The 121,064-nt window shown below is 49.8% G+C and overlaps 2 protein-coding genes across 9 annotated transcripts; one reads left to right on the top strand and one right to left on the bottom strand.

Annotated features, from left to right (window-relative positions):
- Nucleotides 1-15,136: 15,136 nt before the first annotated feature.
- LOC119967922 (interferon alpha-inducible protein 27-like protein 2A) lies at nucleotides 15,137-69,012 on the bottom strand. Of its 4 annotated transcripts, none has more exons than XM_038801037.1 (5): nucleotides 68,876-69,012; nucleotides 53,648-53,756; nucleotides 43,638-43,685; nucleotides 35,627-35,788; nucleotides 15,137-15,421 (listed from the first exon to the last, which is right to left on the bottom strand). In XM_038801037.1, exons 1-5 carry the CDS (start codon nucleotides 68,876-68,878, stop codon nucleotides 15,315-15,317), a joined length of 429 nt encoding a protein of 142 aa, XP_038656965.1. In that variant the 5' UTR covers nucleotides 68,879-69,012; the 3' UTR covers nucleotides 15,137-15,314. The 4 variants fall into 4 exon arrangements, with proteins under 4 accessions (XP_038656965.1, XP_038656949.1, XP_038656971.1 ...); XM_038801021.1 differs by lacking the exon at nucleotides 68,876-69,012 and adding an exon at nucleotides 62,228-62,300; XM_038801043.1 differs by lacking the exon at nucleotides 68,876-69,012 and adding an exon at nucleotides 62,228-62,297 and having other exon boundaries at nucleotides 15,137-15,416.
- smim12 (small integral membrane protein 12) lies at nucleotides 22,053-27,320 on the top strand. 5 transcript variants are annotated; one of them, XM_038801048.1, is made up of 2 exons: nucleotides 22,053-22,200; nucleotides 26,194-27,320. In XM_038801048.1, exon 2 carries the CDS (start codon nucleotides 26,199-26,201, stop codon nucleotides 26,481-26,483), a length of 285 nt encoding a protein of 94 aa, XP_038656976.1. In that variant the 5' UTR covers nucleotides 22,053-22,200; nucleotides 26,194-26,198; the 3' UTR covers nucleotides 26,484-27,320. The 5 variants fall into 5 exon arrangements, with proteins under 5 accessions (XP_038656976.1, XP_038656983.1, XP_038656990.1 ...); XM_038801055.1 differs by having other exon boundaries at nucleotides 22,152-22,228; XM_038801062.1 differs by having other exon boundaries at nucleotides 22,200-22,218; nucleotides 26,192-27,320.
- Nucleotides 69,013-121,064: the final 52,052 nt, after the last annotated feature.

The raw sequence follows: 121,064 nt of genomic DNA, 5'->3' as shown, positions 1-121,064 counted from the left end.
AGTGTGTGTGAGTGAGTATTGGTTAAAGAGAGTGTTGGTTAAAGGGAGAATCAGCCTTTGTGTGATGCCCCTTGAGATCGAATTGCCTGCTAAAACTCATACTCTAGCTCAACCATGATATTTGTCTGATTACCCCTCTGTGAAGCGCCTTGGCATGTTTTTCTAGATAAATGGTGCTTTATAAATGCACAGTGTTTCATGTGACCAATAATTATGGCAATATCCCTCAGCAAAGAGCCAATGCCTTCAGGAGGATCGAAGGAAAGGACATTGATGTGTTGAATAAAATGAGATAAAATTTCTTTGCAAATCATAAATTAGTGTCAAGACTTCCGGTTGCGGCTATGACCAGCTAAGTCGCACGTTTGGCTGCTCCTGCTACAAAGGTGTTTTCGGGCCGATTGGAGGGCCCCAACGGCGCTGTAAGGACAAATCCCGGTGGGGGAAGGCTCCCTGAAGAGAACCAGACCAACTTTATGGTCGGTACCCGGAGTGGGGTGGTAAAGAAAGCAACAGCAGCTCCCAAAAAAAAGCGGGGGAAGAAGACCAAAATGGCGGCCGGTGGTGCACCCGAGGAATGGAGGAAATGGGCGGAGGAGCAGCAGGCCGCTCTCCTGCGCTTCTTTACGGAGCTGAAAATGGAGCTCTTGGAGTCAATGAATGCGACGACCACCAGGCTGATGGGAGCCCAGGCGACCCAAGAGGCGTCGATTCGGGAGCTGCAACAGGAGATGACTGCGAGGGAGGAGGAGGCCACGGTCCTCGTGGGAAAGGTAGAGGTGCACGAGGCACTCCACCTGAAATGGCAGAGCCGTTTTGAGGAGCTGGATACCCGAATGAGGCGGAAGAACCTGAGGATCTTGGGCCTGGCAGAAGGCCTGGAGGGGTCAGACCTCCCGGGATATGTAGCAGAAATGCTGAGCTCCCTGATGGGGGCAGGGGCCGTCCCTTCGCCCCTGGAGCTGGAAGAGGCCTACAGGGTCATGGCTAGGAGGCCAAGAGCAAATGAGCCCCCGAGGGCGGTGCTGGTGCGGTTCCAGCGACTCAGCGACCGTGAGAGAGTGCTGGAGTGGGCCAAGAGGGAAAGGAGCAGCAAGTGGGAGAATTCGACGGTGAGGGTCTACCAGGACTGGAGTGCGGAGGTGGCAAAGCGGCGGGCCCGGTACAACCGGACGAAGGCGGTGCTACATGCAAAACGGATCAGGTTCGGAATGCTGCAGCCAGCGCGCTTGTGGGTCACCTACAAGAACCAACACCACTATTTTGAGTCCCCAGAGGAGGCGTGGGCCTTTGTACAGGAAGAGAAACTGGACTCAAATTAGACCCAGGGGATACTTGGCGGCCGTAGCCGCTCGGGTACTTTCAGCTGAATTCTTTGTTTGGATTTTGAACTCTTGCTGTGGTTTTTCTTCTGAGGTTTTTTCCCCCTTTGCCAACTTCCCTTAGTTATTGTTATTGTGGTTATTCATGGTTATTTATGGTTATTTATGCTGTTTGGTAGAGGGCGACTGTTAAGTACAATGTTATTTGTTATTTATCTGTTATTTATAATGTTAAGTTGGGGAGGCGGGACGGGGGGGAGAGCAGATCGGGGATATGGGCTCCTAGGGGGGGTTCTTTACAGGCATGGACGGGGACGGGGGTGGAACTGAAGATGGCGGGGTGGGGTGTGGCAGGGCGAAAGCGCGGGCTTTCCTCTGTTTTCCCGCGCGCGGGGCAGAGGAGGGGGGAGGGGAGGAGTGCGGGGCGTGGCTAGCAATGGCGACCTTTCCCGCGCTGGAGCGGGGCCAGGGAGGAGTGGCAAGGGGGGGGGGCCCCCCCCCCCCCCCCCCCCCGAGCCGGGAGGAGTCGGAGTGTGGCAGGAGCAGCCGGGTCAGCGTGAACCAGCTGACTTACGGGAGTACGATGGAGGGTACATCGCGGCTAGGAGGGGTCCTAGCCTGGGGGGGGGGGGGGGGGGGGGGTTAGGGAGGGACACCGGGTTGCTGCTGAAAAGACCAGAAACGGGAAGTGGAGGACTGGAGAGGTGGGGGGAGGGAGACATCGCCATGGGGAGCGGGTCAGAAGGGGAGGGTCGACCTGGGGCAAGCAGGGAACAGGACATGGCTAATCGGCAGGGGAGGGGGGCGGGTCGTCCCGCGACCCGGCTGATCACTTGGAACGTGAGGGGGTTGAATGGGCCGGTCAAGAGATCAAGGGTATTCTCACACCTGAAGGGACTGAAGGCTGATGTAGCAATGTACAGGAGACCCATTTGAAGGTAGTGGACCAGGTTCGCCTGAGAAGGGGGTGGGTGGGACAGGTGTTCCACTCTGGATTGGACGCAAAGAACCGGGGGGTGGCGATTCTGGTGGGAAAGAGGGTGTCGTTCGTGGCGGAGGAGGTGGTGGCGGATAAGGAGGGTAGGTATGTGATGGTGAAGGGTAAGCTGCAGGGGGAGAAAGTGGTGATGGTCAACGTATATGCCCCGAACTGGGATGACGCGGGTTTTATGAGGCGCCTATTGGGCCTCATTCCGGGACTGGAGGCAGGGGGCTTGATCATGGGGGGGGACTTTAACACAGTGCTGGACCCCGGGCTAGACAGATCGAGTTCAAGGACCAATAGGAGGCCGGCAGCGGCAGAAGTGCTGAGGGGGTACATGGAGCAGATGGGAGGAGTAGACCCATGGAGGTTTGGTAGGCCGAGGGCGAGGGAGTATTCCTTTTTCTCCCACGTCCATAGAGTGTACTCCAGAATCGATTTCTTCGTGTTGAGCAGGGGGCTGATCCCGAGGGTACGGGAAGCTGAGTACTCGGCCATTGCGATCTCTGATCATGCACCACATTGGGTGGATGTGGAAATGGGGGAGGCGCGGGACCAGCGCCCGCTGTGGCGGCTGGATGTGGGGCTGTTAGCGGACGACGAGGTGTGTAAAAGGGTCCGGAAGAGCATCGAGAGCTATCTGGACTTGAATGACACGGGTGAGGTGCAGGTGGGGATGGTCTGGGAGGCCCTGAAGGCAGTGATCAGGGGAGAGCTGATCTCCATAAGGGCGCACAGAGAAAGAAAGGAGAGGCAGGAGAGGGAGAGGCTGGTGGGGGAGCTATTGGAAGTGGATAGGAGATATGCGGAGGCACCAGAGGAGGGGCTGCTGGGAGAACGGCGCAGCCTGCAGGTCAAGTTCGACCTGCTGACCACCAGGAAGGCAGAAACGCAGTGGAGAAGGGCACAGGGCGCGGTCTATGAGTATGGGGAAAAGGCGAGCAGGATGCTGGCACACCAGCTTCGCAAACGAGATGCGGCTAGGGAGATTGGGGGAGTGAAGGAGAGGGGCGGGAAGGTAGTGCAGAAGAGGCAAGAAGTGAACGGGGTCTTCAGGGATTTTTACAAGGAGTTGTATCGGTCTGAGCCGCCGACGAGGAGAGGGGGAATGGAGGACTTCCTAAACAAATTGAGGTTCCCAAGGGTCCAGGAGGGGCTGGTAGAAGGGCTGGGGGCGCCAATAGGGCTAGAGGAGCTAGTCAAGGGAATAGGTCAGATGCAAGCGGGGAAGGCGCCGGGGCCAGATGGGTTCCCGGTGGAATTCTATAAGAAAAATGTGGACTTGGTGGGACCGGTACTGGTACGAGCTTTTAATGAGGCGCGAGAGGGGGGGGTTCTGCCCCCGACAATGTCGCAGGCACTGATCTCCCTGATATTGAAGCGGGATAAAGACCCCGTGCAGTGCGGGTCCTACAGGCCTATCTCGCTTCTGAACGTGGATGCCAAGTTGCTGGCAAAGATCCTGGCAGCTAGAATAGAGGATTGTGTGCCAGGGGTAATCCATGAGGACCAGACGGGGTTCGTGAAGGGGCGGCAGCTCAACACGAACGTGCGGAGATTGCTGAATGTAATTATGATGCCGGCAGTGGAGGGGGAGGCTGAGATAGTGGTAGCGCTGGACGCGGAGAAGGCATTCGATAGGGTGGAGTGGGAGTACCTGTGGGAGACGTTGGAACGGTTTGGGTTTGGGGAAGGGTTTATTAAGTGGGTGAAGTTGCTCTACTCGGCCCCGACGGCGAGTGTAGTGACAAACGGGAGGAGGTCGGAGTATTTCGGGCTCCACCGAGGGACCAGGCAGGGATGTCCTCTATCCCCCCTACTTTTCGCACTGGCGATTGAACCGTTGGCGATGGCACTGAGGGGTTCAGGGGGGTGGAGAGGACTGACTAGGGGAGGGGAGGAACATCGAGTATCGCTGTATGCGGATGATCTACTGCTGTACGTGGCAGACCCAGAAGGGGGAATGCCGGAGATAATGGAACTATTAGCAGAGTTTGGGGACTTTTCGGGGTACAAACTAAATTTGGGCAAAAGCGAGGTTTTTGTGATACACCCGGGGGACCAGGGAGAGGGTATTGGGAGACTCCCCTTCAAGCGAGCAGGAAAGAGCTTTAGGTACTTAGGGGTGCAGGTGGCAAGGAACTGGGGGACCCTCCACAAGTTGAACTTTTCCAGGCTGGTGGAACAGATGGAGGAGGAATTTAAGAGGTGGGACATGGTACCGTTGTCGCTGGCGGGGAGGGTGCAGTCAATCAAAATGACGGTCCTCCCAAGGTTCTTGTTTTTATTTCAGTGCTTGCCCATCTTCCTCCCTAGGGCCTTCTTCAAAAAGGTGACGAGTAGCATCATGAGCTACGTGTGGGCGCATGGCACCCCAAGGGTGAGGAGGGTCTTTTTGGAGCGGAGTAGGGACAGTGGAGGGCTGGCACTACCCAATCTTTCGGGGTACTACTGGGCGGCAAATGTGTCAATGGTGCGCAAGTGGATGATGGAAGGGGAGGGGGCAGCTTGGAAACGAATGGAGAGGGCGTCCTGTGGCAACACAAGCCTGGGGGCCCTAGTAACGGCACCATGGCCGCTCCCCCCCACGAGGTACACCACGAGCCCGGTGGTGGCGGCCACCCTCAAGATATGGGGGCAGTGGAGGCGACATAGGGGGGAAATGGGAGGTCTGTTGGCGGCGCCAATAAGAGGGAACCATAGATTCATCCCGGGGAACATCGACGGGGGATTTCAGAGCTGGTACAGGGTGGGCATACGGCAGCTGAAGGACCTGTTTATAGAGGGGAGGTTTGCGAGCCTGGGAGGGCTGGAGGAGAAGTTTGAGCTCCCCCCGGGAAACATGTTCAGATATTTACAAGTGAAGGCATTTGCTAGGCGGCAGGTGGAGGGGTTTCCCCTGCTCCCCAGTAAGGGGGCGAGTGATAGGGTGCTCTCGGGGGTCTGGGTCGGAGGGGGGAAGATATCAGACATCTACAAGATAATGCAGGAGGCGGAAGAAGCATCAGGGGAGGAGCTGAAAGCCAAGTGGGAAGGGGAGCTGGGAGAGCAGATAGAAGACGGGACGTGGGCGGATGCACTGGAGAAGGTCAATTCTTCCTCCTCGTGTGCGAGGCTGAGCCTCATTCAATTTAAGGTGCTGCATAGAGCTCACATGACGGGGACAAGGATGAGCCGGTTCTTTGGGGGTGAGGACAGGTGTGTCAGATGTCTGGGAAGCCCAGCGAACCATGTGCATATGTTCTGGGCATGTCCGGTGCTGGAAGGGTTCTGGAAGGGGGTGGCAAGGACGGTGTCGAAGGTGGTTGTGTCCAGGGTCAAACCAGGATGGGGGCTTGCGATCTTTGGGGTCGGGGTAGAACCGGGGGTACAGGAGGCTAGGGAGGCCGGAATACTGGCCTTTGCGTCCCTAGTGGCTCGACGAAGGATATTAATTCAATGGAAGGACGCGAGGCCTCCAAGCGTTGAAACTTGGATTAACGATATGGCTAGCTATATTCAGCTAGAAAGGATCAAATTTGCCCTGAGAGGGTCGGTACAGGGATTCTCCAGGCGGTGGCAACCTTTCCTTGACTTTTTAGATCAGAGATAGACGTTCGGGGTCGGGGCAGCAGCAACCCGGGAGAGGGGGGGGGGGAGGGAGGGGGGGGGGAGGGGAGGGGGGGGGAGGGAGGGGGGGGAGGGGAGGGGGGGGGGGCAGCAAGGGTCGTGGGGGGACATGCCCGACTGTAACGCGGGCAAGTCTGCTCGCTGCTCATGTCTGAAACTGTAGGCTGCCTTGTTTGTTAAGGTTGCCTGGGGGGGGGGGGGGGGGGGGGGAGGACTGGTGCGCGCGAGAGGGCGGGTGAGGGAGGGACATTTGCCTAGAGGGATTGTGTTGTAAATAATTAAAAAAATTAGTAGGGGTAAATGTTTGTATGGAAAAACTCTTTCAATAAAAATTATTTAAAAAAAAAAATTAGTGTCAATCTCTTCATTAAGTTAACATAAAAACAATCTACATTTTAACATTTAAACTGAGTTCCCATAGGGAAATCATTTATTGCAGTATACCCACAATGAAGGACGATTTGGGGGTCATTGGAACATGATGAGCTCTGGCAATAGGTGCCATTCACATCATCCTTTGTGTGGTTTAAGAGACTGACAAGAGTGAAACAAAGAGATGCACTGCAATACTGAGCAGCTACCTGTGAATCAGTCATTAGCCACTTATAATGATGCTCCTTCTTATTAAAACAAAAAGATGTAATGCAAATAGCAAATTACTGCTTATGAAATCTAGAGACTGGTTAACTAAATAAATGCAAATGTATGCAACTTTGTATGATTCATAGTATTGCGCTTGACACTGCTGCTTTTCAATTAACACAGTTTTTTAAAACTCAAATGCATTAAGTTCGCAAATGCGTCTTTTTGGAGTATAGACCCCCTCTGACCATTAATATGCTGAGGATAAAATGCACCTTCTAGGAACTCTGATATCAACATCGTTAACCTGATGAGGGAGAAATCCACTCTGTTGACTGAGTAATTTTCTATTTTTTGTAGCAAACAAACCCATGTAATGTATACCAGTTGCCAATCTCCCAATTGTCTCATGTTAGGTGGTGCCGTGATTGGTACTGCACCAAAAGTTATTACTCACTCCCCCGTGGAAAAAACATCATGGCAGCCACAAAAGGCCTTATCCTCAACAAAATGCAACTGTATAGCACACCTTGAATAAACAAACATCTCAGAGTGTGGGGTTCAAATCGCACAGTAATCATCCTCTCCCCCCCCCCCCCCCCCCCCCCCCCCCCCACCACCACATGCCCCACCTCCCCCCCGTCTCAGAGTGCTTTCTAAAATGATTGTTCACCAGAAGAGTTCCCAGTTTTGGTAACGGCGAGTTATTTTAAAGTTTTGGCAACGGCTAGTTAGAATTTCTTTTGTTTCGATTCCAACCCCACAAGATCTCTACTGTTCCATTTGAAGGTTTTTTTCAGTGAGGTTAAAGATATTTTATGGGTTTTTTTAAATGAGGAAGAGTCTGAAAATAGATAAGGATAGATAAGGATATTGTAGGAACTTGTCCTGATGAATATCATTGAAGTATTTGAAGAGACCCTTCACCAGGTGTATGAACCAAGGAAGTGTTGGGGTGATTCCTATATTCTTGACTGTGCTTGTCTTATTTTCTTTAACAAAAAAACAATTGATCCCACTGACACAATATTTTAGACCATTACACTCTGAAATCACTTGCTATGTAACGACCAATGCTATATATTTATGCCACAAAGGCAATGATTCTTCATGTCCAAACCAGGAAAGATTTTTGTTGGTGCCGAAAAGACAGGTGTATAAGCATGTTGGTCAGGTCACTGGACCTAAATTCAAAGTTGCAAAGTGGAATGTGGAAGTCTCTTGTATTAATGTCTGCAGTTAGTTTAGATAATCTTCCCCAGTTCCCAGTCAACCTAAATTGTGAATACAAACCTACCCAGAACAGTGGGGCATTCTCTACATTAAAGGTACTACAGAAATGCAAATTCTCGTCTGCACTGTGGTCCCCTTAATTGAATACTGGCAAGTTTCAAGGGCGGCACGATGGCACAGTGGTTAGCACCGCTGCCTCACAGCACCAGGGACCCAGGTTCAATTCCGGCCTTGGGAGACTGTGTGGAGTCTGTCTGTTCTCTCCGTGTCTGTGTGGGTTTCCTCCAGGTGCTCTGGTTTCCTCCCACAGTCAAAAAGATGTGCAGGTTAGGTGAATTGGCCATGCTAGAATGGCCTCCTTCTGCACAGAAGGGATTTTATAATACTTCTATAAGTGTTCATCGCTGCTCACTTCCGCTTGTGACCATGGAGTGATTGGTCACATAAAGGGCTGTTCCTGTTCAAAGTCACAGAAAAGGGCTCCTTTTACCCAGATTCGGGTGGAATTTTGATGAAAAGGTGTAGGTGAATGTTTGAGGAGTAGTTTACCCCTGGAATGGTATGTCTTCTGATCACCAGACCCGGCAGAAAACAGTGAGAGGTCTGGCCGGAAAGTTGAAACAGTCTCTTCCAGCATGCAGGTGGAGGAGGGGCAAGCTGTAAGGCTCCAGATACAGAAACTGATGACTTTTATCAAGGAGGAATTCCATAAACAGAGGAAAGAAATGTATGAGGATCATACAAAGGCCATTGCAGAAGCTGTGGCACCCCTGAAGAGTACTTTGGAGAGGATGGAGAGGTGTTTGGAGGTACAGGGGTCACAGATTCAGGAGATTGAAGGAGTGATCTCGGACCACAGCGATTGTGTGGTGGCTCTGGAGGCGGAGATTGGGCTCCTAGGAGACCTTTGTAAAACGCTGAGGGCAAAGGTGGAGGAGCAGGAGAATACCTGGAGAAGGCAGAACCTGCGAATAGTGGGCCTGCCTGAAGGAGTGGAAGGTGTGAGTGCCACGAGGTACGTCTCGAGGATACTGGCGGGACTGGTGGCATGAGGGGTGCTAGATAAGGCACCTGAAGTGGACCAAGCGCACAGGTCTCTGAGGCAAAAGCCTAGAGCTGGGGAGCCGCCGCGGGCGGTGATTGTGAGACTCCATAAATTTGTGGAGAAAGAGAAAATTCTACGGTGGGCCAGAGAGAAGCGTAGCTGCGACTGGAAGGGAAATAACGTCCGGATTTATCAGGACATCAGAGCCAAGTTGGCAAAACGGCGGGCAGGTTTCAACAAGGTCAAGGGGTGCTGTACCGGCGGCAGATCAGGTTTGGGGTGCTCTACCTGGTGAAATTTTGAGTGACGTTCGGAGGCCGGGAGTATTATTTCAAGACCCCAGAAGCAGCCGAAGATTCATTAAGGAGCATAAACTGGCCGTGGGGGGGGGGAGAAGGGGTCTGGCCGTGGGGGGGGGGGGGGGGGAAGAAGGGGAAGGGGAAAAGCGTGGTGGGTTTCTGCGACACGGCAGGGGGTGAGAGATGACATGGTCAAGGGCGAAGAAAGGGGCCAGCTGAGATGGGCTAGGTACAGAGTGGAATTAAAGGGGCAGGAGTTAAGTGGGGAAGATGACGGACAGTAGAGGGGATTGGAGGCACAAGCCTCCAGTAAGGTTGGGAATGTCCGGGGACTGAATGGGCCGGTTAAAAGATCGCAGGTGTTCGCGCACCTCAGGAGCTTGAAAGCGGGGGTTCTCTTTTTACAGGAGACACACCTCCGTGTGAAGGACCAGGTTTGCTGAAGGAAGGGGTAGGTCAGGCAGGTTTTTCTCCCGGTCGCAGAAAGCCCCCACGCTTTTCCCCTTCCCCTTTCCCCTCTCCCCCCCCCCCACGGCCACCCCTCTTGGCCTTCTCCCCCACCACCTCACTTCCGTTCACCAGCATAACCTGCTAGCGCGGCTGCCTCTGCCCAAAGGCACATCCTAACGATTTGAAATCGAGAGGTGTGGCGATTTTAATGAGCAAAAAAAATGGGATTTGTGAGTGCGAAGATGGTGAGGAATCCAGCTGGGAGATATGTTGGTGTGAGTGGGGTATTGGAAGGAGCACCGGTAGTGTTGGTAAATGTGTATGCCCCAAATTGGGATGATGTGGGTTTTATGAGTGGGTTGCTGGCAGCGATCCCAGATTTGGCCACACACCAGGTTATCATGGGAAGAGATTTTAACTGTGTCCTGGAGCTGAGGGTGGATAGATCTAGCCCCAGCTTGATGGGTAGGGTACAAATGGCAAGGGAGCTGGGGGGGGGGGGGGGGAGGGGATTTATGGAGAAGGTGGGTATGGTGGGTCCATGGTGCTTTCAGAACCCAGGGGGAAGGGAGTATTCGTTCTTTTCACACGTCTATAAGGTGTATTCGAGGATTGATTACTTTGTAGTGAGTCGGGAGATTTTGGTAGGGCAGAGGGGGCAGAGTATGCGGGGATAGTTATCTCGGACCATGCACCCCACTGGCTGGATATTCGGTTCTCAATGGGACGAGAGTAGAGACCGGGGTGGAGGTTTGACTCAGGGTTGTTGGCAGATGGCGGTTTTTGTGATAAGGTGCGGTTGGCGATTAGGGATTATATGGAGTTCAATCAGAAAGGGGAGGTGTTGGTGGGCATTTTTTGGGAAGCACTGAAGGCAGTGGTCCGGGGAGAAATGATCTCATTTACGGTTCGTGCGAATAAGGAAAGGAGGGAGGAACATGACCGTCTAGTGAGCGAGATAGTGGAGGTGGACAGGGAATATTTGAGGGTGCCCACCGTGGAGGGATTGGCGAGGAGGAAAACGTTGCAGGCTGACAACAGGTGGGGGGGCGCAACTGCATAGAGCAAAGGGGGTGCAGTATGAGTATAGGGAGAAGGCGAGCCGCATGCTGGCGCACCAGCTGCAGAGGCAGGCTGCGTCCAGGGAAATATTGAAGATCTGGACTGGGACTGGCGGTGTGGTGTCAGAGCCAGGGAAGATAAATGAGGCATTTAGAGAGTATTACCAGGGACTTTATGAGGCAGACCCAGGAGGGGAGGAAGGCGGCATTGGGTGGTTCCTGGATGAGCTGGAATTTCCCCAGGTGGAGGAAGCAAAGAGGCAGGCGTTGGAAGAGCCCCTGGGGCTGAGGGAGGTGCTGGATAGTATCGGTGGTATGAAGTCGGGGAAGGCCCCTGAGCCGGATGGGTACCCGGCAGAATTTTATAAGGAATTTGTGGCAGACCTGGCACCACATTTGTTGGGGGCGTTTAATGAACCACTGGAGAAGGAGGAGTAGCCGGAGAAAATGAAGCTGGCAGTAATCACACTAATCCCAAAAAAAGGGAAGGATCCGGTGGAATGTGGGTTGTATAGACCCATATCACTATTGAACATGGATGTGAAAGTATTAGCTATGTTGTTGGCAAGGAGGATGGAGGATTGTGTCCCAGGGGTGGTTGCAGAACTTCAAACAGGCTTCCTAAAGGGCAGGCAGCTTGTGACTGATATAAGACAGCTGTTGAATGTGATGATTAATCCGTTGAGGGCTCTGGTACCCGAGATGGTGGTGTCCATGGACGCGGAGAAAGCATTTGATCGGGTGGAGTGGCGGTACTTGTTCGAAGTTTTGGGAAGGTTTGGGTTTGGGCCGAGATTTGTGGCATGGGTGCAGTTGCTGTATGTGGCACCAAGAGCGAGGGTGAGGACGAATGATATGAGCTCACAAAGCTTTGACTTACACAGAGGTACGAGGCAGGGGTGCCCGCTGTCGCCGCTGCTGTTTGCGCTGGCCATAGAGCCATTGGCAGTGGCTCTCAGGGGGTCGGTGGAGTGGCAGGGGATAATGAGGGGACAGAGGGAGCTTCGGGTGTCACTCTCTGTTGATGACCTCTTGCTGTATGTTTTGGATCCGTTGGAGAGTACGGGAAGGATTATGGGCCTATGGGGAGGTTTGGAGGGTTCTCGGGATACAAGCTGAATGTAGGGAAAAGCGAGGTATTCCTGGTAAATGTGCTGGCACAGCAGGCTAATTTAGAAGGGATACCATTTACAGAAGCAAGGAATAGGTTTAGATACTTGGGGATTCAGGTAGCGAGGGAATGGACGGGGCTCCATAAGTGGAACTTAACGAAGCTGGTGGAGGAGGCCAGGGAGGATCTTAAGAGGTGGGATACACTGTACTTAACGTTGGCGGGGAGGGTCCAAGTGGTGAAAATGAATATTCTGCCAAGGTTCTTGTTTATCCTTCAGGCTCTCCCAATCTTTATACCAAAGACCATTTTTTGGAAAGTGGACACAATCATCTCTGACTTTGTATGGGCAGGGAAGGTGCCGAGGGTGGGGAGGACCCTGCTACAGAGGCAGAGGCAGCAGGGGGGGTTAGCGTTGCCAAACCTGCTTCATTACTATTGGGCGGCGAATGTGGACAAGGTGCGGCGGTGGAGGGAAGTAGAGTTGGTTAGGATGGAAGAGGAATCTTGTAAGGGCTCTAGTTTGAGGGCTGTGGTGACGGCAGCATTGCCAATGGCTCCGAGTAGGTTTTCAGGGAGCCCAGTGATGCACGGTGAAGATATGGAATCAGCTGAGGAGACATTTTAGGGTGGAAGGGATGTCGGTGCTAACGCCGCTGTGCGAGAATCTTGGGTTTGAGCCGGGGTGGGGGGGGGGGGGGGGGGGCGGGGGGGGGATGTATAGTGTATACAGGAGGTGGAGGGAAGTGGGGCTGGTCAAGGTGAGGGATTTGTATTTGGAGGATGGACTCGCCAGTCTGGAGGAGCTAAGGGAGAGGGTAGAGCTGCCAAGGGGTAGTGAGTTCAGGTATCTACAGGTTAGGGACTTTACATGAAAGGTCTGGAAGGAGTTCCCTAGAGTGCCGGGGTACACCCTGCTGGAGTGACTGCTGCTTCCGGATGTGGAAGTGGAACGTAGAATTGGGGATATATATAAGTGGCTGGGGGAGCAGGGAGGCGAGCGGGTGGTGAAGATCAAGGAGAAATGGGAAGCGGAGTTGGGAATGGAGATCAATTGGGGAGTATGGCGTGAGGCACTGCGAAGGATAAACGGGGCCTCCTCTTGTGCAAGGATGAGCCTGATACAGTTTAAGGTGGTGCACAGGGTGCATATGACTCGGGCAAGAATGAGTGGGTTCTTTCAGGGGGTAGCAGATGAGTGTGAGAGGTGTGGGCGGGCGCCAACATATCATGCGCCCATGTTTTGGAGTTGCAAAAAATTGGGAAGATTCTGGACGCGAGTGTTTATGGTCTTAGCCAGGGCAGTGGAGGGGGATGTGGACCCGGACCCTTTGGTGGCGATATTTGGGGTTTCAGAGAAGCCGGAGCTCATGGAGAGGAGGAGGGCCGATGTCTTGGCCTTCACCTCTCTGATTGCACGGCGACTAATTTTGCTGGAGTGGCGGTCGGCATCGCCACCGGGGGTAGCAGCATGATTGGGTGACCTGTATGACTTCCTGCGGTTAGAGAAGATAAAGTGTGAGTTAAGCCGCTCAGCAGGGGAGTTTGAGAAAAGTTGGGGGATGTTTGTGACCATGTTTGAGGAGCTGTTCGTCGCAGGGGTGTGGGGGGTGGGTGATGGGGAGGGGGGATGAAAATGGGAGAAAAGTCTGTACAAACTGTATCGTTGATTGTTGGGAAGAATGTTTCCTGGGGTGTTTATTTGCTGTCACCTACTTTGATACAAGTTTGAAAAAAATGCTTTTAAAAAAAAAGTGTTAATCGCTGCTAACGTGGTATTCTCACAGTGCATGAGAATGCCTGGTAGTAGAAACCAAAATGCAGTATTGGTATTGTAGACAGCAGCTGTTCTGAAGTGGGGGATCAGGGCGGATTGTTGGATTGGGATAGAGGAAAATGAATTCTGTCATTAATGTGTTGGGAGTGTTTAATGTTCTAATAGATGTGGAAAACTATTCAATTATTCATTTCCCATCGGCACTGACATTCGTTACCATAATTCACAAATTCACCCCTTAAAAAAATACATAAAACATTTGCACTTTTGTAACTTAGTGTCCAGTTGATCAGCTGAGATTGACATTGCTTCATGTGCAGCTGCCTTTCAAGTCATTACCCAACCATTATTTCCTTTAATTTGAAAGTGCACATAAAAAATACACTTCTCAAATGTCGTCTTGAAGAAACTGCCATACTCCTTTACTGCGATTATTCTGTTTTTGTGAAAATCTTTACTTTGTTCAAGAAAAATGATCTGGTTGTCTCTTTTCACTACATCACAAATAAGAGGAAGCTAGTGTAACTGTACTTGAATTTAATACTGGCTCTAACGCCTTAGGTGGGATCATTCTAACCTGAACCGCCGGGTGGGAAGTTGAAAGGGTTTGGTCATCTGACCATATTACAACCGGCCTGACGTTACTCTCCATTGACTTCAGTAGAAATGAAAATCAGGCGATGTCTAAAATGGGCAGGTTGATTGAACAGTTAAAGCCTTTCACAAATAATTGTACAGTAATGCTGTGCTTTTCAGTCAAGATATGGGAATGTGAGTAAAAGGGAACAAATGTTTATTATTAAATCATTACTTCATGAAATATTAATATGCCGCAATGTACCCATATTGATATAATCTAACAATTAGACCAGTGCCAATGCTTACAAATATATTGAACATTGTCTTATGTAAAAAAAACATTGAAATAAATGTACAGGATAGATTTTGTGACATAAAAGTTTACATATGAATTCTTATTGACTGTTTGAAAAACTCTTTCTTTCTGTCTGCCAGTCTCTCAATATGTCCATCTGTTTATTGGTCAGTCGGCCTGTATATTTATCCATACAACAGTAAATTCATCTGTGCGACATTATCCTTTGCTTCTTCACCAGTACACTTCACCGTTCCCTAATTATCAGTCCTGACGTTTGGCTAGAAATTAACTCTGACAAAACCGTGGAGTCTGCGGACTTGATTTTAACCCTGTGTGAAAGAATGGGGTTCTAAATTATTTTAAATCTTGCCCCTTGTTTACACCAGCGAAAAGGTGAACGAGACAGTTTAAGCTGAAAGCATGTTTGCCCAGGTGAAAAAATAAACTTTGGGGAAAGAATTTAACCAGAGTGTTGCCAGGTAGAGCAGCCGAAGTTGGTGCTATTTTTGGTTAAAAAGAATGCATTATTGAATTTTGTGATTTGGTTTCTTCAGGATTGCATATAATATTTGATTATCGTAATAATCCTGGGCTGAGAATACTGGCAAAATGGTGCTGATGGAAAATGGGTCTGTTTCTGTTGCCTAACTATACCAGCAATGTACTCAGATTGTATTGTGGGCATCCTCGGAGTTGACTGGCTGATGAAATATATGGTAGTTTGCCTCAGTATTAAAATATTACACAAATACACATAGCATCTTAATTATTTTGCACTTGACATTAAGTGAGAGAAAATAATAATTTTTATTTATTTCAGAATATGAGTACACATCAATAAAATTATACATTTTTGTCTGGTCTTGTTGTCCATCATTGTTCTTTTCTTTGGGAAGAATCCACCTCTTTTTAAACTCCAACAATTTGATAGGCGCTGCTTGAAGGGTGACAGAGTGGGCCTGTTCTTCAACTTCTGCCAATGCAACTCTGTATTTGGTTGCTGGAAGGAAGTTGGGTTGAGTCAGGGGAGGCACAATCACCAGCTTGTCTACCCTCTGCATTCACCACCTGTCCTGATGTAGGAAGATATGACAAATTCACTCTGGGGAGACTTACCATTATTGACCACCTATTCCGCACCAGAAATAAAATGGTTTCACTGGCCAGTTGAAAATCCGCTCGGGATTTATTGCAGCCCGTCTCACTGGCTGATTTTCCTCCTCACCAGACCAGCTAGTTGATTTTTGCTGAGGAAATGTTCATTGAGACCCAAAGCTAAAAGTGATTGGGTCGCCCCAACAGCTTCAGTGAGTGGGTGCAGTGAGCAATCCATTGATATCATGCCCATTTGACACTCGGCTTAAAAGTCACCCCTTACCCCCACCACCTTCCATTAAGTTTTTAAAAATAAATTTAGAATACCCAATCAATTGTTTCCAATTAAGGGGCAATTTAGCATGGCCACTCCACCTACCCTGCACATCTTTGTGTTGTGGGTGCGAAACATGGGGAGAATGTGCAAACTCCACACGGACAGTGACCCAGAGCTGGGATCGAACCTGGGACCTCTGCACCGTGAGGCAACAGGGCTAACCCACTGCGCCACCATGCTGCCTACCTTCCATTAAGTTAATGGCTGGAGGCATAGCCCTCATCCTATTGTTAGCTTGCAGTTTACAAAACTCTAACCTTCCTCAGAATTAATATGTTGTGTATCTGTTTAATAAAATAACGGATGGACTAATGTTGGATTATAATTATGTACACACATCATAGTAATAGAATTTTGAACTACCTATTATTTTACATATAGAAACTGAAGATTATTGGACTTTTACATGTCTTGGACCTGGGTTAATGGAAGGTGGTGGGGGTAAGGGGTGACTTTTGAATCGAGTGTCAAGTGGGCATGATATCAAGAAATCCAACCAAGAGAATGATGGGGTGAAAGTCTTCCTTCCATACTAACAATAAGGTCCTAAGAAAAATAAATTTGGGCATTTTCAAGCCATTTTCGAGTTGGCATGAATGTCTGGAATACAGAACTTGTAATATCACGCATGGGACTTACGGGGTGGGAATGATTATTGGCCCATGGTCCTTGCGGAATACGAGCTCCTCCACTGAAGACTGGAGAACTCTATTAACCATTGTATAAGAGGTCGGACAGTGAGGCACCGACCAGAGAAGGAACCCTGTAGGGATTACTGTATAGTGTATATACTGTTATTATAAATAAATCTAAGTTCTTTATTTTACACGGCGTGGGCTCCCTGTGTCCTTATTAAACTGGCGATGAGGACTGTGATTATGAAAGAACTGTTCCTCATTTGGTACTAATTTGATAATAATCTCATCCAGACAGGTCTCAAGGATGATTGGTCTGGGAAATAACAAATTTGCCTTTTTCTGAGGTTGGGTTTAATGCATGTTGTTGAGGCAGATCAGGGAAAGTAAGTATTTATTATTGTTCTGTTCGCCCTGCACTAGGAGCACTTGATAGTGGCACGTGACAACTTTAGGAGAAACTGTTTTTTCCCTACGAACTAAAATACCATACCATTTGGGTCAGCATCAAAATTAAGAAAAAAGGTTTTCAAAAGCTCCATTTAACCACAGTTATGAGCTAAAACACGTGTGTTGTGGATCTCTTTGTACTGATATCAATTGTATTACTTTTTACTCAAACTGCACAAAAGTACGTATTTGACAAGAGAATTGAGGACAACCACGTTGTTTGCACAATGGGACTTCAAGCTGGGATGGGTATCTGTTGTTTTCATTTGTATTGTAGCAGATATTGTTAAATTCATAGCATTTTCCTATGATGTGTACATTTAAAACAAACTCATTTGACTATTGTATCAAAGTTTTCCAAACTATTTATAAATATAATAATATTTCAAGTTTATATGATGAAATACAAACAGGAATGTCCATAGTCTAAAGAAGTATCAATTTACCGAGCAAAGCTATTTTATTACAAGTCTGTCAAGGTCAACAGGAGCATGAGAAAACATTACAAAGAAAAATTGAAAAGGTATCTAAAAGTACTTCTGCAAGTCAATGTCCTTTGTGAAATTCACTTAACTTTTATAAATGCTGAGTTAAAAGACTGCATGAGTCAATTGTCACGTAATGCTTTTGAGTTTGTCTAACCTATTTTTTCTTTCAAAATTGCAATTTTAGTCGATTGACTTCTCTCACTTCTGATTTTACTGTTGATTTCATGACAGCACAATCACACATCTTCCTACAGAGAAAGGAATGTCATTCTCAACATATAGTGTCACTTGCTGGCAGGGAGATTTACTACTGTAACTCACAGAATGATTTCTCTTTAGCCTATATTCCCTGTTGCAGTTTTCATGCATTGATGATTCCACATGTAAATAGCTATATCTTTGAAGATACCCTCAATGAAAAGATGGAGGTGATTTTGAGCCCACGTTAGCCGTGCGTGGGATCACCGACGTGGGTGAAAAATCTGGAGAGTGTCATAATATACACATCAGTATATGATGGTGCAGAGACACATACTGACTGACACACTGCAAGACCAATCAACACACACAACACAGCAGTCAATCACCAGTTAGGGCACGCTCACTATAAAGCCAGAGGGCACAAGTTTTCCCGCTCATTCGGGATGCAGCCTCTGAGACAGACGGAGCCCGCAGTCAGTAACACAAACATCCACCATGTACTAGCAGTATAGGCTGGTCAAGTTAGGCATAGGTCTCCAGTCAATCTAACATAGTGTCGACCCACAGTGCAAATATGTTTAACAGCTCTTAGTTAAATAAAATAGAGTTGTACTATTACAAGTGGTGGTAGCCTGTCTATGTTACTGCTAAAGTAAACGCAGTCTCCACAGATCCAGAGTACCCAACACATCAGAGAGGATATGAAAATGCGAATCACCTGGTGAGATTGCGATTTCCAATTGTCAAGCCCCCTCACCTTCAGAGAAATATGACAAATGCTGCTGGAGCCCTGTTACCTCATTTTAATACACTAGCATATCATTAGCGAACACTCACTTATCTCTCACTGAATATTCAGTGGGTGTTGGAGTGACGTCGCGCCGGTACAATTTAAAACAATTGTATAAAAACATGAAACTGGCGAACTCATTTCTGAAAGGGTATTTTGGAGGTGAGCGTTCAGATCGCCCTCACCTTTCGTAGAGAGAGCAATGGAGAGTATATGCGGGACTCATAAAAGTTAAACTCGGGGCCAGAGGCTGGGTTCGCCATCTCGAGGTTCATGTTGTGTGGGGGGAGGTGTTATTTATCATGCATGTAGGTTGGCGTGGGTGGAGTAAGTGAGGGGAGGCTGAGGTGGTCCTTGCCAGCAGCTAGGGGTTGTTGCCAGCAGCGGCACTTCTTTATTGCCTCATCAGTGTGGGAGGTGGGAGAGACATAGCGCTTCCATTCTCACACTACACATGATGAATCGCCAAGTGTGTGTGGGGTTCATGGAGCATGTCAGCATGAAATGACAGCATGGAGAATCTGGATGGGTGAACAAAGTAATGTCTTATTGAAGTGCTATATTGCAATGGTGAGTTATCTCTACTAGTGCCTAGGTTCACCCATGCCCACTAGTTGCCTGCAGTTTCTTACTCTTTTCACCCCCCCCCCCCCCCCCCCCACCCCCCACCCCCGTTATGCCGAGGTATTTCCCCAGGATCCACAGTTGAGATTGAGATGGCCTGCTGACTTGCACACTCTGTTGCCTGAGATGACCTTGGCGGGAATCCCCTGAGGGCCCTGGGCCTTGAGGCGTTGCTGTGCTGCTTCCTCGGTGTCTGGGGTGAGAGCTGTGTCGCTCACAGGGAGGGGGTTGTCAGGTGAGCTGGACACCCCAAGGTCAACCTTGGGATTCAAGGCCATGGGCTGCATTTTTGCTGATCCTCTTCCCTTTGGGTACTCAGGGCTCCTGGTCTCCTCCATGGGATAGAATGCAGTATCTGGGGAAACTCCTTGGTTGTTGAAAATGTTGGCCGAGACCTGATTCTGGAATTCCCAACCGCCTTCCCAGAATTTCCCATTTTCAATAGGGTCTTTTATGTGTGTGGACTGGTTTGGTTTGTGATCCTGCAGCCTGCATTCTGAACCTCGGGCGACTGTGTCGAGTTTTCACATTCTTCCTGGGTCTGCATGAGTTTCCTCTGGGTGCTCCGACTTCCTCCCACAGTCCAAAGACGTGCAGGTTAGGTCGATTGATCATTCTGAATTGCCCCTTAGTGTCCAACGTTAGATGGGGTTATATGGATAGGGCGGAGGGAGTGGTCGAGAGAGGGGGCTCTTTCAGAGGGTCGGTACAGACACGATGGACCCAATGGCCTCCTGCTGCACTGTAGGGATTCAACGAATCTAGGATTCTAAGAAATGTTGAACTACTATGGATCCTGCTTTGGAAACCATGATGTGGAGATGCCGGTGTTGAACTTGGGTGAGCACAGTAAGAAGTCTTACAACACCAGGTTAACGTCCAACAGGTTTGTTACAAACACTAGCTTTTGGAGCACTGCTCCTTCCTCAGGTGAATGAAGAGGTATGTTCTAGAAACATATATATAGATAAATTCAAAGATGTCAGACAATGCTTAGAATGCGAGCATTTGCAGGTAATCAAGTCTTTACAGATCCAGAGATAGGGGTAACCCCAGTTTAAAGAGGCTGGAGGAGGTAGATGTTCAGAGGAAGGATGTATTAGCAATTTTGAAAAACCTGAGGGTCGACAAGTCCCCTGGGCCAGATGGGATATATCCAAGGATTCTTTGGGAGGCAAGGGATGAGATTGCAGAGCCTTTGGCTTTGATCTTTGGGTCCTCACTGTCCATGGGGATAGTGCCAGAGGACTGGAGAGTGGCAAATGTTGTTCCTCCGTTCAAGAAAGGGAATAGGAATGACCCTGGTAATTATAGGCCAGTTAGTCTTAATTCGGTGGTCAGTAAGTTAATGGAAAAGGTCCTGAAGGATAGGATTTATGACCATTTGGAAAGATGCAGCTTAATCCGGGATAGTCAACACGGATTCGTGAAGGGTAAGTCTTGCCTCACAAATTTGATTGAATTCTTTGAGGAGGTATCTAAGTATGTAGATGAAGGTAGAGCAGTTGATGTTGTATACATGGATTTTAGTAAGGCGTTTGATATGGTTCCTGATGGTCGGCTCATGAAGAAAGTAAGGAGGTGTGGGATAGAGGGAAATTTGGCCTATTAGATAAGTAACTGGCTATCGCATAGAATGGTGAGTGGAAAATTTTCAGACTGGAGACCAGTTACCAGCAGTGTACCACAGGGATCAGTGCTGGATTCTCTGCTATTTGTGATTTTTATCAATGACTTGGAGGAGGGGGCTGAAGGGTGGGTCAGTAAATTTGCTGATGACACCAAGATTGGTGGAGCAGTGGATGAGGTGGAGGGCTGTTGTAGACTGCAAAGAGACATTGATAGGATGCAGAGCTGGGCCGAAAAATGGCAGATGTAGTTTAACCCTGATAAGTGCAAGGTGATTCATTTTGGTAGAAAAAAATTTGAATGCGGATTACAGGGTCAACGGCAGGGTTCTGAGGAATGTGGAGGAACAGAGAGATCTTGGGGTTCATGTCCATAGATCTCTGAAGGTTGCCACTCAAGTGAATGGAGCCGTGAAGAAGGCTTATAGTGTGTTAGCGTTTATTAACAGGGGGCTTGAGTTTAAGAATGTATGCTGCAACTATACATGACCCTGGTGAGACCACATTTGGAGTATTGTGTGCAGTTCTGGTCACCTCATTATAGGAAGGATGTGGAAGCATTGGAAAGGGTGCAAAGGAGATTTACCAGGATGCTGCCTGGTTTGCAGGATATGTCTTATGAGGAAAGGTTGAGGGAGCTAGGGCTTTTCTCTTTGGAGCGGAGGAGGATGAGAGACGACTTAATAGAGGTTTATAAGTTGATGAGGGGGATAGATAGAGTGGACGTTCAGAGACTATTTCCTCGGGGGGGATGTAGCTGTTACAAGGGGGCATAACTATAAAATTCAGGGTGGGAGATATAGGAGGGATATCTGAGGTAGGTTCTTTACTCAGAGAGTGGTTAGGGTGTGGAATGGTCTGCCTGCTGTGATAGTGGAGCCGGACACTTTAGGAACTTTCAAGCGGTTATTGGATAGGCACATGGAGCACACCAGAATGACAGGGAGTGGGATAGCTTGATCTTGGTTTCGGACAATGCTCGGCACAACATCGAGGGCCGAAGGGCCTGTTCTGTGCTGTACTGTTCTATGTTCTAAAGAGGTGTGAATTGCCTCAAGCCATGATAGTTGGTAGGATTTTGCAAGCCCAGACCAGATTGTGAGGGATGTATGTAATACGGCATGAATTCCAGATCCCGGTGAGGCCGCACTCAATGTGTGCGGAACTTGGCGATAAATTTCTGTTTGGCGATTCTGTGTTGTCGCGCGTCCTGAAGGCCGCCTTGGAGAACACTTACCTGGAGATCAGAATGCCCTTGACTGCTGAAGTGTTCTCCAACTGGAAGGGAACATTCCTGCCTGGTGATTGTCGCGCGATGTTCGATCATTCGTTGTCGCAGCGTCGGCATGGTCTGCATTTCACACTTCTTTAACCTGGGGTTACCCCTATCTCTGGATCTGTGAAGACTTGATTAGCTGCAAATGCTTTGGAAAGGCTGCGGTTGCAGGGCACAGCCACCAGGCAACGCTCTGACTGGCGGTGACAGAGTATGACTGACAGGTGGGCCATCCAATGAGCTGCTTGGAGCGGGTGAGCCCGGTGTGACCAATGAGAAGGTGGAAAGGAGGCGGGACGTCAGGTGGCTGAGCTGCGAGAGGAAGAAGGTGGGTGCGAGGGGTGGAGGGGAAGAAGGTGGGTGCGAGGGGTGGAGGGGAAGAAGGTGGGTGCGAGGGGTGGAGGGGAAGAAGGTGGGTGCGAGGGGTGGAGGGGAAGAAGGTGGGTGCGAGGGGTGGAGGGGAAGAAGGTGGGTGCGAGGGGTGGAGGGGAAGAAGGTGGGTGCGAGGGGTGGAGGGGAAGAAGGTGGGTGCGAGGGGTGGAGGGGAAGAAGGTGGGTGCGAGGGGTGGAGGGGAAGAAGGTGGGTGCGAGGGGTGGAGGGGAAGAAGGTGGGTGCGAGGGGAATGGGAGGGGAAGAAGGTGGGTGCGAGGGGAATGGGAGGGGAAGAAGGTGGGTGCGAGGGGAATGGGAGGGGAAGAAGGTGGGTGCGAGGGGTGGAGGGGAAGAAGGTGGGTGCGAGGGGTGGAGGGGAAGAAGGTGGGTGCGAGGGGTGGAGGGGAAGAAGGTGGGTGCGAGGGGTGGAGGGGAAGAAGGTGGGTGCGAGGGGTGGAGGGGAAGAAGGTGGGTGCGGGGGGGCGGAGGGGAAGGGAGGCCTGGCGAGGAGGTGAACCCCATTAACCAGGGCTGGGTTGGGCAGGTGGGAGTTCTCCCGGTTTATTGCCTCTCGAGCCCGCTACTCGAGCCCGGGGATCCGCAGTGGTGCCTAGGCCGCGGGACGCCAGAGACCAAGGGCGGCTTGTCCTTGTTTCACAGCCGCTCCTTGTCGGCGGCACGGTCGGATGCAGCGCTGGGTGCACCCGCTGGGTCCAGCCTGCACTACTCCTTAGCTCTTTCCCCATTGCTCACTAATTCCCTCCTGGATTTTACTGCTGGTGATTCAGGTATAGTTTCGGAATAACTGAACCGTGCTGGGGGGAGCCTGCATTTCCTAATGGGCCTTCTATTTATTTGGATATCTCACTTGAAGGTCATCCTAAACTATTACCAAGAAATCCATTTCAGTAAAGTTTATTTAATGATATAAAAGGTGCCACTTCTGTCATCCTGTTCTTATTTGGATGAGAGTCCTTTAAGGTTGGATCAATATATTTAGAAACATAAATGTTCGCGGCACAGAGGAGGCTATTAGGCCCATCCTGCTTGTACAAGCCCTAAAGAGTTACGGGCGGCACGGTACAACGGTGGTTAACACTGTTGCTTCACAGCGTCAGGGACCCGAGTTCGATTCCCGGCTTGGGTCACTGTCTGCGGAGTCTGCACATTCTCCCCGTGTCTGTGTGGATTTCCTCCGGGTGTTCCGGCATCCTCCCACAGTCCAAAGATGTGGGGTGGGAATCGCCGAATCCCTGCCAGGGGTGGGCGTGAATCCCACCCCCGCCGTCTTCCCAATTCTCCTGGCCCCTAAAAATCGGCCCGGCGTGAGTCGCGCCGCCCGCCTCAGAAAATGGCGGGGTCTGATGCGAGGGGAAGAAGGTGGGTCCCGGGGGCTGACCGAATTCTCCGGCCAGCGATGGGCCGAAGTCCCACCCATTCTTTGCCAGTCCCGCCAGTGTAAATTAGAGTAGGTCCCTTACCGGCGGGACCTGGCGGCTTCTTGAGGGGTCGCGGGGGGAGGTGCCCCCACGGTGGCCTGCCCGCAGTCGGGGCCCACTGATCCGCGGGCGGGCCTGTGCTGTGGGGCACACTATTGTTCCGCACCGGAGGCTGTCGTCCTCTGCCATTCCCGGTGTGGAAGCGAATCCCTCTGCGCGTGCGCGGGAATGATGCCAGCACGCGCTGGCGCTCCCGTGCATGCGCCGACTCGCACCGGCCGGCGGAGGCCCTTCGGTGCCGGTTGGCGTGGTGCCAAGCCCCTTTCCAGACGGCTGGCGGGGCACCAACCACTCCGGGGCGGGCCTAGTCCCTGAATGTGCTCCGCACCTTTGGGACGTCCCAACGCCGGAGTGGTTCGCGCCACTCCGTCCTGCCGGAACCCCCCCGCCCCACCGGGTAGGGGAGAATCCCGCCCGTGATGTTAGGTGAATTGGACATTATGAATTCTCCCTCTGTGTACCCGAACAGGTGCCGGAATGTGGCGACTAGGGGCTCTTCACAGTATCTTCATCGCAGTGTTAATGTAAGCCTACTGGTGACAATAAAGATTATTATTATTAAGGAGTTATCCACCTTAATCCCACATCCCAGCTCTTGGGCCATATCCATGTAGGTTTCAGCCTTTCCACTGGAAATGCAATGACTGTTTCTGCCTCTGCCACCCTTTCATGCAATGAGTTCCCAATCTCCTGTATCTTTTTGGTGTAAACAAATCAACATCTCCTTTAATTATTTGCCAAATTGCTTTGCATCTTTGCCTCCAGGTTATTGATTTCTCTTGAAAGGAGAGGCCTTCCTGTTCACTCTTATCTGGTACCTTTATACAGCTCAGTTAAATCTCCTCTCAGTATTTTGTGTTCCAAAGAAAAGATTCCCAGCTGATCCAATCTTTCCTCATACCTATGATTCCCCAATCTGTGTAACATCCTTGTACCCTTTCTTAGTGCAATCACATCCTTCTTGCAATGCAGCAACCAGAACTAAACACCATACTCTAGCTGTGACCTAACTAATGTTTTATGTAATGTGTAACCACCCTGCCCATAGCCCGAGAGGATTGGAAAATTATAGTGGGAGCCTTCGCTATTTTCTCCCTTCTCTCCCAAGCCTGTGATACGTTTCATTTGAGCTGAACAACTAATTTACTGTTAGTGATGCAAAACCTCATATTTCCTTTCTTACCATCTCACCATGTTTATCCCATCTAATATTTCACAATCCTCAACTTGTTTTGTAAGTTGGTTGCTTGGTCTATCTTATCTTGAGTAACTGTGGTCTAGAGCGGGAGGGCTACTTCAAAGTGCTTTATTTACACCATACACACGATGAACTGCTCGGTAGAGAGACCTCTTGAGTACAGACTAGTCCGTCTCCTCTATAGCCTCTAGTTCGTGACTGCTAATGTCACTGTTAAAACATGATCTATGTCACTTATCTATCACCATTATCATTACCATCTATTAACCTATTATATTACAATCCATGACTACAACCTCTGCATCATCCTCTTTGTGAAGACAGACAAAGTATTCATTAAGAACCATATTTATGCCTTCTGCTCCATTCACATATTACCTTTTAGATTTCCTTAAAACTAATTCTAAAACTGTTCTTTTTCTTTTTGAGCTTGCTAAGTACTGGTTCAAAAGTACTCCTAAATGTATTTAACCTATTCTGTGCCCTCCATATCATTTTTGGATTGGCCACACTAAATTGCCCCTTAACTGGAAAAAAATAATTGGGTACTCTAAATTTATATTTTTAAAAAAGCATTAAAAATACTGCAGCTTTCCACTGCCCTTGTATCCTTCTTCTAAAATGGTGACTCGACCCAATCCTAATTAAGGGTGTATCGCCTCAAAAAGGAAAACCATTGAAGGGCTGGAGGTGGCGATAAACACTGCTGCAAGCTGCTACCTACTTTGACTTTCAGCTTGAGTGAGTTGAAAACAATTCTGTCCAAGTTAGGCAGCAAGTCAGAATTTTCTTGTAATTTATGGTTGAGAGATAGTGACCACTTTCAGAAATTAGTAGGTTTTTCATTTCTTTGTCTTGGAGACAGCAGGAAGGCAGTTTAGTTTTCTGTGGAAATTTAAGATTTTTAAAAAATTCATTCGATGTCTGTGCCGCTGGCTGGGCTAACATTTATTGTCCATTCCTAATTGCCCTTGAACTGAGGCCATTTTAGAGGCATTTAAGAGTCAACCACATTGCTTTGGATATTGACTCGCACATAGACCAGACCAGGTAAGGATGGCAGATTTCCTTCCCTGAGATACATTTGTGAACCAGAACTTTTTTACGACAGTGATTTCAGTAATTCAAGATTTTTGCTGAATTCAAATTTCACCATGGTGGGATTCGAACCCAGACCCTGGGTCTCTGGGCTACTAGTCTAGCAATAATACCACTGCCTCCCAATATTAAAACTATATTCTCTCTCTGCAGCCATCATGTGGCCTCTTTTGTGGGCTGCCGCCCGTACGTATGCACCCTATGTAACGTTTCCTGTGGCCTTTGTCGTGGGTGCTGTGGGCTACAATTTAGAGTGGTTTATTCGTGGGGACCAACAGCAACCAGTTGAAGAGAAAAGCATTTTTGAATTGCGTGAAGAGAGAAAGCTTGCTGAGATCACAAATAAAGATTGTACCAAAGTGCTAAGCCTAAAGGACAAACTGGAGTTCGCGCCAAGGGCAGTGCTAAACAGAAATCGGTCGGACAAAGCCAGTGATAGCTAGCCCAGGAAAAATGATGCGAGGGAGCAATGGTTTGTGGATGGCACAATGTGCGTTGGAGTTGGAGCATTCACCAAACTGTGTTGTTGCAGAGTTCATGGAAAGATAATTAATTGGAGCTTTTTCCCGGATTTCCTGAGAAGTAAAACGTTTGAAGTTTCCAGGCTTTTTTTTATTGATCCTTCAAGAATTAAAAGCAAAGAAGTCTCTGATGTGGTTTATTCTGATGAATCTCCTGTGTGGCTTCCACCCCTATCCACCACTACATCACCAGGTCTCCAGCTGTCATTCACTGGCTGGTGCATTTTGGCCTAAATGTCAAAATCCCTGACTTGCTAATTTATTTATAATGTATTATAGTTGGATTAGATAAGGATTACCAATGAAAATAAAGTTACTGAACAATGATTATTTACATTGTGAGTATTACCAAGTCTTAAAAATACCCTCAAATATAGACAAGCTTGTGATCCCCTTTCATTTGATTTATATGTGAGAATTCGTTCGTACCGATATATTGGGTTGGATTTTGCAGGGATGGGTTTGTGGTGACTCACTCAAAGCTTTTGCACTGTGGACCTCAGTTACTCCACTCCCTCTATCTCCCTATTATGCCACCATCTCTTGCCTCGTGTGTTGTGATGTACATGTACTTTTAATGAGATGTATCTTAAACTGCTGTCAATCGCTAACACCCCAACAAAGGACGTGATGTATTAGTTTCATGACTGTGAATACGGGCTGCCACAGCAGTCGAAGTTAGATGTGCGCGTAGCCTCGCAGTTAACTCTGTATATAGTTTTATCTTCAAATAAAAAAAACACATTATTGTCTTAGCAATCTTTGTATGAGTGGTTTAAGTTTAAAAGCAGAGTTAAAAAGAGTAACACCCTGCACTGCCTCTGATTTGCCATGCTGCTTGATCAAGATGAGCAGCTAATTCCTCCAGTTAAATATTGGGTAGGTTAAGGCCATTGACTTTGGTCATCAAAAGTTCCATTCCCTAATCACCAGCTCCATCTTGCTCCTTGACCACTACTGACGCTGAACCAGACCACCAAAATATAACTCTTCTCTACCCCTTCCTCAGCTTATCTGCTACTGAAGCTCAAACTGGTGCCTTTGGTACCTCTAGTTTCAAATATTTCACTGATCTCCTGGCTGGCTTTCTACCCTGTACTCTCCACAAACATGGGTTTAATGAAAGCTTTGTTGCATGTATCCAAGCTTAACTGAGTCCCATTCTCCCATCACCCCAGCGTTTGCTAACCTACATTTAGCTCCTGGTTCAGCAACGCCTCATTTTTGAATTTCTCATCCTTGTAAATCCCACCATATCCCTGCCACTCTCTATCTCTAACCTCCATCAGCCCAACTTCCCTCAGATTCCTGCCTTCCTCCAATTCTGCCCTCTTGCACATTTCCAACTGGCAATAATCTAACACTGGCAGCAGTGTCTTCATTGCTGACGTTTTTTAAAGATGCAACCTTCTCACTGCCTTGCAATATCTCCCTGTTAACACTCTGTTTAAAGCATTCCTCTTTGACCAAATGGTGGTCACCTGTCATTATGTATCATTATTTCGCTCAATGTCCTATAATAAATGATGGGGTGAATTGGGACTTCTGTAGAGTTGAAAAGAATGAGAGGCGATCTCATTACAATCTACTAAATTCTGAAGGGGATTGATAAGGTGGAGAGATTCTTTCTGCTTGGCGGGGAGTTTAAAACACAAGGGCACAATCACAAGATAAAGGCCCAATTACTTGGGTCTGATGATGAGGAGAAATTTCTTCAATGAAAGGATTGTGAGTTTTTAAAATGCGGCCCAGAGGGTTGTAGATGCTCCATGATTAAATATATTTAAGGTGGAGATAAACAAATGTTTGGGACCTTGGGGAATTAAGGAATATGGAGAGCGGGCAGGAAAATGGAGTGGGCTCAACGTGCCATGTGGTCTAGTCCTCCTCTTATGGTCTGGTGTCAAATTTTGTTTGATAAAAGTCATGTAAAACATATCCTGAAGTTTTACTTCATGGGCACTATGTAATTGAAAGTTTTTGTTTTTTGATGACCCATCCCGGCGTCGCCAGAGGTGATTTCAGTTTTGTGGGTGGCACAGTGATTAGCACTGCTACCCCTCAGTGCCAGGGACCCAGGTTCAATTCCAGCCTCGGGTGACTGTGAAGTTTGCACATTCTCCCCATGTCTGCTTGGGTTTCCTCTGGTTTCTTCACACACTCCAAAGAGGTGCGGGTTAGGTTGATTGACCATATTAAAATTGATCCATAGGTTAGGTGGGGTTACGGGGATGCTGCGGGGTGTGGGCTGAGGTTAGGCTGCTCACTCAGGTTGGTGCAGACTCGATGGGCCGAATGACCTCCTGCAGTACCCGTGTGGTCCAAACGTGGGTTTGTATTCCTTGTGGAAGTTGCAAGTGTTGAGAAGACAGCACTCCGCTCACTCTTCGTCCAATCCCTTCACCACTGATGCACAGTGGCAGCGGCGTGTACCACTGACAAGATGCATGCAGGAACTCACCAAGATACCTTAGGCAGCAGCTTCCAAACCCACGGCCACTACCATCTAGAAGGATGAGGGGTGGGTGAAACCTGTGAACACGCCACCTGGAGGTTCCCCTCCAAGGTATTCACCACGCTGACTTGGAAATATAAGACCATAAGACCATAAGACATAGGAGCGGAAGTAAGGCCATTCGGCCCATCGAGTCCACTCCACCATTCAATCATGGTTGATTTCAACTCCATTTACCCGCTCTCTCCCCATAGCCCTTAATTCCTCGAGAAATCAAGAATTTATCAATTTCTGTCTTAAAGACACTCAATGTCCCGGCCTCCACCGCCCTCTGTGGCAATGAATTCCACAGACCTATCACTCTCTGGCTGAAGAAATTTCTCCTCATCTCTGTTCTAAAATGACTCCCTTTTATTCTAAGGCTGTGCCCCCGCGTCCTAGTCTCCCCTGCTAATGGAAACAACTTCCCTACGTCCATCCTATCCAAGCCATTCATTATCTTGTAAGTTTCTATTAGATCTCCCCTCAACCTCCTAAACTCCAATGAATATAATCCCACGATCCTCAGACGTTCATCGTATGTTAAGCCTACCATTCCTGGGATCATCCGTGTGAATCTCCGCTGGACCCGCTCCAGTGCCAGTATGTCCTTCCTGAGGTGTGGGGCCCAAAATTGCTCACAGTATTCTAAATGGGGCCTAACTAGTGCTTTATAAAGCCTCAGAAGTACATCCCTGCTTTTATATTCCAAGCCTCTTGAGATAAATGACAACATTACATTTGCTTTCTTAATTACGGACTCAACCTGCAAGTTTACCTTTAGAGAATCCTGGACTAGGACTCCCAAGTCCCTTTGCACTTTAGCATTATGAATTTTGTCACCGTTTAGAAAATAGTCCATGCCTCTATTCTTTTTTCCAAAGTGCAAGACCTCGCACTTGCCCACGTTGAATTTCATCAGCCACTTCTTGGACCATTCTCCTAAACTGTCTAAATCTTTCTGCAGCCTCCCCACCTCCTCAATACTACCTGCCCCTCCACCTATCTTTGTATCATCGGCAAACTTGGCCAGAATGCCCCCAGTCCCGTCATCTAGATCGTTAATATATAAAGAGAACAGCTGTGGCCCCAACACTGAACCCTGCGGGACACCACTTGTCACCGGTTGCCATTCCGAAAAAGAACCTTTTATCCCAACTCTCTGCCTTCTGTCTGACAGCCAATCGTCAATCCATGTTAGTACCTTGCCTCGAATACCATGGGCCCTTATTTTACTCAGTAGTCTCCCGTGAGGCACCTTGTCAAAGGCCTTTTGGAAGTCAAGATAGATAACATCCATTGGCTCTCCTTGGTCTAACCTATTTGTTATCTCTTCAAAGAACTCTAACAGGTTTGTCAGGCACGACCTCCCCTTACTAAATCCATGCTGACTTGTCCTAATCCGACCCTGCACTTCCAAGAATTTAGAAATCTCATCCTTAACGATGGATTCTAGAATTTTGCCAACAACCGAGGTTAGGCTAATTGGCCTATAATTTTCCATCTTTTTTCTTGTTCCCTTCTTGAACAGGGGGGTTACAACAGCGATTTTCCAATCCTCTGGGACTTTCCCTGATTCCAGTGACTTTTGAAAGATCATAACTAACGCCTCCACTATTTCTTCAGCTATCTCCTTTAGAACTCTAGGATGTAGCCCATCTGGGCCCGGAGATTTATCAATTTTCAGACCTTTTAGTTTCTCTAGCACCTTCTCCTTTGTGATGGCAACCATATTCAACTCTGCCCCCTGACTTTCCTGAATTGTTGGGATATTACTCATGTCTTCTACTGTGAAGACTGACGCAAAGTACTTATTAAGTTCCTCAGCTATTTCCTTGTCTCCCATCACTAGATTACCAGCTTAATATCCCCGTTCCTTCACTATCACTGGGTTAAAATTCTGGAACTCCCTAATAACACACACGGGTGCACCTACACCTTGGATACTACAGAGGTTCGAGAAAGCAGCTCATCACCCCCTTCTGAAGGGCAACTGTGAAGTGGCAATAAATGCTGGCTTGTCCAGTGATGCCCCCATCCTGTAAATTAATTTTTTTTAAATTGTATGTTTCTGGAATTGCATTGTATATGCTTCCTGGAAATTGTGTGGAAAGAAGGTATTTGCAACATGCACTTCACCAGATGTAATCTTTTCATCACAAAAAGAACATTGTGCACTTTCTGTGCTCCAACCTTTTGTTGACAGCTGAACACTATCAAGAATAATTGGTTTGATTTCATAGTGCCAGCAAGGTTGTTTCCCTGCCAACCCCCCCCCCCCCCCCCCCCCCACCCCCCCCACCCAATAGCAGAGCTCACTGTGCCAAGGGATTATTGACTGTCGAGTTGCACATGTGATTCATTAGTATCGAGATCAAAATTTCCGCAAGGTCATGGAGGAGGACTGGGGAAAAAGTCTACAGGGAGGAAGGCAGACTCTGAAGCCTTCACCCTGCTTCAAAATCGGCATAGGCAGAAGCCAGAAACATGTATTTTCCATGAAGCCTTTTCCTGAAAGCCTGAAGATATTCTCTGTAGCAGACATTTTCAAGAGTTGGCTGCGCAAGGAGAGGTAGCAAGTCTAGAGTTCTATTTGGCTCACAAAGAATCGCAAAGTCAGTTGAAATGCTCAAGCATTGCCTTATAGTGTGTCTCAGGCAGCACTAATACCTGGATGGGGTGGGGGAAATAGAATTTTCACTTCTAATAGTAAGTGACTGGCGGGGCCTTTAGGAATGGAAATTGCTGAAGCTGACTGTGTTGGAAAGCTGGCTCCAACCCACTGGCTTCCGTATTTAACTGCAGTTGTTAGGCTGCACGCCAGCGCAACTCTGGGGAGAGCTGGATGGACAATTTAAGAATGATAATAGCTCATTCAGTGCTACATTAACAGGACTTTTGGAATTTAACAGTGGACTTCCTGGCTTTCCAAAATTTACACCAATGAAAGCAAGGTGAGAGGACAGCAACAGCTGAAGGGACTGAAGAAACGGCTAAACAAATTGCCATAAGTCGGGCAACCTCGCAGTTGCTTCCTTGCCTTATTGACTGGAAGGCTTTTTCTCAGTGCCTGTTCTGAGAGTTTACTTTTACTACAGGTGATTTCTACTAATTTGGAGGAGTCGTTCATCTTTGGAAGTGATTTTTTTGTTGGCTTGGAGATTACTCTACTTGGGAGATTTGTGCAACTGATTTCCACTTTGCATCTGTGAGAGATCAGTATGGATGCTGCTTATGGTCTTTTAGCTTGGGCCTCACATGAGGAGCAAGATGACCAACAGTATGAGCACCATCACCAGGAGTAGCTGCTTCTCACCGACCTGTAACTCCACGGGGAATAGGACAGCAGATGTGCAAGAGTGGTGTAGTTTGCAGGAGATAATAGCTGCAATATAGGGTGTACAGGCATAGGACATGATTGAACACCAGTGTCCCAGGAGGCTCAGGGTTTTGCAGCTCGAGATCCGGGCAGACAGTCACAGAATTTTATAATTGATTGCGCACAGATGCCGTTTTTGCCAGCAAGGCAATTGTGTACATTTTGATCCCAGATTTGGGGCAGCACAGTGGTTGGCACTGCTACCCCGCTGCACCACAGATCAGGGTTCAACTCCAACCTTGGGTGACTGTGTGGGGTTTGTCCCTCTCCCCGTATCTGCATGGGTTTACTCCAGGTGCTCTGGTTTCCTCCCACAGTCCAAAGATGTGCAGGTTGGCTGGATTGGTCTTGATAAATTGCCCCTTGGGGTGGAGTTGGAGGAATAGGGTGGGGGATTGGGCCTAGATCGGGTGGTCTTTTGAAGGGTCAGTGCAGAATCGATGGGCTAAATGGCTTCCTTCTGCACAGTTGGATTCTAAACATGAGTGGTCACTCAACTTTACAGCTCTGGCTGTACACTCCCATGTGCAGGGTGTCACTGACTGTGCTTGTGGCAATTGAACCTCCCCGTATCATCAGGAGTATTTGGGAACCACAGAAGCTTTGATCCATCAACGTGCAGCTGGGGTGTGTCAAAAAAGATTCTACTGTTGCTGTGCGCAAGATTCCTCGGCAGCTGCCACAATGCTTTCATCCTGCACTGTCCACCCTCCCTATTCTCTTTGCATCTTAAAGCAAACCTACCTACTGGCTGTTTGGAGCCAAAGGTACCCATTTAAAATCTGACACCCAAGCAATTAGGTGCAGGATCTGAAGAATGAAAGCCCATTTAACAATGCGACATATCATTGAACAGTCAACATGCTGAAGATGAATCCCAGCTACCTCTGAAAGATGTGAAAGCACCCGTGAATACATACTAGCCAGAGTGTACAGAATGATCATGGTATTTTGTACTCTATAGAACATTGCACAACTGAGGTTTTTACCACCAGGAAGAGCAATCTGCAGAACACAGGCTTCTTCAGAGGAGGGTGAATATGTGACCAGTTCACCAGCAGTAGTTCGTTCGCTGTTCAGGGTGCTTTCAGAATAGTGACGTTCAGTTGAGGTTGCACTAGCTACCCATCTGGCAGTCACATGCTAAACTCACTCTCCCCCCCCCCCCCCCCCCCCCCACCCCCCACACACCACTACAAACTCCCTCCTTCTCCACCACAGCCTCTCTCCGCTCCACAACCCACCTCCCCACCATCGCTGCCACCACCATTCCCCCAACACACATGGTTGTGTTCTAGATTGTTCAGTTTCTGCTTCATTAAGATAAAGATTATTTGTCTGCACCACTTTCTTGACTTGTCCATTCTTGCCTGTCAGGTAAGTGATGAATGGTAAGACAAGGCAATGGGTAATGCTGAGCAACGGGTAGTTGTGAAAGGGGTACTTGGTTCATTGCTTTGAAAATGAAATGAAATGAAAACCGCTTATTGTCACGAGTAGATGGCGACTAGGGTCTTTTCACAGCAACTTCATTGAAGCCTGCTCGTGACAATAAGCGATTTTCATTTCATTTCATTTTCAAAGCAATCAATGGCATGATATTGCAAGCTTTTATGGGTGGGCAGTCCGGAATTAGGAATGTTGAAGGCATTCACTGTAGATTTGATCTGGTTTACTCCACTTAGCTTACAAAGTATTTCCTCTCAGACTTGTAAAGAGAATTTTCTCTGGAAAAACTCATTCCCATTGCATTCCTTGTTGATAAAAGATAACAGTTTATTTCCGCAGTCAGCAATAACAGTTTGTTCTATTTCAGAAAATGTTCAGTTTAATGCCGATGATGATGGCAAGGAGGAGACCTATGACTCCCAACATGACAGTGGTAGAGAAAGCGAACCCTCCTGTACCTTTCAGTGAAACAAAATGAGAAAGAAGCATTGAATATCAAACCTGGTGCAAGAAGACTGATGGTGTCATTAGGCCACAACTCCAAGCTTTAAATTGGGTCCCTCCCAATCCAGCCCCTGCTGGCCATCCACCCCAGTCCACCCCTCCCTGACCTACCTGCCTGTACCGAGAGACTTAACCAACTTCAAATTTGGCAAAGTATATTTATAGGAATGGTTAGTGAATTCAGTTGATTTTAACTCCTCTCGCATCATTTCCATTTTGTGCAGATGGTTAAAATTGCCCCCATAGTTTGTGTGTTTTATGTAGATTTATTTAAAGAAGGCATATGTATCCAATTTACTTTTGTAAAATTACAGTATCAATTTCAAACCACAACCCTACTTAAGGACCATTATTCCTTTATGATATATTACTATAATTTCTGCGCATGCTCAGTGGGCTGGACAGCAGAGTGAGGCCCACAGGGTGGGCTCAATTCCTGTACCGGCTGAGGTTATTCTCAACCTTGCCCCTCACTGAGGTGTTGTAATCCTCAGGTTAAATCACCACCAGTCAGCTCTCCCCCTCAAAGAGGAAAGTAGCCTATGGTAATTTAGGACTCTGAAGACTTTACATGTATAAATAGTGGAGTGTTGGGATCCTAATTATATGAGCCAAATTCAAACTAACTTCAATGGACATTCCCTTTCCAAGGTGAGTCTTGCTAGTCTCAGGAGACTACCTGTTAACAGAATAGAAGACTAGATAATGTGTTGTGTTAATTCCCCCTCTGGCTTACCTCATAGCACAGTATGTACAGTTGTTGGTGTTCCTCTTCCCACATCTAGTTGTACACAAGGCAGACTTTCACCTGTTTCCTCAAATCCCTAGCCTGTGGCCAGAGACTTATAGTTTGCGGGGTGCCACTTTACATCAAGCATGGCTGACCAGGCATCCCTCTCGCTCTTATTGCCTGCAGAAAGACCTGTGCTGGAAGGACTTTACAGATTGATACACAACCTGTTGGCCACATTATAAACATACCTTCCTTGGCCATTAAGTTCCTTGGCCATTAAGCCTCGGAACCGAAGCTTTTGGTTCAGAGAAAGGGATGCTACCTACTGCGCCACAAGACCTCCACTATATACTGTGCTGTAGGGAGGAAAAACAATTCTTTCCCTATGAATTTAAAGGCAGCAATAGTCAAAATCTGTCAGTGAGCTCACACAGTGTTGGGCAAGAGTAGCATGGGTGCACTAAGCCAGCTTAGTAAGATGGTAAAAAGAGAACAGAATATTTTACCAATGGACTGAAGTATGGTCACAAAATGTCCAGGTGGCACTTCTCCTCCGTTGAGTCTTGCGCTGATTGACATTAATGTGGCTGCCCAGGAACCTGCTGCAATTCCAGTGGCAGTAAATCCAAGCGCAGCAATGAAGCTGTTGGCAGCATAAATTGTAAGAGCTGGAAATGAAAGTGTTCAATTTAATTTGAAGCTTTGCAATAATTATGTGGTGAGACTAATTGTGTACACCAATTTTCCCATCCCTTTTCTTTCCTCCTCTCTTGGGAGGTGATGATGTTTGTTTCAATGCAGTTCAAGCCCTGATTTTTACTGTATATACCTCCTGTGATGCAATTCAGTTTGTCAATAATTCCTATCTTAGCAGGTATTGTGAAATGGTAATGGAGGACATCCTGGTATGATCTTGGTGGTAAAGCTAAAGTTGCAGGGTAGTATTATTTCATAGGCAGTGAATAGATCAGAGTGGTCACAATTAATTGAACTGATCAAGGCCTCCATGGACACGATGGAACTTGTAATCCTTTGGAAAGTATCGATCTTAATTTGAAGTATGTTTTTCAACCAGGTTACAAACTGAATTATGTGACCAGTTTTACTTGATCATAGCAGTAAATTGGCTATTTTACCCAGTGGGTTACAGGACAGTTCACAAACGGAAACTCCGAAAGCAGAGTACAGACACCGTAGTCCAGTGAGCACTTCTTACACTGTGTAGGCATTTTTAATGTCTGAGATATACAAACAATTCAGCTGGAAAAAAATGTTAACAGAGAGCTGTCTTCATCCCAGTTGAGTGACTAGAGTTAATACTGCATCAAATTAATATCGCTCGAGCTGGTGTCAGAACAAAGATAAAAAAGAATGATATGGAATCTCAAGGCCTCAACTGTGGGTGACAGGCACTTTAGTGCGATGTATTATAAAACAGTGGGCGAAGGAGACACAAACAATTGAGCACATTTAAAAGAGAACAAGAGGGAACTTCCTGAATACATCATAAACCACTCTACAACTGACAAAATTCATGCATCTGAAGTAATGCTCGAACTAGTGGAGTTTTCCCATGTCCCCACCGGTATGTTCAATGGCAGGTTGGGGATGGGAAGTGGGGAGGAGAGAATCTGGCGAGAATCCAAAAATTGGTTTTATTCTGCCGTGAATTTCCCACGGGATCTTCCGCTGGTGCATTGGGAAACCCGTTGGGGGCCAGCGCAAAACTGATTTGCATCCCGCGACTGAAATGCAGACGAAGGGCTGACTCGAGCTTTCTTCCCTCGCCCGATTCTCCATGACGCCAGCAGGCATAAACGGCTGTCCAGATCACGTCTGGAAGAACGTGACATACAGACGCCAGGACTCACCTGAACTATGCCTGGTGCTGGCTCTGGAGTTCAAGATGGAGGTCGCCTGAAACCCTAGACCCCAGAACACCACAGCAATAGGTGGGGGTAGCATCTGCAAGCAGTTCTTCCGGACTGAGTGTCATCGAGGAGGTCCATCTTACAGTTTCAAGGTGTTCCTGGAGGGTCCTCTTTTTCAGGGGGTCCATCTTTGTTCAACAGCAGGCCAGTGATGTTGGACACCTTTTCAATATGTTGATAAGACTCGTGCCACCATGCCCGTCCCACCACAGACGGTGCTAAATCCCGGGTGCATTATTAATGAGGTCAGGACTGGAAGATAGGAGTGATTTCTCACTGGCCTCTTCCACAGAACTTAGTCCTAGATGGGAAAATTCCCCCCTCAGATTTGAACGGAATCTCTTCGGGCAGATCCCAACACAGCATTAGAGTCGTGATGCAATATGCTCTGATTCAAAATGTGCACTGGGAACTGGTTCGTGTGATGAGCCTGAGAATATCTTTTGAGAGCCACAGTGATAACCTTTGAGTTTCTAATTCTCAACATGTTAATTGTGGTCATTCTCATCCAAGAACTCAGGGTTAGAAGAAAGCACAATCTCAAGCTATTCTCCCGTGTCTCCTACCAGATGACATGGCAGAGACTTGAGGAGGGATTCTCCGACCCCCCCCCCCCCCAACCCCCGCCGCGAGAATTGGCGTGACGCGATGGTCCCCGGGGCTGCTGCAAATCTCTGGCCTGGATGGGCTGAAGTCCCGCCGACGTGCAGGCGTAAATCAAAGTAGGTTTTAAACGGTGTCAATCAGTTGTGCTGGCTGGCGCTGGTGAGAAAGGAGGTAGGGGGCGGCTGCCGGAGAGGAGACGCTGGGGGGGGGGGGTGATTGCAGGTGCCAGTGGAGGATGCTCCCCAGGGTCAGGAGTGCATGGTGGTGTCGGGATCCGGGTGGGGGGAGGGGTTGGGATGGGGAGGGCATCGGGGTTGCCAGGGATGGGGATGCCGGGGATCGGGTGTGCCGGGGATCGGGGATGCCGGGGATGGGGGGTGCCAGGGATGGGGATGCCGGGGATCGGGGGTGCCGGGGATCGGGGGTGCCGGGGATGGGGGTGCCTGGCCAGGTGTCAGCTGGCAACAGTGGCGACCATGCAGCCCATGGCACCTGTCTGCAGAGGGGTTTGGGCAATGATGTGTCATCTACACCCAACCCCTGCAGACCGTTATGTTTGGGCATCACCCAGCGATGTTAGCCGCCGTAGCAGGTACCGCTCTTCTACATGTTGCCCCATGGGAGCTGGAGTAGGGATGTGCCAGGGAGTCTGTCGCAGAGGAATGTGCCGCAGAGGGGCAGGTGGCAGCCTCCCAGGCTGGAGAGCGCCCGCCCGACAGAACGAGGAGGGGGAGGCAGTGGTGGTGCCATGGTGACGGAGGCGCCCAATTAAGGCCTGTGTTTACCGGCGCCGTTCGTCGTACCAGGACCTTACGGACCGGGCATGCAGGAGGAGACTCAGGATGAGCTGGGAAACCGTTGCCCATATCTGCCACCTGATGGCACACCTGGCACCGAATGGGACTGGGGGAGAACACCCTCCTCCTGTGAACGTCAAAGTGACGGTGGCCCTGAACGTCTACGCAACGGGGTCGTTCCAGTGGGGACCTGTCCGGTTTCTCCCAGGCATCAGTGCACCGGTGCATCCGTGCAATGACGGACGCCCTGTACGACATCGCGGACCACTATATTCAGTTCCCTGTGGGCCGCGCCCACCAGAATGCCCGGCCATCGGGCTTTGCTGCCGTGGTCAGAATCCCCATGGTTCAGGGGGCGATTGATGGGGTGCACGTCGTCATGCGGCCACCGGCAGATAACAGGGCGGTGTTCATGAACAGGAAGGGATACTACTCCATGAACATTCAGGTGCTCTGTAACCACGCATGAAGATCCTGAACGTCTGCGCCTGGTATCCGGGCATTGCGCATGACTCATTCATATTGGCACCATCTTTCATCCCCGCCATGTTTGAGGGACCAAACCCCCCCCCCCCCCCCCGCCGCCGGCTGAGGGGCTGGTTGCTGGGCGACAAGGATTACCCGTTGTGGTCATGGCTGATGATGCCTATACGGAGGCCACAGACTGACGCGGAGACCCGCTACAACAATGCCCATGCAGCGACCAGGGGTGTGGACGAGAGGTGATTAGGGCTGCTAGAGATGCGCTTCAGGTGCCTGGACCGCTCTGGAGGGGCCCTCCAGTACCTGTCGGATAGCGTTGGCCGCATCGTTGTGGTCTGCTGCGTCCTGCACAATATAGCCCAGCAGAGGGAGCGATGTGCTGGAGGCAGAGGAGGAGGGGGAGGGAGGAGCAACATGACGAAGGACAGGCCTCCTCAGATGAGGAGGATACGCAGGACAGACGGGCTGGACAGGGACGGGAGGTTGCCCACCATCACCGGCTGGGCCAGCGGGCAAGGGATGGGTTAATAGCCGCACGGCTCACAGACTAGAGGGTTGGCAATCGCCAAGTACGGGCACGGACAGCACTGTACCAGCCCACCACCCGCACCCCACCAACTATCAACCACCCTCACCCCGCCCACCATCAACCACCCTCACCCCGCCCACTACCAACCACACTCACACCACCCACACCCCGCCCACCACCGCATCACCCGCATGCACACCACCCCTCCATTGCACATCCACCAGCAGCACAATGGGCAGGGCTCACACGCTCGCCAGTGGAAGCGGGTCTATTGCATGGCGTGGAGGATGATGACAACCCGCTCTGCGATGAGCTCCGGGCTCTACATCGTTGGACAATGTCTGACTCATGGCCACAGTACCACCCTCCACCTGGAACGTCCCTGCATGCGGCCGTGACACTGCAACGCACGGTCCCGTCGTCTGCCCGGGGGCGGAGTGGGGAGGGCAACCCGGGGGAGTGGGGCACACTCACCTGAGCTCAACATCCTATCACCCCTCACACACACTGGCCCTCATCTCATACCCCACCCCCGCACGCATCCGACAGAGCACAGAGGCAGCTTCCGTAGGTGTGAAAGTGATTTTAATAACAAACAGTTCATGCACGTGCCCTGGCCCCTGTAACTAATCTGTGCCCTGCACCCGTGCCCACTTACTCAGTGTCTAATTTTCTGGCCTTACAGGCCCTATGGCTACGTCTAGGTGCTTCCCCAGACGGTACAGCTGAACTGGAGGTGGTCTCCTGTGATCCCTGCCCTGTGGCTAGGGTCCCCTTTGGCGGCCGTTTCCCAGGGCGGCCCTGCCTGGGTGGACCAGGCTGTGCCTCGGGCGAGCGGGATGGCAGCCAGGTGCCAGCCTGTCCTGCCCGTTGCCAACCAGATGCACCTGGGACGAGAGGTGTACCACAAGGATCTGTTTTGGGGCCACTGTTGTTTGTCATTTTTATAAATGACCTGGAGGAGAGCGGTAGAATGATGGGTGAGTAAATTTGCAGATGACACTAAAGCCAGTGGAGTTGTGGACAGTGCAGAAGAATGTTACAAGTTACAGAGGGACATAGATGAGCTGCAGAGCTGGGCTGAGAGGTGGCAAATTAAGTTTAATGCAGAAAAGTGTGAGGTGATTAATTTTGGAAGGAATAACAGAAAGACAGAGTACTGGGCTAATGGTAAGATTCTTGGTAGTGGGATGAGCAGAGAGATTCTCAGTGTCCATGTACATAGATCCCTGAAAGTTGCCACCCAGGTTGATAGGGTTGTTAAGAAGGCATACGGTGTGTTAGCTTTTATTGGTAGAGGGATTGAGTTTCAGAGCCATGAGGTCATGTTGCAGCTGTACAAAACTCTGATGCGGCCGCATTTGGAGTATTGCGTGCAGTTCTGGTCACCTCATTATGGGAAGGATGTGGAAGCATTGGAAAGGGTACAGAGGAGATTTACCAGGATGTTGCCTGGTATGGAGGGAAGATCCTATGAGGGAAGGCTGAGGGACTTGAGGCTGTTTTCGTTAGAGAGAAGAAGGTTAAGAGGTGACTTAATTGAGGCATACAAGATGATCAGAGGATTAGATAGGGTGGACAGTGAGAGCCTTTTTCCTCGGATGGTGATGTCTAGTACAAGGCGACATAGCTTTAAATTGAGGGGAGATAGTACAGGACAGATGTCAGAGGTAGGTTCTTTACTCAGAGAGTAGTAAGGGCGTGGAATGCCCTGCCTGCAACAGTAGTGGACTCGCCAACACTAAGGGCATTTAAATGGTCATTGGATAAACATATAGATGATAAGGGAATAGTGTAGATGGGCTTTAGAGTGGTTTCACAGGTCAGCGCAACATCGAGGGCCGAAGGGCCTGTACTGCGCTATAATGTTCTATGTTCTATGAGAGGGGGGTGAGTCCGAGGTGTAGAGGTGTTCTGGGACCACCCCTGCAGGAGGCACTAGAATGGGCCCCAGCACCTCCTCCACCCTCGTGGTGCCCGATAGCCCCCTGACCTCTCCATGGGTCGGAGATGCGAATGGATCCAGCATCCGTGCACCCCCAGCATCTCGCGCTGCCAGTCCTGGAGGCCCGCCCTGATATCGACAAGGGTCTGCAAGTTTGCAGCCATGGAGCTCAGGAAGTTGACCATCCCTGTCTGTGTCTGGGCGATGCCGGCCAGCACCTGGGCAATGGCGCCGATGCCTTCAGCGATGGCCTGCTGAGACTGGGCCACGGCGTTGAGCGCCGCTGCGATCTACAGCTGGCTCATGGCTGCCTGTGAGAGGGCAGCCATGTCCTGGGCCACGGACGCCGCCTGCACAGAATGTCCCAGGTCTTGCATGTCTGACACCGTCGCAACCAATGCCTCCACCGTGGTCGCCACCCGTGCAGTTTCAGTCTGGGTGGCACGCATGACCGGAACCACACCCTGCTCCTGGACGCGGATGCACTCCTCCAAGTGCGTCTGCAGATGCCGCAAGCCGGCCGTCAACCCCTTCGATCGTCCCTGGGTCCATGACAGCATCGGGTCTATGGGTGGGTGAGGGAATTCCAGGAACCCGGGACCCGTCTGGGTGGCAGCTGGTTGCTGGGGCCTCGCTACCCTCCGACCGTCCAGCCTCTCAGCTGCTCCTACCTCCACTTTCTGTACTGGCTCGGCTGTGTGTTGTGCACCAGTGAGTGTCCCAGAAGCCTCATCGCTAAAGTGACCAACTGAGGTGAGTGTCTCTGCGATGGTGGAGGGTGTAGGAGACAGCAGTGGTGTCATGGTGAGATCCTCATCAGACCCGAAGTCCGGGATCCCCTGGGGTGGTGTTTCCTGTCCATCCATCCCCTGTCTTTGGGTGTCCTGTGTGTCAGTGTCCTGTGTGTCAGTGTCCTGGGTGGTTGTGCCCTGTGTGTCAGTGTCCTGGGTGGGTGTGTCCTGTGAGTCAATGTCCTGGGTGGGTTGGCGTGTGTGTCAGTGTCCTGGGTGGTTGTGCCCTGTGTGTCATTGTCCTGGGTGGTTGTGCCCTGTGTGTCAGTGTCCTGGGTGGGTGTGTCCTGTGAGTCAATGTCCTGGGTGGGTTGGCGTGTGTGTCAGTGTCCTGGGTTGACTGGGACGGAGGCCTGTTGGTGTGACTGTCCTCCCCGTCGCTGGATGTGGTCCTATGGCATCGCCGCACTGGTACTAGATGGGTGCGGCGTCCGGGTCTATCCCTGGCTCATGGGCACCCCGGCACCTGGTGAGGGCATCGTATGCCTGACGGCCCAGGTCGGTCCCGTCATGTGGGCTCCCTGGCACTGGGTGGGGGAGTCGTATGCCTGACGGCTGATGGGATGGGGATAGGGGCGGTGGGGGTAGAGACAATGGGGGAAGGGGGGAGGGGGGTGGGGGAAGGGGATATGGGGCGATTGGGGGAAGGGGGATGAGGGGAAGGGTGGGGAGAGGGGCAAGCAGTGGGGGGTCTCACTTGGTTCTGCAACCCAATGCCTGTTTCTGCTACCTCCCGGTCCTCGGGCCCGCCTGCAAGGATGCAGCCATGTCGGTTTCAGCTAGGGCAGTGCTACCCATCCTTGGGGGGGGGGGGGGGGGGGAATGGGTGGGGAAGAATGGTGGGGGGGATACTCACCCTGGCTGCCCTGACTAGGTCATTGACCCTCTTATGGCACTGGCTGCCTGTCCTGGCTGTTACGGCCACAGCACTGATGACCTCTGTCACCTCCCTCCACAGGCACCGGCTGATGTTAGGTGCGACCCTGCGGCCGTGACCGGGGTACAGGGCCTCCATCCTCTGCTTTACTGCGTCCAGGAGGGCCTCGATGGAACCTCAGTGTTGCGTGGCGGGCGGCCATTTTGCCGCCTCTCTGGTGGTGCCGTCTTTTGTGAAGCGACGCCAAGCGTGTCTGTGACCCCGTTCCCGGGTAACGCAGTCGCGATTGGCATCACGCCGGTGGTTTCCACAACAGAGGTTTCCACAACTTCTGGGCGGCCTGACGCCGGAGTGGTTCGCGTCGTTTTTGATGCTGGCGTCGTGCCATCGCGCCGATTTTGGAGAATCCCGCTGTTGATGCTAACCCATCCCCTCAGCCAGGACGTTGTACATGATGTGGAAGGAGGGGAATGGGGAAGAGCAAATAAAACAGCAAAATAAAGCAATAATTATGAATGTGTACTTAAATAGACAAATTTGGATAAATCATTCCCTTACCTGCTCCTAAACTCATTAACGCAATTTTAGAATTTGGTGAAGCATATGCTATGAATGAAAAGAAATGCTCAAATCAGAAAAACAACACAACAGTATTGAATGATACCAGAGAAAAGCAGGCAAGTGTGATAATATTGTGATGAACTTAAATTCCTTTTTAGTCAGTAATTAATTTTACAGTGTACTCCATAATTCCAAAATGGTGAATCAATTTTAAAGAATTGGAGATGTGACATTAACAACTTGGAAAACCCAACAAAGAATTTCACAGAATGAAACGGATGCTCGGCAGTGGTCGGTAGCTAGAGGCAGGTTCAAAACTAAATGTTCTAAGAAGGTTATTGAGGAGGAATTTGATTTAGGAATGGGAATAGATTTAGGGAGAGAATTCAAGGTTGTAAGGCTGATGGTTCCATCATTAAGGGGGGGATGCAAAGGGACTCTCAGTCAGGGAGTGTGCACCAGTAAATAAGCTTAGAGTTGAAAGGTGGGAAGGGATAAGGCCTTGGAGTGACTTAAATACAAAGACAAGGGCCTGAATTTTCATGCAGAGAGGCTGTCCACCTTCATGAAAATGGCTGTAAAGGCCCAAAGCCAGAAGTCGCACCCACCACCCAGAACCAGGGCCCACCGTTTTGCGAGCGCAAATAGGGAGCGGGTTCTAAACAGCACATCTCTGGTTCATGGAGGCAACTAGACATGTAAAAGTACAACTGCTTCATTGAGATCTGATTTTCACTTGTGGGATGTCCAAAACATTTGTGAACTTTTGACCCGGGAGGAAAGGGTTTAAACTACCAGAGATCTTTGGAGAGGTGGGATACCCCATTGGAGAGGTAAGATACTCTTTTGGATCTGGTCCTGGAACATTGGGAGAGTTCAAGTGCCCTTTGGAAGTTAAGATCCCTTTGGGAGAGGTCAATTGCCCTTTGGGATTATGTAAAGTAGACATGAATGTGTGTAAAATGCATTTAATCTTATTGGAGCTGTCAAACTCATTGGAACTGTGAAAAAAGTTGTCAGGACATTCCCAAGCAAACTGTCAAGAGAGTTATCAAGAAAATTGTCAAGAGAACTGTCAAGAGAATTGACAAAGGGAGCTGTCAAAAGGAACAGCCGTGCTGTCAAAGGATTTAAATCTCCTACCCCTTAGGTATTAATTAAAACCTGCAGTGTTAGAAAGAGAAATGTTTACTAGTTCACTCCATCTGTTGACATGTGCCTGAGGGTTACCATTATAGGATTAGGGCTGTATGAATTATTTAATAACCTATCATTATCACAGTAGGATGCCTGTCAGATCACAGTTTGATAGACAGTTCCAAGTGGTGTGAAGTCTTTGAAATGATGACGTGGAGATGCCATCTCTTTGAAATGAGGTTTGGAAAACAAATGCTTGTTTTTATAAGGCAATAAAGGATGTTAAATATAGTGAATGGGTATTTTTCTCAAGTGTTCTTTTTAAAGTTGTGAATTCGTAAATAAACACTGAAGAATTTTATTTAATCTCAGCGTGGGTACTATTTTGTCCATGGTGGATACTGGGTGAGTTGGCATGGAGGATGTAATGGCAAATGGTAGTGAGTGAGGGTGAGGCTGTAGAGAAGCTGCTTTTTGTTTTATTCCTTTGTTTTCATTGCTTTGCCAAAGTGCCAGAGCCTGCCTTTTTCCCAGCCTACCTCTGGACCTGGCAGTCTCTGAACTGTTTCTGGGGTCGGGGGCCAGTACTCCCATTTTTACCCACCACATCTCCTTCCACATTTGGGAACAGAAAATCTAAACTTTCTGGACATTTTCCGCCTCGGTTGGGTTTGTAGAGTGGGAACTGTCCCTCTACAAGGCTACGCTCCCAAACCTGGAACAAAAGTATAGGCCAAGGACTTTGAATATTATTCATTGGTGGGTTGGTAGTCGCTGAGGATAGGCATGTTAATACAGTCGAGCTTAGAACAAGACATTATGCAGGCGGAAAAGGTTTGAATGAGTTGAAGTTTATGTCAGGAAGAGCATGAAATTCCTCAAACGAATAAGATAGGCCTGAAATTGACAAAGACATTGATGGGATTTCCCATGGCACTAAGGGTGAGATAAAAACATAGCAGCAGCAATTGCAACGGTGGAAATAATTGGTCTTGGTATTTATTGTATAAGGAGGGTTTGAAATGAAGTTTTGGTTCAAATAGGACACTGAACTTGTACATTGCTGAGATGATCTTGCGGAGCAGCTGGGAAAATATATTTATTGGGTGGGAATTTACAGCCATTACAGCTGGCAGGATCTTCCTTGTCCCACTGAATGCAGCCAACTCACAGCAGAGTCTCCCAAACGGATATTTCACCCCAAGGCTTTCTCAGTCGATTATGTTTTAAACTGTCTCTTTTAATTTAAGGTAAAACAGAATGTCCGGGAATGGGGTTGGTGAAATTGTACCAGAATCTGCCTAGAGAAAGGTCAATTTGATCTGGGTTGCCATGGGGAAACAGGCCCAGGCCAAAACCTATCGAAAATCGTACCAATTTTCAGACCCTAAGGTAGCTCGATACAGATTCTCAGAAGGATAGAGACCTGGAGAGGGAGACCAAACACAACTCTGCTGTGTCTAATGGAGGGAAAGGCTAGTTTTCATAAGCCACCAAGCATTCTTGTCAGATTGGACTCCCTGTTTGAAAAGATTGGACTGGTAAAGGTTTAAAGAACAAGGAGGCCCCAAAGACTACTTTGCTCCTGGAACTCAGTTTGATCTTTGTAAGGAGATTGAGTGAAGGAACTTTAAAGGGCATACTGGAAGACTCACCCTGGTTTGACAGGGAGAAGCGATTCTCTTTAAGAGCTGGGAGGAGTTTGGGTTTTCTCTACAGGCTACATATCTGCTGATAGTGGGCGGCATTCTCCCCTACCCGGCGTGACGTAGGGTGCCGGAGTAGGGGAGTGGCGCCAACCACTCAGGGGTCGCGCCTCCCCAAAGGTGGGGAATTCTCCCCACCTTAGGGGGCCAGCCCTGCGCTGGAGCTGTTTGCACCAGAAGACTGGCGCAAACACCCGGCGCCTTCGGTAGCAGGGTTGGCCGAAAGGCTTTCGCCGGTCGGCGCATGCGCCGGCAGTGACGTCAGCGGCAGCTGGCCGCTGACGTCACTGCCGGCGCATGCGCGATGTGGTGTTCCCTTCCACCTCCGCCATGGTGGAGGCCGTGGCGGACGCGGAAGAACATAGTGCACCCAGGGCACTGGCCCGGCCCCTGATCGGGGGGCCCCGATCGCTGGCCAGGCCACCGTGGGGGCACCCCCCTCCCCGGGGTCCGATCGCCCCCCCCGCCCCCCAAGACCCCGTGGCGGAGAATCTCTGCCACGGCGGGGGCGGGATTTTAGGCGCCCCCAGGCGATTCTCCGACCCTGCTGGGGGTCGGAGAATTTCGCCCAGTGGTAACATATAAAAGTGGGGCAGGATTCTCTGTTCTGAGACTGAGGGCTGGATTCTCTGTTTCAGCAACTAAGTGCCGGAGCCAGTGGAGTATGTGTGGACTTATACGACCGAAAAATCGTCGCAAAACCATCACCGATTCAAATACCGGTGAGGGGCTAGCACCAGCTCCGACTGAAACTCCCGCGGACCGCGCAGAAGACGGTCGAAGAATGGCCGGGTCCCGGGCCACACATGCGCATGGCTGGCGACCTGCACCAGTCGCACAGTACAACGTAGTGATGGCCTTCTGTGAACCCGACCCACCAACGCACCCCCACAGTTCAACTCCTGGCCACCCTCACCAATCCCCCCAGTCCTAGAAGAAGCCCCCCCCCCCAACAGCGGCATGGATCCCGGCCGTGTGTGGTGGCGCTGGACACAGCCCGCAGCAGCCGGCATGCCAGGTTCCCAACCACTGAGACCACAAGTGTCCCGCGCGATCGTAAACTCGGACCATCAGGGTCAGAGCATCACAGGTGGGCCGGACAATGATGTACCAACGCCATTGAAACAGCGCGCGGCGTGCATCACAATGATGCCATTTTGGAGGGGGAAGAGCATGGCGGACTGGCGTCAAACCAGCGCTGGCCCTGATTTTGGCATCAGAGCCCATTCTCCGCCCGATCGGCGATCACAATTTCGGCGTCGGGCTACGGAGAATCCCACCCTAAGTGTTGACGCCGACGCAGAATTCATGGTGTTCTACGACAGCAAAACTCGCACCGCACCTAGTGTTAAGGGGCTAGCACTGGCACCACGTGGAACACAATCAATTCCAATAAGAAATGGTGTTGGATTCACTGTTGACACTCAGGAGGCTGACAAGCTGTAGGCACATATATACATTGCACTCCCCACACACATCATCCCAGCCAACAGGATGGCAGTGATGAGAGCAGCCCCGATTCATGGATGGCGAGCTGGAGACCCTCCTGGATGCGGTAGAGGAGAAGAGGATGACCCTGTACACTGGTCCAAGAATGAGGCTGCCAGCCGCCGTCGTTCGCTGTGCCTGAGTGCAGGTGGCAGAGGTGGTCGGCGCCATGGGCAACATTGTCTAGACCGGTCAGCAGTGCCGAAGCGAAATGCACAACCTCCTCAGGGTGGCCATGCTGAGTAGGCAACACTGTGCCCCTGGCACCAACTCCCACACACCTGTAACTCTACCCACCCCACCTGGAGGGGCGGGGGGGGGGGGGGGGGGTGGAGCGAGCACACAACCCCCACCCTGCACCACATGCTGGCATCCATTCCGGCCACCATGACTGGGTGCCCTGGCCACTGAGGCCACCAGCTAGCCACCCACTGGGCTATTTAATGCTGTTGTTTTCTGTTCTCCTCCCCCTCCAAACAGAAGGCCATGGACAACTGCTGGGAACGGGAGAAGACAGGAGAGGGATTTCTGGGTCTGTGGCCCCTCACCATCACAGAGCCAAGGGCCCTGGACATGGTCAGTGGACCGGGGTAAAGAGAGATTGCCAAGGTGGAGTTCGGCCGTGGGCGAGGAAGTGAGATCCCGCTTAGTTGCGACTCCTGATGAGACGTCTGTCAATCTCCACCCCTCCCCCCCCCCGCAACATCACCCCCCACACCATCATCACTCCCCCACCACCCTTACCTGCACACCACCCTCACACCAAATCACACCATCCTCATCTCACACCACCCTCACCCCCACACCAGTTCCAAACCACCCTCACCCTACACCCCCAACCCCACCCTTTACACCATCCACCCACAATCTCACTCCCCCCCCCCCCCCCCCCCCCCCATCCACTCTGCTGGCCCGTGGTCTAAACATGCATCCTATCTTGTGTCTTGCAGGGTCCATCTATCGTCCCCCACCCCAGCCAGTGCCACAGCCAGAACCCCCCAGTGAGCTGAGCAGAAATGAGAGCATCTCAGATAGCAGCCCTCTGCCCGAGATTTAGGAGACTGCAGAGCGCCAGTTGGAGGGTGACTCAGATTTCCCTTCACAGCTGTCTCCAACACCCTGCACCATCCCAGGGACTCTCACCTTGGTTGGTGTCACCCTGTTCCGCCCTCTGCCCACCAGATACGCCATGGACATGAGGGGGGTGTATGTCCAAGGTGCCTCTTCGTGAAGAGGCTCCTGGGACACTCTCTGGTGCACACCACTCAGCAGGTGGAGGTAGGAGCACCCAAAGGGGCGGACGGCTGGAGGGCAGGCTGATCCCAGGAACTACCTGCCGTCCAGATGGGCTTCGGGCTTCTGGAACAGACGGTTCCATCAATCATGGAGATGCAGTCACAAAGTCAGTGACTACATGAGGGTTTGTCAGCGAGCATCCAGCACCTGCAGCTGGAGGAGTCCAACCGCGTGCAGCTGCAGGAGGTGGTACCAACAATGCGTGCCACTAGGCCCACACCGCATGGGTGGCATCCACGATGGAGTCATTGAGGGTTATGGTTTTGGCTATTGATCGGCATGTCCAAGGCCTCAGGCATTCTGTGCAGGCGTTGGCCGAGGCCCAGAGCAGAGCTGCTGCCTCACAAGCAACCCCGTGCCAGAGTCACCTGGACTTTGCAGCGGCGCTCCTGAGCATTGTCCAGTCACAGCAGGCCATGGGTGGGAATGTCGGCGGCATTGCCCAGGCGCTGGCTGACATGGCTCAGACACAGACTAAGTGGACCAGTCCCAGAGGGAGATGGCGCAGTCACTGGCTGATGTGACACAAATCCAGAAGATGGTGGCACAGTCAATAGGTGATGTGGCGCAGTCCCAGATGGAGATGGTCCACCCTCTGTGTTCCATGGCCGCGAGCATGCGAACCCTGGTCGATACCAGAGCTGCCGTCCAGGACTGGCAGCGCCAGATGGCGGAGTAGTATCTGGGGATAGCTCTGCTTGCACCCCCATCCCATGGAGTAGCCTGGGGGCCATCGGGTACCCCGAGGGTGGAGGAGGTTTTGGGGCCCGTGTCGGTGACTCATGCAGGGGAGGTGCCAGAATACCACAGCACCTTGGACATACACCCCCCTCATGTCTATGGCATATCTGGTGGGCAGAGGTTGGAACAGGGTGACACAACGTCACTTGGGACACCTGAGCAGCAGCGGGCCCATCCAGGCCCAGAAGATGCCCGCCAACGGGGACCCATGTCACAGGGCGGGAATCAAAGCAGGCCACCTCCATTCCTGCTGTACAGTCTGGGAACCACCTAGACACACCGTTAGGGCCATAAAGGCCATAAAGTTAGACACCAGTTAAGTTGGCATGTTTGCGGGGCACAATTTAGTTATAGGTCTAGTGCACAAACCTGTAAATATTTGTTCCTATTAAACACCTGTTGCCACTGTTATAGCCCATCTCAGATGGGTCTGAGGGTTGGGCTGGCTAGAGAGGGTGGGAAATGGAAAGATATTGTGGGTGACCCTGGCTTCCCAATCCCTCACTCCCCCCCACCCCCCCCCGACCATCCTCACCACCATTGCTCCCAGGGATTCAATGGGACCGTGTGATGGAATGACTAGTGCGCATGCAGGGGTCACCCAGGTGAATGGTGGAAAGTGCTACCATGGGCAGGAGTCAGATGTCAAATGATGCGGAGAACCAGAGCTCATCACAGAGCAGGTGTCATCACCCTTCATCCCATGGACCAAACCCGCTGATGCTGCTGATCCCAAGCCCACAACCCAGTAGTGCGGCAGGAATGTATCATGGAGAGGGTTGCAGGTGGGTGGGGGTGGGGGTGGGGATGGAGGGGGAAGGGGTGTGGGGAGTGAGGGGTTGTGGTGGTGGGATGCAGTGTCCGTGCCCCTGGCCAGTCCCTCCCCACCCCTAGTTTCTGAACCTGGAGGTGATCAGAGCGTCCCGTGCACGCTAGCCCTGGCACACGCATCGTGCATGCTCCTGTGTCTGCCTGGGCACCATGTCCTGCCGCTCTCGCCCTCCCCCGCATTCTCCTCGAGACCTGACAATCCTCCACATCATCCCTCTGCTGCACGATGTTGTGGAGGATGCAGCAGGCTGCCACCATGCGGGCAAGCCTCTCAGCATCATACTGGAGGGTCCCTCTAAAGCGGTCCAGGCACCTAAACCACATCTTCAGGAGACCGAAGCACCGTTCAGTCAGGCTATTGTTTGCTGTATGGGTGTCGTTGTAGCGGGTCTTCCCGTCGGTCTGTGGCTTCCGGATAGGTGTCATCAGCCATGACCATCGATAACACCGGTCACTCAGGAACCAACCCACCAGCCAGGGGAGTCGAGTGTGCCAGGATGAAGGCATCGTGCACACTGTCCGGTTATCGACCGCATAGGTGAATGATGTGCAGCTGATGGTCACATAGCAGCTGCACGTTCATCAAATGCTACTCCTTTCAGTTTGTGTACAACGGTCTCATCTGCAGGTGCTTGTACGGGGACATGCATCCCGTCGATCACCCCCTGGACATCCCATATTTGATGGCGAACCCCGTTGCCCTGGCATCCTGGTGGGCTCAGTCCACATTGAATTGGATGTATTGAGGCACCTGGGCATACAGGGCCTCCGGGATGGTGCGGGTGCATATGTGCACTGAGGCATGTGAATCCTGGACAGGTCTGCACTTGGTGCCTAGAAGGATCCAGTCGTATGAAAGTTCACCTTGACGGCCACCGGGAACGGGTGTTTTTCCCCATACCCCCGCTTCCATCATCTGGCAGATATGCCTCACAGTCCCACTGCTCAGCTGGAGTCTTCGACAGCATGCCCAGTCCGGCAGGTCCTCGAATGACAGGCGGTGCTGGTATACACGAAGCCTCATGCGGTGCCTCCTTGGCACTCCTCCTCCTCGGCCTGTCGGGCGGCTGGCTCTCCATCCTGGGCGGCTGTTTCCTGTTCCTCGGTGGCATGCTCGCTGCTGCAGCTTCCTCCTCCTTGAGCAGCTCCAGTTCGTACAGACGCAGGGCATCCCCCAGGGATACAGCGACTGGCAGGAAGGCCACCATTGCTGATTGAATTCCAAGAACAATTGTCTGCAGGGGGTGAAAGGCCAACATGTGAGCATAGTGCATACCCCCCGTGCCCAACCAGGTGCCCAACCCAGTTGGCACTGCGCACTCTGTCCCCGTATGTCGTCCCCTCATCCCCTCCCCTGGCCCCATCGCTGCCTGGCACCATGGGGGCCTCTCGCTCTGCTGCCTGTTCCTGATGCCTACTGTCGGCTGGCACTGCCCTTGCCAGGGGTACACTCCATGGCCCCCACTCTGCATCCCCGTAGAGGTTGCTGTGGACATTTCCCTGAGTGGGCTGCCGGTGGGTGGCGGCCGGGTTGGGGGGGGGGGGGGGGGGGGTGGTGGCAGAGAGTGAGGTGGGGGGATGGGTGGGTGGGGGCACCCATACAGCCGGTGTCACTCTGTAGAACTAGGGGCTAAGATAGACGGTCAGTGGGTGCGCAGCAAGATGGTTGCATTGCAGGCCGCGGTAATGGCTGTCCCTGCCTGGACACTGCCCCAGTCCCATGGGGGGGTCACCCTGGCCACTCAGCCTGTTCCTCCCTCTCCCCTCATCCCAGCCCTGACAGAGCAGCCCTCACCCCAGCCAGCCCAGCCAGTGTCCGGCATGGCAGCCCACAGTCGCTCCTCTCTGTGTCCTACCTCCTCTCTCCTTCCATCAGCCACAATGTCAGTTTCACGATTTTTAAAAGCACAAGGGAACCGCGGCATCAGAAACTTGGCCCATCGGAGTAGAATCACACAGACCCCGGAGAATATTGGGTCAGGTCCACTAATGACATGCAAATGGTGTTTACTGTACACGTGTTCCGGAATGCATTGATGCCACTGTCAAGGCGACAGAGAATTCCGATTTGGCATCAAATCATCGCCCGCTGTGATTTTGGCGTCAGATCCTATTCTCCGGCCAATCACGTTTCCCAATTTCGACATCAGCCAATGGAGAACCCCACCCCTGGTGTGGGGTTTTCAGCTGTGTTGATTAGTTAATGGGAAAAGTACCTCTTCTGTCGTTGCCTACAACATGTTTCATCAGGGTTGATTGTGACTTGTTTGTTACAGTAAAAATCATAAAACATGAAATCTGTTGTGCGATTCTTTCCATTGGTTGATGGGAAATTCATATCTTTTTAAAAAAATTATCTGACCCTACATGGGTTGTGATGTTTGTCATACACCACTAGCACACCGTGGAAGCAGTATTATCCACAGAATGCACTGCATCATCTTGCCAAGTGCCAATTTGATACCACCTCCTGACCTTGTGACTGTCAGCAAAAAGGCCAAGATGAGCAACATCATAGAAACACATTCACGTGCAAGTTCACTTCACCACCCTGACTGGGACTTTTTTAACATTCCATCATCACAGCTTGGTTCATTCCCTAGAAGTCTTTACAAATCGTTATTGCAGACGACAGTCACCAGAAAAGACTCCCAACAGTTCAAAGAGATGAACTAATTTGGAGATAATGCAGCTTTGCCACTGTATCCTACGTTAAAAAAGACATAATGATCTGGCAAATCAACAAAAGAGGCATTAAATGCTTTATTTGTTCATTGCACGTGCTGTCAATTGATGATAATGTCTCACCAGCAGAGAACAAGCAGGTCAGTATTAGTAAGGTCAGTTGATTCATTTCAAGTTTCCTCCACAGCCCGAATATCAGTTTCCAGTTAAGATTGTGATAAGATTCCGTCACCTGCAGGAATAGAGAGAAACGATTTGAAAGCATACCAGTTGAGCCACGGTTTTAATCCTCACAAGAAGATTATTGCGGGAGTAAAATAATGGAGGTTGCGGGAACACTCTGAGGTTTGGTACTTGATTATTATTGTGACTAATCATAGTTCGTGTGCAAAATGAGTGTTCTGTTTATTTATTAAAATTTAGAGTACCCAATTAATTTCTTCCCAATTAAGGGGCAATTTTAGTGTGGCCAATCCACCTAGCTTGCACATCTTTGGGTTGTGGGGGCGAAACCCACACAAACATGGGGAGAATGTGCAAACTCCACACGGACAGTGACCCAGAGCCGGGATCGAACCTGGGACCTTGGCGCCATGAGGCCGCAGTGCTAACCCACTGCATCACAGTGCTGCCCTAGAGTTCTGGATATGAGCTAAATGTGCCGATCTAGCTTTGCATTTCCTTTACTTTTATGGCTTTGTATTGAGCATGTATAGGTTGTTTTACTCCATATCTCCATGCATGGAAGTGTTCAGGACTTCCAATTGTACCCTTAAAGGCTTGGCGATAGGGAGAAACTGAAGCTTTTCCAAGTGCATGGAACGATTCCCTTAGATGCTAAAGTACAGGAAGCAGAAAACTTTATAGTGATCTTTCTGTGACAGAATTTATTATTCAGCTGTTGTTAGTGTATTTCATACTAACTGAAAAGGTCCATTAGAAATAAATGACTAATTGCATTCTGGATTAACTCTATATGTCTTAGCCCTGCTGCCTCACTGCGCTGAGGTCCCACATTCGATTCCGGCTCTGGGTCACTGTCCGTGTGGAGTTTGCATATTCTCCCCGTGTTTGCGTGGATTTCGCCCCCATAACACAAAGCTGTGCAGAGTAGGTGGATTGGCCATGCTAAATTGCCCCTTAATTGGAAAAAATTAATTGGAAAACTCTAAATTTATAAAAAATAAATAAAAACTCTATATGTCAGGTACATTACAACATTTCCAAGGTGTTCCTGGGCATTGATAAGAAGGAAATAAAGATTTTTTGTTGAGTCTTTCCCTCATGTCCCAAAGCATGTTATAACTAACAGAGCACTTTCGAAATGCATTGCAAAGCAGCCAATCTGCACACAGCACGATCCAACAAATAATAATGAGATTGTTTTATTAAAATGAATTTACATGATGTTGGCATCTCTAGTTAGGCCAGCATTTATTGTCCATCCCTCGCAGCCCTTCAGAAGGTGGTGGTAAGTTGCCTTCTTGAACTGCTGAAGTCCTTGAGGCGTAGTTACACCCGTTGTGCTGTTTGGGACGGCGTTCCAGGATTTTGCCCTAGTGACAGTGAAGGAACGGCGATATATTTTAGGCTGGTGACTGACTTGAAAGGGAATCTCCAGGTGGAGGGGTTCCCAAGTATCTGCTGCTCTTGTCCTTCTAGATGGTAGTGGTCGTGGGTTTGGAAGGTGCTGACTGAGGAACCTTGGTGAGTTACTGCAGTGCATCTTGTAGATGGTACACACAAGGCTGCCACTGTTTGTCGGGGGTGGAGAGATTGAATGTTTGTGGAAGAGGGAGCAATCAAGCGTGCTGCTTTGTCTTGGATGGTGTTGAGCTTCTTGTGTGTTGTTGGAGCTGCACTCATCCAGGCAAGTGAAGAACATTCCATTACAATCCTGACTTGTGCCTTGTAGATGTTGGGCAGGCTTTGGAGAGTCGGGTGGTGAGTTACTCGCTGTAGAATTCCTAGCCTTTGACTTGTTCTGATAGCCACAGTATTAATATAGCTAGTCCAGTTCAGTTTCTGATCAACGGTAACCCCCAGGATGTTGATTGTGGGGAATTCAGCGATGGTAATGCCATTGAATGTCAAAGGGCGATAGTTAGATCCTCTCTTGTATTTCATGGTCATTGTCTGGCACCTGTTTGGCGTGAATGTAACTTGCCACTTGTTAGCCCAAACCTGGATATTGTCCAAGTCTTGCTGCATTTGGACATGGACCGCTTCATTATCTGAGGAGTCACTAATGGTGCTGAACATTGTGCAGTCATCTGCAAACATCACCACTTCTGACCTTATGATGGAAGGGAGATCATTGAAAAAGCAGCTGGAGATGTTTGGATCTCCAACCACCACAACCATCTTCCTTTGTGAGAGGTATGACTCCAACCAGTGGAGCATTTTCCCCCTCATTCCCATTGACACCAGTTTAGCTAGGGCTCCTTGATGCCAAACTCGGTCAAATGCTGCCTTGATGTCAAGGGTGGTCACTCTCACCTAACCTCTGGCATTCAGCTCTTTTGTCCATGTTTGAACCAAGGCTGTAATAAGATCAGGAGTTGAGTGACCCTGGCAGAACCCAAACTGAGCATCTATGAGCAGGTTTTGCTGAGTAAGTGCCACTTGAAATTGAAATTGAAAATCGCTTATTGTCACGAGTAGGCTTCAATGAAGTTACTGTGAAAAGCCCCTAGTCGCCACATTCCGGCACCTTCCCGGCACTTGATAGCACTGTTGATGATTCCTTCCATCACTTTGCTGATGATGGAGAGTAGACTAATAGGGTGGGTTGCATTTGTCCTGTTTCCTGTGTACAGGACATACCTGGGCAATTTTCCACATTTCCAGGTCGATGCCAGTGTTGTAGCTGTGCTGGAACAGCTTGGCTAGGGATGCGGCAAGTTCTGGAGCACAAGTCTTCAGGACTAATGCCGGAATATTATCAGGATCCATAGCCTTTGCAGTATCCAGTGCCTTTAGCCGTGTCTTGATACCACGTGAAGTGAATCGTATTGGCTGAAGACTGATATCTGTGATGAATGGGGACCTCCGGAGGACATCGAGATAGATCATCCACTTGCCACTTCTGGCTGAAGATTGTTGCAAATGCTTGAACCTTGTCTTTTGCACATATGTGCTGGAAATTGAGGATGGATATATTTGTGGAGCCTCCACCTCCAGCAAGTTGTTTAATTGTCCAGCACCATTCAGGGCTGGATGTGGAAGGACTGCAGAGATTAGATCTGATGCGAGATCATTGTGGAATCACTTATCTCTGTCTATTATGAGCAGCATGATGGAACAGTGGTTAGCACTGTTGCGTCACAGTGCGCCAAGGTCCCAGGTCCGATTCCCAGCTTGGGTCACTGTCTATGCGTTCTCCCTGTGTCTTCGTGGGTTTCCTCCCACAAGTCCCGAACAATGTGCTGTTAGGTAATTTGGACATGCCGAATTCTCCCTCTGTGTACCCGAACAGGCACCGGAATGTAGAGACATGGGGCTATTCACAGTAACTTCTTTGCAGCGTTAATGTAAGCCTACTTGTGACAATAAAGATTATTATTATTATTTATCCTGTTTGGCACAGGATTAGCCCTCTGTCTTTCCTTCACCAGGTTGACACCTCATTTTTCAGTATGCCTGATGTTGCTCCTGGCAAGCTCTCCTGCACTTCTCATTAAACCAGGGCTGATCTCCTGGCTTGGTGGTAATAGTAGAGTGGGGGATATGACAGGCCCTGAGGTTACAGATTGTTGTTAAATACAGTTCTGCTGATGGCCCACAGTGTCTCATGGATGCCCAGTCTTGAGTTCTAGATCTGTTTGAAGTCTATCCCACAGTGATAGTGCCACACAACACGATGGAGGGCATCCTGAATGTGAAGACGGGACTTTGTTTCCACAAGGGCTGTGAGGTGGTCACGTCTACCGATACTGCCATGGACAGATGCATCTGCAGCAGGTATATTGGTGAGGATGAGATCAAGTATATTTTTCCCTAGAGCAGCACGGTGGCGCAGTGGTTAGCATTGCTGCCTATGGCTGAGGACCTGGGTTTGAATCCCGGCCCTGGGTCATTGTCCGTGTGGAGTTTGCACATTCTCCCCGTGTTTGCATGGGTTTCACCCCCACAACCCAAAGATGTGCAGGGTAGGCGGATTGGCCACGCTAAATTGCCCCTTAATTGGAAAAAATAATTGGGTACTCTAAATTTTTTTTTAAAATATGTTTTTCCCTCTTGTTAGTTCCCTCACCTTCTGCTGCAGTCCCCGTCTAGCAGCTATGTCCTTTATGACACGGCCAGGTCAGTCTGTGGTGGTACTACTGAGGCAGTCTTGGTGATGAATATTGATGTCTGCCACCCAGAGCATATTCTGTGCCCTTGCCACCCTCAGTGCTTCCTCCAAGTGGTGTTCAACATGGAGGAATACTGATTCATCAGCTGATGGTGGCCGGTACGTGGCAATCAGCAGGAGGTTTCCTTGCCCATATTTAACCTGAAGCCATGAGACTTCATGGGGTCCAGAGTCAATGTTGAAAACTCCCAGGGCAACTCCCTCCCCACTGTATATCACTGTGCTGCCACCATGTGCCCAAGCATCTTATTTGCCCAACTGCACCTTAGTTTCTCACAGTTAACAAAAGGAAGCTGCATTTAAACAGTCCCTCAGCACGCACTCCCAGTCAAGTCAGGAGGATGGCAGCATGGAGATCAGCTAATCGATTTGGAGATGCTGACCTGGCCAGGCTTCTGGACGTCATGGAACTCCTGAGGGTGTAGGAGAACCAGCAGTGCGGTGACAAATGCCACCTTGGAGGCAGTGACACTGTAGTTAGTGCAGGCATGACCAATGTAGGATGAAGGTGAATGACCTCCTGTGAGCTGCTTGTGTAAGTTACCACTCTTGGCATCAATTCCGCCTGTCGTCCTTCAATTCACAAAACCCTCCCTACCCTCAACGACCGCTGCCCCCCAACAATCTCCGCCCCTCAATCCACTGGCTGACGCCTCACACCTCCCAACATCTGACCTACAAGCTTGTTCCTGGTGCCCACACATGCCACCTGTTATAGACCTCCTGGCCCAATCAAAAATGCAGCTCACAATGCCCTCTTTTATCCCTGCAGGAGAAGATAGCCCATAATCGGAAGGAAAGGGAGAAGATGGGGAGGCATAATTCCCAGAGGTCCAAGACCCCACCCCCTATGAGGAAAGGGTCCTGGAGATCATGGGGTTGCCCAACGAGAGAGCAGTGACCAACAGCAAGGTTGGCATTTGACAGAGAATTGAGGATCCACTGCCCCTTCAACAAGATAATCTGTCTCAAATGAATTGTTGACGTCCCAGAACGTTTCCTTCCCTTTCACTGAACTCATGTCCATTGACTTGCAGGAACGCAATGTGATGGGGCCGGGCCATCCAGAGTCATTGCCCTCACAGCTGATGATGCACCCTCAAGGAGGAGGAAGTTCTGGAGTCCATCCCGGGGCCTTCCACCCAGGAGACCCAGGCGGTTGTCAGTCCTTTTGAATCCCCCTCTCCCGACACCGGCACATCACAAGGACAGCGGGAAGAACAGGGTGGCACAGCAAAGGCCACAGGGCATGGAAAGCAGCAGACTGCCTCCACCTCTGATGTGAATCCTTGACCTAACACTAGATCACGAGGATCAAGAAGTTTTCAGAGCATTAAGTGGGCACTGGTGAGGTCACTATTCATAGCTAGGGGGAATGGATAGTTGTCCCATTAAAATATTCACCTGAAACATGTGAAGCCTTTGTCATTTTAAGCTTCTCAACAGTCCTACCCACACACCCACCGACACACACCCCCTTTCCCCTTGACCACACCACAACCCCTCTTCCCCACAGTGGTCCAAAATTAAAAGTTCCCGATGCAGACTCCGTCATGAGGATGGGTGTGATTGTGCTGTCAGCAGAATGACAGGAGTCAGACTTAATCAGAACCAGAGGAGCATTGGAGTTTTGCTCACATCACTAGGTCATCACTTTCCTGCACAGTCCCATCATGCTGGTGTAATGTTATATGGACCCTTGAGGGAGGGGGGATGATGTTGGCCAGGGAAGGGGGAACAAGGTGTTTGGGAAGGGATAGTGTCAGCAACATTCCTTCCAATTGGCAAGGCCAATTGGTGGAGGTGGGCTGGTTGGGGTGTAAAGCTGACAGAAACACAGCCACGTCTCTGGTGAATCTGGAGATGCCTCATCATTTCCACCCTGGTCCTCCTGGCATGTGGGACTGTTGCAGCCGTCTGTCCTCCATCCTCCGGATCCTCCTCAAGCTCGTTCTTCAGGCCCTTCTGGTCCAACTCCTCCTCAAACAAGGCAACATGTTCCTCCTCCTCCTCCTCATTCAGCATACCATCCTGCTGACGTGCAGGTTGTGGGCCACAACAAAGCGGGAGACCTTCTAGGGACTGTTGTAGCCATCTGGGATGGCCACTTCCAACTAAGCACAGAGCAACTCGCAAAGACTGATGGGTAAAATATACAAGCCAAGAGTCAGGCAGGTTCTGAGCCTGAAATGAATATTTGTCAGCATAGTCCAGACGGTATCGAAACCCCGTTCCATTAGCATGTTAATCAGGCCGATTAGCAGGTGATGGCACATCTCCCCCAACACAAAGGACTGGTACTCCAGCAACCGGGACAGTCGCAGATATTTTGGCGCCACTCCCCGTCCAAAGGAAGCACAAACCACGGGGTCAATGACCGCTTGGGACATGCCCAGCTATCCAGATCCCCACCCACTTATTGGCTAAGGAATCGAACGGAGTGATCAGGGATCACCCAATTAGTGAGGCCCAAATCGAAGGACCGCCCAAAAGAGCGCGAAAACCCCCCAAGTATAAAGGAACAGTTCACCATATGCTCGCTCTCTTTTGGCCTTTGGTACCCCGGTCATGGCCATCGCCAACTACAGCAACACCAGAAGCAAGTTTGAGTTCAATGGCCACTACCAGACGGATGAGCCCAGCTGAGCAGCAGTTACCACTTCGAACCCAAGAGATCCAGAATTAAACAGTGGCCACTGTTTCCTGACCTAAACCGGGTGCCCGAAGTTAAGTACAGCTTGTCTTAGTAATAGGTGTAGTTAACTAGTAGTGTTTATGTTGCATGTTTGATTGTTTGTAAATAAAGTACTCTTGACCTTGAACTAACTAACTGGTATTTGGCTCTTTGATTGATAGCCAGTTGAAACTTGTGGTGGTATCATTCGATACCTGGCGACTCTAAGCATTCGGACATAGATAATATAGAAAGAAGACAAATTCACTGATTGCCCTAATTGGAACAGAGCCAGAGTAAAGACCTAGCAGTAGAGATAAAACGCACATCAGTTATTGGTGACATCTGACGGGACTCGACCCAGAAGTGATCGTGCCACTCCGAGAGAACCAACAAAAGCATTTGAATTAGAATCCAAATTGGCAAAGTAAAAGAAACCACAAGCAAAACCAGTATCGATCAAACCTCCAGAATTCGGAAGTGTGTAATTTGCATGCATACTAACAAAGGGATATAAAACTCGATAGATTTTGTTGCGAGAAACTTTTGGGAGTTGCGTAAACCGGAAAATAGCGTAAGCCGTACCCGTGTTTGCACCACCACTTTATTCCCCCTTGTTTCAAATTTACGGTAAGAGACAAGAGTATTTGTAGGGATGGCCATGAAGGCAATGAAACGCCTTATGCATCCACAAGAGCTCGATGTCGCAGCGACCAATAGATCTGAACAGTATCCCATTTGGGAAGAAGAGATCAGGAAGTACCTAAAGGGGAAAGGATGGTCCCTATGGTCTGAGTTTTGCGCGAATGAAGAGACAGGTCCTGGCAGCATAAGACAGACTTGGTGGGACAGCCTGACCGAGATCCATAAAAAGAGTTTGACTAAGGTTCATAAGCCGATGGCAATCGTGTCCTGTCTGGCACAATTGCGAGGCACAGAGGAGGTCGTGAAGATGGTCTGCAAGTAGCTAGAGGAAAAAGAGAAAAGTAGAGAGAGAGATTTAAGTGAATGCGAGAAGTACAGCTACGGGAGCAGTTAGCAGCGAAGGACAAGGAAATGGATGATGTCAAGAGGGCACATCAATCCTGTCTTGCCCACCTTAGCAGCTTCCAAATCCAATATGATAAGGCTTACCAGGACACACAGCGTGCTGTAATGGTAAGAGAAGAGACAGAGAATCAGGTACAGATCCTAAAGAAACTATGCGATGATTTAAAAGCAGCCCTCCGAGCACTCACAGTTCCACCACGGAACAGAGGCAGAGTTTGGTAGACCATGCCAAATGCAGGCAGCAAATTGCAAGGCTGCAATCCCTGCTATCAGTTCAAAATGGGTTTAGAGACATCTTTGGCCCACAGCTAGGCATGGAAGACGGCTCTGATTGGCAGGAACTCAGTGAAACGGCCCAACGGTACGTAAGTGAGACCAAGAATCAAAATAGAGCCCCCCAGACCCCAAAGAGAAAAGCACCTGCACCACCGACTGCACAGGTAGCACCCAACCCAATGAACCCCATTACCATGCAGTGCAGGGTTACCACGGAAGACCGACCCGATTTCATGTACACCACCCTATTATCGATCACCCAGTTACGAGAAGCCCACGAGAAGATAGAAACTTTCCACCCCACATCAGACCCAGACAACTTTTTCGAGTTAGTGAAACAACAGACCCTCATGTACGGTTTAGACGAGCCGGAGCAGGTAAAGCTCATAGTTGTGTTCTCAGACCCCTCAGTTAGTTCAGCCCTTCCCGAGCCACAAAATGTAGGAGGAGGTAGCCTGCAATAAATGAAAACAGTCATTTTAGACACCATAGGATGTAACAGAGAGATCCGGTAAATGGACTCAATCGGTGCAGGCAGAAAAAGGGAGAGCATCCAACAGCGTTTGCTGGATGCCTTTGGATCCATTTCACTGCGGTATTCGGTGAGTTAGCCCGCGCCCATTTATCAGTAGACAATACGGCCAAATGAACCCGTACTTTAGTGTCCCACGGCACAGAGGCAGGACAGAAGGCCTGCGCCAATTATGACCCCTCAGACCCAGCGCACAATGATGTGTAAGTTCTGAAACAATTGTCCAGAGCTCGGGAACAGTCGGTACAGAAAAAGACAGAACATGAGAGAGTAGATGCCACAATGAACCCAGTAAAAGCTCACCAAGACCCCGCATGGGTAAATGAAGGCAGAGGTACAGCGCAGCACCCCAAGACACAGGGATGCTATCATTGCGGACAGAACGCCCAAGAATGTCAAGCACCCCCCCCCCCCGAAGCAACAAAGGAATCAGCACCCAAACGCCCCTCCCAGAAACAATACCCGACCCATTCACAGCGTTAGCGCCCGACCAGATAATTCAGCCATGAATGGCACCGATTGACGGTGTTTGGGCTCCCCAACTTGCGTCTGCGATACCCTTTGGGATAAGTCCGGAAGACCGGCCATCGCAGGCACAGTCCGGGGACACCCCGCAGAGTTCCTTTGGGACACAGGAGGGTCCAGAACCACGTTAAACTCCTCCACCATGTACCAGAAAGAGATTTGGCCCACCACGGATACCATTACCTTTAGTAGGTTTACAGGTCACCTCCAGCAGGGACACATCACAGCCCCTATGGACGTACAGCTCGGTAATATCAAGACAAAACACTCAGTTATTTTAGTAGATTTGCCCCAGGCAGCAGAATACATTCTAGGTATCGATTTCATGAGTACACACAACCTCTCATTCGATCCAGTTAACCGATGCATCTGGAAAATGGCTAGAGCAGCACGAGCCCCCGCCATGCTCACAGTAGGAGATTATGCCCATAGAATCAGCTCAGTAGGAGAGTACTGGTTTGATCCACAAACCATTACCACAGACAAAGCAGTTAGAGAGGTGTTGAAAAGACATAAGACAGCATTTGTCTAGCACAAGCACAACTGCGGTAAAATCCCAGGTGTTGTAAACATTATAGGTCCCGATCCCAAGCCCCAGAAACAGTACGGCTTCCCCCAGCAAGCCGAGGGAGAGATAGCCAAGGTAATTCAAAGCTTATTGAAGCAAGGCATAATTTGACCCATCGCATCGACAAATAAAGCCCCAATTTGGCCAGTAAGGAAACCCGATGGATCATGGCGACTGACCATCGACTACAATCGAATTGAACAAAGTGACTCCCCTAGCAGCCCCCACCATTGCCACAAGTCCTGAGACCATGTTGAGACAGGGGCTCCAGTCGAATTTTTTTTCCATATTAGATATCAGTAATGGCTTTTGGTCCATAGCACTGGACAAAGCATGCCAGTATAAATTTGCGTTCATAGAACATAGAAAAAATCATAGATTATCATAGAATTTACAGTGCAGAAGGAGGCCACTCGGCCCATCGAGTCTGCACCGACTCTTGGAAAGAGCACCCTATCTGAGGTCAGCACCTCCACCCTATCCCCATAACCCAGTAATCCCACCCAACACTAAGGGCAATTTAGCATGGCCAATCCACCCAACCTGCACATCTTTGGACTGTGGGAGGAAACCGGAGAACACAGAGGAAACCCACGCACACACGGGGAGGATGTGCAGACTCTGCACAGACAGTGACCCAAGCCGGAATCGAACCTGGGACCCTGTAGCTGTGAAGCAATTGTGCTATCCACAATACTACCGTGCTGCCCTTAAGAACAAATTAATCTACACTCCATTATTCTACCATAATCCATGTACCTCTCCAATAGCCGCTTGAAGGTCCCTAATGTTTCCGACTCAATTACTTCTACAAGCAGTGCATTCCATTCCCCCACTACTCTCTGGGTAAAGAACCTACTTCTGACATCCCCCCTTTTTCTTCCACCATTCACCTTAAATTTATGTTCCCTTGTAATAGTTTGTTCCACCCAGGGAAAAATTCTCTGACTGTCTACTCTCTCTATTCTCCTGATCATCTTATAAACCTCTATCAAGTCACCCCTCATCCTTCTCCATTCTAATGAGAAAAGGCCTAGCACCCTCAACCTTTCCTCATAAGACCTACTCTCTATTCCAGGCAACATCCTGGTAAATCTCCTTTGCACCTTTTCCAAAGCTTCCACATCTTTCCTAAATGAGGCGACCAGAACTGCACTCCAAATGTGGCCTTACCAAGGCTTTGTACAGCTGCATCATCACCTCACGGCTCTTAAATTCAATCCCTCTGCTAATGAATGCTAGCACACCATAGGCCTTCTTCACAGCTCTATCCACTTGAGTGGCAACTTTCAAAGATCTATGAACATAGACCTCTTTCTACTCCTCCACATTGCCAAGAACCCTACCGTTAACCCTGTATTCCCCATTCATATTTGTCCTTCCAAAATGGACAACCTCACACTTGTCAGGGTTAAACTCCATCTGCCACTTCTCAGCCCAGCATTGCTTCCTATCTATGTCTCTTTGCAGCCGACAACAGCCCTCCTCACTATCCACAACTCCACCCATCTTCGTTTCATCTGCAAATTTACTGACCCACCCTTTAACTCCCTCATCCAAGTCATTAATGAAAATCACAAACAGCAGAGGAGCCAGAACTGATCCCTGCGGTACGGCACTGGTAACTGGGCTCCAGGCTGAATATTTGCCATCCACCACCACTCTCTGACTTCTATTGGTTAGCCAGTTCGTTATCCAACTGGCCAAATTTCCCACTATCCCTTGCCTCCTTACTTTCTGCATAAGCCTACCATGGGGAACTTAATCAAATGCCTTACTAAAATCCATGTACACTACATCCACTGCTTTACCTTCATCCACATGCTTGGTCACCTCCTCAAATAATTCAATAAGACTTGTAAGGCAAGACCTACCCCTCACAAATCCATGCTGACTATCCCTAATCAAGCAGTGTTTTTCCAGATGCTCAGAAATCCTATCCCTCAGTACCCTTTCCATTACTTTGCCTACCACCAAAGTAAGACTAACTGGCCTGTAATTCACAGGGTTATCCCTATTCCCTTTTTTGAACAGGGGCATGACATTCGCCACTCTCCAATCCCCTGGTACCACCCCTGTTGACATTGAGGACGAAAAGATCATTGCCAACGGCTCTGCAATTTCATTTCTTGCTTCTCATAGAATCCTTGGATATATCTCATCAGGCCCGGGGGGCTTGTTTATCCTCAAGTTTTTCAAAATGCCCAACACATTTTCCTTCCTAACAAGTATTTCCTCAAGCTTGCCAGTCTGTTTCACACTGTCTCTCCAACAATATGGCCCCTCTCATTTGTAAATACTGAAGAAAAGTACTGAACGAGTACTTTCCTATCTCTTCAGGTCAATACACAATCTCCCGCTACTGTCCTTGATTGGACCTACCCTCGCTCTAGTCATTCTCATATTTCTTACATATGTGTAAAAGGCCTTGGGGTTTTCCTTGATCCTACCTGCCAAAGATTTTTCATGCCCTCTCTTAGCTCTCCTAATCCCTTTCTTCAGTTCCCTCCTGGCTATCTTGTATCACTCCAGCACCCTGTCTGAACCTTGTTTCCTCAGCCTTACGTAAGTCTCCTCTTCCTCTTAAAAAGCCATTCAACCTCTCTTGTCAACCATGGTTCCCTCAATCTCTTCCCTGCCTGACAGGTTCACTTTCCAGGGACAGCAGTACATGTGGACATGCCTTCACAAGGCTTCCATAACACCCCCTCCATCTTTCAAAGACAATTGGCAAACGGATTATCTAAATTTTCCCGCCCTGAATGCCTTGTTCAGTATGTGGACGATTTGCTCCTACAGACTGACATCAAGGAAGAGCACATCTCGCTTCTTTCTGAATTATTAGAACTCCTTACAACGATTGGATGCAAAATTAACCCCACGAAAGCCCAAATCCTTCAGGAAAAGGTCACTTATTTAGGTACAGTCATCATGCATGGGAAGCGTGAAATAGAACTCAAACGGATTGATGCCATTGTAAATTTGCCCTTGCCCCAAAACGTTACAGCTGTCCAGTCATTTTTAGGACTGGTTGGCTACTGTCAGAACCATATCGACGGATTCGCCACAAAAGCAGCCCTACTCTCCGGGTTATTAAAGAAACAGGCAATATTAAAGCAGCACAGCTCGCTGCAGCTGTTCAACTAGGCACTAAATGAAAGCAGAGTAAGGCCTGCTTTGATGAAACAGTACACCCGACAGAGTATACAGTCGGACAGCAGGTAATGATCACCTTGTACAACCCTAGCTCATTCCTCTCCCCCAAATCTGCAGGACCCTATTCAATTGTCAGACAAGGCAAGCCCCTCGGTTTATAAAATCACGTTTTCAAATGAAAAATCAGGATGGTTCCATGTAAATCAGCTTAAGGTTTATGGAACACAGTGCAGCCACTTGCACAACCTCTCATTGGCGATGGCAGACACTGAGGACCCGCCCACTGACAACCCAAGTTCCCCCACCCCAGCAACAGCAGCACATCCACAGACATGGCCTTGACCACGCCCCCAGAATCAAATTTTACCCTGACGCTTGATTCAGCTGCGAGCGACAGTGACAGCACTACTGACGCGCCTGAAAGACCCAAACAGAGATCCCACGAACCAGGCCCCAGTCAGTACATGCCCAGAGACCATGACCACGATACGCTCAGCCCCTTTGAAACGATTTATTTGTCTACTCCGGAACCTGACCCACCACCCGACGATAGCAATACCCCACTGACAACCTCCCTACGGACCATGAAGCACTGGCACTGTGACAATTCCTGTCGCTTGACGAGAAATCACGAAATGGACCCCACATTGGCACATGCCGGGTTAGCACGCAAACTCCATGAAAGAGTTTGGCACCCAGGAGATGGAGACAGCTACGAGTCTGACTCCCACCATGGTAAGCCCTTTGCAAATCTGTTTCAAATGGAATCTTGAGGTGTCCAGATGTTTGTTTATTTGTGCGACTACTCGTGTTGATCTCACTGAATTTCTTGATACAGTTTCTTCTTTCAGTCTCACACCAAAGTTCTTGATGCAGCCATAATTACTCATCTGCGCCACATGGCAGTTAGTGAAACAAGTTTGTCGGCAATCCATATTGTTACAAATTTGTTCCGCTCTTGGAAGGTCACTCAGGCAGTGGAGTAACGGCACTGATCCCCGCCCTGCCTGGGGACCCCCTATACATTTGGTCAGCCAAGCCTGGGTAGTGGAGCAATGGCACTGATCACCACCCTATGCGGGGATCCCACCCTTTCTTGCCTTGCCGCGGACCATACGCACCACCCCATTAGACTACTTGGTTTCAAAACCTTTTTTCTGTTCTTTTCTAGTCCTGTGGTTTAAAGAATGCACTTTGCCACAACCTTTGCCCTTGCCGGCAACCCGTCAGTTGCTATTCCCCCACATACTATTTACATGTAAGAAATACCTGGTTGGAGAAACAAGTTTGCAGAGGACGGAGAATTTGTCCGCCCACTCAGCTCATCGACCACAGGCTGCGAGAGTGCTTGCGCTGTGACACTGAATTTTTTTTTTGGGATGTCTTGTCTCCGCAAATGGTTGTTTAAAAAAAGAAAATGAGGGAGTCACATGTGGTGACGATTATAATGGGAGAACTGACGTTAAGGAGACGCAGACGGAAATACAAGATGTTAAAACAACATGATGATAACAAACCCTATGCTTGTTCCCTTAGAGAGATACAAAGACAATCGACGGTGAAGGAAAACCAAACCAAGATTAAGACGACCCTGATAATCGGCATCCGATCGTTGCTGCAACAGCCCAATTGCGCGCGTTACCCACTTACCCCCCTCACCACATAGGCCCCGAACACAACCACCCAATACAACGCCCCCAGCCCGGACACTACACCGCACACCCAGCCAGCCACCGACACCCCCACATGGCGTGAGAACCTCATCAAGTGGTATTCACTGTCCTACATTGGAAGCCTTACTAGCAATAACCATATTGTACAGCATCATTTAGACAATTAGACTGCGGAAATGGAGACTGAGAGCCTCCCGCCCCCCCCCCCCCCCCCCAGTATATACATTCAGAGCCCCCAACAGTGCAGAAGGAGGCTATTCGGCCCATCAGGGCTGCACCAACCCTTGGAAAGAGCACCCTACTTAAGGCCACACCTCCACCCTATCTCTGTAACCCAATCTTACCTAACCTTTTGGACACTAAGGGCAATTTAGCATATCCAATTCACCTAACCTGCACATCTTTGGACTGTGGGAGGAAGCCGGAGCACCCGGAGGAAACCCACTCAGTCACGGGGAGCAGGTGCGAACTCCACACAGACAGTCACCCAAGGCCAGAATTGAACCCGGGTCCCTGGAGCTGTGAGGCAACAGTACTAACCATTGTGCCACCATGCGGCTTCTCTGGCCCATTCCTCAGTCTGATGAGTGGACAGCCCTTGAGGGCATGCCGCGGCCCCAAGTAGACATGGTGCCTTCTCTAGCCTGCATGGGCCTTGATGCCTTCAGTCTGCTCGCCTTGCCCGTGATTAGCAGAACAACTGCAACGTCCGCCGGATCAACACTAATACTAATTGTTATATCTGGAAGGATTTGCAGAAGGAAAGAGGCCGACAATAAGTTATAGATCCATCCCGGGACCCTCAAATCCCCCAAGCTTCCCCCACCCTTACCATGACTATCCCACCTTCTCTCAGAGTACCATCAAGTGAGCCAGATGTTCAGGTAAACCTTGCTCTGCACACTCACCACTGGCCAGATCAAGAGCTTTCAGACCCCAAACGTCTGACAGCAATATTAGGGAGTTCGTGCTCAGCTGTCATCCGCTCATCAGGATAATTACTCCTTGTCCGCAAGATGATCCTCAGCGGTGAAGCCCTGCTCTTTACTGTTTGATTGTTGGTAGCTGCATCTATGGTGGTGACCCTCCAAGAGTACAGGAACGTTATTCAGGCAACAAGGATTGCTGGGCATGCAGTGTACGAATCACCCTCTGAGACATGGAACCTGAGCTTTCGAGGAAGCACTTTTGAGTTCAGGAGTGTGAAGTGCTATCACAACCACCAAGGCTAATCCCTCCTTTGAGATAGCCTTCAGCTGGCAAGCTAGAGTCTGCTCACAGGCAATGGGGTGTGACAGGACCTAGGTTCGATTCCCGGTTTGGGTCACTGTCTGTTCGGAGTCTGCACTTTCTCCCCATGTCTGTGTAGGATTCCTCCCGGTACTCCGGTTTCCTCCCACAAGTCCCAAAAGACGTGCTGTTAGCTGAATTGGACATTCCGAATTTTCCTTCTGTGTACCCAGTGGCAGTCCCAGTAGTGTGGCAACTAGGGTGAAAATTTTCACAGTAACTTCATTGCCATGTTAATATAAGCCTACTTGTGACACTAATAAAGTTAATATTGTTATTAAATGGAATGTGAACACCCAAGTACAAAGGTAGAAAAGGCAGTCTGCAACATTGAAAGCACAGTGCATCTTGGAACCTCAAGGGTGGTGGGAGGTTGGGGGTGGGGGGTGAAATGCACTTTCCTGAGACAAGCTGCAGCAGGGCTCTGCCTTGTGAGGGTTTGGCAGGACAAATGGGCTGCAAATGTGGTTGGACCTGCTCTGAGTCTCCACAATGCTGAAAGATGGCTTCAACACCTTACAAACGCTAACTCCCCCTCTGCACCACCCCTCCACCCCGGCCCAGGGACAACCACCGACCTGGCCCCCCCTCCAGCCCTCCAAACAATCAGGCCAGCCCCCTTGAAGCTGCATGCCAGTAAATGGAGATGGCTACTCGCCTCCTCAGTCCCTCTCAGCATCCATTGTGCCAGGTCCCCGTTTTTGTAGAGGAGTACTAAATGTCGGCTGTATGTCTTCTCACTAAGGGGGGTAGCGGGGGGGGGGGGGGGGGGGGGGGGCAGTGACTCCCAGGAAGCAGCATTAACTTTAAATTCACTAATGTGATTAAAATGAATACAAATGCGGTTTAATCAGTTTCTTGCCCTCTCTGGGCGAGATCCTGATTACGCCACCGGGAGAGGGCCGGGAGAATGGTGAACTTTTTGAAGCCTGGCCCGACTCCTGTTTTTGGTCTTTGCCGCTATTCACCTGGCATAATGGGATTGGCGCAGGTCACATCACGGTGGGAAGATATCTCGGCTGTTGCCACAGGAGAAACACAAGATTGAAGACCTAGGTATAAACATCCATCACCCAGGAATGTAACTCCACCAAAACTGGAGGTAAATTAGAAATGAAACCAGCAAAAACATTGTAGATGCAGGTTCAGAAAGTGAGCAAGCGAGGCCTGACAAGATACAGCAAAAACAGTCAGCAATATGGCTGTATTGGTCTGTCAGAGATGATATCGCACTGGAAAATGGTGCTGTGTTAGTCAAATCCAGAATAGTCACACTGAGCACAATGCAAGGAGGACTTGTCCAAAAGATATATGAGTGCCACAATGGGATGGAGACATGTAAGCTCAGGGCCAGATCAACTGTGTAGAATCATAGAATCACCGGCCCCTGGAAAGGACAGCCTACTTGAGTCCCCACCTCCACCCCACCCCCGTAATCCAGCAATCCCACCCAACCTTTTTTGGACACTAATGGCGTTTATCATGACCAATCCACCTAACCTGCACATCTTTGGACTGTGGGAGGAAACCGGAGCACCCGGAGAAAACCCAACTCAGACACTGGGAGAACGTGCAGACTCCACACAGACAGCGACCCAAGCCGGGAATCGAATCCGGGTCCCCAGTGCTGTGAAGCAACAGTGCTAATCACTGTGCTACCGTGCCACCCCTTTTAAAATTCATTCATAGGATATAAGCATCGCTGCCAAGGACTGTATTTGTTACCTAATGCTAACTGTCCTTAAATGAAGATTTATCAGCCATTTCAGAGGACAGTTAAAAATCAACAACACTGCTGTGGGGCTGGAGTCACATGTCATCCAGACCAGGTAAGGATGACAGATTTTGTTTCCTGAAGATCATTGGTGAACCGGATGGGTTTTTGTGACAATTGTCATCCACCAATTGCAGTGTAAGGATTTGAACCCACACCCCCAGACAATAAGCATGGAGCTCTGGATTACCACTACACCACCATCCCCCACTCAAATGTCACCATCTGCAGTGGCAGGATTCAAATCCGGGTCCCCAGAGCATTCCCTTGGGTTTCTAACTTACTGGCCCAGTGAAAATACCACTTCCCACCGCCTCCCCTACTGGGTAGCGATATACAATGACATTGAAAACACGGGCCTGTATGTTCAGGATAGCAGGAGCACGAGGAGCACACCCGTGCCGACTCCAGCATTGATTGGCACAAGGCGGGTCTTACGCCCTCATTCAGGAGTAAATCTTGCCTGAGAGAGCTGCTGAGTGCAATTTGAAGAGTCTTCTCAAACAGTGCATTCAGCAAAATCCCACAATTTTAGCTTGGCTGACAGCCAGTTTTATGAGCAAACTGAAACTTGAACCCTTAAAAAGATTGCAGAAAACAGCAGTGTCTGTTTTTTTTTGCAAATTCCTGCTGTCGTTGGGGGTTCTGTTCCTGCGATTTCTCACAAAGGGCAAAATTGCAAACAGCGAACATAATTTCTAATGGGAGTAAATTAGATAAGTTCCAACCATCCCAAAATGGGCATGTTAATTGGGTTTTTTCTCTCTCCCTAAGAGACGACTCTTTACTGAAGGCACCAGCTAATCCTTTTTGCGCTGGTCAACAAAATCGCAAAGGAAAAAGTCGTGAATTGTGGAACTTTACCATAACTCAATTACAGTTAAAATTCTTTTAAAATTCATACTTGTGCTGATTTTCCTTACATTGCCCAGATTGTGCTGGCATAGTAGCAAAGAAAAAAAGGGAAGTATATATAATTGAAAGAGTGCGACAAAATGAATCATATTACGATCTTGGAATTGACAAAGTTGCAATGCTTCTATTCCAGGGTGAGATATGGAGGAAGACTTAAATGAATGTAAATTGCAATTACCTTTTGTTGGTCAATGCTTGTCCATGAATCACAGAAATCAGCCTTCTTTTAGAGTTTCTACTGTAAAGTCAAAGTTGTTGCCTCAGCATGTCTCGGACTTCCTTGGATAGCAGGACTCTGATTGGCTTGATGATTGGAAGAGGCCTTGCAATACTTACCCCCTGAAACTTCCTTTCAGACAATTATACGTGGCAGGTCTAAGAGGCACCAAATAATTAAATAAGCTTTACTTTGCATTGACTTCCTCTGAACTCACTTGCTGCTGTTTCGAAATAAGGGAAGTGAAACCAACTGAACAAAAATGCCTTGTTGGCAAACACAAGCCAATGAAAAGGCAAACAGGTCAATTGTTCTGGGGGATTTTAGTACATATGTTCAAAAATCTTGTGGCTAGCCACAGAGAACAGATGAATAAATTGTCTTCCCATTGATAACGGTTACACTGTTAATGGGAAAAGAATCTTTGGTTTGCATGCTGTGGTGAATGTAACTTGGTAATTCACACTGTATCTTTTTAAAAAAATTTAGATTAGCCAATTATTTTTTCTAATTACGGGGCAATTTTAGCGTGGCCAATCCACCTACTCTGCATATTTTTGGGTTGTGGGGGCGAAACCCACGCAGACACGGGGAGAATGTGCAAACTTCACACGGACAGTGACCCAGAGCCGGGATCGAACCTGGGACCTCAGCGCCGTGAGGCGGTTGTGCTAACCACTAGGCCACCGTGCTGCCCTTCACACTGTATCTTTGTAAGTGCAGTAGCGTTATCCGACCACTAGGGGGAGTAGCTCTGGGAATGCTCAGGAGTATGTACAGGGCTCCACCCTTGGCTCCGCCCACAACTCCTCCCCCTTGTGCTGCTGTATAAATATCCTTGTCCAGAGTCAGCCTGCAGTTCACCGAGAGTTCATCAATGGGTAACAGGCTGGCTCTGTAGTAAGTAGATTAAATCCTCTATTCATATTGGAAAGCACGTGTCTGGTGAATTGATGGTTCCATCACATGCATAAACACTCTCTCAGCTGTTAGGCTAATATTTTTAATGCAATACCAAAGGTTCCACCTCAGAAATCCAGGAACGTTGCTTCCTTCGAATGTTTTCTGCTGAATGTGGAATCCTCACTGCAGGTTATTTTTTAAGGTGAACCCACAGGTATGGCTGTGTACCTACCTGATGCAAAATTCGATTACAGAGCTTAGGAGTGAATAATGCAGTCTGAAAATACAGTCCCTCGTCCATGCCGATGTAACTGAGCGTGCAATGTCGTCAGGCCTCATTCCCGACATCAGCATGCCCGATAATACGGCAGGTGGGTGGGTTTAGAAATTGGGAGTGTGCCAGTGATAGTCAAATCTAAGTAAATAGGATATTTAAGTTTGTTAATGTCCCAGTTAATTCAAATTATATCTGGTGGAAATAACAAAACACTTGGAAAGTGCGATCACACCAGGTGGGGCAAAGAAATTCTAATAAAGGGGAAATTTAGCTTGGCCAATCCACCTGCCCTGGGCATCTTTGGGCTGAGGGAGTGAGACCAACGCCGACATGGGGAGAATGTGCAAACTCCACACAGACAGTGACCCGGGGCCGGGATCGAACCCGGGTCCTCGGCGCCATAAGTCAGCAGTGCTAACCACTGTGCCACTGTGCCGCACGTTCCTATTTTTTTCAGTAAGCTTGTATGAGTGGGTTAAAGTCTTTGGCTGAGTCCTGAGTTTGAGCTCGGCAGTTCTGGGTGTTATGACTGCCGGCAGCGCTTAATATATAAAACAACGCTTCCATTTTATACTTTCGTTAATTCGAGACTTTTGAATTCTTCCTGCTGAGAGTCGAATTTAGACCCTCACCAGTATTTCAGCCTTCTTAATAGAGAAACCATGGGAATAGTTGTCTCTGGGAGACAGAAGGGCTTCTGCTGCGCCTTGTATATATATATATAACCAGAGACAGAACTACCTTCAGACAACCAAGACACGGTGCCAGAGGGGGTTCAGGCTCCCAAGAGCCACAATTACTTCTCTTTGTGACATGCTGGCAGACGAGGTCTCTTTCTACTGTGTTCGTGATCACCCAATATTTGTAGCTGTAAAGGTGACTGTTGGACGAGGCTGCGTGTGGAGACCTCAGTGGCATTAGCCTGCTGAATACCACTGTATCACGGTATCCAGGCCTTCACAGACACAATGTTCAGAAGGGTAGGTAATTACATTCCTAACTCAATGGACTGCCAGAGTCAACTCAAAAGAGCCAGAGGGTGTGTGGCAATCTCATGTTTCCCCAGGGTCTATGGAGCGTTTGAGTGTATGCACGTCATCCGAGAGGCTTCAACTGACAGCCATGTACATTTGTTTTTAGCATGTGCAGTGATCATCAAGCCATGACATATTTTCCGCAGTGGCTAAATGCAGTTCCCTGAGCTCTCCACTGAATTTTGTTAGAGGGCAGTTTTCAATGATGTGAGTCATTGATTTGGGTAAACGGGAACTGCAATCTGGGCTCCCTGCAAGTTCCCATTTTTAACCATAGAATCACCAAATTCTTACAATGCAGAAGAGGCCATTTGGTCCATCGGGTTGGCACTCACCCTCTTGTCCTGATTTGCTGCACAAAGGCCAAGGCCAGTGAGGAAATAATTGAGGAGTGCCCAATGCTGGCGCGGCAGGTTGAAGCCAGATGGGCGGGCTGTGGAATATGTGATGAGGAAGTGGTTTCTAATGGTGGAGTGTTGGTTCCATTCCCGCTGCCACAGGGCCTCTGCTGTTATTCCTTGGCTCAATGGTCTTAGCCATACAGGCTGGCATGATGGGAGGTGAGCAGCAGGGATCACCAGGTGGTAGCAATTCATCTGAGGATGAGGATGAAGATGAAGTGAGGGAATACCCTGATGTGGCCATAATAACAATAATAATCTTTATTACTGTTAAAAGTAGCCTTACATTAACACTGCAATGAGGTTACTATGAAAATCACAGGGGATGAAATAGCATAAGTACCAATGGATAGGACATCCTGGCCTTAGTGCTGCGAGTACTGCATCTGTCTCAACATCATTCTATGTGAAATGTGAGATTCATGGTTATGTTCTGTAAACACCCTCACTGGTTCAAGTCCTGAGGCATCCTGACCCAACTCATAATCAATATGAGACACATAATTAACATACTAAACACACCCATGTAACCTGCTTGGTGAAGGGCGGGATTCTCCAGGAGTCCTCCGCACCTCCAGGGGCTAGGCCAACGCCGGAGTGGTTTGCGCCCCGCTGGCCTACGTGGAAGGCCTATCGTGGCGTGCCAGCCGGGGTCGAAGGGATTCAGTCGGCCGACGTGGGTCCGCGCATGCGCGGGAGCGTCAGCGGCTGGGCCCCGATTGCGGTCCAGGCCACCGTGGGGGCACTCCCCCGGAGCCAGATCGCCCTGCGCCCCCCCCCCCCCCCCCCCCCCGAGGCCCGAGGACCCCGGAGCCCGTCCGTGCCGCCAGGTCCTGCCGGTAAGCGACCAACTCCAATTTACGCCAGCGGGACCTGCATCGAACGGGCGGGACTTCAGCCCATCGCGGGCCGGAGAATCGCCGGGGGGAGGGGCCCGCCGACCGGCGCGGCACCATTCCTGCCCCCGCCAAATCTCCGGCGCCAGAGAATGCGGTAGCTGACGGGGGCGGGATTCACGCGTCACCCCGGCGATTCTCCGACCCTATTGTGGTATATTCTTAAAGCATTTCCCCATGCTCCAGCACAATGCTACGCCCTCCCTTGTGCTGCACTAGAGAGAGGCTGATGATCTGCTACAACTCTTGCCCTAGAAGGTTTCGGTGGGCATCCGCTCTGCAGGTCCAGACTTGAGGGCACCGCCACGTGAGAAGACTCCTGCAGGGTGGCAGGTGCCATGGTAATAGTGGGCGAAGTATGTGTCAATGGTGAATGGGCGGAGGAGAGGCTTCCCCCAGAAGCACCGTGAGAGGACATTTCGGGTGGCAACAGCTGCTGCTATCCTCCGTCATAAAGACCATTTGGTTCTCTCTTACTTCCCGTGAGATCCCAGGAGCTGGCTGAGTGTCCAGGTTCCCAATACGCATGAGTCCCTCAACTGAGAGCCGAGTCGATAGAGTGTAGGTCAGAGCGCGTACTTACGATTGCCCCTCCAGGACAGTCATCAGTCTGTCCATGGAGAAAGCTTGTCTTGCCATAGAGTACATTACATGATCTGGATGGACATCTTCATAGTCTGCGCTGGAGCACGCAGCTTTTATGGCAATTTAGCACAACCAATCCACCTAACCTGTATATCTTTGGGTTGTGGGGGTGAAACCCACGCAGACACGGGGAGAATGTGCAAACTCCACATGGACAGTTATCCAGGGTTGGGATTCGAACCCGGGACCTAGCTCCGCAGTCCTAGTGCTAACCACTGCACCACATGTCGCAGCACCAAACCCATCCACATTCACAGCATCGACCCGGATGATGAGTGGTGTGCCACTCTTACGGTCAACCAATCTCCTGTGAGGTTCCGCCCGGACACTGGCGCCTCCGCCAACCTCATTGCGTCGTCTGACCTTCGCAAACTCTGTGTCCAGCCTCCCATCCTGCCATCTGCGTGTCAACTGCTTGACTACAATGGCAATGCCATCGCTGCTAGTGGATCCTGCCAACTCGAGGTGACACACCGTGCTCACACAGCGGTTCTCTCTTTTGAAATCGTTGCCACCTCAAAAGCCTCCTTGCTTGGTGCGCAGGCATACAAGCTGCTCCACTTAGTGCAGAGAGTACACTCTCTCTCTTCAAGCGATGTGCCTGCATCCTCTGACACAGACTTCAGGGCGCAACTCGATTCCATCATCCAGCAATACCACAACATCTTCAAGGGCATGGGCACGCTCCTGTATACCTACAAAATTCTACTCAAGCCCAAACCACGCCTGTGGTACACGCCCCTCGCAGAGTCCCAGCGCCTCTTAAGGACCGCCTCAAGCAACAGCTCCAGGACCTCCAGGACCAATGGGTTAGATCCAGAGTCACAGAACCGACCAACTGGGTAAGCTCCATGGTCTGCGTGAAGAAACCGTCCGGCGAGCTGAGGATCTGCATAGATCCTAAAGATCTTAATCAGAACATCATGCGGGAGCACTACCCGATTCCGAAACATGAGGAACTCGCGTACGAGATGGCCCATGCCAAACTCTTCACAAAACTCGACGCCTCAAAGGGCTTCTGGAAAATCCAGCTGGATGAATCGAGCATAAAGCTGTGTACTTTCAACACGCCCTTTGGCAGATACTGCTACAAACGAATGCCATTCGGCATCATCTCAGCGTCCAAAGTTTTCCATCGAATAATGGAACAGATGATGGAGGGAATCGACGGTGTCCGGGTATACGTCGACGACATTATAATCTGGTCCACCACCCCGCAGGAACACATCAGCCGACTCAAGCGCGTCTTCAAGCGCATTCACGAACATGGCCTCCGCCTCAATAGGGCCAAATGCTCCTTCGGCCAGTCGGACATTAAGTTCCTGGGTGATCACATCTCTCATTTAGGGGTGCGTCCGGATGAGGACAAGATTGCGGCGATCATGTCAATGAAAACGCCCGAGGACAAGAAAGCGGTTCTCCGGTTGCTGGGCATGGTGAATTTCCTCGGGAAGTTCATTCCGAATCTCGCCTCCACACCACAGCCCTCAGAAACCTGGTTCTCAAAACAACGGACTTCCAGTGACTCCCAGCCCACGAACTCGAGTGGAGGGAACTGAAGGTCACGCTTTCCATGACCCCAGTGCTGGCTTTTTTCGACCCGAACAAAGAGACTAAACTCTCTACTGATGCCAGTCAGTCTGGCATTGGAGCCGTGCTCCTGCAACATGATGAGGCCTCGTCATGGGCCCCCGTTGCGTATGCGTCACGATCAATAACCCCCACGGAACGGCGCTACGCGCAAATTGAGATGGAGTGTCTCGGCCTTAGAACATAGAACATAGAACAGTACAGCACAGAACAGGCCCTTCGGCCCTCGATGTTGTGCCGAACAATGATCACCCTACTTAAACCCACGTAACCCGTATACCCATAACCCAACAATCCCCCCATTAACCTTACACTACGGGCAATTTAGCATGGCCAATCCACCTAACCCGCACATCTTTGGACTGTGGGAGGAAACCGGAGCACCCGGAGGAAACCCACGCACACACGGGGAGGATGTGCAGACTCCACACAGACAGTGACCCAGCCGGGAATCGAACCTGGGACCCTGGAGCTGTGAAGCATTGATGCTAACCACCATGCTACCGTGAGGCCCTTTCTGACCGGTGTCGTGAAGTTCCACGACTATGTATGTGGACTTGCGCAGTTCACAGTTGAAACTGACCATCGTCCACTTGTCAACATAATACAAAAGGACTTGAATGATATGACGCCTTGCCTCCAACGCATCCTACTCAAACTACGGAGGTATGACTTCCAACTCATTTATACCCCTGGCAAAGATCTTGTCGTTGCCGACGCCCTCTCTAGGTCGGTCACCATTCCATGCGATCACGAAGGGTTCGTCTGCCAGGTCAACGCTCAAGTTCAGTTTGCAGCCTCCCACTTGCCAGCATTGGATGCACGCCTGGTACAAATTTGCCGCGAGACAGCGGCAGACCCCCTTCTACAGCGTGTAATGCGCTTAATGACAGACGGGTGGCTCAAGGGCCAATGCCCGCAATTCAACAATGTTCGTGACGATCTGGCGGTCGTTGATGGGGTTCTCCTAAAGGTAGACCGCATCGTGATCCTGCACAGCATGCACCAGCTGGTCCTAGAGCAACTACATGAAGGCCACTTAGGAGTGGAAAAATGTCACCGCAGGGCCAGGGAAGCTGTCTACTGGCCAGGCATTAACGATGACATTGCCAATGCGGTACTCAACTGCCCCAACTGCCAGCGTTTTCAACCCTCCCAACCAAGGGAGAACCTGATGCCCCATGAGTTGGTCACATTGCCCTGGACCAAGGTAGGCATCGACCTGTTCCATGCATTGGGCAGGGACTACGTCCTAATCATTGATTACTTCTTCAATGACCGGAGGTCATCAGGCTGCACGACCTCACCTCTTCTGCTGCCATTCGGGCGTGCAAGGAGACGTTCGCCCGGCATGGCATTCCGCTCACAGTGATATCGGACAATGGCCCCTGTTTCATGAGCCAGGAATGGGCCAGCTTTGCCCGGTAATACAACTTCGCACACATCACGTCCAGTCCCCTGTACCCTCAGTCCAATGGCAAGGCGGAAAAGGGGGTTCACAAAGTTAAGAGGCTACTCTGCAAGGCTGCCGATGCCGGATCTGACTTCCATCTCACTTTGGTGCCCTATCGCTCCGCCCCGCTCTCCACTGGGCTGTCGCCTGCACAGTTACTAATGAACCGTACCCTCAGGACGATAGTGCCATCGATTCACGCCCCCAATCTCGATCATGTCCCCGTGCTCCACAGGATGCAGACGTCTCAGACGAAACAAAGAGCTACACATGACTCACGTGCTGCTGATCTCCCCGACATCCAGCCACACAACACGGTTTGCATCCATCTCCCGGATGGTGGCTGGTCTGCACCTGCTGTTGTCCTCAGGCAGGTGGCCTCCCGCTCCTTCCTGGTCCGGTTACCAGACGGTTCCATTCAGCGCCGCAATCGGTGTGCCCTTCGCCTTGTTCCACAGTCATCACGGGATCCTCCGGGTAACTCCTCTGCTGACCCTGCCATGGACTGTGCAGAGCTTCCGGTCACTCTGCCTCCCTCTGCTGACCCTGCCATGGACTGTGCAGAGCTTCCGGTCACTCTGCCTACCCCTGACTGTGCTGCAGCCCACCCAGCCCCTCTGCTGACCCTGCCATGGACTGTGCAGAGCTTCCGGTCACTCTGCCTACCCCTGACTGTGCTGCAGCCCACCCAGCCCCTCTGCTGACCCTGCCATGGACTGTGCAGAGCTTCCGGTCACTCTGCCTCCCTCTGCTGACCCTGCCATGGACTGTGCAGAGCTTCCGGTCACTCTGCCTCCCCCTGACTGTGCTGCAGCCCACCCAGCCCCTCTGCTGACCCTGCCATGGACTGTGCAGAGCTTCCGGTCACTCTGCCTCCCCCTGACTGTGCTGCAGCCTACCCAGCCCCTCTGCTGACCCTGCCATGGACTGTGCAGAGCTTCCGGTCACTCTGTCTCCCCCTGACTGTGCTGCAGCCCACCCAGCCCCTCTGCTGACCCTGCCATGGACTGTGCAGAGCTTCCGGTCACTCTGCCTCCCTCTGCTGACCCTGCCATGGACTGTGCAGAGCTTCCGGCCGGTCACTCTGCCTCCCCCTGACTGTGCTGCAGCCCACCCAGCCCCTCTGCTGACCCTGCCATGGACTGTGCAGAGCTTCCGGTCACTCTGCCTCCCTCTGCTGACCCTGCCATGGACTGTGCAGAGCTTCCGGTCACTCTGCCTCCCCCTGCTGACCCTGCCATGGACTGTGCAGAGCTTCCGGTCACTCTGCCTCCCCCTGACTGTGCTGCAGCCCACCCAGCCCCTCTGCTGACCCTGCCATGGACTGTGCAGAGCTTCCGGTCACTCTGCCTCCCTCTGCTGACCCTGCCATGGACTGTGCAGAGCTTCCGGTCACTCTGCCTCCCCCTGACTGTGCTGCAGCCTACCCAGCCCCTCTGCTGACCCTGCCATGGACTGTGCAGAGCTTCCGGTCACTCTGCCTCCCCCTGACTGTGCTGCAGCCCATCCAGCTCCTGACCTGGCGGCTATTCACCCTTGAGGCTGTCAACCAGAGTTCGTCGCCCACCTCAGAGACTGAATTTAGGAACTTTGCAAATAAGTGGACTCTCTGAGATGTTTTCTTCCCTGTTAAATTTGTTCTCCAGTGGTTTGTAAATAGCATTGTTCTTGTTCAAGTTACTGCATATTAATTATCTGCACCAGGCACTTTCCCTTGTATATAGTTTTGTTTCCTGTATATAGATTTGTACATATGTCTTCGCACCTCATACTTAGTTAGATACATTCTTCACACACCCACACTATTTATTGTCACACAGTGACATCAACATTTTTTTTAAAGGGGGGGAATGTCATAATATACACCAGTATATCATGGTGCAGACACACACTGATGGACATACACTAGGACCAATCAACATGCACAAACACCGCAGCCAATCACCACTTAGAATACACACACTATAAACGCAGAGGTCATCACTTTTCCCACTCATTCTGGATGCTGCCTCTCAGTAGAACAGACTCACACCACGTGCTGAGAGATTCAACAGGTTCGGACAGGCTTAGGTCTCTAGTTAAACTAGCATCGTTTAAACCCACAGTTCTCACATGTCGATTAGTTTACAATTAGTTAATAAAATAGAGTTGAACCTTCCTCAATGTTGGTGGCATATGTTAACTTCGCAAGTCTACATTGTCCAACACTTCATGGAGGATGGGTACGGTCAGCCCTGGGAAGCAATCAAGGAGCCGGTGCCAGGTGCTAATCCGGCGCCAGTCAGTAAGATCAACAAGAGCGAACACAGGGGAATAAACAGGCAAGGTGCAAAAACAGTGAAGGAGGAAAATAAAACCATCTGAGTGGAGGCAATATGAACCTGAAAAACGTACAATCTACTGTCCAATGAGATATCACACATTGCGTCCATGAAAACACTCTTGCTGCAACTTCATGTGGTACCCAGCAGGAGGCTATCCTGCCTTTGCACACCGAAACAGCATTTTTTACATTCATTGAAACCCATGCTGAGCATCAGTCCCCCTCTCACTTGCCTTCTCTCCCTGTGCCCCGGTTTCAGACACTTGCAATCTCACCAGAACCACCCCCTCCTCTAATCTCACCTCTGCCGATGATTTGTGCAGTTTCTGAAGGGTTTACTCCTCCTGCAGCGTTAGGATGGCAATGTCTGGGACTCCACCTCAACCTCTGTCTCTCTCCCTGGAATTGTGAGCAGGTTTTTCCTGAAAGCAGGTGTAATATTGTAATGACTAATATTGTTGGTTAATTAATGTTGTGCCGTCTCCAAGGTAATGCACGATTAACATAATACTTGGCAGCCAAGGATGCTGTTCACCTTCCTCACACGTACAGCACTCCCCTTTGCCCCTTCCGAACCCCGTACACTCCCCATGGAATTCCTATAACTACACAGAGGCATAGGCACTAAGAACGGCGGCACTGCTGCATCATGATGTCTTCAACATCAGGGGCAGGATTATCGATTTGGGAGACTTTTTGCCTTGACTGAATTGCAAGCAGTTAACATTCCCTTTGGAGGTATGTTTGGGAAATGAGTCAGGACACGCCTCATGTAGTGGGCCAGCACTTTGCTCACCTGAAGTCAGAGCAATTCCCAATCCCGCTGGTGACTGATTGACAGGTGCTGGAATTGGCACTGGAGAGCCTGACGTGCTATAACTGCTTCCAAGCTCTCCACTCCCCACACACTCTCATCCCAGCCCAGAAGATGGCTCCACAAAGACCTGCGCCAAGATTCACTGTGTCAGTGCTTGATTGACTGCTGGACATGGTGGAGGAGAGGGGAAACGCCCTCTTCCCCAGGGTGAGCAGGAAATGCAAGCCCACCATTGTTAACTGGGCCTGGGACGAGGTGGCAGGGGTGGTGAGTGCTGCGAGCCTCATCAGGGGGACTGGGTCCCAGGGCCACAAAAAGATAAATGATTTCCTCAGGGTAGCTCGGGTGAGTCACCACTTCTATGCCCCTGGCATCATTCCCATCCCTCACTCTTCACATCATCACCTACTCTCCTTGAGGCCAACTAAAACCCACCTGCCTGCAACTACCTTACATCCCACCTTCCACCAAACGCCAAGACCTCTTTGTCCTCTTTGGCCAGATACCTTGTACACTCATGCCACCGGCTACAGACCCCCCCCCCCCCCCCCCCATATATAGAACATGCCTCCAGACATCTCACCATGTCCTTTATGTGTCCCCTAGGACAAGGCAGCCCGTAATTATAGGGTACATAAGACCAATGAGTGCAGATCCCTAGGGAGCAGAGGGCAATCAGGCTCACGGACGAAGCTGTGGGATCTGTGATGAGGAAGCTGTTTTTAATGGTGGTGTGTTAGTTCTATTCCCACTGCTACGGGGCTTCTGCTGTTATCCTTTGGCACAATGGTCTTCGCCATACAGGCTGGCATGATGAGAGGCGAGCAGCAGGTGGATTGGTGAGGTCCTTGTGTAGCACCCTCTATAAACTTGTTATTCAGAGAGGATATGCCTGTGAGGAAAAGGGGACACCAGATGGTGGCAATTTATCGAAGGATGAGGGTGAAATGAAATGAAAAATGAAATGAAAATCGCTTATTGTCACAAGTAGGCTTCAAATGAAGTTACTGTGAAAAGCTCCTAGTCGTCACATTCCGGCGCCTGTTCGGGGAGGCTGTAACGGGAAGATGAAGATGAGATGCGGGAATACCCTGATGTGGCCATGACACAGGGGATGAAAAAGCATAAGGTCCAATGGGTAGGAGGCCTCAGTGCTGCATGTTCTGCATGTGTCTCAATGTCATTCCATGTGAAATGTGAGATTCATGGCTACATCCTGTAAACACCCTCACTGTATCAAGTCCTTGCCATTTGATACATCATGCCCCACCTCCAATCATTAGCACTGATGTTAATCTCCCACAAGAAGTCCAACAGTACTGGCATATTGAATGGCCTTCTGCATGAGGGATAATAAAAATGAGAATTATTCACCTGATTAATATAAGACATATATTTAACAAAAATACTAAACACACCCATGTAGCCTGCTTGGTGACTGTTGTGTTATTTTCTTAAAGCACTTCCTGTGCTCCAGCACAATGCTGTCTCCTCACTTGCTCCTACACCGGAGAGAAGTTGTTGATCTTCTACATACCTTGCCCTGCTGACTTTGGTGGGCATCCTCTGTGCGACTGCGGACTTAAGGGCTCCGCCAAATTAGGAGATTCCTGCAGGGTGGCAGCTGGAGCTTCAGTTCCCGCGGCAATAGTGAACAAGGTCTTGCTTCTCGGCCTTTTGCTAAGATGAGCATGAGGTCAGGTACCTGGATCTGGTATGTCTCTCGTATGGGGACCATTAATTGGATTTAATTTGAACTGTTTTTTGGAGCAGGCGGGGAGCTGGATTGGGGATTTGTCCTGTTCACTCTGAGCTCTGGCTTTGTAACTTTGTAAAGTAATTTTTTTAAATGGTGAACGAGCTATGTTGTACCTTTAAAACCTCTGATGTGTTCGACCAGTTTACTTGCTCAAAGTTTTACCCAGGTGTCTTTGTTTACTAGATGAACAAAGGACAAAACAGGTTCACAGTTTAACGCAATTTTATTCACAATTGAATTACTCAAGAAAATATGACTCAGACTCAGAGCTGAGTTTTGGGTTTTACCCACACTTGGTAAAGGAAGCTGGCAGATTTCGATCACTCGATGTTGATGTCTTCTCTGGGTTTGAAACCCAGGGGGCGCGATTCTCCCAGAGGGGGAGAAATCGTAAGGCTGGCGTCAAATCCGGGCGGGTTTGACGCCAGCCCTCCCCTCCCCGACCGGGAACCGATTCTGGTCCCTGGTCGGGGCTAGCATGCCGCCGCCGTAAACTCCGGCATCACGGGCTTAACGAATTTCGTTAAGCCCGCTTGCCAGAGTTAGCGCCGGCTGACGCGTCATATGACGTCAGCCGCGCATTGGAAGACTCCAACCCGCGCATGCGCGGATGACGTCATCGCGCATTTGCGCGAAACCCGCGCAGGCGCGGGCTGGGATGCCCCTCAACCGCCCCGCGAATGGATACAGCGGGGCGGCGGAGGGACAAAGAGTGCACGGGCATCGGACCCGCTGCCTGCGATCGGTGCCCACCGATCGCGGGCCCATGGCACCCTTGGCACAGCCGTGGTACTGCCGTGCCAATCGGTGCCATGGTTTTAAAAATCGGGACTTTACGGCCGTTTTTACGAACGGCCAAACCAGGTGTGTTTGCCGTTCGTAAAAACAGCCGTAAAGGGCTGGGAACTCGGCCCATCGAACAGTTGAGAATCGCTGCTGGCCGTAAAAAAACGGCGGCAGCGATTCGTATCGGGAGTCGGGCGTGGGGGGGGGGAGAATAGCGGGAGGGCGTCGGGCCAGCGTAGCCATAAAATTTTACGAGCCACGCTATTCTCCGCACCGTCGTGAGTGCGGAGAATTGCGCCCAGGGCCTTTCCTTCTTGCAATGGCTGTGCCTGGGCAACTCCCGGCTTCTCTCTCCAGATCTGTTTGATGCTGCTTTCTTTATACTGGGAAGCTTGGATTGAGTCATATGTATACGCCCATTGTCCTAGCCAGACCCCACTGGTTAAGGAGAAATACAGGATACTCCTGTTTACCGATGGTGATTCAATCAAGACCCATTGTCTTCTGAAACTCCCTTTGTCTGACCAGCCACCCACTCCTTAAGGAGTCTGGTAGCTTCTTTTGTCTGTTCTTCGTCCTGCTGTAAAGTTGATCAGCTGTGTCTGGAAGTTCGTTGCATATTCATAGACTTGGAGTGGGTAATCACTCATGGGTGCCTTGACATGGGTGCTTTTGCAGATGGCCAGTATCGATTCCATTATCATGAGACAGTTTCTGTTCCTGGCCTATGTGTATCTTCTCAGCCTGTTTCAGTAACGATGAGTCGATGGCGGATGGGCAGAGGAGTGGTTTCCCTCATCAGAGGTGCCATGCAAGGATCTTCAGAATGGCAACAGCTGCTCCTCATCCTCTGCCACTAAGACCTCTTGGTCTTCCTTGCCTTCATGTAAGGTCCTACTTGCTGGCCAGTGTCCAGGCGCCCGGGACCCTTGAGTCCCTGAGCTGAGAGCCAGGATGATAGAGTGCAGGTCAGAGCGCATGCTCATGATTGCTACTACAACAAAGTACTGTACACACCCCTGTCACATCAATAGGGCTGGGATGGAGATGGTTGACTGCTTCAAATTCCTTGGTGCGCACATCTTCAAAGATCGGTCCTGATCCACCCACGTTGATGCTGCCACCAAGAAAGCACAACAGCGCCGATACTTTCTCAGGAAACTCAGGAAATTCGGCATGTCCACATTAACTCTTACCAACTTTTACAGATGCACCACAGAAAGCATCTTATCTGGCTGCATCACAGCCTGGTATGGAAACCGCTCGGCCCAAGACCACAAGACACTTGAGAGAGTCGTTAACACCGGCCAATCCAACACACAAACCTGCCTCCCATCCATTAACTCTATCTACACCTGTGCTGCCTGGGGAAAGCGGGCAGCATAATCAAAGACCCCTCTCACTTGGCTTACTCACTCTTCCAACTTCTTCCATCGGGCAGGAGATACAGAAGTCTGATAACACTCACTAACAGATTAAAAAACAGCTTCTTCCCCGCTGTTACCAGACTCCTAAATCACCTTAGGGCAGCACAGTAGCACAGTTGCTTCACAGCTCCAGGGTCCCAAGTTCAATTCCCGGCTTGGGTCACTGTCTGTGCGTTCTCCCAATGTGCGTGGGTTTCCTCTGGGTGCTCCGGTTTCCTCCCACAATGTGGAGTTGTGCACGTTAGGTGGATTGGCGATGATAAATTGCCCTTCATGTCAAAAAGGTTAGGTGGGGTTGCTGGGTTGCGGGGATTGTAGCAATGTAAAATGGCCACCTGCAAAGGACCATGGGAATTGTGGTCAATTTGGGACACAGACAGGTACCACAGCCTCTGTGTATTGAGGAAAGAAACCAGACTTGGCTGAAACTTGTATCCATTAAGAGTCGATCACCATTTCCCCCAGGACAATAGAGTTTGAATCAAGGAGTTACAACAGTAGCAGCCTAACCGGCACTAAAGGGGCACCACGGCCCTTTATTTGGAAAGGCCTACATGCCTGGGACAATGATAGCTGGGACCCGCCCAGCCATCGAGGTTACTGCCCCCTAATTGACTGAGATCGATGAGGGTGATCGAAAACCCTATCGATCCATTAGACCAGGAGTAAGGACTGCTCAAAAGGGTGCAAAAGAGACGAAGGATAAAAAGCCCTGCACACTAGAGATCGATCTCTTTTGGGACTGGCCTGTGCGCTACCAACTGTAGCAGAACAACCAAGTTCAAGGACCCGCGACCGTTCCTGAAGGATGAGCCCAGCTGAGACAAACCCAACAACTTCCAACAATTTCCAAACCGACCACGTCGACCCGGATAAAGGCCCTATCTCGCACAGTGCCAGTCACCCGAAGTTAAGTAAAGGCCATCTTAGTCATTAGGTGTAGTTTAATACGGAGCTACGTGTATTATTGCATAGAGATACAAGTCTTGTGTTACTAATAAACTGTGTTTTTGAGCTAACATATTGGTTGTGTGGTCATTTGGTCGATATAAGAAACAGCTTGTGGTTCACCCCAAAGTAAAAAGGCAACATTTATTGGCGACTCTGACGGGATCTCGATTAGAAGTGACTCTGTTACTCTGAGGGATCCCACAACTTTTAAATAAATTGGGGAAAGAGAACAAACCACAAGGGTAAGTTTCATATCGGCCAAATAACCGATTTTCGGAAGTGTGCACTAAAGGCATGCGTAACTAACAGGGAAGGGTAAGGGAAACTCATCAGACTTGCTTGCAAATCTAGAGGGATTGTGAACCGGAATATAGCCGTAAGCTATTGTAACCATTGTTCAATTGACTCCTTATTCCCCCTTGTTCCAAATTTTAAGTCCGTCATGGAATTGGTGGATTAACTGGTTTCTGTCTTGGGTGGGGACCACATAAATTCCGTCCTTTAACACTATTCCGTCCTGTATTGTGATTGTGTCCTTCCATTTATCATAGGGGGCTGGGTAGATGCCGTTCAGTATCTGTTTAAGGGAGTCGTCTTCTTTCTGTGCCTGAGAAAAATCCTCAATATTGGGAGACCTGGATTGAATGTATTTGTTCACACTCGGAGCGGTTGCCAGAAGTGACCAGTGCGTGATCCAGCTTTAGCTAAGGCGTCGGCCTTGCGATTCCCAGGGGGGAGGTGTGGTGATGGCTCTTTACTTTAATGATGCTGTATGTGCAGCCCGTGGCTTTCTTAAGAATATGTTTCAGGAGCGGGGCGGATGGTAGGGTTTTCCGTCGGCGATACAAAACCTCGAGATTCCCATCGGGGACGGAATTCTGTTAAACTGTTGCAAACATACAAGCTGTCTGAGTGTATGTCCGCGGCGTTGGAAAGGAGTCTGGGTGATCAATTACATAAGCTATGGCTGCCAGTTCAACTGCCTGCGATCTCAAGTGGCCAGGTAATTTTAAAGATAACTCTTCTAGTGGACGTCCCTGTGAGTGCTCCATGTAAATCCCCCTTACTCTTCTTACTCCATCCTCAACAGTGGAGGAGCCATCTACATAGATCTTTACTGTGTCCCCTGTGTCTTGGGAACTTTGTGTCTAACCCTTTACATGTGGTTCTAATGATTTGGGAAGAAAGGGTCCTGTGGGGTCTGTGGCTGCAATTATCTGGCATTCGTGTGGGGTCCCTGCGTATTGTTAATTGTCTACTAAGAACGTGTGGGTCTTGGTGCGTTTCACAGAAATATCCCTGCCTTGTAATAAGAGTGTCCAGCAAACTGCTCTGATCTGGCTCACTGAACCATACTTTAGTTTGTCGTCTAACAACAGTTGGGTGGGGGTGTGCTCCATTAATATCGTGACCGGGTTGAGGCCTGTAATGTAGGCAAAGTACTGGACTGCCCAGAAGACTGCAAGGCAGAAAATCCTTGTTCTACGGGGTCTAAGACTCTAGAGGCATAGGCTACTGGTCCTAATTGGTCATGTCGTTCCTGTCGGAGCACTGCTCAGAGGGTTCGGTCGGTGGTTGCTACTTCTATGGTGCAGGGCAAGGCGGGGTCGGGGACTTGTAAAGTGGGACCTTTACCTAGGACAAGTTTTAAATTGTCTATGACGTCAGTGTGCTGGGGAAGCCAATTCCATGGGGTGTTCTTTTTCAGAAGCTCTGAGAGCGGGGTGGCCTTGGTGTCAAAACTATCGATATAATTTCTGCAGTATCCCACTAAACCTAAAAATGAGCGGAGTGCACTTACATTATGAGGCAGGGGCAAGTTCTGATGCAGTTTGTTGCTGATGAACGACGAGCCCCAGTCACTGTGTACGTATGTGGGAAAACCAAACAGGGTGAAGACAATATGCAGGACTTTAATGACGGTGGCCGCGGTCATGTCGGGCAAGGGATTGCAAAGGGGAAGCTGGAGAACTCGTCAACGACGTTGAGGAAATACATGTTGTGGTTGGTAGAGGGGTGGGGCCTTATCCGGTCGATAGAAGTGCAGCTTATAGTCCGCGCAGATTTGGCAGTCCCTGGTGATGGCTCTGACCTCTTTGGTGGAGTAGGGCAGGTTGCGGGCCTTGATGTAGTGGAGAAGCCGGGTGACCCCCGGGTGGCAGAGGTCATCGTGGATAGCCCGGTGTCGGTCATCGTGCGCGCTGGCGCACGTGCCGCGGGACAGAGCATCTGGAGATTCGTTGAGCTTCCCAGGACGATATACTATATCGTAATAATAGGTGGAGAGTTCGATCCTCCACCTCAAGATCTTATCATTCTTGATCTTGCCCCGTTGCGTATTATCAAACATGAAGGCTACCGATCGTTGGTCGGTGACGAGGGTAAACCTCCTACCAGCGAGGTAGTGCCTCCAGTAACGCACAGCTTCCACGATGACTTGGGCTTCTTTTTCGACCGAGGAGTGTCGAATTTCAGAGGCGTTGAGACACATGAAAAAAATGCTACTGGCCTGCCTGCCTGGTTAAGGGTGGCGGTGAGGGAGACCTCTGACGCGTCGCTCTCCACCTGGAAGGGGACAGACTTGTCCACCGCGCGCATCGCGGCTTTGCCAATATCTGCCTTGACGCGGCTGAAGGCCTGGTGGGCGTTGGCGGCGATTATTGAGGAGGAGCCGCGCGTACACCTCGTTCACTGGCCTTACGTATAGGTGCTTCAGTATCGCAAGGGCGTCTGCGTAAGTGGAGGCTTCCTCGAGTTGTACAGACATTCGATGGCTCACCTGTTCGTGGAGGAGGCTCAGCTTCTGATCGTCGGAGACGGAAGGCGAGGAGGAGGCGGCGAGGTAGGCCTCGAAACAGCGGAGCCAGTGCGAAAAAATCCCTTTGGCCTCCGCGGCTTGTGGGTCGATTTCCAGTCGGTCATGTTTGAGGAGCGATTCTATTGTGGTATATCAGTCAATGAAATTGATGCGACCATCAATTCACGCAAAACAGAGAGTAGATGAAAAACTGTGGCTTTAATCGACTAGAACAGTGCCTACCTGCGACTGCTCTGCTACTGAGAGCCACCTACAGGGCTGCTGCTCTTTATACCTCCCCTCAAGGCGCGGAGCCCACAAGGGCACCAACCTGATACATTCCATGCACTATCGTACAATGGTCCATAGGTGGAGCCCACATGGGCAACAGCGTGATACAGTAACATACATGGTGAATGGTTAATACAATACGTTCACCACAGTACTCTAAATTTATTTTAAAAAATGGATGGGCAATAAATACTGACCTTGCTAGCAATTCCCACATGAACGAATAAAAATAATGAAGAGAGACAGGCTGGGACCAGAGAATGATTAGAGTTGACATTGAATCCTGGGCAATACCACGGGAAATCATAGAATCCTTACAGTGTGGAAGCAGGCCATTCGGCCCATCGAGCCCCCACCGACCCTCCAAAAGAGCATCCCACCTTGCTTCCATCCCTGTAACCACACCCAACCTTTGGACACTAAGGGGCAATTTAACATGACCAATCCACCTAACCTGCACATGTTTGGACTGTGAGAGGAACCCAGAGCACCCGGAGGAAACCCACGCACACACGGGCAGAAAATGCAAACTCCACACAGTCACCAGAGGGCGGAATTGCACCCAGGTCCCTGGTGCTGTGAGGCAATAGTGTAAGCCACTGCGCCACTGTGTCGCCCTTCAAGTGTCACCTATTTATAAAGTATTGAAACAGTTTAAGTTTCATCCATAATCTTTCAAGCCACACCTGTCAGAGTGCACGAAAATATACAGGAAAAAAAACAATGTGCCAGATATTTAAGAGTTCATGTGGTTTGACTATTTATTTCCTACATTTCAAATTATGCTGACGTTCTGGAAGGGAAATTGAAACTGATCATTAATGTGTCATCTGACGTTGAGAGACAGTGAGTGACTCATAACAGATTTTTGAAGAAAACAAAACTTAACAGCTGTTTGTGAAATTGACTCCGTGCAGTTTCAATGATTTGTCGTACAGGATTGCCAGTTGGAGATTGTACAAAGAAGTAATTAAACGTTGCCATTGTCTCCTTGGATACACTCCACAGACTTCTGGGCTTGCAAAGTTTAATGAATTGCCTGAAGCGTAAGCAGTGTTTGAAGATTCAGTGACTTATTGCTTCCACTGGAGAGGGTGCTGTAGTGGGAGAACGAATAAAGCAAGAGAGACAGAAGAAGTATAAAAGGGAAAAGGAGAGAATAAAAAGGCACGCTGAACTCCACCGCTGAATGCTCCATTTTCATTCCCCGCAGTGAATGCAGATGGATGGTGTGACTTTTAAGTAATTCAGGTTGTTCGCTTTCTCCTATTCCATTATTATGGCTGAGAGGGGAAAGCACCAGTCTGTATCCAGCTTATAATATAATTATCTTTATTCCCACAAGTAGGCTTACATTAACACTGCAATGAAGTTACTGTGAAAAGCTATTGGAAATATGGGCAGGGAGACATGGAAACCTGGAAGAAAAATATTGTTAATTCCAATTTTCTGCACAACACTTCATGCACCTCGCCGAACCCCACTGTTGACAATCCTTGACACTGCTCACACCCTGACACTATTCATACCCTGACACTGCTCACACCCTGACACTGCACAATCCTGACACTATTCACACCCTGACACTGCTCACACCCTAACAGTGCACCCCCGACACTGCTCGCACCCTGACACTACGCACACTCGGACACTGCTTAAACCCTGACGCTGCTCACACCCTGACATTGTTCACACTCTGACACTGCTCACACACTCACACTGCACACACCCTGACACTGCTCACACCCTGACACTGCTCACCCCCTGACACTGCTCACACCCTGACACTGCTCATATCCTGACATTGTTCACAACCTTACACTGCTCACACCCTGACACTGCTCACACCCTGACACTGCTCACACCCTGACACTGCTCACCCCTGACACTGCTCACACCCTGACACTGCTCATATCCTGACATTGTTCACAACCTTACACTGCTCACACCCTGACACTGCTCACCCCTGACACTGCTCACACACTGACACTGCTCACCCCCTGACACTGCTCACACCCAGACACTGCTCACCCCTGACACTGCTCACACCCTGACACTGCTCATATCCTGACATTGTTCACAACCTTACACTGCTGACCCCTGACACTGCTCACACCCTGACACTGTTTACCCCCGACACTGCTCACACCCTGACACATCCACACCGTGACACTGCTCACACCCTGACACTGCTCACACCTAGAAAGTGCTCACACCTCCTGACACTGCTCACACCCGGACACAACCCACACCGTGACACTGCTCACACCCTGACACTGCTCACACCCTCACACTGCTCATATCCTGAAACTGTTCACACGCTGACGCTACTCACACCCTGACACTGCTCACACCCTGAAACTGCACACACCCTGACACTATTCACACCCTGACACTGCTCACACCCTAACACTGCACCCCCAACACTGCTCGCACCCTGACACTGCACACACCCTGACACTATTCACACCCTGACACTGCTCACAGCCTAACACTGCACCCCAACACTGCTCGCACCCTGACACTGCTCACACCCTGACACTGCCCCCCTGACACTGCTCACACCCTGACACTGCTCACACCGGAACACTGCTCACACCCTGACACTGCTCACACCCTGACACTGCTCCCACCCGAACACTGCTCACACCCTGACACTGCTCACACCCTGACACTGCTCACACCCCCTAACACTGCTCAACCCCTGACACTGCTCACACCCTGACACTGCCCCCCCTGACACTGCTCACACCCTGACACTGCTCACACCCGAACACTGCTCACACCCGAACACTGCTCGCACCCTGACACTGCTCACACCCTGACACTGCTCATACCCTGACACTGCTCACACCCTGACAGTGCTCACACCCTGACACTGTTCACACCCTGACAGTGCTCACACCCTGACACTGCTCATACCCTGACACTGCTCACACCATGATGCTGCTCACACCCCCTGACACTGCTCACACCCTGACACTGCTCACACGCTGACACTACTCACACCCAGACACTGCTCACACCCTGACACTGCTCTCACGCTGACACTACTCACACCCTGACACTGCTCGCATCCTGACAATGCGCACACCCTGACACTGCTTCCGCCATGACACTGTGCACACCCTGACTATGCCCAAACTTTGACATTGCTCACACTCTGACACTGCTCTCACCCAGACACTGCTCACACACTGACACTGCTCACACCCAGACACTGCACACACCCAGACAATAACACACCCTAACACTGCTCACACCCTGACACTGCTCACACCCTGACACTGCTCACAACCAGACACTGCTCACGCCCGAACACTGCTCACACCCAGAAACTGCTCACACCCTCACACTGCTCACACCCAGACACTGCTCATACCCTGACACTGCTCACACCCTGACACTGCTCACACCCTCACACTGCTCACACCCTCACACTGCTCACACCCTCACACTGCTCACACTCTGACACTGCTCACACTCTGACACTGCTCTTACCCAGACACTGCTCACACCCAGACACTGCACACACTCAGACAATAACACACCCTAACACTACACACACCCTGGCACTGCTCACACCCGAACACTGCTCACACCCAGACACTGCTCACACCCTCACACTGCTCACACCCTGACACTGCTCACACTCTGACACTGCTCACACCCTGACACTGCTCACTCCCAGACACTGCACACACTCAGACAATAACACACCCTAACACTGCTCAGACCCGAACACTGCTCACACCCAGACACTGCTCACACCCTGACACTGCTCACACCCTGACACTGCCCACAGCCTCTGACACTGCTCACATCACCTGACACTGCTCATACCAAGACCCTGCTCACACCCAAACACTACTCACCCCCAGACATTGCTCACACCCTCCCACTGCTCACACCCTGACAATGCACATACCCTGACACTGCTCACAGCCCCTGACACTGCTTACGCCCTGACACTGCTTACACTCTGACACTGCTCACACCCTGACACTGCTTACACCCAGATACTACTCACCTCTGACACTGTTCACAACCTTACACTGCTCACACCCTGTCACTACGCACACCCCCTAACACTGCCCCCCCAACACTGCTCACACCCTGACACTGCTCACCCCTGACACTGCTCACACCCTGACAATGCTCACACCCAGACACTACTCACCTCTGACACTGTTCACACCCTTACACTGCTCACACCCTGTCACTATGCACACCCCTAACACTGCCCCCCGACACTGCTCACACCCTGACACTGCTCACGCCTGACACTGCTCACACCCTGACACTGCTCACACCCCCTGACACTGCTCACACCCAGACACTGCTCACACCCTGACACTTCTCACACACCCTGACAACTGCTCACACCCAGACACTGCTCACAGCCAGACACTGCTCACACCCTGACACTGCTCACCCCTGACACTGTTCACACCCTAACACTGCTCACCCCTGACACTGCTCACACCCTGACACTGCTCACCCCTGACACTGCTCACACCCTGACACTACTCACACCCAGACACTGCTCACACCCCCTGACACTGCTCACACCCTGACACTGCTCACACCCCCTGACACTGCTCACACCCTGACACTGCTCACACCCTGACACTGCTCATATCCTGACATTGTTCACAACCTTACACTGCTCACACCCTGACACTGCTCACCCCTGACACTGCTCACACCCTGACACTGCTCACCCCCTGACACTGCTCACACCCTGACACTGCTCTAGCCTGACATGTTCACAACCTTACACTGCTCACACCCTGACACTGCTCACCCCCTGACACTGCTCACACCCTGACACTGCTCACCCCTGACACTGCTCACACCCTGACACTGCTCACACCCAGACACTACTCACCTCTGACACTGTTCACACCCTTACACTGCTCACACCCTGTCACTATGCACACCCCCAACACTGCCCCCCGACACTGCTCACACCCTGACACTGCTCACCCCTGACACTGCTCACACCCTGACACTGCTCACACCCCCTGACACTGCTCACACCCTGACACTGCTCACACCCTGACACTGCTCACCCCCTGACACTGCTCACACCCTGACACTGCTCATATCCTGACATTGTTCACAACCTTACAACTGCTCACACCCTGACACTGCTCACCCCTGACACTGCCCACACCCTGACACTGCTCACCCCCTGACACTGCTCACAACCCAGACACCTGCTCACCCCCCTGACACTGCTCACACCCTGACACTGATCATATCCTGACATGTTCACACCTTACACTGCTGACCCCTGACACTGCTCACACCCTGACACTGGTTTACCCCCGACACTGCTCCACACCCTGACACATCCACACCGTGACACTGCTCACACCCTGACACTGCTCACACCTAGAAAGTGCTCACACCTCCTGACACTGCTCACACCCGGACACAACCCACACCGTGACACTGCTCACACCCTGACACTGCTCACACCCTCACACTGCTCACATCCTGAAACTGTTCACACGCTGACGCTACTCACACCCTGACACTGCTCACACCCTGAAACTGCACACACCCTGACACTATTCACACCCTGACACTGCTCACACCCTAACACTGCACCCCCAACACTGCTCGCACCCTGACACTGCACACACCCTGACACTATTCACACCCTGACACTGCTCACAGCCTAACACTGCACCCCCAACACTGCTCGCACCCTGACACTGCTCACACCCTGACACTGCCCCCCTGACACTGCTCACACCCTGACACTGCTCACACCCGAACACTGCTCACACCCTGACACTGCTCACACCCTGACACTATTCACACCCTGACACTGCTCACAGCCTAACACTGCTCACACCCTGACACTGCTCACACCCCCTAACACTGCTCAACCCCTGACACTGCTCACACCCTGACACTGCCCCCCTGACACTGCTCACACCCTGACACTGCTCACACCCGAACACTGCTCACACCCTGACACTGCTCGCACCCTGACACTGCTCACACCCTGACACTGCTCATACCCTGACAGTGCTCACACCCTGACACTGTTCACACCCTGACAGTGCTCACACCCTGACACTGCTCATACCCTGACACTGCTCACACCATGATGCTGCTCACACCCCCTGACACTGCTCACACCCTGACACTGCTCACACGCTGACACTACTCACACCCAGACACTGCTCACACCCTGACACTGCTCTCACGCTGACACTACTCACACCCTTACATTGCTCACATCCTGACACTGTTCACATCCAGACAATGCACACACCCTGACATGGCCCACTTCTCTGACATGGCTCACAACCTGACACTGCTCACACCCTGACATTACTCACACCCTGACACTGCTCGCATCCTGACAATGCGCACACCCTGACACTGCTTCCGCCATGACACTGTGCACACCCTGACTATGCCCAAACTTTGACATTGCTCACACTCTGACACTGCTCTCACCCAGACACTGCTCACACACTGACACTGCTCACACCCAGACACTGCACACACCCAGATAATAACACACCCTAACACTGCTCACACCCTGACACTGCTCACACCCTGACACTGCTCACAACCAGACACTGCTCACACCCGAACACTGCTCACACCCAGAAACTGCTCACACCCTCACACTGCTCACACCCAGACACTGCTCATACCCTGACACTGCTCACACCCTGACACTGCTCACACCCTCACACTGCTCACACCCTCACACTGCTCACACACCCCACACTGCTTCACACTCTGACACTGCTCACACTCTGACACTGCTCTTACCCAGACACTGCTCACACCCAGACACTGCACACACTCACACAATAACACACCCTAAACACTACACACACCCTGGCACTGCTCACACCCGAACACTGCTCACACCCAGACACTGCTCACACCCTCACACTGCTCACACCCTGACACTGCTCACACTCTGACACTGCTCACACCCTGACACTGCTCACTCCCAGACACTGCACACACTCAGACAATAACACACCCTAACACTGCTCAGACCCGAACACTGCTCACACCCAGACACTGCTCACACCCTGACACTGCTCACACCCTGACACTGCCCACAGCCTCTGACACTGCTCACATCACCTGACACTGCTCATACCAAGACCCTGCTCACACCCAAACACTGCTCATCCCCCAGACATGCTCACACCCCTCCCACTGCTCACACCCTGACACTGCACATACCCTGACACTGCTCACAGCCCCTGACACTGCTTACGCCCTGACACTGCTTACACTCTGACACTGCTCACACCCTGACACTGCTCACACCCAGATACTACTCACCTCTGACACTGTTCACAACCTTACACTGCTCACACCCTGTCACTACGCACACCCCCTAACACTGCCCCCCCCAACACTGCTCACACCCTGACACTGCTCACCCCTGACACTGCTCACACCCTGACAATGCTCACACCCAGACACTACTCACCTCTGACACTGTTCACACCCTTACACTGCTCACACCCTGTCACTATGCACACCCCCTAACACTGCCCCCCGACACTGCTCACACCCTGACACTGCTCACGCCTGACACTGCTTACACCCTGACACTGCTCACACCCCCTGACACTGCTCACACCCAGACACTGCTCACACCCTGACACTTCTCACACACCCTGACACTGCTCACACCCAGACACTGCTCACAGCCAGACACTGCTCACACCCTGACACAGCTCACCCCTGACACTGTTCACACCCTGACACTGCTCACCCCTGACACTGCTCACACCCTGACACTGCTCACACCCAGACACTACTCACCTCTGACACTGTTCACACCCTTACACTGCTCACACCCTGTCACTATGCACACCCCCAACACTGCCCCCCGACACTGCTCACACCCTGACACTGCTCACCCCTGAGACTGCTCACACCCTGACACTGCTCACACCCCCCTGACACTGCTCACACCCAGACACTGCTCACACCCAGACACTGCTCACACCCTGACACTGCTCACACCCCCTGACACTGCTCACACCCAGACACTGCTCACACCCAGACACTGCTCACACCCTGACACTGCTCACATCCAGACACTGCTCACACCCTGACACTGCTCACCCCTGACACTGCTTACCCCCGACACTGCTCACACCCTGACACTGTTCACACCCTTACACTGCTCACACCCTGTCACTATGCACACCCCCTAACACTGGCCCCCCTGACACTGTCACACCCTGACACTGCTCACCCTGACACTGCTCACGCCCAGACACTGCTCACTCCCCCAGACACTGCTCACTCCCTGACACTGTTCACACCCTTACACTGCTCACACCCTGTCACTATGCACACCCCTAACACTGCCCCCCCGACACTGCTCACACCCTGACACTGCTCACCCCTGACACTGCTCACACCCTGACACTGCTCACACCCCCTAACACTGCCCCCCCCGACACTGCTCACACCCTGACACTGCTCACCCCTGACACTGCTCACACCCTGACACTGCTCACACCCCCTGACACTGCTCACACCCAGACACTGCTCACACCCAGACACTGCTCACACCCTGACACTGCTCACACCCTGACACTGCTCACACACCCAGACACTGCTCACACCCAGACACTGCTCACACCCCCTGACACTGCTCACACCCAGACACTGCTCACACCCTGACACTGCTCATCCTGACACTGCTCACACCCAGACACTGCTCACACCCAGACACTGCTCACTCCCTGACACTGCTCACACCCAGACACTGCTCACACCCTGTCACTATGCACACCCCCTAACACTGCCCCCCTGACACTGCTCACACCCTGACACTGCTCACCCCTGACACTGCTCACACCCTGACACTGCTCACACCCCCTGACACTGCTCACACCCAGACACTGCTCACACCCAGACACTGCTCACACCCAGACACTGCTCACACCCTGACACTGCTCACCCTGACACTGTTCACACCCTTACACTGCTCACACCCTGTCACTATGCACACCCCCTAACACTGCCCCCCCGAAACTGCTCACACCCTGACACTGCTCACCCCTGACACTGCTCACACCCTGACACTGCTCACACCCCCTGACACTGCTCACACCCAGACACTGCTCACACCCAGACACTTCTCACACCCTGACACTGCTCACCCTGACACTGCTCACACCCTGACACTACTTACCCCCGACACTGCTCACACCCTGACACATCCACACCGTGACACTGCTCACACCCTGACACTGCTCACACCCTGAAAGTGCTCACATCTCCTGACACTGCTCACACCCAGACCCTGCTCACATCCTGACACTGCTCACCTGCTGACACTGCTCACAACCTTATACTGCTCACACACTGGCACGGCTGACATCCTGACACAGGTCACACCTTGACACTGGTCACACCCTCACACTGCTCACACCCTCACACTGCTCACACCACCTGACACTGCTCACAGCCCGTCATTGCTCACACCCTGACCATAATCATAGAATCCCCACAGTGTAGAAGAAGGCCATTAGGCCCATCATGTCTGCACTGACCCTCAAAGAGCACGCCAGCTCGCCCACTCTCCTGTCTTGGCCCCATAACCCCACCTAACCTGCACATTTTGGACACTAAGGGACAATTTAGCATGGCCAATCCACGTGACCTGCACATCTTTTGGACTGTAGGAGGAAACCGGAGCACCCAGAGGAAAGCCACACAGACACAGGGAGAAAGTGCAAATTCCACACAAACTGTCACCCAAGGCTGGAATTGAACCCAGGTCCCTGGCGCTGTGAGGCAGCAGTGCTAACCATTGTGCCACCTTGCTGCCCTTTGTTTTATTAACTGCTATACGATGGACACCAGTTCCCATGCAGCTAGAGACAACATTTACACAAGGTTGCTTAATTGGGAAAGGTTAGTGTCTGGTTATCCGTCTTTGAGGCAAACATCTACACGGACCATTTGCGGTCAAGCCCTTGGGTACAAAAATCTCCTCAAATGTCCAGCTGATACTTTGCTAAATCAGTGAATGATACTGCTGCAAAGGCAAAGTAGGAAAATGTTCCACCCCTTCCATGCACCCCCCCCCCCCCCCCCCCAACCCCCACCCCCACCACCATCTCCCACCTTACAGAGCACAGGGAAAAAGATAAATAATTCAAGAGAAAATGAGAAATTCCTCTTCGTAACACAAATAATAACAATAGTTTACAATCCCTATGGATGCAACGGCCACAGAGTACAGAACGGAGAGCATCTGAGCAAGGGTTTAGGGTAGAGGGAATTACCTGAATCACATGAACCTGTTGAGGGATGCAAAATAATAACAGTGAGAATACTTTCTTCTAATTTTTCACCTTTAAAATTCTTCATTTCACTTCAATATATATAGAAACGCACAGTCATATCTCACATCTAATTGCTCCGTGCGTCAGAGGATACCAATGTGTATATATACAGCATCTTATCACATCCTTAGAATCAGCCAAAACATTTTGCAATCAGTGGATGACTTTGTAATTGCCCTGAATTTCTAGACAGTGCCTGGTATATGGAAGATTTGCGACATAATAGACATAGCAAGAGGACATATGTCAAACATTTCATTTGCATATGCTCAAGACTGGCTAACAGTTAACAAGATGCACTTCAAAAAGTAACTGATGTTCTCTGATTCTATGTCTTTCTCAGAGGAATGAAAGCTTTGATGTCACACTCTTTCCCTTCCTGCACCTTGATTTTGTTCTATCTGACTGCCCCGAATAAGCATTGTGCTTAATGCAACTCTTGATCATTCTCAAAATTCCAATGCTTTAATTTGAGCTCATAAACGTCCAAATTGACTGATCCAATTCCCAAATGTATTTTTTCATATTTTGGAAAAGCAGCTTATAGAGTTTCTTTCTTGATTTCAGTTGTGCTTCTTTCTAGTCACTTCCCGACAATCTCCATCAATTCTCCTTTCCACCACTCCACCATCCCGATGGTGTCGTCTCTAGCTCTTACGTTGGGCTTAATTTTTTACTCCAACTGTGATCTTAGAAACATAGAAAATAGGAGCAGGAATAGGCCGATTAACCCTTCGAGACTGCTGCACAATTCATTATGTCATGGCTGATCATCCAACTCAGTAACCTGTTCCCGCTTTCCCCCCATATCCATTGATCCCTTTAGCCCCGAGAGCAATACAGTACTAACTACTTCTTGAAAACATACAATATTTGGAAATCAATGCTTTCTGTGTTAGAGAATTCCACAGGTTCACCACTCTCTGGGTGAAAGAGTTGTTACCATGAGTGGTGATTGGTTGGCAAGGGGACTCTGATTAGTAGAGGTCTTGCCAATCAATCAGCACTATCTTCTCATGCAATACAAATTGTTGTTCCCTTAACATGTGAGCTGTCCTGATGTGTACAAAATGAAAAGCTTTGATAATATGTCTCTTTTTTCCAGCATACAGTTTTCTACCAGTTCAATGTGCGTTGACAATTTATCTCTCTCAAGTGTATTAGATCCTTGACTCCCTAGAATCCAAGCAGGTATCTAGCCCTGATCATATCCTCAAACTTTCTTCCTTTTGCTGTGTTGAACTTTGAATCTCAGAGTCTAAAGTTACATACTCAAGAGTTTCCAGACTTTTTAACAACTTAATGAACATTATTTTGCTCATTTGTTTCTCAATTAAAAGTACCTTTAAAAATAGATTGTTTTGTAAGATTGCAGGAGGATCAAGTATAACATTGCAATTCTTGGAAAGCCATCAGCATCGCCAGATAAATCCACCTCTTACCTGTGTTGAAAGAAGCAGACAAGATCAACAAGATGTAGACCAAGTGGCGCATCTTTCCGATATTTGAAGAATTACAAATATAAGAAATGCAGTTGCAGTGACAGCTGGAATACAATACCAATCTCCTGCATAGATCAAGACAAGAAGCAATTTCAATTAAAAATGCTCCAGGGAAATCCTGAAATGGACATGGGTTTAGTTGGTATGTATCATGGAATCACAGCAGCTTATTGATGCTCAGTGTATTTTACCTGTGAAGCAGACTGCAATGTCATGTGAGAGTACCTTTAAGAAATGGGTGTTTATAAATGGGTATGTATAAATATCTGCTGTGAGAGTACCTTTAAGAAATGGGTGTTTATTACTGCAGTGATGTCAGGGAGTGGGTTGAGCTGGGCTGTCTGTCAGCTTTTTATTTTCATTTTAGGCTGGTTGTTGCAGGGTGTGTTTTAGTTTTGTTTTCAGAGCTGGATAGCTGCAGTCACAGCCAGAAGGGGTATGAATCTCTCTGTAATCTAAAGACTGTAAATCGATCCTGGTGATTTAAAACTAATAACAGTAATGGCTTTAACCTGATGTGCTTCTGGTAAAAGGTGTTTTAAGTCTTATAGATGTTAAAAGGAAAGCTTACAGGATTACTTAGTGTTGTATTCTTTGGGGGTTGTATTTGAATTAATGGTTGCTAAGATATTCACTATGTTTTAAAAAGGTTAACTTGAGTTCATAGAATAAACATTGTTTTGCTTTAAAAAATACTTTTCCATTTCTGCTGTACCACACCTGTAGAGTGGGCCGTGTGCTCCCCATACCACAGAATATAAAAAGTTGTGGGTCAGGTGAACTCCATGATACACTTTGGGGTTCTCTAAACCCTGGCCCATAACAGCAAGATGACATTTTTATGAAGCTAAAAGTGAAGTTGTGAAACTCCAAAGAAATGTGAGTTTCTACTCCATGCCTAACATCCGCACTCCATTTGTGCAGTAATAACTGTGACTGCTTCTAGCCTCATGTTATTTTGACAGAAAATTAAAGCTCATTATGTTGCTGAGATTCTTTCTGACCTGGGGTGGGATTCTCCGACCCCTCGCCGGGTCGGAGAATTGCCGGGGGCAGGCGTGAATCCCACCCTCGCCGTCTCCCAAAGCCTCTGGCAGCAGAGATTCGGCGCGAGCGGGAATTGCGCTGCGCCGGTCGGCGGCCCCCCCCCGGCGACTCTCCGGCCCGCGATGGGCCGAAGTCCCGTTGCTATCATGTCAGTCCCGCCGCCGGGAATCAAACCATCTACCTTATCGGCGGGACCAGGCGGCGCGTGCGGGCTCCGGGCCACTGGGGGCGCAGGGCGATCTGGCCCCGGGGGTGCCCCCATGGTGGCCTGGCCCGCAAGTGGGGCCCACCAATCAGCGGGCGGGCCTGTGCCAAGCCTTTCCCGCCGGCTGGTGGGCGCCAACCACTCCGGCGCGGGCCTAGTCCCTCAAGGTAAGGACTTGGCCCTTTAAGGTGCGGATTGGGCGGCCCAACGCCGGAGTGGTTCACGCCTTCACGCCACTCCATCCCGCCGGGACCCCCCCCCCCCCCCCCCCCCCCCCCCGGGCCGGGTAGGGGAGAATCCCGGCCCTGATTTTCTTGTATCTCAATGTGAATGGTTATCTGAGCTCCTGTTGCTCAAATGTAACTCTTGGTTTTACAAGCTCCCTCATCATCACCCTGTTCACCTGTGGTCCCCTTCTATCTGCTTCAGCTTATAAATTCATATAGGAACAGAAGTAGGCCATTAGCCCACCGTGTCTGCTCAGCCATTCTATCCTGGTTGATATATTCCTCATCTGCTACCTACAATGCTATAAAATCAGCCAGAGCATCTCCTCAGAACACATGATCTAGGAACAGGACTAGGCAATTTAGCCTCCCGAGCCTAAAGCCCTCAAATTGATCATGGCTGATCCCATCCTGGCCTCAACTCCACTGTCCTGCCTGTTCTCCATAAACCTTCAACCCATTGCCAATTAAAATTAAACAAAAAAGTTTCTTGCACCATTACGACTTTCAACAAAGTGACTTTTTTTTAATCTCTTACAGCTGTACACTGTACACTTTCTAGAAACCTGTGCATTTGCTGGCTGGCACGGTGGTGCAGTGGTTAGCACTGTTGCCTCACTGCACCAGGGACCTGGGTTCGATTCTGACCTTGGGTAACTGTGTGCAGTTTGCACTATCTCCCCGTGTCTGCGTGGGTTTCCTCCGGATTATCCGGTTTCCTACCACAGTCCAAAGATGTGCAGGCTAGGTGGATTTGCCATGCTAAATTGCCCCTTAAGTATCCAAACACTCTGAAAGAGTGGTACACTTAATTGGTGTTGCAGGGTTAAGGCGATGGGTGGGACAGTGGGCCTAGATAGCGTGTTCTTTCAGTGTGTCGGTGCAGACCCGATGGGCTGAATGACCTCCTCCTGCACCGTAGAGATTCTATGGTCTCTACCAGAATTTAAATCCTAGCCCCCAATTCCATTACCCTTTCCCTCATCGCCATGACTTGCAAAAACGTTCACAAGTGTTCGAGCAGAATTGCCCCCTCAACGATTGTACAAGGTGGCACAATCTCAATTCCTTCATTTGTTTAGAATTTGAAATAGGTTTTAACAGCAGACAGAAGAAACCTCACCCATTAGCTAACTTTAATCAATTCAATCCATAGACACTTTTCAGTTTACTGTGATAAACTCCATCAGCATTCTGTATTATCCGATGGAAGTTCATATCCTTCGCTGTACCAGGGAGCATGGAACGGATGGATTACCCCTTCATCAAAAATTGCGAGAGGGAATTTCAGGACAGGAACAGTGAGATTTCCTGTTTGTATCAGGTTCAAGACCGCACAACAGAGCAATTAACACTAAAGAAAATGCCCTCATATCTTATTCATAGAATTTACAGTGCAGAAGGAGGCTATTCGGCCCATCGAGTCTGCACCGGCTCCTGGAAAGAGCACCCTACCCAATGTTAACACCTCCACCCTATCCCCATAACCCAGTAACCCCACCCAACACTAAGGGCAATTTTGGACACTAAGGGCAATTTATCATGTCCAATCCACCCAACTTGCACATCTTTGGACTGTGGGAGGAAACTGGAGCACCCGGAGGAAACCCACGCACACACGGGGAGGAAGTGCAGACTCCGCATAGACAGTGATCCAAGCCGGAATCGAACCTGCAACCCTGGAGCTGTGAAGCTCCACAGCTGCGAAACTTACCTGCAATAATTGTTATTCTAGGACAGCAATATTGATAAAACTGTCAACTGTATAGTTATACTCCAGTGCAGAAGGTGGCCATTCGGCCCATCAATTCTGCACCGACCCTCTGAAAGAGCACTCGGCCCACTGCCCCAGTTCTATCACTGTTACCCCACCTAACCTACACATTCCTGAACACAAAGGGTCCATTTATCATGGCCAATCCAGCAAACCTGCACATTTTTGGACTGTGGGAAGAAACTGGAGAACTCGGAGGAAACCTACGCAAACATGCGGAGAACATACAAACTCCACACCGACGGTCACCCATGGCTGGAATTGAACCCTGGTGCTATGAGGCAGTAGTGCTATCCACTGTGCACTGTGCCACCCAGGTGTTGGAGGCCAAATCTTTCAAAGAGTGAAGTGGCCTGAGGCATTCTAAATGACCCAGCTTCATTTATATAGTACTGAGCTACCCCCTCTCCTGGCACAATGTTGGGCAACAGTGATTGCCAGGCAGGCAGCAGAGTAGTCGGCCGGATTATCACAATGGGGCTGGAGAATGCCTAGTCACAGTGGCCCCACATGACTTGTTTTTGTCAGGCCTCATCCAGTTCGTTTTTGATTTCCATCATTTCCTTTCTGTCCAGTTTGGGCTGTTAACAAAGGGTCCATGAAATTATTGAAAAATAAAGGATTTAAACAATGGCAGAAATGCACAGTCTTCTGATGAAGGGTCTTCCTTAATACCCTTTTCCCCTTTCCCAGAATGCAATGGGGGCTGGGTCATTGACTTTCATCAAAGCAGAGTCAGGCATTAATGGTCAAGGGAGTCAGAGGTTTTGGAAGGGACCAGGTGTCAAAGTAGAATTGAGACTCTACTAGTTGGTAACCCATAGTTACCAAAATAGGTTAGCTGAGGTTACTGGGTTACAGGGATGGGGTGGAGTCGTGGGTTTGCTATGGTTCTTTTTCCAAGGTTCTGCGCAGATTCGATGGGCTGAATGGCCTCCTGCACTGTAAATTCTATGAACTTCATGAAAACAACTTAAATTGGCTGCAGAAAGTTAGGTCTGGTACTTAATATAAGGACCCTATTACGTGTTTCAATGATTCAATGTCAGTGCATTGAAGTTATTCATTATAAGTCATATAAAAGGTTGAACGTGTGCCCAGTCAAAAGATGGTGCAAGTGAAGCAACAAGATTCATAAGAACCTCTACAGTGCAGAAGGAGGCCACTTGGCCCATTGAGTCTGCACCAATGCTTGGAAAGAGTACCCTACCTCGCCTTTTGGACACTAAAGGGCAATTTAGTATTGTCAATCCATCTAACCTGCACTCCTTTAGGAAGAAATAGGAGCACCCAGAGGAAATACACGTAGACTCGGGGAGGAAGTACAAACTCCGCACAGTCATCCGAGGCTGGAATTGAACCCAGGTCCCTAGCGGTGTGAGGCAGCGGAGCTAACCACCGTGCCACCGTGCTACCCTGTAAGAGTCTCTGAGGGTTTGCTATGGCTGCATAGATAGTGTGGAACTGACTAACATTCAGCACCCTGTTACGTGCAATCTACCTGGTAAGCTTTACTGAAGATTCCTCAAATTATTTCCCTTCCATACTTTGTTCCAGAGCCTTTCATATATTGTGCATCGCTGAACCTCACTGCCACCATGTCCCTAGTAAATGCATACTTCCGCAGAGCACTCATTCAAGATTGTAGGTTCGGCTCCAGAGATGTTTTCAAATCAGTGCTAGCATCTGCCCGTAAAGCTAGCAATCCATTTTGATAACCCTGGCGAATGACATTTTGTGGATTGAAATTCACCTTGGTGAAACCTGCCTAGGAACACCACCATCTGAAAATAATAATTATCTTTATTGTCACAAGTAGGCTTACATTAACACTGCAATGAAGTTACTGTAAAAAGCCCCTAGTCACCACATTCCGGCGCCTGTTCATGGGTACACAGGGAGAATTCAGAATGTCCAAATTACCTAACAGCATGTTTTTCAGGACTTGTGGGAGGAAACTGGAGCACCCGGAGGAAACCCGTGCAGACATGGCGAGAACGTGCAGACTCTGCACAGACAGTGATCCAAGCCTGGAATCGAACCTGGGACCCTGGTGCTGTGAAGCCATAGTGCTAACCACTATGCTACCGTAGTTTGACTGGGCATTAGAGCAGCCACAATGTTTCCAAAATGATACATAACTGCTGTACATAGACATACAGCAGCAGATCAAGAAAGCGGCTCACCACCACAATCTCACTGGCAGTTAGTGAATGTGATAAATGCTGGCCGAGCCAGCGACACCTACATCCAGTGAAAGAATAGATAGAACCTTTGTGGCCCTGTGGTTAGCACTGCTGCCTCACAGTGCCAGGGGCTCGGGTTCAATTCTGGCCTTGGGTCACTGTGTGTGTGGAGTTTGTAATTCTCCCTGTGCCTGCATGGGTCTACTCCGGGTGCTCCGGTTTCCTCCTGCTATCCAAACCTGTACAGAATAACTGGATGGGCCTTCCTAAATTGCTCTTTAGTGTCCAGGGTTGTGCAGGTTAGGATGTGGGGTTCCGGGGATAGGGTGGGGTGGGCAGGGCAATGCACCTGGTAGTATCCTCTTTCAGAGGGTTGTACAGATTTGATTGGTTGAATAGCTTCCTCCTGCACTCTTAAGGATTCTATAATTCAATGATTCTTACAAATACGCAATTTTATTAGCTGTTATGACCGGAGCAGAGTGAAGTTTCCAAATTTGTTATCCTCCATCTATTTTGTGGAACCGTCTTGGTATGAGCCCCAATTTGTTAAACTCCTGATGGGACACCCTCAAATGCTATGCCCCAGGTGAGGATGGATGAGCTGGCTCTCTTTCTTCATTCAACCCCCTCAATTGGTCGCAAAAAAATGCTTCAAAAGAATCCATTCCCTCCTGGATACTTTTCGCCAGTCCCAATGTATTTATGTTTTTAATAGAGATTAATTTAACCAGGCTCTCATGAGTTAATGAAAGGGTGAATTTATTAGCTACTAAAAGGTGGGCAAAATAATTCTAAAATGCACACACGTGTATTCTTACAGATTAGAAAGAGAATTGAGTCCACATATTACAAAAATGATACACAAATCAATCTCTGGCTTGTCCGAGACGAGTAGATGGTGAAATGCTGTGGTCGTTTGAGATTAGTGTTGAACTCAGCAGTTGAATAGCTGGTTTCAAGATTCCTGGTTCTGCAGTTTAGGTGAGAGGAGTTGGCCTGCTTCATTTTTAATTGTGGCTTTGCTGATTTAGAGTCATAGAATGATACAGCACAGAAAAGGCCCTTTGGCCCATCATGTCTGTGCTGGTCAACAACAACCACCTAACTATGCTAATCCCATTTTTCAGCACTTGGCCCAAAGTCTTGTATGCCCCGTGATTGTAAGTGCACATCTAAATACTTCTTAAATGTTATCAGGGTCTTTACCTCCACCCCCCTTTCAGGCAGTCAGTTCCAAACTCCCACCACCATCTGGGTAAAAATGTTTTTCCTCACATCCCCCCTCAACCTCTGCCCCTTACCGTAAATCTGTGCTCCTGGTCATTGAACCCTTTCTTTTTGACCATTCCACCAAGCGGAAATAGTTTTCCCGGTCTGCTCTATCTATGCCCCTCATAATTTTATACACTTCAATCATGTCCCCCCTCAGTCTCATCTGCTCCAAGGAAAACAATCCACGTCTATCCAATCTCTCTTCATAATTAACACACTCCAGTCCAGGCAACATCCTGGTAAATCTCCTCTGCACCCTTTCCAGTGCTATCACACTCCACTATAATGTGGATTCCAGAACTGCACACAGTTCTCTTGCTGTCGCTGAATAGCGCCTCACACCGTTCCAGCATAACCTCCCTCCTCTTAAATTCTATGCCTCGGCTAATAAAGGCAAGTGTACCATATGCCTTCTTAACCACTGTATCCACCTGCCCTGCTATCTTAAGGGATGCCGTTTATCATGTAGTCCCTTGCTTTGTTTGTCCTGCCCAGATGCATCACCTCGCACTTATCCAGATTTAATTCCATTTGCCACTGATCAGCCCATCTGACCAGTCTATCTATATCCTCTTGAACTGCTTCCAGCAATCAGAGGGAAAGCAACACCTTGGGCTTGATTCTTCGTTCCTGCGGCTATGTCCGCAGGGTCTTACGACCAAAAATCTGGCGCTGCCCCCGCACCGATCCTCTGTCCGGGTGGGTGGGGAGGGGTCAGTGAGCAGCCGCACAGTGTAAAGCCCCCCGGCTTTACCTGTGGATATGGCCAGAGAATGGCCGGGTCCGTGGCTGCGCATGCGCATGGCGGCGGCCTACGGCGGCCATGCCGTGCGATATGGCGCCGGTCGCGCACGGACCTGGCCTGCCCAAAACTGCCCCCCTGTAACCTGCCTCGCCATCTCTGGACTACCCCCTACCAGTCTCCCAAGCCCCAACAAAGGCTACCCTGCCAGCAGAACGGCTCCCCCCCCGCCCTGACTGTGGCAGCGCTGGACTCAGTCCGCAGCTGCCACGTGAGGTCCCCAAACGGTGTGAACACACATGTCCCACGCCGTCGGGGACTCGGCCTATCGGGGGCGGAGCATTGCTGCCCCCGATTCCGGTGTAAACAGGGATTCTCCGGCCAATCGCTAAACAGAATCGGAGAATCCCACCCCTTTATTTTACCTGTCAGTGCAGATGAGGGGAGCTCTGATGACTTTCCTTGTTTCTGTTTCACACACTCTGACACACTCAGCACTGGTCCACACTGACCATGTTTGCAACTGTTTTGTCTCCACCCAGTCACTTGTGCACTCCTTGAAGGGGAGAATTCACTACGGTTCTGGTACATATCTTACATGGCATGGTTCATGCTGAACTGATAATCAGCTTCTATTATCTCCACAGCAGATTACATTCAGTTTCTGTGTTGTGCCATGCCTTTATTACACTCTGTTTGGAATAGTGGCGAGGGGGGGATCGGGAGAGAGGGGGAGATATTTCATTACCTTAGGGCTTTATGTCATCCCCACGTGATCTTATCAGTCACTTAATTTACATAGAACATAGAACAGTACAGCACAGAACAGGCCCTTCGGCCCTCGATGTTGTGCCGAGCCATGATCACCCTACTCAAACCCACGTATCCACCCTATACCCGTAACCCAACATCCCCAGAACATACATCCTCCACAATGTTTGGCTTGTATGTCTAATTTAAAAAATGTACATAATTTGGGGTTTTGATCCATCATCAGAAACCTCACTTAGTACTACTCAAAAACTGTTACTATAACTTAACAATTTAAAATAGAGGTAGGCATTGTATTGTGGCTAGATCTTTTGCATTAACCTGGGGCAGTTTAGCTTGGTGTGATAGCAAGGGCTGGGTGGGTATCCTTGTGGTAAGATCACTGAATTACTAATCCAGAGCTCCGGACTAAACATCGGTGTAAATACCAATCTGTATGTTACGACTTTACAAGTGTGACCTTTTCCCAGATATCGCTATCCTTTGGTATGCCCTTTTGCACTGGCAGGACAGATCAACCAGAAAAGGTAACACAGTGTTATACAGTTGGAAATTGCTCTAGGGTCCTCAGTCAATGCGATTCCAAGCCCCATGAAATCTCATGGCACCAGGTCAAACATGGGCAAGGAAACCTTCTGCTGATTCCCACCTATTGTCTCCCTCAGTTGATGAATCAGTACTCCATGTTGGACACCAATTCGAAGGACCACTAATGGTGGCGAGGGCATACCATGTACTCTGGGTGGGAAAGTTCATTGTCCTTCATCAAGAGTGGCTTGGTAGCGCCTCTACTGACAGAACTGGCAGAGTCCTAAAAAAAAGCTGTTAGACTGGATCTGCAGCAGGCGGTAGTTGAACACACCACACTGCACAATAAGTGGCAAATGTGACCAAAACAGATTCCATGGATTTCTCAACAACTCACGCAGATGTTCGTAACACTGAGTTAACCAATCCAACTTTATGGAAATTCCATCTCTCTCATGTGGGTTTCCTTTGAAGATCTCACTTTGGAATTGTCAGCAATAGTCACTCCAACTCATATGGTATTAATAAGAACATAGGAATTAGGAGCAGAAGTAGGCAATTCAGCCCTTTGAGCATGCTCCGCATTCGATTATGTCATGGCTGATCGCTTCCTGATCTCAAATCCACCGCCCCACCTGCTGCCCTTATCCCATTAACCAGTTTTTAATCAGAAATATATCTTATCCCTTTCTTGAAACCAACAGGTTTATTTGGAATCACAAGCTGCACTATGCAGCAGCAAGTTCCACAAATTCACCACCCTCACCCACAGGTTTACCCACTAGATTTTGTGGTTATATTTGGAATCGCAAGCTTCATCAGGTGAGTGAAGAGGTAGGTTACACAAACATAGCATGTATAGACAAAACCAATGGTGCAAGATGGTACTTTGAATGTGAGTCTTTGCAGGTAATTAAGCCTTTACAGATCCAGGCGGTGAGACTGGAGAGCGGGATAATCACATGTTAAAGAGGTGTCTCAAGTTGGACAGTTGGTAGGATTTTCAAGTCCAGTTCAGATGGATTTCTTTGTGAGCCCTCTCCCTGTCCCCTGCCTGAGACACTTGCCAAGCAACAGTGCACCACACCCGGTCACCTGAGCTGGGTTTTTGAAAGATATCCCTTCTTGCGTTAGGCCCACAGCACGTGAAAGCGTGAAACTGCACCTGTGCAGCCCTCATCTGGTCGATGCACAAAATATCTGTGACCTCATGAGAAGAAGGTAAGGTCCTTGGCTTGCTGGAGTCTGCGCGTGACTGATTGTGTACAGATCCACAGCACAGAGATGCAAACAAATGTGCTCCAAGATTTCAACTGAGTTGCTGTTCCATCATTGCTGCCTGCAGATTCAGGAAGTTTGATCCTGAATATTGAGGCGCCTCACTCACCTTTCTGGACGAACATTGACTTTAGTACCTGAAATTATAATCAGGGAGCCGACATTTAATCTGAATTAAGAAGATGATTTTACTGAACAATATCATTCTCTCTCTGTTCATTGTAATTCAGGGTATGGTGTGGACCTAGCAGTGATGAGACTGCTCACAGGATTTGTTATAATTGCAAGGTACACGTCCACGTGCCTCAATTTTCTCAACCAATTGAACATTGCATCATAAATAAGGGTAACTTTCTGAGTAAAGAAGGACTTTGCATTTATATAGCACCTTTTGTTGTCCTCAGTGTGTCTCAGCTAATTAATTACTATTTTGAAGGCGCGACAGTTTTGCTGGCAATGATGACAGCTAATCCGTGCACAGCAAGATCCCACAAACTGCGACAAGCTAAATGACCAGTTAAATCGCTCTATTGGTGTTGGTTTAGCAGCGAGTGTTGGTCAGCCAATAGAAGCGCACTAACTGATTTTTTCCCCGTAACTAGAGCAGTCTTTTTCTTGCACCTGAAATAAGCAGATGGAAGCTCAAGTTAAAAAATTTTTAAGCCAGGTTGTGCACTCAGGTGCTGTAGTGAGGGTTTGAATCCATAGCTGTTCCACTGGGACATGGCAGTTGGCTGGTTGTCCATCAGCAGTGTACACTCAGCACTTTCCCTCCATAACGATTTGTCTCATCAGTCTGTTCTGGATACATGGATCACTGATGCCCCCCCGGCATTATTCTAAACTAGTTTGCTGCCTAGCGAAACTCCTAACTTGCTAGCTGTTATTGATGCTAGTGTTTGGTTAATCCAGAATGACTGCCAAAGTCCAAACATAGAACATAGAATATCCAGTGCAGAAGGAGGCCATTCGGCCCATCGAGTCTGCACTGACCCACTTAAGCCCACACTTCCATCCTATCCCCGTAACCCAATAACCCCGCCTAACCTTTTTGGTCACTCAGGGCAATTTATCATGGGCAATCCGCATAACTTGCACGTCTTTGGACTGTGGGAGGAAACCGGAGGAAACCCACGCAGATACGGGGAGAACGTACACACTCCGCAGTGACCCAGCTGGGAATCGTACCTGGGACCCTGGCGCTGTGAAGCCACAGTGCTAGCCACTGTGCTACCGTGCTGCCCTAACATGTTTGATAAAGTGCTGAACAACAAAGTCCAAAGACAAGTTATCGTATCTTTCCAGGTATAAGTCAATATGGTGTAGTTGAATTGATTGGATGTCTGATTTTTCCAAACCCCACTCCTATATAAGTCAAAGTGGTGTACAAGACGAGACCAGACCAGAAAAATAGGTTCAATTGAAATCTCTTTTATTTGTACATTTATCAAGGATAAAGAAAAACATACAACACATTTTGTGAGCAGCCATGTCTCCATGTTCTTCTGTATACAGCTTGAATGCTTTTGTATAGGATTGATGTGAAGTGACTGAGAGATTCTGGGGTGAAGCATGAGGTTTGTTTGGATTTATTTAGAAAGTGTCGGCGTTTAAAATCCACTTAAACAGCAGAGAAGTTAGATGCGGCATATAAGTCATGGCCTGACATTCTGTAGAAAAAAGTCTCATTTTATACACCTAAAACTATGGTAAAAAATATTCAGTCGCCTCATATGATGGGTGGAAACTTCCCCTCAGGTGGACACGCTGGCTGAGGCAAGGAAACCATGTCCAACTCACTAGCTGCACAACCGAGTTTTCTCTTCAGATTTTAGTGCACTCCGCAAAATGATCTGGGGCGTAGTTTTTGCATTCACTCTGGCAGTGTGGAGCCTGATAGAGCCAGCAAGACAGTGCCCACCTGTGCCAGCAGCAGTGCCAGTGGATCGTGCCAACCTGTGCCAAGGACAGTGCAAGCCTGTGCCATGTGTTAGTGCCAGGGTAGGTACCAAACTCTGTTGGGGGGAGGTACCAGGGGCAGTGCCAGGGCAGTGACAGGGACAGTGCTTGGCTACCGGGGGAACCCCAGGGCACTGCACTGGCCTGTCCTCACCCTCCAGGAGCTACACATACCTTGGTGCTCCCGGCGGGTTCCCCTCGACTGATTCCGGTTTTTATATACCGACGATAAACCTCGCCAACGTGCCACCACATTGGCAAGGTATGAATGTTCAGTGAAGGGGGGATCATGTGGTTGGGAAGACCTGTAATATTTAAAATTATTTAAATATATTTAAGTTGCTTGAAATGAGGTTCCTGCCGTTTCTGGAATCATCTCTTCATCGGTGAGAGGTGGGAAAATTGTGAAGCAAGATCTTGCCGGTGAGAATCTAAGGCCCCAGAAGACACCAACCAGAAGGAGGGCAATGAAAGACACCTGAGAAGGGCAATGAAATACCTTAGAAGGAGGGCAATGAAAGACCCCAGAAGGAGGGCAGTAAAAGACCCCAGAAGGAGGGCAACAAAAGACCACAGACGGAGGGTTATGAAAGACCCCACATGAAAGGCAAAGCGAGAATTGCAGAATGGAAACAAGTCAACACTTTGTCAGAGGTAGACCTGACCAACAATGAAGCCGTATGGGCTTGGCTGAAGTTAAGACAAGTAGAAATGAATCATAGCATTCATAGAATTTACAGTGCAGAAGGAGGCCATTCAGCCCATCGAGTCTGCACAGGCCGTTGGAAAGAGCACCCCACTTAAGCCCATGCCTCCGCCTATCCATGTAACCCCACCCAACCTTTTTGGACACTGAGGGCAACTTATAATGGCCAATCCACCTAACCTGCACATGTTTGGACGGTGGGAGGAAACCGGAGCACCCAGAGGAAACCCACACAGACACGGGGAGAATGTGCAGACTTCGCACAGACAGTGACCCAGCAGGGAATCGAACCTGGGACCCTGGTGCTGCGAAGCAACTGTGCTAACCACTGTGATACCGTGCTGCCCAGGGTACCGTTTGTGAAATGTATATGTCCAGTAAGAACATGATGGATTCCACTCAGAAGAAACACAGAAATTAAAGACTTGAAAAGAAACTAGGAACTATTGAACATGAAGAGAAATCAGCAAAAAGAATTAAAAGCTCCAGAGAAGACATTAAAACAAGATGATATGACTGACAGCAAACTTGGAGAATAAATAATTGTAAAAATTTACAAAATTAAGTTAAGAAGAAGTAAAACTTAATGAGACAATGAAAAATGAGTTGAACTGGGGGCAATGGAGGAGATAGAGAGTGGAGGAAGCATTGATTTGGACCCTGATTTATAATAGCCACAGGTTTGTACCGGGTAGGCTAGATGGTGGGTTCTGGAGTTGGCAGAGGACAGGAATTGGAAGGACGGGGGATCTGTTTATAGATGGGAGCTTTCCCAACTTGAAAGCTTTGGAGGATAAATCTAAATTGCCGGCAGAGAATGGTTTTAGGTATTTGCAGGTGCAAGACTTCCTGAGAAAACAGGTGCCGGCCTTTCCGCTGCTGCTGCCATGTGGGATACAGGATAGAATAGTTTCCAGTACCTGAGTGGGAGAGGGGAAGGTATTGGATATTTACCAGGAGCTTTCGGAGGCGGAGGAAACTCCGGCGGAGGGTCTTAAGGGCAAGTGGGAGGACGAGCTAGGAGGAGAGATAGAGGCAGGGCTGTGGGCGGATGCCCTAAGCAGCGTTAATACCTCATCATGTGCCAGGCTTAGCCTGATACAATTTAAGGTAGCCCACCGGGCACACATGCCAGTGGCTAGAACGAGTAAGTTCTCGGGTTTGAACATAGGTGTGCGAGGTGCGCGGGAAGCCCAGCAAATCATGTCCACATGTTTATGGCATGCCCAAAGCTTGGAGGGTTTGGCAGGATTTTGCGAAGGCAATGTCCACGGTGCTAAAAACACGGGTGGTGCCGAGTCCAAAGGTAACGATCTTTGAAGTGTTGGAACATCTGGGAGTACAGGGGGCGAAAGAGGAAAACATCTTGGCCTTTGCCTCCCTGGTAGCCCGGAGACGGATCTTGTTAATGTGGAGGTACCCGAAGCCCCCAAGTGTAGAGACCTGGGTTAGTGACATAGCTGGGTTCCTCAGTCTCGAGAAAATAAAGTTTGCCTTAAGTGGGTCAATGTTAGGATGTTAGGGTTCTCCCAGAGGTGAGAGCCGTTTATCGACTTTCTCGGGGAAAATTAAAATGTCAGCAAATGCAGTATTCCAAGGGGGGGGGGATTGTTGTTGGATGGTTGAGGTGCGTGAAGATTGGGCTGGGGGGGGGAATGTTTATTTTACCATGTTTTTTTTTGTTAAATTTAGAGTATCGAATTCATTTTTTCCAATTAAGGGGCAATTTAGCGTGGCCAATCCATCTAGCTTGCACATTTTTGGGTTGTGGGGGCAAAACCCACGTAAACGCGGGGAGAATGTGCAAACTCCACACGGACAGTGACCCAGAACATAAATCGAACCTGGGACCTCGGCGCCGTGAGACCGCAGTGCTAACCCACTGCGCCACCGTGCTGCCCTTTTATTTTACCATGTTGATGTCATTGTTTATGTTACTGTTATAAAAATTTTCAAATACCTCAAGAAAAAACGATTGAAAGGAAAATGAGTTGAACTTGCTGAAAAGGCAACTGGAAAATAAGAGTAAGTCCAGTGAAGAATTGAATCCAGAGAATAAAACTTGAAGAAGGAACCTTGACAGTGAGAAATAAACTGATGAGGTAAAGACATTGAAATTGACAGCAGAAGTAGCAATTCAGACAGAGAAAGAAACTAAAATTACGTAGCAGAACAAGATTGCTGAAATGGTCACACTAATAGAAAAGCACAAGAAACAATATGATAAAATGGTTGATGAAAAAGTTGATGAATTGAAATGCTGGAAAGAGGAGAAATTTTATCACATTACTCAATACCGCGAAAAGAGTACCACGACCATTCCTTCACTCGTGACAAATCAAGATTGTGAGAGCACTGACAAGGCACAGGACTTTGCTGTATTGTGATGATATGTGCCTGCATGCATTATAATGCACGGTGCTTGGCAGATTAAGGGTCAATGTGATCAGAGAACAGTCTAGGACAGAACTCGGTCAGCAGCAAGTCTAATTGGAACAGCTCCCTGTAAGACTATATTTGGAACTGTACACAGTTGAAGTCTACCAATAAAAGTGTTTATGTTTAAACACAAAAGCCTCAAGATCTCATTAATAAACCGTAACCACTGCAACATAAAAAACCCCGTATTCAGTAGATAATATGACGTGGTATCATAATATGAAACCTCGGTAATGAATCAAGTTAGATCCCCCGAAATATTGGGCTGGATTCTCCGCTGGCGGGATGCTCCGTTTTGCCAGCAGCCCGGGGGTTTCCTGACGGCGTGGGTCAGTCCCACAGTGGGAAACCCCATTGTCCAGCCGGCGTAACGGGATCATCCTGCCGGCAGGGTGAAATAGAAATGTGGTGCGGCGGGGCGGAGAATCCAACCCATTGTCTCTGAGACATAGACAGATTGAGCATTCGTAAACACGTGGATCGCTTGAAGAATAGAGAGACGCTATCACAGTCATTGATGCCATCAAAAAATGTTTCTGAACCTGTAAGCGCTGAAGAACCTGATTGACCTGTAATAGACATAACTGATGCCGCCGGGGAAGCAAGTAGTAATTAACAGCCTGTGCCAGAAGAGGTACCTGTTATTGACGTCACTGTTGATGTCAATCCTGTAGAAGACTATAGAATTACAGAAAAATCCCTCAAAGACTCGATTTATAATTGTCCAATTCAGGTATGTGATTTTTGGAGAAACTTAGTTATTGAAGATTATATAAAGGAGTTAAAGGGGGAGCAATGTGGTGATTGTTCCTTTAAGATCAAATGGCCTGTGCAACCAATAGGGACTCAGAGTGGAAAATCACCTGAGGAAGGGGAGTCCTCCTCAACAGGAGACAAGTAGGGGACGAGGTGATGCAGTTTGGCTGTTGTACAGTACTTTTTGTGTCTTTAATTAAGTCCGTGAAAGTGCAAGATTACAGCTTCTTTCTTCATTTCCAATGCAGCCATAAGAAACATATTGTGCTGATGGCGGACAGCCTCTGAATCACCCACCAAGCCATTACCTCACTGTTTCCTGACTCCGGGTGCCATATCTAAACTGCAGCCTCACATGTTATTCACAATACTTGTAGCCCAGGACTGATCCAGTGAAGACATGGCCACAAAAACCAAGACAAGTTAAATGATCTGTCACTGAAATGCCCTTTGGAGGCCTGCCATGATGCCCATGATGCTCTGGCCTCAAGAGGTCCAGCAATCACCACCACTGCAGCTTGGGAGGTGGTGGCAGTGGTGGTCAGTGCCAACGCCACATATGCAGTGCAGAGTGTTTGAATGGTCGCACAGTGCCACCGGGTTAAGGCAACCATCTCATCACTCTAAACTCACAAATCCATCACACATTCAGTGGCTTCACACTCAACCTGCCTGCTCAACCATGCACACTCTCACACACCTTCACATCTCCATCAGGCCTCATCTCCTCTGGAGACCACCTCCTCAACCCTCACCATCTTCAGTGTTCGTGCACACATCCTGGGATAGCCACCCTCCCCACTACAGCCTTAACCCTGTTCCCTCCTTCACGCAAGCCCTAGAACTGCAGCTATTGAAAAGCCACTCCTCCTTACCTCTGGCCTGGTAGAAAAAGACTAGAACGTGATCCCCCCCTGGGGTGCTACCTGCGATCCCTGGTGCCGATAACAGCAATTGTTTTTAATTATTCGCTCATGGAACGTGGGATGTTCCAGCATTTATTTCCCATCCCTAATTTCCCTTGCAGCGGCATATTGCTGTGAGTCTCAGTCACATGTAGGCCAGACCAGGTAAGGGCAGCAGATTTCCTCCCTAAAGGGCATTAGTGAACTATGTGGCTTTTTATGACAATTAACAATGGCTTCATGGTCATCATTAGACTTTTAATTCCAGATTTTTATTGAATTCAAATTTCACCATCTGCAGTGGTGGGATTTGAACCTGGGTTCCCGGAACATTACTCTGGATCTCTGGTTAATTAGTGACAATACCACTACGCCACCTCCTCCCCTACCCAAAGGAGTAGCCAACCTTTGGGAAACACGTCAGTGTGCAATCACCCCAATGTGAGCTCATGATTCAGCTTTGGGGTGGGGGTGGGCGGTGGTGAGCACCGTAAAAATTCCGGCGAAGGAGGCTTATGAGATGGTAAAATATTGAAATCCAGTTCCTGAGGTGCGGCGGCAGGAAACGGGGCCCACCATTGATGGGAGCGGTGGGCAATCGCACACTGGTTCTACAACAACATATTACCAGCTATCCCTCGATGTTTTCTGCTCCTGCCCACTATGACACCCATTGCAAACGGGAGCAGAAAATGCCGATGGGTGTATTTGCCTAGCAGAATAGTTATCCTCCAAAATAGATGGAATCACTGCAGCTTGGATACATTAGACAAACATGCGTCAGTGCCAAAGAAAGGTGCACCAAAGGTTTGGTCAAAGTGTTAGGTTTAAAGAGAAAATAAAATTCCAAAACAAGTGCTATTTTTGGTTTAATTTGATAGAGGTTGAGGTTCACGTGATTACTAAGAATTGGACATAAAGTATGGCTGGGGAAATTCTCTGATCCTGAGACTAAGTGTTGATGCCATCGTAAATGCCGTTGCGTTTCTCGACGGCATCAACATGGCCTCAGGTGCAGCGGTTCTGACCCCTACAGGGGGCCAGTACAGCACTGGGGCGACTCACACCGCTCCAGCTGCCAATCCTGGCATCAGATGGGAGCCACAGGTCTGCGCATGCGCAGTGGGACCGGCGCCAACGCGCGCATGCGCATTAGGACAGGCGCGATTGCTGCGCTTGCGTGGTGGTTCCCTTCTCCGCGCTGGCCCCGACGCAACATGGCGTCGGGCTACAGGGGCAGGCGCGGAACAAAAGAGGCCCCCAGGCAGAGTGGCCGGCCTGCCAATCGGCAGGCCCTGATCGCGGGCCAGGCCACAGCGGAGGCCCCCACCCCCGGGGTCGGAACCCCCCCCCCCAATCAGGCCGCCCCCGGATGCATTCACGCCGAGGACCCGCTGGGTAAGAGCAGGTGTGAACAGCGCCAGCAGGACTCGGGTATTTTTGTGTGGTCCCAGGCGGAGAATCGCCGGGGGATGGGGGGGGGGGGGGGGGGGTGTGTGCCGCGACTCCG

The sequence above is a fragment of the Scyliorhinus canicula genome, chromosome 1, assembly GCF_902713615.1.
Source record: "Scyliorhinus canicula chromosome 1, sScyCan1.1, whole genome shotgun sequence".
Taxonomy (NCBI): domain Eukaryota; kingdom Metazoa; phylum Chordata; class Chondrichthyes; order Carcharhiniformes; family Scyliorhinidae; genus Scyliorhinus; species Scyliorhinus canicula.
Note: the sequence above shows the minus strand (reverse complement) of the source record. Positions and strands in the feature narration are given on the sequence as shown.

Excerpts from the sequence above, each read along its gene's own strand:
- LOC119967922 (XM_038801021.1), bottom strand. The coding sequence starts at position 62,269 with ATGAGCTTTACCTGCTCCGGCTCGTCTAAACCGTACATGAGG. Across the intron at positions 43,686-53,647 it reads GACCTGCTTGTTCTCTGCTG|CATATGCTTCACCAAATTCT; the intron begins GTGAGACATTAT and ends TTTCATTCATAG. Across the intron at positions 15,422-35,626 it reads GACCATACTTCAGTCCATTG|GACAGGTGGTGAATGCAGAG; the intron begins GTAAAATATTCT and ends TTCCTACATCAG.
- smim12 (XM_038801048.1), top strand. The coding sequence starts at position 26,199 with ATGTGGCCTCTTTTGTGGGCTGCCGCCCGTACGTATGCACCCTATGTA.